The following is a 144,179-nucleotide window of genomic DNA, read 5'->3' on the forward strand; positions in this document are numbered from 1 at the left end:
AACGAGAAAAGGGCCTAGAGATCCTTCTCTTATTAGAGCAAACAAATATGCAACTGGATCAGTAAGTAGGGTAGAGATTGGCAATATGCTTGATGAGTTCAAAACTGATATTCTAGGGAGCCTTAGTGAACAACTAGACACCCTTAAAATACAAAACAAGCAGAAAGCAAAAGCTGAAGCCTTGGCCATCTTTTGTCCAAAATGTAGGAAGAAACTTGCTCCAAGGGAATGCCCCTTGGATGCAAAAGTTGTAGAAACATGTATGATTTGCTCGGAAAGCCATGATACCAAGGATTGTCCTTCAATTCCTGGGCTCAAAGCTGTCTTTCGAGAAGATCCAAATTCAGTAGAGTCTCTCTGTTTTGTTTCAAGGAGACCTTTGCAGGGACAACAAAATCAAGGGTTTAACAACCCTTTGAACTTTCAACCCCCGCCAAATTGGAATTCTTGGCAACAACCTTGGTCCCAACCTAAAAATCCATATCAATCATGGGCACAAGGTATGCAAAATCCTTATGGGAGATTTGCTCAATTTTATCAATATCCTCCATCTTTTCAAAATCAACAAGCTCCACAACTTCCAAATCAAAACCCACAACTTTCATTACCATTTCCACAACAACAACAAATTCCTCAACAAAATTCCCAACTCTTGCTTCCATTCTAACAAAAGACAAATCAACTACCAGCCCAGCCATTGCCAAATCCTAATAACAAAAATCCTCAGAATGCTTACATGGTAGAAGGACAACAATTTCCTACCTATATGATTGTTCCTCTTAATGATGTACAACTCAGGTCTGGTAGAGTTTTAGAAAAACCTTCTATAGATGCTCAAAAGCAAAGTACTTCTGAGGAAGATTCTCTTAAAGTCAATAAAGGTTCTGAAGCATCTCTTCAAAACCCAAACACTCAAAAAGAAAAAGAAAAAGAGTCAACCCCCACAACTCCTATAGTTGAGCAACCTGCATCTTCATCCACACCTCCTTTCCCTGAAAGATTACAAATTGACAAAGGGGTGGAAAAACAAATCTTGTTGCCTGACTATGATTTCCTAGATGAATTAAAGAATTTCTGTATCAAGATTCCCTTGCTACAAGCCATTAGAGAGATTCCTATTCTAGCAAAAACAATAAAGGAGTTGAGTCTCAAAAGACCAGGAAGGAAACCAAGAGATACAAGAAGAATCCACCTGGTAGGAAAAATTGCAGATATCATGATGGGAAAAATTACCATGCAGAAGTATGTAGATCCTGGTAGTCCAATTGTCAAGACACATATAAATGGGATAGAAATTCCAAACACTTTGATTGACTTAGGGGCTGCTATCAACATTATGAGTAGACAGACTATGGAACAGCTTAAACTTCCTAATCTTGTTTTTACACCTACCTTACTGCAGCTTGCAGATCGATTAATAATCAAACCAAATGGTGTATTAGAAGATATTTCAATCTCCTTAGATTCTTGGGAATATCCAGTAGATTTCATGATTTCGACTCCCAAGAGTAATTTAGGAGGGCACCCACTCATCTTAGGAAGACCTTGGCTAGCCACAACTGATGCTTTCATTAGTTGTAGATCTGGAGCTACGTACATTTCTGATGGTAATTCGACAAAGAAGTTCAATTTGTATCCTCCAACAAAAGCAATTATAGGAGTAGGAGATAATGAATGGGTCGATGATGAGGACACTATACAACCTGTCTTTACCATTTCTGAAATCAGTGAAGATAGTCAAATTCTGAACACATTAGAAAACTTTGAAACATCTTCAGAATATGACCACACACAATTTCAGTTAGATTCTGACATTGAGTATTTATCATCAAGACAAATGTCTCTTTACTCTATGGAAGAGTTCGGTAGTTCCACCATTGAGATTTTTCCAGGTAAAACATTGAATATCAATAAAAATTTGGAAAAGTCACAACAGGAAGAGCTAACCAAAATCTTGCAAAAACATTCTACTACATTTGCATGGGAGTATACTGATATGAAAGGTATTGACCCTAATACTTGCATTCATCACATCTACATCGAGGAAAACAGTAGACCAATCAGACAACCTCAGAGAAGGATGAATCCAAACCTTAGGGAGATAGTGAAAGAAGAGCTCCAAAAATTACTCAATGTAAACTTCATTTATCCAATTTCAGATAGCCGATGGGTTTCTCCTTTGGTTATAGTACCTAAAAAGAATGGTAAATGGAGGGTATGCATTGATTACAGAGAATTGAATAAAGCAACTTTGAAGGATCACTTTCCTTTGCCCTTTATCGATCAAGTATTAGATACATTAGCAGGCAAAAAGTACTTTTCATTTCTAGATGGTTTTAGTGGCTATAATCAAATTCAGGTAGCACCTGAAGATCAAGATAAGACCACATTTACCTGTCCATAGGGAACTTTTGCTTATCGATTGCTTCCTTTTGGATTATGTAATGCACCCACAACATTCCAAAGAGCAGTACTAGGAATTTTTTCTGATCTAATACATGATTGTGTAGAGGTTTATATGGATGATTTTACAGTTTATGGTAATTCGTTTGAAGAGGCATTAGAGAATTTGGAAAAAGTCCTTATAAGATGTAAAGAAACAAACCTTTCATTAAGTCATGAAAGGTTCTTTATGATGTTTACTGAAGGTATTGTTTTGGGACATCACATTTCAGGGGATGGGATTAAAGTTCATAGATCAAAAGTTGAAGTCATCTCCAAGTTGCCTATTCCAAATTGTCAAAAAGATGTTAGAAGTTTTCTGGGATTTACTAGGTACTATAGAATATTTATAGAGAACTTCACTAAAATATCATCTCCACTCTTCAAATTGCTTACAAAAGACTGTGAATTCAAATGGGATCTTTGTTGGGCAATTTATTGGGCTTAAATTGCTGCATTAAATATCGACCAGGGAAACTCGTAAGCTTTTGATGATGCCAGCACTATATGTGCAGGAGTAGGCAACTAATTCTATGTCTAGTGCAATTATTTAAGATTCAATACAATATGCAAGGGAAGAGGCTCCTAACTAAGGAGATCCTGGTTGTCCTTCCCTACAGTATCATAGAGAAATCATAAAACTAGAAACTTAAAATGCAAACAAGAGGATGAACTTTAATTGTTGTTTAGATTCAAAGAGAGAAAGACTAACTTAGTCTCTTGATTGTCCTCTCTTGTACTAATCCAGACTAAACTAAAATTCATCCATAAGTGTAAACTAAATGAAATAACTTTGAAACATAAAAGCAAAAAGATGAATTCCAATTGTCATACAAATCAAATAGAGAGAAAGCCTAACTTAGACTCTTGGTTGTCCTCTCATATGTTGATAAGACTCTAATTGAAAACTCATTCATCAATCAAATCTTCAAACATCAAACATCTAAGCAATTAAATAAAATAAGATCTAATATGAAACAACAAGTTCCTCTGCTCCTTCTAGAGTGAGCTCAATTCTCCTAAGAACAAAGTGACAAGCCATTCCATATACTACATTAAGATAACTTATATTTAAAACTACATAATGGAAAACTATTTCTAAAACTACATAATGAAAATATATGTCACATGAAGCTTTATTCTATTCCATCATCAATTGGATACAATGCTCTAAGAGTCCTCCCCTTTGGAATGGAGGAGGTGCTCCTATTTATACAAAAACTAAGATAACAACCTCATAAATGTAGACCCACTATTCTCTCCTTTGACCCACATATTTCTCAACCAATGATGACACATAACCCTATCCTCCATGATCTCCTCCATGAAGCTTATCTTTTGAAATTCGAATTTGATCCTTCAAGGCCACATAAAGGTGTCTTGGAAGCTTCCTTGGAACCTACACATGTCACCAAAACAACCCACTTTCCATATATAAAGTAAAATATATTATTTTCTAATATTTAATCAAGAATTTCTCTCAAAAATGCTTAAAAATAAACAATATTTGGAAAATATAAATGAGACCCATTAATGGTGAATAGTAGGGAAAATGGAGTGACAAGGTGATGAATAGTGAGCGAAATAATGGAAGCATAGGTGAAAAATGTATGGTAATGAGTGCCATTTTTGGAGCCCAACATACTCCCCAACTGAAGTTCTTGCATGTCCTCATGCAAGCTACTACAATGACTTATTTGATTTGATTCTCTTTACAAGATGTTTGGTTCTTGTGTGACAAACATCTTTCAATCATGGACTTCCTTTTAACTTTGCACATCTTTGGATAACTTTTATTTGTTTGCAAAGCATTGACATATTTTAATGATTGGTTCTTGTGTTACAATCATTATTTACTTTGATCTCTTCTTAATGATTGGTTCTTGTGGTACAATCATTATTTACTTTGATCTCTTTTTAATGATTGGTTCTTGTGTTTACAATCATTATTTACTTTGTTGAGATCTCTTTTTAATGATTGGTTTTTGTGTTTACAATCATTATTTACTTTGTTGAGATCAATCATATGCTCATCATTTTGTAGTAGTTTTTATTGTGGGAAGACTATGTGGGTTAAGATGTAATATGAATGAGGAAAAAGAATGAAGTGTGAAATTCCCCCTCCCCAACTGATGGTTTTTGGCAATTTTAAATGAGAAAGGAAATAGTGAAATAGTGGAATATTTTCCAAATATCATCATTTTAGCATCTAAAAAAGAATTTCAAGATTAAAGGTTAGAAAACATCATACCTTACTTACCTAAGGAAGTGGATGAATCATGCATGTTTAGCTGCCACAATTCTGATCTGAAGCTTCTTCTTCAAGTTGTGGATGAAAGATGGATTTGTATTGTCATATCGGCTGCTGGATCCTCTCTTACTAGATGATGAATCTGAGGAGTCCGTTGAACATGGTTGAAAATTTTATCTGTTGCTGGATGATGAATATGATGAGTCTGATGTATATGGCTGAAAATCTATAAGGCTTGGAAGATATACAAAATATAGAAGTTACATTTTCCTCCCAGCCTTATTTATTGACTTGTCCTCAAGTGAAATACAATGTATACAATGAATGGAAATACGATGAATGGAAATTGGCTTCATCTGCTACAATATATGGGTCTTCAAGTCTTCAACGCTCGATGGCACAAATCTTGCTATGTGATTAAATGTGTCGATGTCGAACATAGCAAGAAGTTGTTGACTTAGTGGCCGTTTAATGAATGCCCCTAGCCAACACAAGAGCTCCCACCATTGATTCCAATGGGAGTCAGGATGCCTAACACATCTTGGTAGGTACGAATAAATTTGTCGTGGTCGAGTCACCTACAAGATCCAACGAACAAGGGATATTAATGTACTCCCATTGTTCATTGGCAAGAGTACTTGCCATTAAGGCATGCAAGTCTCTAGGTGTTTTTTCAATGATACATAGACTCTAGGACTTTGACTCAAGCAGGGTTTTATTGGCGGAAATGGAGGGGAATGATAATGACAATGAAAATGGATGATGTAAGGAAATGCATGATGTATGAATAATAACTCTTGCTGTGAAAAATGGATATGGAAGTGTCACGCCTTATGGATGTACGATTGGTGGAATTCAAAATCGTTTTCAGAAAGGGAGGTGGAAAGTAGTGGTTGTGGAGATGGATTTGTCTTCAGAATTTTTCATGAATTTAGTCGTTGGAAGACTAATTGTCGTCACAATGAAGTCTCCTTAATGATCACTTTGTCATCCTGTAACCTGTAAAAAAACTTGGCAGAAAGACAACATAAGTTTGTTCAAGAAGAATTGCGCATTTCCTTCATGATTCTTACGCAAAAATTTCTAACCAAATAAAACAGATTTAAGAAAAATCAAAGCGTTGAAAGTAACTCAATTCATGATATCAATTTCAATCCATTCTTAAAAACAACCATGTGAAATAATACTCCCTCTTGGTGTTAGATAACTCATGTGCTTGGCAATTTTGTCCTGCATATTAGTGCGTCATAAAGCATAGAACAAAAAGATGTGATGCCAACTAAAAGCTGTCAGAAATAATTATCGTCTTGAGAATCCTCCAATCGATTTTCGAAATGTGTTTCCAAGTATCCTTTTTTTTTTTTATTTGCAAAGCTGTGTGAATTTTGTGAATTTTTTTTTATTTTATCTCTTTTTTTATGAAAACATAATTTTTTTTTTTTTGTATATTGATTTTATTTATTATTTTTTTTTAGATTTTTGTTTAAACAATAAATTAAAAACATAAATGTTTTAATTTATTATTTAAGTTGAAATATTTAAAAATCAACACAATTTTATTTATCAAATCCTAATAAAGAAAATTTCTAAAAGAAGTTAGTTTGTTTTTTTTTTTTTTTTTTAACAAAAAAAACTATTTTGTGTTGTTTTGATTTTTTTTTTTTTTTTTTTAAACACAAATTAAAAAAACATAAAATGTTTTTTTAATTTAAGTTGAAATGTTTTTTTTCTATCAACAAAAATTTATAAAACCTAATAATGAAAAAAAACTATCACTAAAAAGTTATTTTTATTTTTATTTTTATTTTTAGTTAAAAATAAAAATAAAGAAAACTTTTTTTTTTTTTTTAAATTATTTTGTTGTTTTGATTTTTTTTATTATACAAAATATTAAATAAATAAAAAGGAAATGTTTATTTATTTATTTTTTAATTCTAATCCACACACAAATTATTTTTTATTTTTATTTAAATAACAAAAAAAACAACACACAAAATATTTTTTATTTTTATAACAAATTAAAAACAATGGTTTTTAATTTATTATGTATTTTGATTTTTTATTCGTTTTAGTTGTAAATAAAAATGAAAACTGATTAAAAACAAACCGTGGGCAATTCAAACCTGAAATAGACTGATGAAGGAGAGGCAAGGGTAGCAACTGGTATCCCATGAACATCATATGGTCGACGAACACGGGCGGAAAGGGGCTAACAGCGATGAGACTGTTCGGTGGCGGTGTGCTCCAAATTGTCGGCGAGGAAAACACGACTGTCTGGCAAAGCAGCGATTATCCCATCAATTCCTCCGCGTACACGAATTGCTCGTTAGCCGATCGTCCGCTCATAATCTGTCATCGGGAAACTATAGACTGCCAGTGAACCCCGGGAGTATAGGACTCTATGTTGGCGGATCTGATCCTGCGTCCTCCGAGCTTTACTGGATGTGGAATATCTGCAATAAGAGAGCCCTCACTCTGAACCCAAACTGCACTCTGTTGTTTCCATCGTGGTATGCGGATCGTCTTTGCAGCAAACTGATGAGGTTGTGTGGACTGCAATAGAGAACTCTCCCTCAAAAATCAGTATCTTCAATCTGCATTTCTGTTCACCTTCATCTCTAGAAGCCTCTCTACTGGTTGACGACAAATAGGGCATCGCTTTGTTTGGAACCGGAGAACTTTTGTACATCCACTGCAAAGACACATATGCCTGCAAGGCAATATCATTGTATCCCTTGGTTCGGACATGCAAATAACACATTCCTTCCCAGGAGCATTGTCATCAAAATCAGTCCCTACAGAATTTTTAATCCCGTATATTTGTTGTAACTCATATCGTACACCATTAACCCATAGGATTTGCCTCACAACTTTGACATTATACTCTCCATTATCCTTCTTTCCAATGACAGCTTATGTGATCTGACAATTGACAGCTTTAGGCAAGGGGCTACCAATTTGCTCACTAGTTGTATCTGGGAGATCTATTGAATTACTTGTTGAACTCGCATCTGCCCTGACAGCAATTGGAAACTCATCATCAGGTCCTTCCTTCGATAGATCCTTATCAGCAAATACAGAGAGATCAATGCCTGTTCCTGTGGGTTGTCGAAAATTTTGTCCCAACCCTTTCTCAAAAGGCACCCTCACTGGCTTAATTATGTCTTCTTTTAAAGATGTCAAGGCACAATTTGGACCCTCCTTAGCAAAGAAGAAAATACTGATGCTCCCTGGAACAGTAGCATCAAATGTAAAAGCCACCAGAAGCCGACCGGGATTCTCCTCGTCGCGCTCCGGCCTCAAGGTTTCCTTCTTCAAATTGGTATCATTTCTTATGGTGACAACCTTCTGGGGCTCCACAGAAGTAAGCAAGGGCGGCGGTCCCGTACCACCATGGGCGCCCTGGGAGATGTGAGCTTGGGGATCAAAGGAGGTCGGATTGAGACGGGAGGTATGGTGATAGGTCTGAGGCTGAAGTGGGTATGCAAGAACATATCCCCCATACCCTACCAGCTGTGCAGCAGGCGGTGGAAACAACAAACTCGTTCTCCCTGGTTTCCACGAAACTCAAGAAAGACCACGATGTGATTACGGAAGAGAGATTCTGATGAAGAATATGCGTGATCAGAATTGCATTGGCGTTGTCTTCGTTTTCGAGAATCAAGGAAGCTACCGTCGTGCCGACGTCGGAAATAGACCAACTTGTGTGATTGCTGGGGAATCCATCAAACTCCTGGGCATTTACAGAGCAGTGGACCAGCAAAAGCGTGAACGAGACAGTACCGAGCAAGCTGCGATAGAACCTAAGGGATCCCTCCATCATCTTCATCTTCTTCGACGCCAGTGAAACATTCAAACACAGTGCTAATGCCAACAAAACAACCAAACAAATCCTTCCCATTGCCATGACAGGCGAGATCTCCGCCAGATCTAGGAAGATTTTGAATCTTAATGGCAATATTTGCTGTTGCAGATCCGCCATTGGAGATCTGCGGATTATTTCATCAACAAAAGCTGGTGCATAATCGTTTATGAAATCGTCGAAGGGGATCGAAATGTCGTCCTGGAATGCCGCCGACCATTGTTGTTCTTCCAGAAACTCTTCCAGATCGACCGATTCTTGCTGCGATTACAACTAGACTTGTAGGCAAAATGTTTCACAACCGTAACCGCCGGCAGGAATGATGTAGATATATTCCTTGTCAACCCAGATATGGAGGGCAATCTCCCACCGCTCGCGATCTCCAGGATAATCATCAATCGCCTCCTACTAGGATAATCATCAAGGTGCATGGGCAGCTGCATTGCCTCCACGTCTTGGAATACAACAGATTCAATCTTGGAATAATTGAACAACACACAGATCCGAAGGAAGATCCGAGACTCAAACTCTTCGTAGTGGAAACCCTCAATGATTATTTTCTTATAGTTACACCCTGTGCAAATCTGTGAGAAGATGAGTTTTTGTATATGGAAAGTGGCCAAGGGCTTCAAGGGGTGAACGATGGAATCAAATCCAACAGTGCAATATTAGGTCGAATGCCTTCGCGACTGGATTCGTTAGAGGCATTACCCACCAACAAAGTAGATCTCAACTTTGATGTCTAGACGACTCGAATGCGTGACCTATCTCGAGATGGCCAAACAATAGCTAGATCAGTGAGGAGCAAACAATTCGATCCAGCTATATATCCTTGCAACATTATGCTTCTATCTACCCCTCTCACCTCTTTTATAGACAGGTTTGATTCTCTTGCAGATCGACTGTTTTTTTGTCAAAGCTAGGGTCGTAGTAGCAAAGGTTCACATTCACGCATTGATAAAAAAAAAAAAATTTAGGGTCATAGTTTCGATACAGCTGGCAGCTCTCCACAACGAGTCATTTAGACTAAAAAACAAAGCAGTATGCTACGTGTAAAATCACCCTGAGGAGAATAAGGGCATGGAAAATCATTTGCTTATCTTTGGCGGTGAGTCGGTTGTTTCTTCCTTCCTGATCTGCAACTTCAAGCACTCAAAATTTGGATCTGCACACCATGATCTGTGATCTTCTAGTTCATAAGCTACATATGGGCTCAGTCCTCAGTCTCATGTGCTTGACCGTTACCATCAGCGCTCAAGCTCTGATCAAACCCATATAGATGAATTATTGTTTGGCCATAGCCGGTTGAATTTTTTTTTTTTATTTTGTTGTTTTTTTTTTTAATAATAATAATATATATATATATATATATATTACATGAATTTTTTTTTATTTTTGAAATGTTGTTTAATATTTTGCAAAAGAAAATAAATTTTAAGGCTCTACAAAAAAAATGGTTAGTGTTTTTTTTTTTAAAGTATCTAGAAAATATAAACAAAATAAAAATGGTTAGTTTTTTTTTTTTTTTTAAATAATAATATGTGTATATAAGATACATATATTATTATTATTTTTATATATATATTTTTTTTAATTTTTAAATCTAAAATCAAAAACTAAAATTTTTATTTTTTAAATCTAAAATAAAAAAACAAAATTTCATCTAAAAATTTAAAAATGTTTGTTTTTTTTCATTCACAAAATTCGTTATTTAATTCTCCAGCAAGAGTGTTTTTTTATTTGAACAAAATCAATAGACTTTCTGATCTTCCTGATCGCACGAAGCGCAGGAAGAGAGCATACTTATCGATTGATTTGTGTTTATTTATGCAGGGGGGGTGTTTTTGAAAAGACGACATTTAAAACTAGCTAAACTCTAAACCATAAAAAAAAACTTAAACTTAAACTTCTTTGTGAAGATCCTGCTGTCACCAGGTCTCACAAGTTATTTTGTCTAAAGAAAAATAAATACTGAATTAAATTCTAATGCCTACTCCCTTAGCACCATTCCCCGGCAACGGCGCCAAAATGTTGGGCAATTTATTGGGCTTAAATTGCTGCATTAAATATCGACCAGGGAAACTCGTAAGCTTTTGATGATGCCAGCACTATATGTGCAGGAGTAGGCAACTAATTCTATGTCTAGTGCAATTATTTAAGATTCAATACAATATGCAAGGGAAGAGGCTCCTAACTAAGGAGATCCTGGTTGTCCTTCCCTACAGTATCATAGAGAAATCATAAAACTAGAAACTTAAAATGCAAACAAGAGGATGAACTTTAATTGTTGTTTAGATTCAAAGAGAGAAAGACTAACTTAGTCTCTTGATTGTCCTCTCTTGTACTAATCCAGACTAAACTAAAATTCATCCATAAGCGTAAACTAAATGAAATAACTTTGAAACATAAAAGCAAAAAGATGAATTCCAATTGTCATACAAATCAAATAGAGAGAAAGCCTAACTTAGACTCTTGGTTGTCCTCTCATATGTTGATAAGACTCTAATTGAAAACTCATTCATCAATCAAATCTTCAAACATCAAACATCTAAGCAATTAAATAAAATAAGATCTAATATGAAACAACAAGTTCCTCTGCTCCTTCTAGAGTGAGCTCAATTCTCCTAAGAACAAAGTGACAAGCCATTCCATATACTACATTAAGATAACTTATATTTAAAACTACATAATGGAAAACTATTTCTAAAACTACATAATGAAAATATATGTCACATGAAGCTTTATTCTATTCCATCATCAATTGGATACAATGCTCTAAGAGTCCTCCCCTTTGGAATGGAGGAGGTGCTCTTATTTATACAAAAACTAAGATAACAACCTCATAAATGTAGACCCACTATTCTCTCCTTTGACCCACATATTTCTCAACCAATGATGACACATAAACCTATCCTCCATGATCTCCTCCATGAAGCTTATCTTTTGAAATTCGAATTTGATCCTTCAATGCCACATAAAGGTGTCTTGGAAGCTTCCTTGGAACCTACACATGTCACCAAAACAACCCACTTTCCATATATAAAGTAAAATATATTATTTTCTAATATTTAATCAAGAATTTCTCTCAAAAATGCTTAAAAATAAACAATATATGGAAAATATAAATGAGACCCATTAATGGTGAATAGTAGGGAAAATGGAGTGACAAGGTGATGAATAGTGAGCGAAATAATGGAAGCATAGGTGAAAAATGTATGGTAATGAGTGCCATTTTTGGAGCCCAACAATCTTGATTTTCAATCAGCATTTGAAACTTTGAAAACAAGAATATCTGAAGCACCCATCTTGAGAGGACCAAATTGGAAACTTCCTTTCCATATTTCTACAGATGCTTCAGATACAGCTCTAGGGGCTATGTTGGGTCAAAAGGATTTAGTTCCTTATGCCATTTACTATACCAGTAAAAATTTGACTCCCACTGAGTTGAACTATATTGTAACTGAAAAAGAGTTCTTAGCTGTTGTTCATGCAATCAATAAGTTTAGACATTATATAACAGGCTATGAAACTTTTATTCATACTGATCATTCTGCGATTAGATATCTAATGAACAAACTTGTTACTAATGGCAGAGTTACAAGGTGGCTCTTACTTTTACAAGAATTCAATATTACTGTGTTGGATAGACCAGGGAAACAAAATACAGTAGTTGATTTCTTGTCTAGGATTCAGAATACTAAAGAAGATTCTCCTGTAGAGGACAAGTTTCCTGATGAATATTTATTTGCAGTAACTACTAAGACTCCTTGGTATGCAGATATAGCTAACTATTTGGTTACAAGGAAACTGCCTCCACATTTATTTCCTGGTGAAAGAAGAAAGATTATTCAGGAGAGTTCAAAATATTCATGGATTTCTAACGAATTGTTTAAAACAGGGCCAGATCTTGTGATCAGAAGATGTGTTAGGGAAGATGAAATGCCTGATATCCTCAAAGCATGTCATGATGAACCATGCGGCGGACACTTTGCTGACAAAAGGACAGCCTATAAAATCCTCTCTTTGGGATATTATTGGCCATCCCTTTTCAAAGATGCAAAATAGTATGTCAAAAGGTGTGACAGCTACCAAAGAGTAGGGAAACCTACCCTTTCAAATGAAATGCCATTACAGCCACAGGTACTCATCGAACCCTTTGAAAAATGGGCTTTAGATTTCATTGGACCTATTAACCCACCATCTAAACAAAAAAAGTATATATTGGTATGTACTGATTATGTCACTAAATGGGTAGAAGCCAAAGCATTATTTTCTGCTACTGAAAATTCAGTTGTTAATTTTCTTTATGAGGATATTTTTACTCGCTTTGGTGTTCCAAGAGAAATTGTGACAGATCAGGGAAGTTAATTCACATCCAACCTGGTGGAGAAGCTGATAGAAGAATACAAAATCAAGCACATAAAATCTACTCCTTACCATCCGCAAGCAAATGGCCAAGTGGAGTCTACAAACTAAGTTATTGAAGGCATCATCACCAAAACTGTTCATTTACACAGAAGAGATTGGGCAGAAAGGCTTCTTGAAGCCTTGTGGGCCTACAGAACTACATGGAGAAATACAACAGGACATTCTCCCTATGAACTTGTTTATGGGAAAGAAGTCCTGCTACCCATTGAGTTCCAAGTCAAAATTTTCAAGATGGCAGTTCAGTTGGGGATGGATTTATCAGAAGCCCAAAAGCACAAAATGGCGCAGTTGAGTGAGCTAGATGAGATCAGACAAGAGGCAATTCTAAGAACTGATCTAGTTCAATATCAAAGAGCTAAGTGGCATGACAAATACATCAAAGAGAAAAAGTTTCAAGAAGGAGATTGGGCATTGCTATTTGATTCCAAGTTTAAAGATTTTAAAGGAAAATTTCAGACTCATTGGCTTGGGCCATATGAGATTGACAAAATCTTTAGCAATGGAGTGGTAAGAATCAAAACCATTGATGAACATCAAACTCCTCTTATTGTGAATGGCCACAGATTAAAGATCTATCATAAGCCACTCTCAAAAGAGGAATTTGTCAAAATATTTCAAGATAGTTCTGCAATAAGGCTGGTGAAGAAGAATCCTTCTTCTCCACCAGCCTAGCCTTTGTTCCTTTCTATTTCTACAAATATATATATATATATATATATATATATATATATATATGTATGTATGTATAAGCCTGAAAACCAATCACTGATTGGCAGTCTTATACAGAAAATACAGGGCGAAAATCAGGAACTCCTGACGCCCTATATTTTCCAAAAAAAAATTCTCTCTCTCATTTCACAGTTTTGTGACACTCCACTTCATTTCATTCCACTCCATTTCATCCATTTCATTTCATTCCGCCAATAAAAGTTTTTTTCATGACCATTTTCATTCAGTCAGTTATCATCTATCCATCTCCATTCAGTCATATGATTGTTGTGCCAGTTTCCGCAGCTGAACCCAGTTTCCGCAGCCAGAAGCAGTTTCCGTAGCCATCACTCTGTTTTTCAAAAACTGACAGTCAGATGTTAGTTACATAATCATGAAATCAAATGCAGGTATGACCGAGGACATATTATGAAGACATGAGGCACTTAAAAGCATCAACAAGGAGTAGCTGATCAAAGATTAATGGACAAAAAGTGGCAAGAATTCCAAGGTATGAGTAGAAGTTTATTTCAAATAGCATTCAAAGCACATTTTTACATAGTTATAAAACCATAGCTCCATTATATGCAATGATTGGCGTTGATAGCTCCATAACCGTTCCACGACTTCTATATGATTCCTCCACAAGCCTTGCATTTATTTTCAAACGGCCCCATGATCAAGCCTCCGGTTTTAACTCGTGTTCGGTTGTACTTTGATACTCCACCTGTAATTATGGGACGTGGTTGATTTGATCACGGCTTTTCTCCGCCGCACAAATTCCGCAGCCATTTCTTAAACGTGTTTACGTCTACTTCGCAGCCATTCAGTTTAAAATTCTGCCGGGTTCACTTTACTTCCCTACTATTTTATTGAAGCCACAGTTGCATTTCCACCTTGTTCATATAAGTCTCCGCTCCATTCCGTGAATTCACTCCCGCTACCTGTTCTTTGTTTTCCATTTACAGTCACTGTTTTCTTCTCCATAAACCCTGTTCACCACCGTAACCTAGCCGTCTTACCTCCGCTAAAACTCTTACTCACGCAGATGAATTTTAAGACAGAAGGAAGGATGTGTATGTGATAAGCCCTGATGATGGATCCCAATTGGGATTTGAAACGTTGGCATAAAAATGTTCATACTGTGGATTCTCCGGTAACTGAGTCAAAAGATGTGTATGTTGTTGAGGGTAGAAACGAAAGGGCCCAAGTTTATGGAAGGGTACCCGCAAGTGAAAAACATACTGAAGAAGGCAAGGTGGCTACGGTTTATTCAAAAATTCAAGGGCTACAACAAGGAGATTACAAAAACTTTTGCGAGGTCTTTTAACGGCCTGGAAGTGGAAGTTGGAGACCTCAAGTTTACAGTCACCGAGGCATCCATAGCAGCCGCTACAGAACTTCCGCAGGAGGGTGAACGCTGGTTCAAGAACAAGAGCTTTGACGAGAAGGCTTGGAGGGTTATCCTACGAAATCCAGGTATGGATGTAACTATTTTTAAATGAGGAATCCCTGTCCATGCTTTAGAAGAGAAGTGGGCCAATCTATTGTTGATTATTCAAAAGTTCATTACCTGTGAGGGACGTTTTGGATCAATGTATATGTATCACACCCGGCTGTTGATGAATTTCTTAGAAAACCAAACCCTCAATCTACCTTACTTTTTACTGAACAGTTTGAAAAAAATGTCTGTAACCATCCAAAAGAATCTGGGGGACATAGAACCACACTTGTATCACCATGGCCTTGTGAAAATCTTGATAGAAAAACAATTGAAAGAAAAGAAGGACACATGGGAGCAGTTTCTGATCAGAAATTTCTTTCAAGATCCACAAGAAACCCCTGAAAGCAGCACATCAAGAAGAAGCAGAAGAAAGAGAACAAGTGATAAAATTCAAAGTACTCCTACTAACATAGTTGAAGAAACTAGTAGAGAAGAAAGACTATCTAAAAGAAGGAAGGAAAAGACTGAGGGTAAGAAGCCAACAAAATCAAAAAGGAAAAGAAGCATTGAGGTTGTGCATCAAACCCCAGAACCTTCCTCAGAAGAAGACCATCAAGTATTGTCTGAAAGACTAGTTCACCTTCAGGAACAGTCAGCTGCAGCCAAGAAGAAAGGAAAAGAAAAATAGAGTAGGGAGGAAAAAGACACTAGTCCACAGCATGTAAGGAGAAGCTCTAGGCTTAAAGGGAAATTAAGGACAGTGCAAACCAAAGGACCCCACTTTATTGACTTGGGAGGGGAAACACCGGAGTAGCCTCCAGCAACCTCTCCTGACCGTAGCCCACACCATACTTCCATTTCACAACCAAATTTTGACATGAGTCCTTCTCAGCCAGATTTGGAAATCAGTCCTTCTCAACAGGATTTAGGGGTCATCCCAAGGAAAACTACACCCAAGATAGACCCGAATCAGTAAGAGATGTATTATTATATAGAATCCTTGGAAAATACAGCCACAGGTCCAAGCACTTCATCCACTCAGCCTCACACAACACAAGAAGCTCTAGTCCAATCATTGAAACAAGAAGTTTTTGAATTGGAGGTCTTAAATAGACACATTAAAAATGAAAATGAAACATTAAGGGAACAAAGCAGATTGGACAAGATCATTCATGACAACACTATGTTACATCTGGGGCTGTGGCAGAAAAAGAACAGGAAATTGAAGAAGAAGTGCAAGAGGTTGAGTAAAGCACTTATCAACCTCAAATTCAGATGCTTGATGAGGAAGCCTAGAATTTTAGCAGTACCAAGGAAGAGGAGAAGAGGGCCAGATGTGCTGGTGGAGGTGTTAGAGCATATGGATTGAAGAGAGGATGGTCAAAATTTTGGTTGCATGGGGACATGCAACACCTTCACAGTGGAGGTATGTTGAGCCCTGAACTTGCATCTTTCCTATACACTTTCCTAGACTCTTTCCATTCACCTAGACCTCCTAATCTATCAACATCATTGCATATTAATCATAAAAGAGCATTTAAAGTGGTTTTTAACTATGTTTTGTGTCTGCTGTTTGAACTAGATTTTTTCTCATTGAGCTGCAGAATCCTGTCACTTTCCGTAGCTGCTTCAACTTTCCATGGCTGCTTTTTGTTAAAGTCTACATTGCAGGGGTCATCAGGCAAAGCGAGCCACATAGGCAAGTTGGAAATGACTTGGACATGGACCAAGACCTATTAGCTCAGTCGGATTCATCAAAGGAGGCCGTGGTCAACGGTGGTCAAGCGGTGGTCAAACAAAAGAGTCCTACGGAAACAAGACTCCGTTTCCAAGCACGTGAAAGATTTTCGTGGCCGTTTCTAGATTTCTGGAAGCACGCTGACACCTGTAGGATGCCCACGATGTAAATCCAACAAGCCGTTTTCAATAGATTGCATCATCTTGGCAGCCATGATGCTAGATCCATGGACGTTGTCGTTTACATGTCCTCTGTCAGCGTAGTTTATAGGAAAACAGTTATGTAATCTTTTGTTATAAATAATGCGTTTCTATACGCATAGTAGTTAGTCTTTTGAATATAATTTTGCTGTTAAAAAGCCCACTGTGCCGTGACACTAGTTTCATTGTTGTGACTGCGTTCTGAAATATATGAGAAGACTCTGTTTCTGAGCGTAATTCTTGATTGATAGTTGTTGCCCGAGGTTGTGCAGAGGGCCCCTGCACACGCCGAGGTTTTGTTTCTTATTGTTGTACAGTTTCATGTTGTGTTTCTTTATGTTTATTATGCCATAGTTATTCACTTATGTATATTTCATTTACTATGGTACTAACATTTCATTCTTGTTCATAATTTTACATGCTTTACATTGCTGTTAACGTTGATCAGTGTGTATGTTCCAGATTACAGTAGGCAACCTGGGCATTTGCATATAATTTTCACAATGACTAATGACATGGAATCAGTCTTTCTGCTGACTTAATTTTCTTAGCTTTTAATTCCAGTTCTGTTTTGTTTATTTCAGTCTTGTTCATTGGCTTTATTAGTTAGTTTAGAAATCAACTTTCTCATAACATTGTTAGTTACCTCCAAAAGCCATAGCTGGACTAACTGGCGAGGGGTCAGAATATGAATTGATGTGATTTGATTTTAAGTTTTACTTTTCTGCAATTAGATATCAGATTGCTCAAGTTGTTGATGATTACCTCCGAAAGCCATAGTTGGACTAACTGGCGAGGGGTCAGAATATGAACTGATGTGATTTGATCTTAAGTTTTACTTTCCTGCAATTAGATATCAGATTTCTCAAGTTGTTGATGATTACCTCCGAAAGCCATAGGGGGACTAACTAGCGAGGGGTCAGAATATGAATTGATGTAATAATAGAGTTTAGGCTTCTGTGATCCATATCAAGTTAGAGAAAGATTTCGGCGAAAATCACATGGAATCTCATTTGTCGACGCGTTTCGAACCAACCAGTGTGGTTCATCGTCAGGACAAGTTGAAGAAACAGATCCAGCTTAGCATGTTAAGTAGACCGAGCAGAGCCTCCAACGGCTATTTTGACCAACTGTTAATATTGACTAATGGACCAGGATCAAAACATTTTTAATAATAAGTTATATAGGAGACCAATAAATAATTTAAATTAGTGATAATAGTTTATTAATAAATAGTTAAAAATTATAGGTTAATTATTTTTAAAAGGAAATTAGTTGCAAAGGACCGCTTCTATGAATAAATTAAATGCGAATACGAGAAACAAAAGATCGTGTTCCTGGTGTCCATCTTCCTTATGTTCAAGGGACCACTGATAGAATTGGTAGGATTCTCAAGAGACATAGTATCCCTGTGTCCTACATGCCCCTGAACACCATTCGTTCGTCCCTTAGATCAGTGAAGGATCCCATCGACCCTAAAGATATGAAGGGTGTTTATATGATCCCTTGTTCCTGTGGGACCCCCTATATTGGGGAGACTGGTCGTTCCATTAATCAGAGGATTAGCGAGCATGCAGCGGATCTGAAGCATAGGAGATCTAAGTCTTCCGCTTTGGCTGAACATGCTGAGAAAACCAATCATCATGTTTGTATTGAAGAAGCCAGTGTTATTGCTAAGGTTTCGCATTTCCATCATCGAAAATTCAGGGAAGCGCTTGAGATCGAAAAGAGACCAAGCAATCTCAATAGAGAGGATGGTTGGAAAGTCAGTAGGTGTTGGGTCCCAGTCCTCTCTTCCTAGTCGTTTTTTCGTCCTCTTTGGTTTTTGGTGTCTTTTATCTTTATTTTTACTTATTTATTTTATTATTATTATTATTATTTATTTATTTATTTTATTATTATTATTATTTATTTATTTATTTTTTTCGTGTATATAGCAACCTATTTCTCCTTATGCCTTTTTTTTCCATTTTAATTCCTATTATTTTTATTGAATATTTTATTTAAGGGCCTCCGTATAACTAATTTCCTTTCTAATTCTTTACTGCTTATATTTTTAACTAATTTCCAATCTATCATATCATCCTTTGATTTTCTTTATTACCTTTATTATTTAACACAATTTTTATAATATTTTTAATTACTATTTTTATTTTATATTTTTTTATTTGTGTTTTTATTTATTTATTTTATTATTATTTTTATTATTATTTATTTATTTATTATTTTATTTATTTATTTATTATTATTTTTATTTTATTTTTATTTATTTATTTATTTTTATTTATTTTATTTTTATTTATTTATTTATTTTATTTTTATTTATTTATTATTTTTATTTTATATTTTTATTTGTATTTATTTTACTCATTTATTTATTTATTTATTTTATTGTTATTTAGTTTGTTATTATTTTTATTATTATTTATTTATTTATTATTTTATTTATTTATTTATTTATTTATTATTATTTTTATTTTATTTTATTCATTTAGTTATTTTTATTCACATTTAATTTATTCATAGAAGCGGTCCTTTGCAACTAATTTCCTTTTAAAAATAATTAACCTATAATTTTTAACTATTTATTAATAAACTATTATCACTAATTTAAATTATTTATTGGTCTCCTATATAACTTATTATTAAAAATGTTTTGATCCTGGTCCATTAGTCAATATTAACAGTTGGTCAAACTAGCCGCTGGAGGCTCTGCTCGGTCTATTTAACATGCTAAGCTGGATCTGTTTCTTCAACTTGTCCTGACGATGAACCACACTGGTTGGTTCGAAACGTGTCGACAAATGAGATTCCATGAATTGAGGTAATTTGATTTTAGCTTTACTTTACTTGCAATTTTTGGATTTCTTTGAGTGCAGTAGCTTAATTCATTTCTTTTGTATTTAGACAGCAGCAGGGATAATGGTTTCATGATCAATAGTTCACTGTTTGTTTGATTAGAATAGTGGCACATTTTCATTTTCTTTTAAGAATTAATTTCATCATTAGTATATTCTAAGACCCTCTGAAGTTTGAAGTTTTGGAAATCATTATAAAGGACATAATTGCCTTGAAAATTTATATCCATACTTGTCTTTTAGAGTAATCTTAAAACTTAGGGATAGAATTTCCATTTCACATTAGGAGATAAATGAAGATAAAAACCCCCAAAACAAAATAAAAAAAATCAAAAACGACAAAAAGTAAGAAATAGGTTATCTTGCACATATAGTGTGCCACACTTCAACAGTTTACGACTCCCGGATTGACAATTAGTATAAGCAATTTAGGACACTCTAAATTGACCAAACACCAAGTGCACATATGCATAGTTTGCGTCACACACATACAACCACACCTGAAACAGAACACCATGCAATACATGCACCTACACCTGATGTACAATGCATACACCTACAACCAGTGTACAACACAGTGCATCTATCTATACCCGATGTGAAATACCCCTAATACATGTACCTACACAAAGTACAACACAACGAGTACACACACTACAGTGCCATGACTACATGATGCACATACATAATATCGAATGCCCATAAGACAGCATGGATGACATGCACACAATGCCATACGTACACCAGTACCATATGTACAACATGTACACAGTACCACTGGTACACCGCACCACCTACACAATGTGTGCACAACATCACATGTACATTGTACCACCTGCACAATATGTACACAATGCAACATGTACACTACACCACTATACAATGTGTACATAATCCCATATGTACACAGTACCACATGCATGACATGTACGTGACACCACATGTACATAGTGCCAGATGTGTACCTAGCACCACATGCACACAGTGCCACTTGTACAATATGTACACAACACCACACGCACATGACACCACTTGTACAATCATGCACAACACACCATATATACATAGTACCAATGTACCACAGGCATACAACACATACATATCATCATCTGTACACAGCACTACATATCCAACATGCACATAACACCATATGCACACAACACCGCATATCCATCATGCACACAATACAATATGTACACAATACCACATATCCAACATGTACATAGCACCATTTATACCTAGTATTGAATATGTAACATTAATACAACACCATATGTACCATATTGTACATAACATTGCATAAACAACATGTACACACACTATATATACAAAACACTGCATGTGCACATATCATATATGAAACATGTACAACATATACAGTATATGCACAATAGTAGTAACACACATCCAAAACCATATTGTCCTTACCAAGAAACCTTTCTTCCCATGTCTTATCCATGCTTACCCTAGCATGTCGCAAACCACACTACTTTCACTTTGTTGATGTATCCTTCAACATTACCTATCATAACATAAACATAGGCATAATACAAGTGTACAGTACCAAATCATATCTGCATGATACTAACCTCGTATATTTGTCATGACTACTCTTCCCAATTGATTTCTCATGAACCAAGAATCTCTTCATGCCATTCACTTGCATAAGAAATCATTCCGCCATAAGAATGATCTTAACAACCTTGTCAAACAGTGACATAGATACATACATACATACATATATAATCATTATCTTAAAACAATCATCATCCTATCAAACAACGACACATGTATACATACATACATGTATACATATATAAACATCAACATAATCATGATCATAAAAAAAATTCCAGATAACATAAGGTCTAAGTTAAGAGAAATTCCTTTATTCATGCAACACATGAGCAACATTGAGAACAACAATTCCCAACATAGTCAAGGCATATGAAACCTAAAATCCATTTACTTTACCTTTTTCCCATTACCTTTCTCATGATTATACTGCTACTGTCCATTTACCACAATGGAATGAGCCAGTCCAACCGAAAGTCATAGTCTTACCTTCCACTGTGCTTACTCATGGACAGAGCTTCATCCTAGTCGTGCATCACCTATCGAGTACCACATATGTCTCCTTGAGCTACATTAACTCTCCTCTTTCCCAACCAATTCCCAAGACTCAAAACACAAAAGGAAAGACAAGAAATAAACAAGAAGAAGACCATAAAAACCAATAACAACATGACTCCGCAAACAAAGTGGCATAGCTATGCACCAGACACAATCAAAATTTCAAATCAAGCGCAACAATCAACAAATACCAAAAGCACAAGACTAACAAAAAACACCATGACTCAATCCCCATGGTTCCCAGGCATCCAAGGGAAAGCTCAACCTGAGCCTTCTTCATGATTCATGGCAATCTCTCTTTCCATGTAACTCCCTACATTATACTATCATTAACACATAACTGTCAATGTATAAATAAGCATAAAAATACACCAGTTACCTCATCTTGTTGTGCCAAGAAAGTTGCTTGCAACTGAACACATCCATGCCATCTCTCAAGGGACTCCAATCCTTTAACAGATCCACATGTAGCTAAAGCCTATCTAATATACTTGTCAAGTACATGTTCATGAATATAGCACATATCCACATAATGTCAAACAAAATCAAGTTTAATAAGACGTCCTGTATGCCAAGAACTCATTCATTTGGAATTAGGGTTTCCAAACATAACCAGGGAATTCTTGCCCAATTCCTTTCTTTTACCCTTTTGCCATGTCTCAATTAGGGCTTACTATGTGATGTCACATCACCCAACTTTTAGTTACGTAAACACATCAACTATTACCTTGTCACGCTACTACCAAGCATGTTTCCTACAACTTCTCACACATGTCAACCACATGTTCCAAATATCAAGGAAATCATATCTATCAATTTGAAATCAACATTTAGCAAGACTAATAAACATGTCATAACCCATAGTCAACTCATAGTCATCAGTCATAATACTACAACTATCACCTACTATAATCAAGTACATATCAATTGTCTCAACACATATGTTTTAGTACAGTCATCTTAAAACAATATCATTTGAACACATACTCATATTATGCAATTCCTCAAACATTAAACCAACTTTCAACATACCACGTTAAATAAATCAGCTAGACACCAAACACTCAAACACCAAATAGTTGTCATAATCAAAAAGTCAAGCACCAAGTAGATGACATAAGAAAGCTCATACCTTAATGTACCTTAGGGGAGGCTATCTTTTCTTCACAATCAATCTAGGTTAGCACGATACAACTTCACAACATATCAAATCAAACATAAATCTTGATATCCATAGCAGTAACCAACTAATATGCTCGCATCATAAGCTCATAAGAATTTGTCGTTCATGCATAACAATCACATATGTACGATCAGTCTAGATTAGTACTACACAATATCACAAGTATGTTGACTCATACCTAAATATCACAACCATAACCATCTGCACAGGTCAAACTAAGTTAGCACATTGCATATAACATCAATATATTCAATGCAAGGAACATAACCATCACGCATATGACCAATCCAAATTACAACATCAATATCTCAATGAAGTAACCCTAATCATCAAGTTAATAGTATATAACAAAAATAAGCTATATATCATGCACATCAACAACATATAACCTAATCGTCAAGTTATCTAACATAACACAACAATAACAATGCATACAACCACAAGTTACCATCATTCTTGGCTATTCGACTCATGTGCATATAACTACTAATCAACTATCATCTATCATGTATGTAACCATAACATCAAAAGACATGTACATAAACCTAATGTATATAACCTAGTGCATATAAAAATGCATAATCAACCATACACACATGAAAACTTACTCCACAACCACACCTTCAAGCTTCACATGGCTACATCACTACAACCATGATCAACACCATGCAAGGGAAACAAGGAAATGGAATACATGCATAAAGAACACATATGAAACCCACATGAAAGCATGGCCAACACATAAAACAAGGAGAGTGCAACCATGCTTTGATACCACTTTGTAACACCCTCCTCCCACATCTACCCAAGCAATTGGCTAGCTGGGGTAAACATGCAACAAGAGGCCACTATGATAAGATTCAACCTCCTTGGTGACTTTAAGGAAATGGAATCGATGGAACATCACATACAGCCATCCAACATCATCCCAATAACCTTCAAGAGACAAGTCAGCCACTCAGATTGCCTATCCCTGGGTCCTACTGCTATTTGAGAGACTTAGGGCAGGGTAACGCTCCCTAAACACTGCCCAGGTGAGTTTGTATCAGGACTAGCACTCCCCAAACACTACCTAGGTGCTTTACAATGTTTCCAAAACACTGCCCAGGCAAGTTAGTATCAGGACTAACGCTCCCCAGACACTAGCTAGGTGCTTTATAACACTTCCCAAACACTACCCAGGCAAGTTAGTCTCAAACTAACGCTCTGTTTTGCTAGCACTCCGGGATTTGAGCTACTTTTTTCAGCCCAAAGCCAGAGACACTCTCGATAATGGAATGATCACTTAGAATTAGTAAGGATGCAAGGAAAAAATGATGCATAAGCAATAAAATGAAAAATATTATAACCGTACCCCTACTAGCCATGACAGGCATTTCATCAAAAATATCATCAACATGTAACCTATAGGTGTAAATTATATAATTAAGTGTAGGGATCTCATACTTACCTGAGAATCGCTATGAACCATTGTTCCCTCATGTCATTTGTTGCATTATCCTCCATTAACTCATAAACAAATTATCCATTCATATATAAGTAAAAATATGCTGAGAGCCATACATAGGGGTTGCCATGAAATGTGCATATAACTAGCATAATAGGAACATAAATACAATAAACATATTAGCCATCAAATCCGTAAATACATCAGTACCTTTAAACATGAAAATCAAGGGAATGGATTTCTTACTAATGAATTAAATGAACCAACTGGAGATGGGACTACCATGTTCCACCAGACCGTAGAATGGCTTAGCCAAATATCTCTTCAGCCATTCACCCCTGTGCCATATTCCAAGAATGAATGTGGGATCTCATAGAACACTTCAATCAAAACTCATCCAAGGCTTCCAAAGGGCACCCACCTTAACCCATCAAACAATGATTCCACCTCACGATCGGACATCACCAAAAACCATCATTAGGTTGGTCTCCATCCAAGCCTTCTAGGGCTTCCAGAGCATTTTGTTGAACCAAGGCTTCCAGAACTAGTAACTCAACCCACAACTTATGCAGGGCTTCCAAAGCATATGTCCAACCAAGGCTTTTAGAACTAGTAACTCAACCCAAAACTTATACAAGGCTTCCAGAGTGTTTGTCCAACTAAGGCTTCCAAGACTAGTAACTCAATCCACTAAGGGCTTCCAGAGCATTTGTCCAACCATGGCTTCCAGGACTAGTAACTCAACCCAAGCTGTTACAAGGCTTCTAGAGCATTTGTTCAGCCAGGGCTTCCAGACTAGTAACTCAACCCAAGCTATTACAGGGCTTCCAGATCATTTCCTCAACCAAGGCTTCCAGGACTAATAACTCAACCCAAGCTAAGGAAACATGAGATCCAACCAAAACAAAGCAATGAAAGTAAACCCACAATCACCACGGCTATCCAAGAAATGGCAAGGCTAGGCAATCCACTATCAATCCTGGTAATCCTCCATGCCAATGATAGATCATAACCAAGAAACCACAGCATGTGCCATCCATGCCAAAACTAGTGAATAAATCATACACGCAACTCGGTACCTGCAAGTAATATGATGTAGCTATTGATGTTGATGCCCTCTTGTGATTTCCTGCTCTTCCTTCGCCTTCTTGCTCCTAGAATCCAAGTATGCCACACCCTCCAAGAGTGCTCCAAGAAAACTCTAAGTATCCAAGAGTATGAGAGAGAGAGAGAGAGAGAGAGAATAATGAGAGAGCTCCAAAACTACACTAATCAAGCCTTCATCACTGATCCTTAGAAGCCTTTTTATTAATTATGCCTCAATTTTCTTCATTTTCCATAATTTTCCTTCAGTTTCCTCCTCACATGCTACCTGTGACCTTTCACCTTCATTTTCTACTAATTTCCATTATTTTCATAACTAAAATGCCAATTAATTCCTTTTCTAAGCCTTAGCCATTGCCTTTGCCGATTTCCTTAGCCATAAACAACCAAATGAACATCCACTAGGATGTTTTCCCCACCATTCAGCTTGGAATACATGTCCCATCATCTGTGGTATTTATATATTTTTACATCGAATTTTCACCAAAGTTGTTACAATAATATTAGTGTAGCCCCCTGTTGTGCTATACAACAACCCCCCCATTTCAATATTTTTCTTAATTTTATTCTTAGATTCTAAATAGGAAATAGGGTCCCTTTAGTTTGTAAAAAGGAATAAAATCTTTACATATAAATCAATTTCTTTGTTTCTCACTTTTTAAATAAAAGTACTTCAAAAAACCCTCTAAAAACAACACACATTGCAAATTGCAATCGCTTAAGGTTAAGGAACATACAATCCATATGATATTGTTGCGATTCAAAAGTCTCAGCCTTGGAGCTTCTTAAGCAAATCATTGACAAACATGCGATGCAATAAAGCAATCGCATATCGCCTATCGCATCGCAGATTCCAAGTGATAGGTTTAACAGGACATTGAAACTTTGTGATGCAATAAGATTCTCTCATCTCGCATATCACCGAAACCAAGAGAAGCCACACCCGAAAACTTGCGATGCAATAAGATTCTCACATTTTTCATATCACAATCCCAACAGAAATAAGTGATAATCACCTCGAGGACGCACAATGCGATGTTTTAATATAATAAAGTGGTTTAATGATAATATGGAGAAAACATGATACGGGTGGTTAAATAAAGATTTTCCCAACTCTATGTGCCAGGTCATCACTAATCGCAATCACAGAAATTAGAAACTCTTAGAACATGGCATTTACACCTCCTGACTTGCAATATGCGATGGCTCTTTAAAAGAATATATATTGAAATCGCTCATCTCAAAGTCGGAAAGTTTACAAACCACATTCTAATTAGGTCTTAACAAAATTGCGATGCAATCTATTTATTGAATATTTAAGTTTCACATCGTTAAATACTGCAAAACATTAAGAACAGTAATGACTTTAGTCCTTCAAGATTTCATCGTTCGTGTTAATATTATTTCATAATACTAAATCTTTCGCACCAAATACTCCTGCCCTGATTTTTGAATGTACTATTATCACCACTATTTGTTCAAGCATTAGCCACTCTAAAAGTTTAAGTTTATCGCTCTTTTCTGTTTCATATAATTACAATTTGAATCTGGAAGTATGTAGCCAACTAAAATGACAAAGAAAGCCCAAAGGACAAAAGCTTCCCCTGCAGTAGCCGAAGGAATAGAAAAAGTTGTGTTGATCTCAGATACGACATGCCAAGACTGTGGGAAAATTTCATGGGAAGGCATATATGATATGATGGAAAAGGAAAATCCTAAGGTAACTGAAGGATAGGCAACAATGGATGGACTTGCAGAATCTGAGAATACACTGGGTGATTTAGCCAACTCTTTTCTTCATAGAATAGTGGCCCAACCAAAGATTTTTCCATACAATGACATGGTAAAATGGGTAGTTGAGGGCATCATTATAACAGACAGGACGTTATTCACAACTGATGGAAGAATGTTTGGATCCTTCAAGCCTAGGGACTTGAATAAAATGTATCACTTGCCAGATCTTTAGAAGTGCTATAACAAATCATTCCTTGAAGCTTTCACGAAGGAAAACGAAATAGAGTTGGGTCCTATCAAACAATGGAGGCACTTCCCTAACAAACACAACCACGAGTCATTCGGTATGTATTATGTGGACTCTTTAGCATCTCTATATTGTTATGCTGCCACAATGATGTGTAGGCTATTTGGAAGCCCCAATTCTGCTAAGTTTTCCATTGAAATGTGTTATAGACATTTTTGTGCCTCACGACATGGAGCATGAAATGTCAATAATCACAGGGATCCTCAGTCCCTAAACATGTTGTTCTTACCCCTAAAAGAACAAGGTCATCAAACAACAGCACTTCCAATCAGTTCTCCACCTGAAAACACTTCAAAACAGGCTAATTTTGGATCATGTCAGCTGCTCCACTGAGCATCTACGCTGGAATGCAACTGCTCCTCCTTGTACCTGCGCTGGAAGTCAAATCTAATGAAGGCTACCTGCGCTGGGCGAGATTGGCCAAGTGGCACAGTCATTCTGCAAGGTGTCAACTGCCCAGGAAGCTTCCAAACTGACACTTGGTTCATGAGATTCGCCCTGTGATGAGTAAGAGGTATTTGATCACCATGTGTAAGCAAGGATCTCCAAGTGGACTCAAGAACTGAAGATTAACTGAAGAGGGAGAGGACACTAGTCAGCTCTATGCCAGCCTCAAGCTGACTCATCCTCTCTTCTTCTCTCCTATATATAGAGCTCTTCTATGAGGTCTAAGGAGGCTGGAATTTTGTGTAAAGCAAGGAGGTGCTGTTGGATTACAGTTAGAGCTATTGGGTGATTGTTTTACTAGAGGTGAAGAGGAGAGTTCTTGCTGCTGGGGAGGTGCTGCTGGATTGGAGCCATCATTGGTTGTAACCTTCTCAGAACCCTGTTACTTCTATCAATAAAGTTTTGCATGTTCTCATATATACTTGTATTGCATTGATGTATTGTATTTACATGTATATTTGATTCACTCTAATCCATGCATCAGTTATGAGTACTTGTATCTTGTAGTTTCCTCTCTCGTTTTGTGCAAGGCTTGTGTGTAGCTGGACCGGCAAAGAGAGCAAGGAGCTGGGAACAAGAGACAAAGAGAGAGGATCAAGATCGACTAAGCGAAGGATACCAGGTTGGTTGATCATTTCTTCCCCATCTCTGTACTTTCATAAAGGAAAACATCAAAGCTTTACTTTCAGTTGTTGCTAAAGACTGTCACCTTTAGAGTAGGGATAGGGTCATCCGCATCGGATACTTTTCCCCACAACAAACTGGCGACTCCGCTGGGGACCCTAGTATCTTGTTGGTGTTTGTAGTATTTTGCTATTCATTTCTTGAAGAAAAGAGTACCAAATCGAAAAGCTTTTGACTATATCAAAAGCGAAGTAGAGGGACTGTTACTCTTGCTCCTTTGCTGAGCAAATTCAAGATTTAAAGAGCTAATCTACAAAAGACTCTTTACTCTTTGTGATAGATCTTCATCCTCTTGATCATCCCTTAGCCTGTACTTGACCTATAGCTTTTTATTTCAGCAAAAACAGTGCATTTTTGAGCTTTTTATGACCCGGAAAACTTTGTAGACGTAACTCTCGTGTCCCAGAGCAGGCTGTCCATAGGCAGTCTGCATTACAGCGCAGGTACTCCCTTCGGGAACTACGCTGAGAGTCAAACTGACAGACCAGAGCCTGCGCTGGTCCAGTTAGCCTTTGTCTTGCTCAGTTTTTCCCATTGTGTCTTGGCCCTGTTTTCACTGATTTTTTGCTGATTGCTTGCTGGTCATTGTATTTGCTGTAAACCATTCTCCTTGACATTATTCCGCCTCAGTTGTGTGATAAAACTGTGAATGTTCTTTCAGTATTTCTTGTTTCAGTTACAGTTTCCCATTGTGAAAAGCGAACCAGTATAGTTGTGACCTCTTAGATCCTGAACTGTAAAAGTGTCTTTGTGATCTTAAGAGCTAGTTTTATTACTGTTCATGGCTGTTTGAGTTTGTTTGTTTTTCATCTTATGGTTTGAATTTGTATATTTTTAGTGTTAAAACAAGTACCTGTAAGGTGTCTTTTCATTTTAGACGAAACTTGTTTGTTTACACTTCAAATTGAATTCGAAAATTATACAACAATTTCCTTTTGTCTACATCAACATTAAGGGAAAAGAAAAGAAATACATGCATCTTGCATTTGCATTTTTGATAAGTTTGTGTGTCTGATCTAGGAGAAAGTGCATTAGTTTGTGCTTTATGCTCTGTGTGGAAAGATATTGTTTTTCTCTCCCCTCAGTAGCTAGGATTTTCAAAGCTAAAAAGATTGTAAAGCTTGCTTATCATTTTAGCTGCATTTAGGAATTTGTACCAATACATCTCGTGGTGATCCTGAAAGACAAACTTTTAAGCAAGATCAACATTAAAATAAACTCAATTTACATAACAACGCTTTGTAACATAACGCAAACATCTAGAGGTCTAGGTAGAGACGTGTTCCGGCGTCATTAAACGTAGTGACTGTCGATCTCTACGAAGGTGGGTGATTCCTCCTGAGAGTCGGTGGCACTAATACGGACTTGTGCTCCCACGTACCGTCGCGTATATATTGGGAGACCCCTATAGGCATTTATCCTTTATCCTTAGGAAACTGTGTCGGTCGCCCTACTGATCGCGATGCAGTGAACACAGCATTCACGAAGATCGACCACCCGTACCGTAAAACGTATTCTGTGGTTTCGCGAAAGGTTTGGCACACCCTCTGCCTAGATCTCCAGAGCAGTTTCTTTTGGTCTTTTTCAAACTCTATAACTGAAAAAGTCCAACCGAGCATTTGTCACTTCGGGCTCGTTAATACATCGAAGGCGACTAGAGTCATCTTTAGCTTTTTCTCGACTCTTAAAACATGAAAAAGAAAGTTTGTGTCTAAAAGCGTCGTTAATAAAATTTATTTTAAGCGGAATAATCATCACCCTTCCCGCGTTGATCTTCGAAGTTAGTCCACCACGAGTGGAAGTTCCTGTAGAATCTCTAAGAAATCTTTTGGATAGACTAGATATGTCTGAACAACCGTCGACATCTAGGATTGTGTCGTCCGATACAGCAGCAGCAGAGGCTTCTACTGCTACTCCAACGATGTTCGCTGGTATACCATCTGTCCCGGCAAGTTGTCAACAACAAGCCGGAGTCCCATCAGGGATGATGACATGGTTAGTTCCTATTTCTTCGTCCGGATTATCATCTGGTATTTCTTATGTTGAAACTCGCCAAATTGACCCATTTGGAGGTCAACCTGGGCAATCGATCCCCTTGAGTTCCGGATTGATACCATATGGGGGGCAGCATGCCTTTTCATTACCTCCTCCGGGAGGATGCCCATCCGTGAGTTCACAACAAAATTCAGGTCAAACTGGAATTACATCCAACAGTTGGGTACCAATACTGCCTCAACAACCAGGAGTTGTATATTCTATGCAACCAGTCCACCCTGTGTCGAATATTACCACCACACCTGCTATGGCGAATGTGTCGCAAGTACAAGTGTTACCTGTTGTAACACAACAACCTCTTGGCTCAGCGACTCAATCACAATCTCAGGGTAGTGCCTCCTTATCTGGAGCGACTCAGGCCCAAACAAGTACTGTGACTCCTCATCCTGGTCAATCATCCGGTATTGGTCAACAGCAAATGGTCCAACGACCAGAGCTGCTTCAATCTCAACAACCGCCTTTCCAGCAATCATATCAAGGACCTGGGCAACAAGTCTTTGTAAGTAATGGGCAACCATACTATAATGGTTACACCCATCAACCTTGTCAAAGTTGTCAGCATAATGCTGGTCTGCAAAGACCCATTGCTCAGGCGATACCATCTTATCCTGGATATGCTTTGCCTAACCTGAACCAACAGTTGCCCTTTGTAGCAACTCTAGAATTACCAGATCTAAACCGGCTGACGAATGATCCAATTGCTTATGCCCCTTGGTGGCCAGCGATTCCACACAAACTTCCATCAGACATTCCTAAATTTAATGGAAATCCTGGTGAAGATCCATCGAATCATGTGATGACATTCCATCTATGGTGTTCATCAAACACCCTGAATGATGATTCGATAAGACTTCGCCTCTTCCAGAGGACATTGACAGGTCCAGCGGCTAAATGGTACATTGAATTGCCAAGAGCCTCTTTCGACAATTTCAGCTCCTTAGCCACGACTTTCTTAACCCATTTTCAATTACCGATAAGGTATGAAACAGGAACAGAACTCCTTACCAACTTCAAACAGACAACAGCCACTCACATATCTGATCATATACATGAGTGGCGTCGTCGTCGCAGAATGGTGAAAACTTATGTTCCAGATCAGCTATTAGCTGAGTGGTTTATAAAGTCGCTACTTCCTGCTATAACGGAAGATGTGGCCAAAGGGGGAGTCGTAACAGAGGAGCAGGGCATTGCTCATGCTCAATATTTAGACTTAGTATATACTCAGTCGGGCACGCTCTACGACAAAATACCTGACGCCCCTAGACCTGAATTTTCAATTCCTCCCCCTCCTGGATCGAATACTAACTCTCACACCAGTAATGGCGTGACTGGCAAACGCAAAATTTCTAGTCAAAATGCAAATGAGCGACTTCTTACCTCAGAAGTAAATGCCATGTCGACCGACAAGGGCAAACAACTGAAACAACCAGGGGGCAAGAAGATAAAGAAAAGGAAAGGGAGACCCCCGACAGGGTGTCATATATGCGATGAGGATCATTGGACGAAAGATTGTCCACATATAGCTGAAGTTAAGAAACTCTTCAAGAGTTCAAAAACCCCAGCAGTACTGACTGATCCGTTTCCTAATCCAAGTCAAAATCTGGTTGCTAATCAAAATGCTTCCGGATCCCAAGTGCTTATGTTGTCTACCTCGAAGCAACAGAATAATGCTTTGACAAGGAGTAAAGATTACGAGAATCCAAAGCTGTCGAACAACAAGGTTAATGAATGACCTAGTAGTTCAACAACAACTTTGACCGAAGTTGTGCCACCCATCGTTCCTGAGCCAATAATAAAGTCGCCAAAGGGAGCAGTACACAAATCGACATTTAATCCTCGTGCCAAAGGAGCACAGAATTATAATATAGTAAAGGACCTGGCCCAATCGCCGTCCACTATGTCGACACTTGAGGAACCACAAAATTACCCCTCCCAAGAGCAAGCTTTATTACCAGCAATAGGTGGGATTGGCCCAATGGATTCCAATCTTGTGGCCTTTGATCATAAAGGATATGACCCTCAGTTACCAGCTCAACTAGCTTTCCTTATTCAAGTGAAAGCCCTCAACAAAACTGTTCATCGAACAATTATTGATGAGGGGGCATCTACATGTCTTATGTCGATGAGTTGCTGGAAAGAATTAGGATCACCACCCTTGTCGAAATCGTCAACGACGTTAAAAGCATTTGATGGACGATCATACACTCCATACGGGATTTTAAGTAACTTGCAAGTTGAACTGGGGGCAAAACAGTAGGAATTGATGTTGAAGTAATTGATGGAAACCTCGATTACAACATCCTATTAGGAAGGCCCTGGATCTATGCCATGGCCGCGGTTGTGTCGACCTATTTCAGGAGGATTGCATTTCCCTCCCAAGAAGGAATTACAATCGTCGACCAACAAACTTTTCTCCCCAACAGTTCACAAGTTACAGGAAGCATTCCAATGATCCATGCAAGGAATCATTTTTTCCAAAATATCGGAGTAGGTTTCCTAAAAGACCCTGCCTTAATGGGTACTTTCGCCCTACCGCCTCCAAGTAATCTGGCGGAAGTGGCCACAGTGGAAACCTACAAAATGAAATCTAATCCAATCTTCTGGTTGGATTCGGAAGATTCCTAGATATTTTGTCGGCGCCGAGGACGGTTCTTATCTCGTGTCAACCTCGTTAAAAAATGAAACAAGGAGTCATGAGGATAGTTCTTTTATTATGTCAACCTCATTAAAAAATGAAACAAATCCCCTTTTTCAAAATTCAAAGGTAAACCTTCATTCCAATCACCGAGTTGATTGCAATGAAGCTTGGGGGGCACCCATGCGTCATTATGATGCTGGGGGCATGCAAAAGGTCCGAGCAGTTTTAGCATCATAGTTCATGCTCGTTAAAAAATAAACATAAGCTTTTGAGCAGTGTTTTGGCGCATTCAAGCTCTTTAAAAAATGAACCCAGTACCGGTAAATAACCTTTTGAGATCGTAAATTCATCAGCCATAAAAGCCTTGGTCGTGTTCTTGCAGTCTCACCTCCATCCGTTCATTTGGCCAATCGTTCATCTCCATATGTTTGTTTACCCATTTTGAGGAACAGCTGCGAAGAGTGATGCCACTAAGCCATCCTTGTGACACTGCCGTGATTGGAATATTCCAACCTGTACCTGGAATCTGCTGCTGCCCTGTTAATCACTCGTTCCTCGAAAGACAAGTCGTCTTTAAGCTCTTTTCACTGACTCGTAAAATATGAAAAGATTGCCGAGTTTTGGCCTTCCAGCTCGTTAAAGCGACCGGAAAGCTATCCCTCCTCTAGATTTTAATCTTTTTGGACTTGAGGGATTATTGCACAAAAAGATCGAGCGCTTGTCTTGTTCGGCTCGTTAAAAGTACTGAACACTCATCCCTTCTGTATTGTTTTATACTTTTTCGGACTTAAGGGATTAGATGACGAAAAAGGAATTTTGGAGTTAACTTTCTGTACCTTTTCAGACTCTCTAAAAATGAAAAGGACCGAGTTTTCCTTGTCGTTAGACTCGTTAAAATGATTAAATAGCGACAAACTTGTCTTTAGACGAGAATGATTTTCCCTATCGCTAAGCTCGTTAAATCATAGCGATGGGCTTGCCCGAAGGGCAGGTTATAGAACAAGCATATGTTATCCTCCTCAAGCTTGACAAAAATAAAGAGGTACTGGTCAGAAATGACTGGGGAAAAATTGGGAGAACATCAAAGTTTAATGGTAGCAAGTCACTCTTGAACATGACACTTTTCCTCCGTACCACATCGGGTTGGGTTGTTTCATTCACCGGTCTCATCACCATGGTCCTCGCCAAACCATCCACATTTGGGGTAATGCTACCGATCCATCGCATCAGTGTCGTTATATGTTCAAGAGGGGTCATTCTGAAAGTGTCAACCGTGTCCCATCCACTGCCATACATTATCCTTCATCCATTCATGATCGCCACCCTGAATCATATGTCACAGTTTGTTTTCACCTCCACTAAAATCATTAGCTCCGTTCCGTGTCATTGATGTGGGATTCATTAAGGCCCTCCTTTGACGGATCGCTTCTTGTCGACTTCAGCTCATTATCCAAGAAGTTGATCTAGGAACAACCCCCATCAGTACTTTGAAGCTTGCATGCCTCAATGGCAAGTTTCTCACTTCCGGTGATAGGTATACATCAATGACCTTCGACCAGAAGATTTTGCGTGGCGTTCGACGCCAAGTCCTTTATTCACGCCACGTGAATTGTACTGCAGTACCTTGAGGGTCATCGTCATTATTGGTGATTCCTCTCGCGCTTGTTAACGGTTTTCATTATTGACCGGTAATCAAGCGATGTCTTTCCATGTTCGACTTCAGCAAAATTCTCACATGGATCGACTTGTACTTAGAGTGAAGATCGAACGAGTTTGAAGACCCCGGATCTAGTTCCATCCATCCGGGCTGCGATATGTATTCAGGAAATATAAAAGCATTTGCCATGTACATCATTGCAGCAGATGATCATCCTATTCAAAGGATGATAATTTCAGCAGAAAATTATCAGTCTACCTTCAGACGATCGTCTGTCATATGTACCAAAATGTATTTATAAAAGCTGAGCATGGGAATGCCCGCCTCAGCTAGATCATGAAAATAGAATGAAAAATAATGTATTGTATTGTATTGTATTACAGGGCACCTCCTCAGCACTGGAATGAACTTCGGACCCTCTAGATAAAGCATTTCACCCGATAAACGGCCTCATACTTTAGGGGGCAACTGTTATAGACATTTTTGTGCCTCGCAACATGGAGCATGAAATGTCAATAATCACAGGGATCCTCAGTCCCTAAACATGTTGTTCTTACCCCTAAAAGAACAAGGTCATCAAACAACAGCACTTCCAATCAGTTCTCCACCTGAAAACACTTCAAAACAGGCTAATTTTGGATCATGTCAGCTGCTCCACTGAGCATCTACGCTGGAATGCAACTGCTCCTCCTTGTACCTGCACTGGAAGTCAAATCTAATGAAGGCTACCTGCGCTGGGCGAGATTGGCCAAGTGGCACAGTCATTCTGCAAGGTGTCAACTGCCCAGGAAGCTTCCAAACTGACACTTGGTTCATGAGATTCGCCCTGTGATGAGTAAGAGGTATTTGATCACCATGTGTAAGCAAGGATCTCCAAGTGGACTCAAGAACTGAAGATTAACTGAAGAGGGAGAGCACACTAGTCAGCTCTATGCCAGCCTCAAGCTGACTCATCCTCTCTTCTTCTCTCCTATATATAGAGCTCTTCTATGAGGTCTAAGGAGGCTGGAATTTTGTGTAAAGCAAGGAGGTGCTGTTGGATTACAGTTAGAGCTATTGGGTGATTGTTTTACTAGAGGTGAAGAGGAGAGTTCTTGCTGCTGGGGAGGTTCTGCTGGATTGGAGCCATCATTGGTTGTAACCTTCTCAGAACCCTGTTACTTCTATCAATAAAGTTTTGCATGTTCTCCTATATACTTGTATTGCATTGATGTATTGTATTTACATGTATATTTGATTCACTCTAATCCATGCATCAATTATGAGTACTTGTATCTTGTAGTTTCCTCTCTCATTTTGTGCAGGGCTTGTGTGTAGCTGGACCGGCAAAGAGAGCAAGGAGCTAGGAACAAGAGACAAAGAGAGAGGATCAAGATCGACTAAGCGAAGGATACCAGGTTGGTTGATCATTTCTTCCCCCTCTCTGTACTTTCATAAAGGAAAACATCAAAGCTTTACTTTCAGTTGTTGCTAAAGACTGTCACCTTTAGAGTAGGGATAGGGTCATCCGCATCGGATACTTTTCCCCACAACAAAATGGTCTCGTTAATAGAAGCAGAATTGAATTCTTTTGTGATGGATTGGGCTACTATCCTCTCAGATAAAATGGAAGTCCAAATACTTGACTATAGGAAAAATAGGTTTGTGACCACTCGATTTGTTCCCCCATTCTATATGAGTGCCTACATAGTTGATACCATTTGTTTCAATTCTGATTTTCCCATCATGGGATGGAAATGGACTGTTTAGGACCCAACCCCTATCCATATTTACCATAAAGACCTGTGGCAGAAACAATAAGAAGCATTTTTACAAGATTTTCCATGGCTTCATCCTACCCATTCATCAGGCCATATTTAATAGACTAGCCCCTTGGCTGTCCAAGGAAGCTAGCATCGATCTAACTTCAATTGGCAGTTGGTTTAGGGAAGAGTTGTTTACATACATTAGGGTTTTCGGCAGCATTACCAACCTGCATGTCCTTCCCTTATATGTCCCAGATAAATTATTGGCTAGGGAAATAGCCTGTCAAACGGTTGAAAAAGGGCTTACAAAAAATCTCAAAGATGCCAAGAAATAGTTATGGCCAGCATTTCCAGTTCACTGCAGTATTTATTCATTACATGATTATAAGCACGCCCAAATTGAAGCCAAGAAAATACAGGATTTGAACCTAGCGATTATTCCCAAAAGGCAGTATGACCCGAATAATGTTGCCTTTAATTTCACTACTCAAGTAAAATTTAAACAATTCATCCATGAGAAATATGAATTCGATGACTTCTTCAAATCAGCCGAGTCATTCTCACAAGTACACCACTAGCAAAGATTAAGCTGGGACCAGGGAAAATGGAGCAATTCATCCAATACAAGATGCAAAGGCTTCAGACCGTGTCACTGTACTTGTTGAGTATTGCACTAGTCATCCAGCAAACAACGCAAAGCACAGAGCAGGAGAAAAATTTCGAGGCAGTCGAGACAAGCGATAAGGAAATGGAACAGTTGGACACAGATGTTCACATTGATCTGATATTGATCAAAGAATGGGAACAGTTTGATCAACAGATTAAAGGTCAAAGTAATACCCAAACTGTTATCGCACCAAAATCTCCCTTAAAACAACAACCCCTGATTCATGAGCCTGTGATTGATAGACCATCTGGCATGGACTCACCCCTAAAGTAAATCAAGGTAATCCCTGAGTATCCTTCATCAGAGATTACACTTGGGATAGAAGAAACTCCACCGTTGGATGTGTTCTATAGCCCTAAACACAGAACTGTAGTCAAAAGGCAGCAAAAAAAGAGAAAGATAGATCAAGTATCAGTGACAGTTTCTCAAAGTGAATCCATGAATATCATTTGGAGAGATTCAGAAGTTAATCCCTCTGAGGACTTGACCCAATTATCTCAGTTTGCAAGGGCATATACAATGGCCATGATTGATAAAGCAACCGAAGTTAATCAATTGCTCAAAGAAAAGGATCAGAGTATTAAACAACTGGAAGAATAGTTAAGGGAGGAAAAACATAGGATTGATCAGCAAGCTATTCAAAGACAACATCACCTATCTCAAGAATTTGAACAGCTGAAACTGGCACATCATGAAGAGATCAAGTCTAAGGATGAGCAAATAAATCAGCTGCAACTCTCAATAGATCAGTTTAAAGACAATCCCAAAATTGTCGAGTTTAAAAAGGAAGCCTTAGAAGTAAATACATTCTTGTCTCAACAGCTAACGCAACTCTGCCAAAAGATAGCTCTTATTCATCTGCTATGTATCAAAACCAGCACGCTGATAGATCAAGCAGTCAATTCTAGATTGGAATTCGAAGATGAAAATGACAAGATTACAGATTACATCTCTTGGCAGAACACAAGAAAGGGAGGGCTACTAAATCACCAATAATTGAAGAATCTCACAAAGAGATATTATTTTTAGAATGGGAGATATAGCTGATCAAGGCAGAAAGAGCAACTTCTAGGGCGAGGGCAGTGAGGAATAATATCATTGAATTGATTAATGATAACTTACACAGTGCCAATTTAATTTTTGAATGTTACCCATAAAACCTTCCAAAAGCAAAGGTGTTGGAAAAACAATGGAAGCAAGATTTGAATACCAGGGAGGAGCAAATCAAAAAAATAAAAAGACTCAATTGGGATGCACATTGGTTCTACTTGGTCAAACCGCATAGTCAACAAATGACAATCAAATGTCTCGTTGATGCAGCCGATCGCATGATGCTAGAACTCTCAGATGTAGTGTACACAGGTTAGCTGCATGCTAGGATGAGTCATCCACTAGAAGTCCAAACTATGCTTGAGATTTGTCAATTAAAGCCGCAGGAGGAATGATAGATACGATGCATCTTTTTAGATTTATTGCAATTCTATTTTTATCACCAAATCCCATATTTTGAGAGAGGTTGTTCCAACCACTTCAAGCACTTTTTACGAACAATTTGTTTTATTATTACTATAAAGACCCTTTCATGTCATTTTAGAAAGGGTCCTGAAATTGTATTAAATTAGATTTAAGAAGATAGCACTTCTGCACTTCTAGATTTATTTTTTTAGAAGATAAGGATCAAGGTTCAAACTTGCTATAAAGGAGAATTCAAGAGGACTTGCATTCTGTATCTTTCTTGGAGTTTTCGGAAATAATAAGAATGAACCAGACTGTTGTTCTCATAGCAGGATTCAAATACGTATGGTACTTTTATCAAATGTCTCTTTGTTACATGTTATGCAAATAAACAGCATTTTTGATTCGATATTGTTATTATATGTGAATGTTTATACAGTTTTGCTTTACATCACTTTTCAATAAGTTCGAATTGGTATTTTGTAAGCACATATGCTGACAATTGATGTTATTATGAAATGCAATATGTTTTATATCACTTTGTGATCATCATTCATGCTTAACTTTCTGTAGTCAAGTCACTGATCTTTATTAGCATTTGATTACTTGGAATTATTATAAATCGCATTGATATTGTATTACCCAGGATATTTATATATAAATTTACTTGTATATTTTTGTAAATTTGCAACTCAAACCATCTATCACTTCATTATATACTCAATACACTCATTCATCAAAACACATTTGATTAGGAAACTAGTCCCATATTATCTAGTCGGAGCCACCATCCCAAACAAAAAAGGAACTGTATTAAGGGCCGGACCAGGTGGTTATCCCCAATTTTGGTGCAACCATTTTAGAGGCATTAACACCCCCTTATTTTTATTTTTATTATTATGCCCATGTATCCCTCATATTGTTATTGTTGTACCCTTACGTTATTGTTGTTATGTATGCTCTTATTATAATGTAACCCCTTATACTCCTATATATACAAAGGAGGTCTTATCATTTTTATCATCCAAGAGTTGTTCTTTGATGTGATGTAAAGGAGGTTTCCCCCTCAAAGAGGTTATTTCTCAAGTTGTTTATCTATCTATTCTTTTATTTTGTGAGCTGGTTGCATAACACTCTCTCCCCCCTCCACTCTTAATGTACCTCCCTCTTTCCTTCTCTCTCATTCTTTGTCTCCACCTTTGTCTCTCTTCTTCACTCTCTTCTTTGACTCTCTCCATTTCCCTTTCTCTCTCCTCTCTTGATCTCCCTCATCTCCCTCTCTCTCTCTCTCTTTCTCACCCCCCCCAAACTCTCCATCTATCTATTTCCATTTAAATATTTGTATGTGTCTCTCTAGTTCTATCTCCATACCTCTCTCCTTCTTACTCTCTCTATTATTCCCTCAATATCCTTGTACCTCCATCCCCTATCACTCTCTCTTTGTCTCTCAATCTCTCTTTTTTCTCTCATATTCCCTTTCTCTCTACCCTCCATCCTTGTCTTTATCTTCCTCCTTCTCTCTCCCTCTTGCTCACTCCCTCACTATTTGTATCCTTCTCTCCCCCATCACACACACTCTCTCTCTATCTCTCTCCTCCTCTCTCTATCTCCCCCTTCCAACTTGTTGAAGGCTCGAAAAATTGGGTCTCCAACAAGGGGGATAACCACCCGGTCCGAACCTTAATGCAGCTCCTTTTCCGTTTGGAATAGTGGCTCCGACTAGGGATGATGGGACCAGTTTCCCAATCTATTTATGATTTGTGTGCTAGTGGGATGATGTTTTTCTTTTTGGGGTTTTATGGGGTGAATGCTTGTTCTAAATCTAATCTATCTTCTAGCTATTATATGCAATCTATTATAATCAAAGAAAACATCTAACTTTAAACTATCCCAGGAGTAATGTTTACTTATGCGATCTAAAATAATTTCTAAAAGCAATTGATAATGAAGATCATTCAATCACCATGAGAAAAGAATCCATTTAAAAATGATTGTTTTGTATAAAAAGTTAGCCGAAACAATTATGAGAAATATATCGCATAAGAGTCATTCACATATTCAGCATAAAGAGTAAGTTATCACCATACAGAAGTGCAATAATGACAACTAAACATTCAAACTTTCATATATAAATAACTGAAAATGATTTATTGCTTAACACATAAGTAAAAAGTATTAGGAGATAAAAATACCATTTGTAATAAGTTCTACTCATGAGCTGCAGCAATATAGATCTATCTTCAAATCACTTAACATCCACTAAGAGTACAAAAGTGCATTTCAGTAGCAGATATTAAACTCATATAGAAAATAAATCTCGTTCCATTCATTTTATCAAAACCTCCTCAGTGGGGGGCAAAATGCACATTCTGAAGAATTGTTTTTGATAAAACTCTGGACCCCTCTCTAAATGCATGAGAGGGGTTTAAATACTACTCTATGAAATCTAAAAATAAATATTACAAAAATAGATGAGGAGGTTTAAATGACCTACCTCATTTTAAGCAAAAATAAACTAAAACTAAACTAAATTATATCTATGATAAATCCTGCATCTGATCCTTTAGATCGCAAATATCTAGCATCGGTTGGCCGACTTTAGCTTTTAACTGTCCTGCAAATACGGCGTTGGCAAGAGCTGGCACTATCTTCTCAGCAGAAGTCATGAGACACTTCAAAGTCATCCATTGGCTATGTGGTTTTACCAGAGACTGCTAGTATGTTTCCTAGTTTAACTTGTTTACCTATTTAATCCCCTCCACCCTTTCCTCTATTGTTTGTTTCCACACTGTTTGAAGTTGTTGTGCCTTTGGAAGGAAGCCCGGAGTGGTCTCTGCTACCAAATTGGCCTTGTGCAGATTTTCATTTATGCATTCAATGACACTGTTCGCTACTGCCACTGCGTCTTCCATTGCCTATTCTACTTCCTTTAGCCGAGAATCCCATTTCATGAATAAAATCTCTTTGTGCGATTCGTCAATTCTGGGCATGTTTGCTCTTTTCCCTTCTTCGGATCTCTATCAGTTCAAGAAGTCTGATACCTTCTTAAAAATTGAATCATATTCAAGTCATAATTCTAAGACTTGATTTGTAATATTTTCACTCATTTCGCAATGGGAATTCCATTGCGAGATCTTCTGGTATACTAGTTCTTTCTGTTACAGGAGCTAGGAATTGAGAGCAAGTGCTTCTGTGATAAACTCCCCAATTTTGGGATCGTCTTTATGTAGTTCTATCATACCTTGTATTTGTTCTTCTTTATTAGCTGAACTGCTTTGATGTGCCAATTGCGTTTGTTGGAAGTCTTGCTAGATTTTTGCCAACTGTGTTTCTGCTTCTTGATTGACGCTGACTTGTTGTAACTGCTGCTCCAAAAACAAAATACTATCCTCTTTTTCTTTAAGTAGCAATTGAACCTCTATTTCCTTATCAATAGTTGCCGAAGCATACGCACCTGCGATCTGTGAGAGCCTAGTTAGATTTTCTGATGGGTCTATAGTGGCATCTTTCCAAAGAACATCCAGAGGTTCATCCTCGGGAGTGAGCACAACATCCAGCTTCCTTTTCTTTCTTTTCCTTCTAATGATAGCCTTATGTTGAGGGCTATAAAATACATCTAGAGGAGGAATTTCCTCTATCCTTAGTATAATTTCAGATGAGGGAGCAACAGGAATGTGCTCCGTTTCTTGAGTATTGAAAGCCCTTTCTGTTACCATTTCTGTGGTTGTCTCTTTTGGATTTGTTAGTGGCTCTATGCTTTGTTCTTCTATGTTAATTAACTTATTAAAATTTTCCCATTCCCCTTCTAGATCAATTACAAGTGGCTTTGTTGTCTCTGTAAGAGGAGTGGAAGCTTCAACTTGTTTTAGGGACAAAGCCTACTGATCAGGCTTTTATGTAGATTGAGCTATGTATTTTATTGACTCCGTGCTTCTGCTATGTTCACTCTTGGATTGATCACCAAAATTTTCAGTTGATTCTTTTTCAGAACTTGTTTTGGACTTCTCTTTTGAACCTTCACTTATGCTAACACTAGGAGTAGGCTCCCTTATTGGTTCGATGAGCAATTGGTCCAATGGGACCTTTGATAACCTCTGCTTTCTGTAATTGTCAAACTTTTGGAGATTTTCTTGGTCAAAAACAATTCGTGCTGTATGCTGAACCTCTCTGAAGGTGTTTTTCTACAGAAAAACATCATCAAAGGGATCTTCTTCATGGGAAAATACTTTTATTTTAACCATTGTAGTAAAATTACTTACAACACCAAAGGGATCATATTGCCTCCCCGGGAACTTTGGTAGTTGTAAACATAATACATTATCAACTTCTTTGAAAGCATGACCTAAGTCATGCAATGAAAATGCTCTGCATATTATAGGAAATTGGGGCCAAATGGCCTTCTTGGAATCTTTCAGTACCTTTCTCATTCCCCCCACGCCGCAGGTCTGATAGGCTATCTCCCTAGCCATCAGTTTGTTGGGGATGTAAAAAGGTAGCACATGGGGTGAAGCAATGCTACCAAACACTCTGATATACGTGAACAATTCTTCCCCAAACCACCTTGCCACAGAGAGAATATCCACTTCAGCTTCTGGGGAAAACCTTGGGGCATCTTGGTTGTAGAGAATTTTATAAATCAGGAGGATAACTCCATGAAAAATTTTGAAGAAATGTGGGATGAAATTGGATTCCCACAATACTTTGTGATAAACTTGAATGGGAAGTGGATTTTGTACTGTCCACCACCATCCCATAATAGGAAATTCAGAAACAAAACAAATAGCATCCATAACATAGGTGCTCAAAAAGAATGGAGGGTAAACCCTCGAAACAAAGCTTCTTTTACTTCTGTATCCTAAAATTGCAGTGGCTAAATTGTCTGAAAAGATTTGAGCCCAATCCATTATTGCGGCATTGGTAGCCGCATCCAATAGAGGTAACCAATCTAATGAAAACTTGTAGACGTTTGGTTTCCCAAACAGTCTACATAACATTGCAACGGAAAAATAGTAAGGAGAACAGAGAGATCCAATGGCGTACATACCTTTTTTATCCTTCTTCAATCTTTCCTCATTGTTTGACCAGTGCTTTGTGCATTCCGCCAAGTCTTCATTCTCCTTGGCAAACTTTTCTACAAATTGCTTGTTGTAGCTGGCCTTGGGTTCTGGTAAGTGGTACATACACCTCAAATTGTTTGGAGTAAATGACCCCATGACCTCCTAGCTTTTCGTTTTGAACTCTCTGTCAGATATGTCTGCGTGATCTATAATCCATTTCACCATATCAGTGTAGGGAAGTATCTTTGGCCTCACCACAATGTGGTGTAGAAACAAGCATGCAAGTTCAGTTAGGGATGCTTCAAAAGAGCCACGTCCATCCAGTGTAACTATAACTTCCATAATTCTCGGGTGTTCATCCTCTAACAACTGATACATAGCTTCCCAGGTAGATATCCCTGTGTCCCTACTACAGGTAGTGTCTATGAATAATGGGGTCATTTCTATCTTCTCAGACGCAGAAGCCTTGCCTTTCTTTCCCATTTCTTCGTGTGTTACGCTCTACGTGTTCTTCCTGAAAGTTGCAAGCAGAGAGCAAAAATATGATAAAAATGATATTGAATGCAGGAATAATCAATAGAAAGATGAAAATAAGGTGACAGGAGGTCTTTAATTCTGAATCACATCAAAAGATATCAACTTGCATCAAATGGTCCTTTACACTGATCCTAATTGTTTTTAATAAATGACCACTAATGGACCGTTATGCTAAACTTTAATGTTCATAACTTTGCATCGAACATCAGAAAGTACTCTCCTAGAACCCTGAGCCCTTCAAATTGCGATAAAAGCGATTTTGTGATTTGCTTCGCAATATCACATATCGCTATATCGCAAAACCCATTCTCGTTAAGAACCATCGTTACATGAGCTGCTGCGATATGCGATTTGTGAGATGTTATCACATTTCGCAATATTTACTTTCGTTTCATAAAGTAGCGCTGCAGTATTGGAATTTGTGATGCGATGAGGTTATAAGCTTCATGATCTCGCATTCTCGCGGATTGCATTTTCAAGAGGTAACTTTTATAAGGGATGTCTGCTATAACCTTTTGTGATGTGAGAATAACCTTTTTTAAAGCGAGACAATCTTCTTCAAATTATATCTGAATTCTGAACCCCCCCCCCCCCCCTTCAGGTGTAGGAGAGTTTCACTGTTGTACTCCCTCGTTCAACGGCATGAGAGTACCATCATCGTTTCATTGTTGGCTGCACTATGTGTGATTATAGTCAGTTGTAGAACTGAGACAATCTTTTGACTGTGGATGACCATTCCTAAGGATCGATCCATTCATAATGTATCTTCAATCTGGCTGATTTTTGTTGGTTGCGGCATTTTTCTGAGGAATGATTCTGCTTGCCACAATGGGGACAAAAATGGATATCAAAACACTGATCTTCCATATGACCGGTTCTTTGACAATGAGAACATTTCAATTGGACTTCAATGTCAGGGTGCGTGCAATTCTGTTTGTCTGCAACTTTCTCTGAACCTGCTGAGGTGAGTTGTGCAATAAATCCTGCACTGACGAACTTAATTGGCTTGGAATAATCTAGGATATGTAAGTTGGTGTCATCAGTGACATATCCTAAGATTCTTGTTATTTTGAATCTCTTCCCAGGGCTTGATGATGGGTTTGGAAGAAATTTGAACTGGAACAACTTCGACACTTGAAGTTGTTGGGATAAATGACTTATCACCTGGATGGTTCAAAGACTTGAAAGTATCACTCTTTTCTTGCAATTCCTTCCTTTGAAGTTGCGACTCGAGTTGAAGAAACTCAATGGTTTCATGTGTTTGTCGTAGATGTCATGAAAGATCAGCAAGAGTTTCTTTGCTGATGTGCACCATGTCTTCATCACTGGAGATGATCAAACTGTGAAGAATGTTTAACAACTGAATATGTTGCGCCATCTGAACTTGCTCACTTGAAATCAGGCTCTCTTGTCGTAGATGTCGTGCTTTGAACTATTTCCCTTGATTTTGTTACTTGCATGACAGGCTCGCTTGCTATGGGACTTGAATGGCACACTCGCTTAATTTTTTGCTTATTGCACTTACTGGGAACACTTGCTAGAGTTGTAGAACTTTCTTGCTTAAACTCTAGAATTCACTCTCGCTTGATGACGTTCGTGTTTGCGTGAATGCTCACTTGCCTTACTTGATGACTTCACGCTCACTTGAAGGAATAGCCACGCTCGCTTGATATCGATCGCAACTTGCTTGATTGGTGTTAGAGTTGAACTTGTTTGTTTGCTTTGATGGTTGTTGCAATGAACTTCACTCTAGTTCACTTAAAGGTTTGAACTTTGTACTGTTTTGACGCAAATTTCTTGAATGCATACTGACGCTCGCTTGCAGGAGATGTGAACTTGTTGCTTGTTTTCTTTAGAGTTAAAATTCGTGCATTCACTTTATTCTACTTAAGGGAAGGGTGTCGAACACTGTTGAAAATGCACCCAAAAAAAATGCTTAATGATTTAATGACTCACTACCATGAATTCAATTTGACTCAATTCAAGACTTGGGTGTTGGTTTCAACCGAGAATGCACCCTTACAATTCAATGCAATTGGAATTTGATTTCCAAGTTCTTAAATTTGTTTGCAAGAATGTTGATGTAGACTTTTCTTTGAAATGCTTTAACTTGATTAAGTCAATTTGCTTGTTGATGTAGAATGTTGATGTTGACAATCTATGATTATGAGTTGTAGTTGCATAGATGCAAGTGTTGAGTTTAATTATCCTTCCTTGACGCTATTCTATTACAAGTTGTTAAGTTATGGTATGTTCTATGCTTATAACAATTTACTTCTTTTTCTTATTATATTCCACCGATTAGCAATCACATGTACATAAAGTAAAGTGCAGATAGAACATTAAACGATCGACAGAAAACAAGCCAAGACAAGAGACACAAGATGTGGCGGCTAGCCAGGGACAAACCCCACAATGTGTGGGGAAACCCTTTGATCAAATCTTCTTTTATCTTCAATAATTCAGCAGAGAGAAATAGTACAATAAATCTGATTCATATCAGCAGTAGCAAACCCTAGATCAGTAGCATCAGCATTAGCGGCTTCATTATCAAACTAGGGCAGACCATATCTCACAAACCGACAGTCGGATTGACTTCATTCCACCAGCAAAAGTTTCGGCTTCTAGAGGAGGTTCAGATGAACCTACAGCGCAGTTTATATGAGGAGATCTTCTAGGACACGCAAGTCAATCTTTACTTCTGCAGTTGCAGCTTCAGTTTCAGCAGTTTCTGGCTTCAAACTAGGGCAGTCGATATCTTGCAAACCGTTCGTCGGATTGAATTCATTCCACCACCAAAAGTTGCAGCTTTCAAAGGAGGTTCAGATGAACCTACAACAAAATTCCAAATAGGAGATCTTCTAGGCCACGCAAGTCAATCTTTACTTCTGCAGTTGCAGCTTCAGTTTCAGCAGTTTCCGGCTTCAAACTAGGGCAGTCGATATCTTGCAAACCGTTCGTCGAATTGACTTCATTCCACCACAAAAAGTTGCGGCTTTCAAAGGAGGTTCAGATGAACCTACAGAGTAGTTCCAAAGAGGAGATCTTCTAGGCCACGCAAGTCAATCTTTACTTCTGCAGTTGCAGCTTCAAATTCAACAGCTTCTGGCTTCACATGTGTGAGAGAGAGAGACCCATTTCAGCGCAGTAGAGAAGAGACTCATATCTGCGCAGTAGAGAGAGAGAGATGTGATGAGATGAGTGAGTCCAAATGAGGAAAAGTCCTCTTATATTTATACACAACATTGGTGGGTGAATAGATGCGACTGTTGGCCTTCTGAGCCTACATGAGTTGTAGGTCGGCTTGATAATAATTCCATAATCAAAATAAATTCATATCTCCATGAATACTTATCGGAATTGGATGATCTTTATATCAATCCTACACCTCTCGACGAGAGGAATCTAATAAAAATATTATTAGCCATGAATAAGATGACCCACATGAAGTTTTTCCCTGGTTGCCAATTTTAACACTCCCTCTCAACCATGGAGAACTTCATCTGCAATCTGTCTATCGGTCGTTACTATTCATCCATCAAATGCACTGCCCTGTACAGCCTGACCCTTGCCCTGCTCTGCTCTATTCTGCCTGTTCTACTTTTTCTTGTTCTGCCTGCACTGATCTGTACTGTTTTTCTCTGTTCTGCTCTGCTCTTGCATTGTTCTGTTCTGCTCTGCTTTTGTCTGAATTATGAAGAAGAAGAAATGATCGAGGATGTATCATACTGACTCAAAGTCAGTCTCAGAGTATGTACCACTGGTCCCAGACCAGTCTCAACCAACCCAAAGTCAGCGTCATAGTGATTACAACTCCAATGGTCCCAGACCAATATCATCCTCCACTGACTCAAAGTCAGTCTCAGAGTATGTACCACTGATCCCAGACCAGTCTCAACCGACCCGAAGTCAGCGTCATAGTATAGTACAACTCCTACCACTGGTCCCAGACCAGTATCATTGATCCCAGATCAATGGAGGTCATCCTAGCATAGGGAGTACGGTAGATACAACGATGCGTCCATCGGTACTACTATGGTCCCTAACTTCATTTCCTTGCTCATTGATCAGATGAGAGGTACTTCCCATGAGTCCCAGACTGCATGGGTAGGATTCCTCGATAGGAGAACTAATCAATCCTGTCCTCACAGGAGAACACATCAATCCTACTACAATTGCCATGGAGAACACATCAATCCAGGCCTCACAGGAGAACACATCAATCTTGCTACAATTGCCATGGAGAACACATCAATCCAGGCCTCATAGGAGAACACATCAATCCTGCTACAATCGCCGTGGAGAACACATCAATCCAGGCTGCCATGGAGAACACATCAATCCAGGCCTCACAGGAGAACTAATCATCCTGCTACACAGGAGAGCGAATCATCCTGTTCCACAAGAGAGCGAATCATCTTGTCCCATAAGAGAGCGAATCATCTTATTCCAGTGTGCACCACCAGGGGAGGGTGAGTCACCCTTGTTATAGCTCCAAATCTCACTCTTATGGTTTGTGATGCTACACTTATGGCCTAGGGCAACCCCTCCTTCCAGACCTGGTCCAAAAATTTAAAAAACAGTGTTTTATACCCTATACGCGACTTTGCCCTGTGTTAAACGCGTGTACACGCGGGTCTGTCATACCCAACCCGCGTGTATCTATTAAAACACTTTAAAAAATAATAAATTCCTCTTTTTCGGGCGGTGATCGCGGGTTTACCTGCTGGATCACCTGTTAGTGCCCGTGGCCCAACTGTTCCCAACCAACTCCTAACTAAAAAACTACTTTGGAGAGGGTATAAAAAGACATCAAAGGGAAGGCCAAGGGGAGAGAGAGAGAAAGGAGAACAAGATTATTATGCTGAGATTTTTCCCCTTTGACCAGGTCTGAAGTCCTTGGTGCTTTCTGCACTTCCCCCATCTTGCATAGGAAACCCTTGTTTCCATGTGTATTGGTGATCATTCATCCTTGATATCATCATTGAGTAAGACTTGGAAGGAGCTCTTGTTGAAGGCTTGAGGCTGGAACGAATCCGGGAGGAAGCTTGCTTGGAGCCTGCTGAAGGTGTTCAGGTGATATCTTTCCGATATATGTACTTTATTTGCTTTTATATATAAAGAAACACGTCTTTGTTCCCGAATAATCTTTCTTTATGCTTATGAGTTTCTTGTGTTGAATTTTTATGAAAGTGGTTACTTAAAGATTTTTTATAACTAACTTTATAGCATAAAGATGATTTATATATAAGTTTCTGTACATGTACTGTTGTGTTCTTTGATTTGTTTGTCTTGCAGGTCAAAGAAAGAAGAAGGGAACTCCAAGAAGGGTTTGCACCCTAACGGTCTTCTCGAACGTAGGACCTTAGGTATGTACCCTAAACATTAGAATTTGCTTAAAAGTAAAAATGATGGCTGTGTGTGTGTTTCTTTGAATAAACAATTTTCAGTCTGGTAGAGTCTTAGCCCAAAGGACCCTAGGGGTACTTTCCCTTCAACCAACCCTGTGGTCATATGTTGCTCCAATAGGAACCGCAAGCCCTTAGAGCTCCCAGAGCTCAATGTATGCAACATGCAGGACCCTTGTACAAAGGTTTCTTGCCGAATCCAAGTCGTTTTGGAAAATCACAGATTAGATCTTTCCTCGGGGCTTTGACAAGGTGTATCAACCTGTACATCATCTTAATGTGATGGAGCTTCCTTGCTCATCAACTTACCATATCCCAGATGATGTCTATCTGCTAGAGCAATTGACGAATACAGGATTCCTCAATAATCGAATCCCACCTCTAGTTGTTACAGAGAATCACAGTGGTATCCAATGTAAATCCAAACAGCTCACTAAAGAGCTTTTGCAACCAGACTGCCTCACACGAGGTTATGCTAGCAACAATATATCCTGCTTCGGCGGTGCTCAAAACTACCGACTTCTGTTTCCTGCTCATCTAGGATATCGAAGCAGATCCCGGAGAAACAACACCCGAAAGTGCTCTTACAGTCTTCCACATTGCCTGCCCAGTCAGCATTTGAGTATCCAAATAGTCTCACATCTCTGGCAATGTATCTTAACCCATAAGTGATAGTGCCACGAAGATATCTCAGCAGATTCTTGGCACCAATCCAGTGTATGTGGTGGGGTTCAACCATATGTTGGCTCAACGTGTTGACTGCAAAGCATATATCTGGACGGGAGTTCACTAAGAACATTAATGCTCCGACGAGTTGCCGATACTCGATAGCATTTCGTAAAACAGGTCCAGCAGCACTACCGCTTAACTTCTTGAAGTCAAGCTCCATCAAAGTAGTTACAGGCTTGCAGTCCACCATTCCGAATCTTTCCAATATCTTCACCACATATTTTCCTTGAGATAGGAAAATTTCTCCTGGATTTTGCCACACTTCAAGTCCTAGGAAGTAGTGCATCAGTCCTAGGTCTTTCATTTCAAATTCAGAGGCCAGCTCCCTCTTACATTTGTGAATGAGAGGGTCTGCACCTGTTAGAAAGAGGTCATCCACATACAACACCAGTATGAGAAGCTTGTCATCTTCAACCTTAAAGTAAAGGTTAGGATCGGCTTCACTCCTAGTGAATCCCAGCTTCATCAAGTAGCTATCGATCCTCTCATACCATGCTCGGGATGCTTGCTTCAGCCCATAGAGAGCTTTCTTCAACCTGCATACATGAGATTTTCGATCATAAATCTCAAATCCTTCGGGTTGCTCCACGTAGACCTCTTCTTTGATCGAGCCATGCAAGAACGCAGTCTTGACATCCATCTGATGTAGGTTCCATCCTTATGAAGTGGCAAGGGCTATGATCGAGCGGATGGTCATATATCTGGAAACAGGTGCAAATATCTCATCATAGTCTATACCTTCCTTTTGGGAGAAACCTCGAGCAACAAAACGAGCCTTATACTTTTCCGTGCTCCCATACGTCGCATGCTTTATCTTGTAAAGCCATTTGGAAGTAACAACAGTCTTGTCCTGGGGTCTGGGAACTACTTCCCAAACATCATTCTTTATGATAGACTCATATTCTTAGGCCATAGCATCCTTCCATACTTGATGCTTGACGGCATCTGAGAATGACGAAGGCTCATTTTGTATGATCGTGCTCATGATGGTCAGGTATCCTTGATACCTATTAGGTTTCTTACTTTCACGAAAGGTTCCTCGGGGTGCAGCATGTCCTTCAGCATCATCAAGTAACCCCTTAAGCCATGAAGGCCTCTTCCTAGAAGAGGAAGGCTCATATGGAGGAGGATCAGCCGGATCCATGGGTTCTTCTACATCAGGCATTGATTCATCATCCTTTTCTTTCGGTTCCCTGGTGTCGGCTTCTTGAGAGCTCCTCAAAGTCGGAAGATTAATCACCTTGTTGAGAGCCATATCTTCGTCAAAGGTGACATCATGACTAATTGTGACTTCCCTTTGACCGGCTACATAGATTCTATAGCCTTTAGTATTTTCACCATAGCCCACGAAAATTCCCTTCTTTCCAGATGCTCCCAATTTATTTCTTTTCTCTTTCGGCACATGAAAGTATACAGGGCTTCCAAAAATTTTAAAATGAGAAACATCAGGTTTCTTACCGGTGAATTTTTCTTCAGGAGTCTTGGAACCCAATGCTTGATGAGGGCATCGATTTTGTACATATACGGCAGTGTTTGCAGCTTCAGCCCATAGAAACTTCAGAAGTCTTTGATCATGTAGCATGGCCCGGACAGCTTCCATCATTGTGTGGTTCTTCCTTCCCACCACACCATTCTGCTCAGGAGTATGTGGTGTAGAAGTCTCCCTCTTAATGCCAACCTCAGGTATGCCTGAGTAAACCAATTGTAATATATCGGAGGTCTTGCTTTGGCTTGAGGGGAATGGTCCCCTTTTGAGCTTTCCTTCGGCACATCCCGGACATACACCTTCTTTCTCTACTTGGAATTCAGGCATCCCTGTTACCATCTGTCTTACATCGGGTAGAGCTTTGTAATGAAGGTGGGCAAACCTCCGATGCCAAAGTTTGGACTGAAGAGATGTGTCATCAGATATGACACCTAGCGGACTTCCATCGACCTGATATAATGAATCAACATGAAACCCAAGAGTAAAGGCATCTTTAACATTATTTTTCCATATACATACCTTGCCATTGCTGAAGGCTACCTTGTAGCCTTTGTCTTCCATTGCCGAGATGGATGCTAGGTTCTTTTTGAGATCAGGTGCATTTAATACATCCTGGACTTTCTAGCCTTCTTGAATGGTTGTCCTCTTCCTCGATCCCCAGCTCTCTTCTTACCTTTGCTATTGAATTTGTCATTCCTTTGATTTGCCATCAGAGGGATTTTGATCATCATCCCGATGTGAGTCCTTTCTATCAAGGCACTCCCTAGCATAGTGACTTGCTTTATCGCAAATGTAACATCATCCTTTTCTTCCACCCTTAGGTCCGGCCTTTCCTTTTGATTTAGTCCCGGAATTATTTCTTTTCTTAGCATGAGAAGAAAAAGCAGCAGGAGGACCTTTAGGCAAGGTCATTTCTTGCTCTTCTACCCTTGTTTGTTCTTGAATGCATCTAGCCATTAATTCCTCGAAACTAGGAATTACATTATTGTTCAGAAGAGTAGTCCTGAACATATACCATTCAGATGGTAATCCTCCGAGAGTTGTGAGTACCATTTCTCTGTCAGTAATGGTTTCCCCAATAGATAGGAGATCGTTCTTGATCTCGGTGATTCTTAAGAAGTATGCTTGCATACTTTCATCTTTACCCTTCTTGATTTCCCTCAACTTATTTCTAAGAAACAAAACTTGATTTGCATCATTAACTTTAAATAAAATCACCAATCTGTCGTAGATTTCCTTGGAGGTGTCTAGATCAGAGATGTAGGCCACCAAGCGCTTATCGATAGAGTCCCGGATGATCTCCTTTGTTTTGACTTCTCCATTTTTCCATTTGTTCCAGGCAGCAGCAGATGCATTTGATGAAGACTCAACAATATTGCCTCTTACATGGTCCAGCACTCCTTGATCTTCAAGGGTTAGATCGATAGACATCTTCCATCCATGGTAGTCAGCTTTCTCACGGAGCTTGTCTTCAGCAGGAAAGAGTGTTGAGGACCCCATAGTTCTTTTGGGATAGCCTTGCCAATCTTCTCTTCAATGATTGCTCTTGCTCTTGCTCGAGCTTTGTCTTCACCTCAGCTCTGATACCATGTTAAGTTATGGTATGTTTTATTCTTATAACATTTTACTTCTTTTTCTTATTATATTCCACCGATTAGCAATCACATGTACATAAATTAAAGTGCAGATAGAACATTAAACGATCGACGGAAAACAAGCCAAGACAAGAGACACAAGATGTGGCAGCTAGCCAGGGACAAACCCCACAATGTGTGGGGAAACCCTTTGATCAAATATTCTTTTATCTTCAATAATTCAGCAGAGAGAAATAGTACAATAAATCTGATTCATATCAACAGTAGCAAACCCTAGATCAGTAGCATAAGCATTAGCGGCTTCATTATCAAACTAGGGCAGACCATATCTCACAAACCGACAGTCGGATTGACTTCATTCCTCCACCAAAAGTTTCGGCTTCCAGAGGAGCTTCAGATGAACCTACAGTGCAGTTCAGATGAGGAGATCTTCTAGGCCACGCAAGTCAATCTTTACTTCTGCAGTTGCAGCTTCAGTTTCAGCAGTTTCCAGCTTCAAACTAGGGCAGTCGATATCTTGCAAACCGTTCGTCGAATTGACTTCATTCCACCACCAAAAGTTGTGGCTTTCAAAGGAGGTTTAGATGAACCTACAGCGCAGTTCCAAAGAGGAGATATTCTATGCCACGCAAGTCAATCTTTACTTCTGCAGTTGCAGCTTCAGTTTCAGCAGTTTTCGGCTTCAAACTAGGGCAGTCGATATCTTGCAAACCGTTCGTCGGATTGACTTCATTCCACCACCAAAAGTTGCGGCTTTCAAAGGAGGTTCAGATGAACCTACAGCGTAGTTCCAAAGAGGAGATATTCTAGGCCACGCAAGTCAATCTTTACTTCTGCAGTTGCAGCTTCAAATTCAACAGCTTCCGGCTTCACATGTGAGAGAGAGAGAGACCCATTTCAGCGCAGTAGAGAAGAGACTCATATCTGCGCAGTAGAGAGAGAGAGAGATGTGATGAGATGAGTGAGTCCAAATGAGGAAAAGTCCTCTTATATTTATACACAACGTTGGTGGGTGAATAGATGCGACTATTGGGCTTCTGAGCCTACATGAGTTGTAGGTCGACTTGATAATAATTCCATAATCAAAATAAATTCATATCTCCATGAATACTTATCGAAATTGGATGATCTTTATATCAATCCTACACCTCTCGACGAGAGGAATCTAATAAAAATATTGTTAGCCATGAATAAGATGACCCACATGAAGTTTTGCCCTGGTTGCCAATTTTAACACAAGTGTTGTGCTTGCTTGCATTGAACTGTATGTGTGTTAAATGAGATCATTTATGTGTCAAAACTAGACACAAATCAAAAAGCAATAACATGAAGCATGCACCATCATCAACACACTCTTCGTGTACCTAAGATCCCCTTATTCAATTTTGGGCGGATCTAGGACACAATCACCACAAATGATATGTCTTTATTGAGTATTGAGATCATCAACCTTTCATATTTTACAACATTGCCACTGAAGCTTTCTCAAACAATGAGAATCTAACGCTCGCAAATTTTGGAAGCAAATGCGTTCAAAGAAATGCCTGCACTAATTCAATCTCTCTCAAAGTAAAAGATTACTTTGAATTACAATAATGATTTTCACTCAAACAAATAGTCCTTATCTCTCCAAAATGTAGAAAGTTACTTCTTACTTCTCATTCCAAAAACTAACTTATCTCTCCAAAATATTACAAAATATACTCCTTTTTAAAATTCCATAAAACACTTTAATAATTTTAATCCCCCTTTTTTCTAAGTTCCATTAAAAAACAATTTAATGAATTTTATGGTCACTTTATCAAAAGTGAATTACGGTTGTATTCGTTTAAACTTTACATTTATCCATGTAATTCCAAGCTTCACACATACCTTTTCTCATTTGCTTCAAAATGTGTTTAGTCCTCATGCCAAACACCACTATCCTCAAGCTATGTACTTTCCGTAGCATTTTTCGATCAAGTTTAGTAAGTTTGAAGAATACCAAGTTCTAGTATCTGTTGGCCATTGTAGACCTTCCAACCATAGTAAGAATAGGATTTCAAAGAAACCAGAAGCGATGGGGCGAGGGAAAATCCAGATAAAGAAAATTGAGAAAACTACAATCCGGCAGGTTACATTCTGTAAGCGAAAGAATGGGTTGCTCCTTTGTTCAGATCTTTGTCACTGGATCTTCAATGTGTCGGGCGCATTCACTAAGTTTCCCATGCTCTCATTACCAAAACGTCGCCTGATAACACTGTGAATGGCACTCACTGTATTCTTTTTTTTTATCATTTAAATATATTTGATAACCTCTCGATCAAGCTGAAGTCTGGAACAGAAGACATGCAGCCAAGAATAGTGCCGAGCACATTAAAATAGTAGAGACAAGCATTTATAAAAATATCAGAGACATCCAAAAAAAACAGAGACTTAACAAATTCTGTCAATTCAACATCTCTCAATTTTGGAGGCTCAACACTGGAGAGCAGGGCTTGATGGATTCTTCGACGCAACTAGTTCCATGCTGTCAGTTTTCTCTCACACTTGCACAGTTATGGGTTTTGAAGCATCACAAAAAGTATAACATCGTATCGTTGGATTTTTTCTATCGCATGCATATGGAGGCACTGCTGCTATCGCTCCAAAGGCGATCACTTTTATGATGTAGTGTACAATCACATCACCACGGATTCGTCAGAAGCTTCTCACAGATTCTTCCACGCAAGTTGCTTCAACTTGTTCGTCATAGTTCCACGCTGCAATAACATTACTTCTGCTGGGCGCATTTTATCTACTGAAGGTCTCGCTCCACGCAAAATAAATTTTGCAGATAAACAATCAGAATTAATTCTCCTTCGCACCCACGAGCCAATTCTCAGATGCAAGCAATGGCTTTCTCTTGGCCTCAACAGACTTCTTTCCCGAAGTGACAACGCTCCTTCTATGCACAATAATTTCTATTGAATTATGTGCCTCCCCACACAATTCCCATGGCACGGGATCACCGACGGGTTCAATACAACCTCACACAATGCTGAATACGAATGCGGTAGCATGAAGCCTAAACCAGGCTCTGATACCACATATTGAAAAAGAAATTAACTCAGACAAATATATAAAGCACACATAAAAATCAGACACAAAATATTGGCAGAAAAGGCTTCAACCTCATGGCTACCTCAAGTATTCTCTCTCTTTTTCATTAAAATAATTGAATATAGTGTTACAAATAAATAGATGAGAGAGAGTGTTCTCAAGATAGTGCGTGCTATCTTAGACACCTTTGGTTGAGATAATTTCTCACCAGACACACACCAATATAGGAGTTACCTAAGCTAACTCCTATCTTAGAGGAACAACCCAAGAGTTAGGCACAAATTCATAACTTGGAATATTTAATTTATTTATTTATTTTTGGATTTATTATTGTTTTGTGAGAGAGGCTAACAGTTTTTCTTAGGCCTTATGTTCATGTAGTGCTTTTTATAAGAAACTCGTAGTTTGTGAAGTTTTATGCACTTGGAATATGAAAAGGTAAATTTCCATGTTTTAGCAAGTTCCACTTTGATATCTTGTTTTATTCTAAAAACAAAAAGGAAACAATAAATGTTAAGATTTGATTTTTTAGAAGAGTCCCCATTTATTAACGTTATTACTAACACTAATAAAAAGGGGGGTTGTTGATAGGCACAACAATTGGCAATTCACTTGGAAGAACCAGTTATCTCTGATGATTTTTTTGAATTTTCTAAAACTTCCAAAATAGAAATGGTTTTGAAAATGAAACTTCATTGTATGAAATATAAGGTAAATAGTGCCACTTATCAAATAACAACATCTTGTTCTAACTATCTTTATTCTGATTATCCTCTTCCTAGAGTTAGTCATTTTACTCACATCAATCATTACTTGGTTGTAAAGATAAAAACAAAAACATCTCTTTAGATCAGTTTTGGTGTACTCATTTGTCGGCAATAGAGCCTTTGCTGCTAGCAAGCGTTCATAGCCTCAACAGGGTTACCTGTTACCCAACAATGATCCCATGTCCTACTTGAGAAGCATGCAATTTTCAAAGATAAACCCTCATATACACTTATTTCTTTTTCTTTTCTTATTTCTCTTTTAATTCTTAAAGAACAATGTCTTGGTTTGGTGGCCAAAATTGATAGTGCCATTCACTTGATTTATAACTTAACTGAACAAGCTGGCTCGTGATGAGACCCCTTGTCTTTTGATTGAAACAATCTCAAGCCATTACCCTGTTTTGATATGCAGTATGGCAATGTCAATTAGTTATAATCTTTATGATCATGATAAGCTGGCTCTTGATGAGACCTCTTATTCTTTAAGTTTTAAAGTGTATAATTGAATTACTCCTTGAATCTTGCAAATTCCTTGAGTGGGGGGGAAGTCATTGGTTCCTTAAGAATTCTCCTGGACGACAATTGTAGAGTTTAAAAATAGCTTTTCTGCAGAGAATCTTTGTTTTGTTATTGATACCTTTTGTGACTGATGTAAGGAAAACTTCTTCCTAAGGTTGATTCTAACCAAAACTTTTGGATAATTGAAACAAAAGAACAAGCAAAATTTTCAGAATAATAGCACTTGACCCTATGTTTCGAAAATGGAGATTAATTTTCATAACCATTCCCACTTATAAAAGCGAAAAACAAAATTGACATGAGACACTATTCCTCTTGTAGAAACCAAAAGTGAACATTCTCAACATGATTTATTATCAAAAGAAAACTTAACTAAAAACTATAATCTACAGAAAATAGAAGAGATCATCTTCTATGGGAAATATTTCTTAAGGATCTGTCCATTAATAGGTAAAGACTCTCTTTTCCCTGCTAAATCTTGTAACATGAAAGTTGATGGACCGATGAGTTCGACAATCTGGAATGATCCAAGCCACATCTGTTTGAAATTTAGTATGCTTGCCTTTCTCTTCATGGGCTTTATCCCATTTTAATACCAAGTCTCCAAGTTGAAAATCTTTTCTAGACACCGAGTTTGAATCAAAAGAAGCTTTTACTAATTGTTGATGATGCGTGTGGGTAATTCTAGCCTTTTCTCGTTCCTCTTCAAGCTTAAGGATTTGCAATTGTCTTAATTGCAAGGATGAGGAAGGGGTTTATTCAATGAATTGAACTAAGGATAAAGAAGGAATAGCTAGATTCGTTGGTAGGACCACTTCTTTCGCATAAACTAAATTAAAAGGAGAAGTGCCAACCCATTCCCTTACAGATAATAATTAGCAGAATATTTGAGCTTAAAACCTCTTTTGAGAGTAAAATTTGTCACAACATTATCTGAGAAATATGATGCATTATCAAAAATTAAAGTAGAGGGTAAGCCAAACCTGGTGATTATGAATTGATATATAAATTCAATGATACTTTCAGAGTTGGCTGTCTTGAGTGGAACTGCTTCTACCCATTTGGTAAAGTAGTCAATAGTTGTAAGGATGTACTTATGTTGTTTAGATGAACGAGGAACGATCTCACCTATTATATCCAATCCCCATTGTTTAAATGGTTGATCGATGTTGACCAGTTGTAATGGAAACGATGGTTTCCTCTGTCTTCCAGCAGCAGTCTGGAAAATCTGACATCTCCTTACATAGCTATGTGCATCTTTAAATAAAGTTGGCCAGTAGTAACCAGCGCGCAAGATTTTATGTGTTGTTACATCCCCTACATAGTGTCTGCCTGCTGGCCCGTCATGAAGTTCTTGCAATACTCTTTCTGCTTCAGATTTCTCAAGGCATCTAAGGAGAACTGAATCATAATTTATTCTAAAGAGTATATCATTAACAATTTGATATTGTTTAGCTTTTAACCTCAGGGCTCTTTTCTTTGTGTAATTCAAATGTGGAGGGGCATAACCATTTTTTAAATAGAACATGATATCAGCATACCTTGATTCAGTGTCATTTAGGCTTACCTCATACACTTGAACTTCACTATCTGGAGACTGTGTTTCTGATATGTGCGATGCTCCTACCAACATCCTGCAAAAAACTTGACCTTTTACAATATTTGCTGGTTTAATTTCAGTGTCATATTCTTGCAAGGCTATGACCCAATTTGCCCTCTTTTCGCCCACATCCTTTTGTACCAAAAGATTTCTTACAGCTAGAAATGGCACTATTATTTTGGTGTGAGCTTTGAGAAGGAAAGGTTTGAAATGTTTGATTGCTTTGAAAACAGCGTAGGCCTGTTTCTCAACATCAGAGTAATTTAATTCAACTCCTTGCAAGTTTGAACTGAAGAAGGAAATTCAGGCTTCGGATTTATCTTGATTCGCTTATGTGAGTATGGCAGCATACGATTTCTCAGAGGCGAATGTGTATAGAGGGAACAGCTCAGAAAATTTTGGAGTCACTAGAGATGGGGCATTTATAATTGCTTGTTTTATCAAGCCAAATGCTTCATGTTCTGCATGACCCCATTTGAAGAAAGATTTTTTCTTTATCATGGCTTCGAGAGGTGATACGATTCTCAAGAAGTCAGGGACAAATCTCTTAACAAAATTGATATGACCAAGGAAAGAATGTATTGCTTTTTTGTTATGGGGTAAAGATATCTCAGAAATTTCCTTAATCCTATCTGGTTCAATATGGATTCTAGATTTTCACACTGTGAATCCAAGAAGTTTCCCTTCACTTAACGCAAAAAAAGATTTTTTGGGATTAAGCGAGATTCCATATTTCTGACAACGTTGAAAGATCTGTTTTAAGTCTCTGAGATGATTACTGCATTTTTTAGAATACACTGTTATGTCGTCTAGGTAAATCACCACTGACTTGTTTACTAATCCTTTAAACGCAATGTCCATGGCCCTTTGAAACGTGGCACCGTTATTGATCAGCCCAAGTGGCATCTTTTGATACGCGTAAGTGCCCCATTTCGTTCTAAATGTAGTTTTCAATTGATCATCAGGGTGGACCAAGATTTGATTATACCCTGAAAAGCCATCTAAAAAGGACATTAATTCAGACCCTGCGACTAATTGTAATATCTGTTCCATAGGGGGCAGTGGAAAATTATCCTTTTGGCAAGCTTTATTGAGGTTTCGAAAGTCAATACAAATCCGAATATCACCATTTTTCTTTCTGACTGGGACCAGATTGGAAACCCACCTAGAATGCCTAACGGGAAAAATAATCTTGGCTTTTAATAATTTGTTCAATTCAGATTTAATCTGGCTTTCCAGATTAGGATGTATTTTCCTCAATTTCTGCTGAACAGGCTTTTCATCCGAGATCATCGGAATTGTATGTTGTATAATCGAAGTGTCATAGGTTTTGAGATCATCATAATTCTAGGCAAAGACACTCTTGTATTGTTTCAATAATCGAATGAAAGCTGATTTTTCTTCGGATGTTAGGCCAAGACCTAGGTTGATGTTCTGCAGTTTTATGTCTGTCCCCAAATTTACCAATTCATATCTCAGAGTTGAACTCTGAAGTTTTGAATTGGTGGACCGTTTAAATCTGTCCTTTAAGTCATATAGGTCCTCTAACTTGACTACGGATTTTGGTATAGCGTTATTGTTGTTTTCTTGTTCCAGTTGTTTGTCATGTTGGTCTTCATCAATTATTTGATTATTGTAAGAGCCTTCTAAAGTCAAAAAACTCACAATATCTGGGTCATTGTTGAAAACTCTCCAGTTGGTAATGTTATCAGGAATAGAGGGTCTAAAGATTAATTCAATTGAGAATCTGTCTGGGCTATAGTCCTCTGATGGAACAAGCTTGGAAGCTACATTAGCAAGGAGATCAGCACTCGCATTTTGGAGTCTGGGAATGGATGAAATATTAAATGCTATAAAGTGTGAAGTCAGGTCTTGTACTAAAGATTGATAGTGTTTCAAGTGTCTTGACAGACAATGTATAGTATTTCTTACCTGTTTAATAACAATCTCAGAATCTCCAAATACTTGCAAATATTTGATATTGAGCCCGATTGCTTTGTATAACCCTTGAACTAATGCTTCATATTCAGTGGTATTGTTTGTGCAATCAAATTCAAGCCTACATGCTAACATGGTTTTCTCTCCTTGTGGACTAACTAATATACAACCTGCTCCTGCTCCATCATTGGATTTAGAACCATCAAAAAATAATTTCCAAAACAATGTTTTATTTACAGGTTTATCTATAAAATTGATGCATCTAGAAGTGTCAGTTTGAGAGAAATTTTCTATCTGAGATAAAACGGAATTTTCCAAGAAAGGTGAAGTATGAGCCTTGAAATTCCCTAAGAATGAATCAATAGAATAGTTTCCAATAATGTTGTTGCTATATGCTACCAGCTCGTTTTCTCCTTCTAACTCTATTACTATATACTTTTGATGTCTTTCTCGTTCAACCTTGATCTGATTAGGTTTGCCGTTGTAGGGGAGCCACATATGAGACCAGTCAGTTGCGAAGTAACCGTGAAGCTTTTCTGACCAATCCCTGCTAAGGATTAGTCCATAAAATTCAGGGATATCTGCGACAAGTATATCAATAACTTGACATACCTTTGGGTTTGATGAGAGCCTTATGGTCACTTGATTAAGTTCATCGATGACTTCTACTTGAGACCGATCTAACTGTACTATTTGCACTGCAAATTTATGAGGTTGGACATTTAATTTTGCACAAACTGTTTTAGGTAGAATGTTAGATGATGCACTGGAATCCACCAAACATTTATGCAGATTTTTGTTGAAAAATTCAAAAGTAAGGAGAAATGGTGAGGTATGGGATTTGGATCTTCCTCCAATTAGAGTAATATTAATCGGATCGACTTTATTAGAAATGCCAGTCGGAGGCTTTCCCATTTCATGGGTAGCTTGTGATATTACAGTAGCAGGGAGAGGCGTAGTAGGTACTGCCTTCAACTCTTTCAAGAGTAATTTCTATTGATGTTTTAACTTACTGATCTCGTGAAGAGTAATGTTTGCTTTGGTTCTCTTCATATCTTCAACAATATTGTATTCCATTTCATTTGCTACAATTAGCGTTTTGGAGGAAGAGGTCAAATCAGATTGAATTGGGTTTGTCTGAGTAGACTTTGGTGAGGACTTTTTACCTACTATTTTATCCTTGGGAGGTGGAATTGGGCTTTTCTATTTAGCACTAGATTGTGGAGGATCAAGGAAAATTTTAAGAACCCCCCCTAAATTTATAAATATAATAAATGGGCGAATCTCCATGGTATATAGGAAAAAAGGAAGGCGATTTTATCAATAATATAATATGTATATATAATTTTTTGGCGAATCTCTCACCAGGCATGGCGAATATTTTACTCAATTATAAAATCTTGTAAGATCTTGGCAAGTCTTTCACTAAATAATAAAACTTTGTAAAGTCCTAGTGAATCTTAGCATAGGCTACATGCTGGTTTAATTCCCCCATTAAATAGGCTACATTCCAGGTGAATACCATGGGTCAATACCATGTGCCATTTTTTTGAATACCATGGGTCAATACCATGTGCCATTTTTATTTTTATTAATTCTAATATTAGGGTTAATAATGGTTTTTTGCATGGTATTAATAACAATCTAGTCCATGGTATTTGTCCCATAGTATTTTGGCCATAGGTTTCACCTAAATATAACCCATTTTTTGAGTGTTCTTAACTATAAGGTGACTTATGGAGTAAATATAAAAAAATGTTTTACTTTTTTACCATACCTCTCGTTTATTTATATTTTTATTAATTTACCATACCTCTTTTACAAATATGGTATTTGGCCCATAGGATTCACTTAAATAAAACCTCTTTCTTGAGCCTTCATAAATAGAACGAGGGTTATGAACTAAATATAAAAAGAGGTTTTATTTATTTACGATACGTCTAGTTTATTTATATTTTTATTTATTTACCATACCTTTTGAGTAAGTATAGAAAGACGTTTTATTTATTTACCATACCTCCACTTTACTTATATTTTTATTTGTTTACACCCTTACATGTATATAAGGTGACTTATGGAGTAAATATAAAAAATGTTTTATTTATTTACCATACCTCTCATTTATTTATATTTTTATTAATTTACCATACCTCTTTTATAAATATGGTATTTGGCCCATAGGATTCACTTAAATAAAACCTATTCTTGAAAATGGGCGAATGGAAGGTTGTAAGTCCTAATTTCAAGGGCTAAATTTACCTTTTTTACCCTCTCCCTTAAAATAAGGTGGGCTATTTGAGGTGATTTGTAAAAATGTACTATGATACAAAATATTCGCCCACTAAAAATTTAAAACCCCTTAATTTCCCCAAAGGGCGAACATTCGCCCCTAAAATTATCCTTGTGGAGGATCAAGTTGATTTCTACTTCTAGTAGCAATAAGTAATACCTTTTGATCTTCCTCATCTGGAAGAATGAAATCCCACATTCCTTGTAGTTCTATGACTTCATCATCATCAGTTTGCTCCTCATTTGAAACTTCTTCCTCTTCTCCTTCTGATTCTGCGTTTGTTATAGTGTTTGGAGGTTTTGGATCAGTTGAAGGATTTCTTTTAAAGGGTCTATAAGGTTTCTTGGAAGAGGTTTCTGCTACTTGTTTCTTTATATCTACCATTTCATTAGACATGGTCTTCAAAACTTTTTGCAACCCTTCCAGGTCGAATGGGTCCTTCACTTGTTTCTTCTTAGAATCATCTCTAAAAGACACTTTTTTAGACTTCCTTTCTTCTACAACGTTTTTCTTTTCTACAGCTAGGATACGTTTCTCTACAGCAATTGCCTCTTTCATGTTTTCTGCTAATATTGGCTTGGCAGCTCTATCTACAAAGATAGCTGAATTTGAAGGTAAAGCAGAAATATACCATTCATTTTGGACCTCATTGCTAGGCTTAGATGCTACTGGTATTTTGTTCAATAACTTATTAAAGCGAGAATTGAAGTCCTTGATTGGCTCTTTTGGTTCAGCTTTCAAATTGGAGAGGTCATTTATTAAGGTTTCCGTAGACCTATCATCCCCAAATTTCGTCAAAAATTGATCCTGAAACGTATCCCAATTATTTATGGAGCCAGATGGTAATGAAAAATACCATGATCCTGCTGCTCCTTGCAAAGTATAAGGGAATAATATTACAACTACGTCCTCTTCTGTTACTCCATTCAAATTGATAGATAGCATGAAATTATTTATGTGCTCCTCAGCTAATTGGCCATTGTCTGGATTGAATTTGGGCAACCATTTCTCAAGATGAGCTGGTAATTGAGATAAAGGTGTAGGAATTCTTATAGCTCCTGGATTGGCCCATGGCCTTGGTGGTGGATTTCCTGCCATCATCGAGGTATGAGTAGGAGGAGGTGTGGCAGTGGATGGAGGTGGTTGGGTAGAGGAGGATGTTACTCTTGTACCTGTGTGAACCACGACCTGGAGTTGGGGGATGGATGAGTGTTCTTGTGATGAAATGGATGGGATGGTAGATGAAAATGATGATAGAACCTCACTCTGAGATTATGTTGGTGTTTTCCTAGCTTTCTTACGACTTGGTAAAGGAAACTCAACTGGTGGGATTCCTAACTTTTCACTTTGTGCTCTAGTCAGTCATTGAGATGGGGTCAGATGAGAAGTGACACTACCTTGGGATAACTCAGATTCTTCTTGAGATATAGAAATTCCCTGTAACTTATGAATTAAAGTTTGTAACTCAGGGGGATCTGAAGAAGAATGATCTGGCTTGTTTGGGATTTCAGTAATGTGCTCTGTATTTTTCTTTTCAACTTTTGGTTCAGAGATGGAAGATTTAGAATGCGAATGAGAAGTTGAGGGTGATGGTGAGGGAGTTTTACTCTTAGAATGGTGTGAAGATGTAGATTTACTTGCCATTCACAGTCAGGCCCTCCTTCTAGCACCAAATATGTTGAAGGCTTGAAAATTTGGATCTCCAACAAGGGGGATAACCACCCAGTCCGAACCTTAATGCAGCTCCTTTTCTGTTTGGAATACTGGCTCCGACTAGGGATGATGGGACCAGTTTCCCAATCTATTTATGATTTGTGTGCTAGTGGGATGATGTTTTTCTTTTTGGGGTTTTATGGGGTGAATGCTTGTTCTAAATCTAATCTATCTTCTAGCTATTATATGCAATCTATTATAATCAAAGAAAACATCTAGCTTTAAACTATCCCAGGAGTAATGTTTACTTATGCGATCTAAAATAATTTCTAAAAGAAATTGATAATGAAGATCATTCAATCACCATGAGAAAAGAATCCATTTAAAAAAGATTGTTTGGTATAAAAAGTTAGCCAAAACAATTATGAGAAATATATTGCACAAGATTCATTCACATATTCAGCATAAAGAGTAAGTTATCACCATATAGAAGTGCAATAATGACAACTAAACATTCAAACTTTCATATATAAATAATTGAAAATGATTTATTGCTTAACACATAAGTAAAAAGTATTAGGAGATAAAAATACCATTTGTAATAAGTTCTACTCATGAGCTACAGCAATATAGATCTATCTTCAAATCACTTAACATCCACTAAGAGTACAAAAGTGCATTTCAGTAGCAGATATTAAACTCATATAGAAAATAAATCTCGTTCCATTCATTTTATCAAAACCTCCTCAGTGGGGGCAAAATGCACGTTCTGAAGAATTTTTTTTGATAAAACTCTGGACCCCTCTCTAAATGCATGAGAGGGATTTAAATACTACTCTATGAAATCTAAAAATAAATATTACGAAAATAGATGAGGAGGCTTAAACGACCTACCTCATTTTAAGCAAAATTAAACTAAACTAAAACAAAACTATATCTATGATAAATCTTGCATTTGATTCTTTTGATTGCAAATATCCAACATTGGTTTCAAGAGCGTCGGTTGGCCAACTTCAACTTTTAACTGTCCTGCAAATACGGCATTGGGAAGAGCTGGCACTATCTTCTCGGCAGAAGTTATGAGGCACTTCAGAGTAATCCATTGGCTATGTGGTTTTACCAGGTATTGTCAGTATGTTTCCCAGTTTAACTTGTTTACCTGTTTAATCCCCTCTGCCCTTTCCTCTATTGTTTGTTTCCACATTGTTTGAAGCTATTGTGCCTTTGGAAGGAAGCCTAGAGTGGTCTCTGCTACCAAATTGGCCTTGTGCAGATTTTCATTTATGCATTCAATGACATTGTTCGCTACTGCCACTGCGTCTTCCATTGCCTATTCTACTTCCTTTAGCCAAGAATCCCATTTCGCGAATAAAATCTCTTTGTGTGATTCGTCAATTTTGGGCATGTCTGCTCTTTTCCCTTCTTCGGATCTCTACCAGTTCAAGAAGTCTGAGACCTTCTTAAAAATTGAATCATATTCAAGTCGTAATTCTACGACTTGATTTGTAATATTATCGCTCATTTCGAAATGGGAATTCCATTGCGAGATCTTCTGGCATAGTAGTTCTTTCTGTTGTAGGAGCTGGGAATTGAGAGCAAGTGCTTCTGTGATAAACTCCCCAATTTTGGGATCGTCTTTATGCAGTTCTATCATACCTTGTATTTGTTCTTCTTTATTAGCCAAACTGCTTTGATGTGCCAATTGCATTTGCTGGAAGTCTTGCTGGAGTTTTGCCAACTGTGTTTCTGCTTCTTGATTGATGCTGACTTGCTGTAACTGCTGTTCCAAAAAAAAAATCCTATCCTCTTTTTCTTTAAGTAGCAATTGAACCTCTGTTGCCTTATCAATAGTTGCCGAAGTGTATGCACCTGTGATCTGTGAGAGCCTAGTTAGATTTTTCGATGGGTCTGTAGTGGGGTCTTTCCAAAGAACATCCAGAGGTTCATCCTCGGGAGCAAGCACAGCATCCAGCTTCCTTTTCTTTCTTTGCCTTCTGATGACAACCTTATGTTGAGGGCTATAAAATACATCTAGAGGAGGAATTTCCTCTATCCTTAGTATAATTTCAGACGAGGGAGCAACAGGAATGTGCTCTATTTCCTGAGTATTGACAGCCCTTTCTATTACCATTTCTGTGGTTGTCTCTTTTGGATTTGTCAGTGGCTCTATGCTCTGTTCTTCTGTGTTAATTAACTTATTAAAATTTTCCCATTCCCCTTCTAGATCAATTACAAGTGGCTTTGTTGGCTTTGTAAGAGGAGTGGGAGCTTCAGCTTGTTTTGGGGACAAAGCCTGCTGATCAGGCTTTTTTGTAGATTGAGTTGTGTCTTTTATTGACTCCTCGCTTCTGCTGTGTTCACTCTTGGATTGATCACTAGACTTTTCAGCTGATTCTTTTTCAGAACTTGTTTTGGACTTCTCTTTTGAACCTTCACTTATGCTAACACTGGGAGTAGGCTCCCTTATTGGTTCAATGAGCAATTGGTCCAATGGGACCTTTGATAACTGCTACTCTCTGTAATTGTCAAACTTTTGGAGATTTTCCTGGTCAAAAACAATCCGTGCAGTATGTTGAACCTCTCTCAAGGTTTTTTTCTGCAAAAAAACATCGTCAAAGGGATCTTCTTCATGGGAAAATACTTTTATTTTAATCATTGTAGTAAAATTACTTACAACACCAAAGGGATCATATTGTCTCCCCAGGAACTTTGGTAGTTGTAAACATAATACATTATCAACTTCTTTGAAAGCATGACCTAAGTCATGCAATGCAAATGCTCCACATATTACAGGAAATTGGGGCCAAATGGCCTTCTTGGAATCTTTCAGTACCTTGCTCATTCCCCCACGCCGCAAGTCTAATAGGCTATCTCCCTAGCCATCAGTTTGTCGGGGACGTAAAAAGGTAGCACATGGGGTGAAGTAATGTTGTCAAACACTCTGACATATGTGAACAATTCTTCCCCAAACCACCTTGCCATAGAGAGAATATCCACTTCATCTTCGGGGAAAACCTTGGGGCATCTTGGTTGTAGAGCATTTTATAAATCGGGAGCATAACTCCATGACAAATTTTGAAGAAATGTGGGATGAAATTGGATTCCCACAATACTTTGTGATAAACCTGAATGGGAAGTGGATTTTGTACCGTCCACCTCCATCCCATAATAGGAAATTTGGAAACAAAACAAATAGCATCCATAACATAGGCACTCAAAAATAATGGAGGGTAAACCCTCAAAGCAAAGCTTCTTTTAGTTTTGTATCCTAAAATTGTAGTGGCTAAATTGTCCGACAGGATTTGAGCCCAATCCATTATTGTGGCATTGGTAGCTGCATCCACTAGAGGTAACCATTCTAATGAAAACTTGTTGATGTCTGGTTTCCCAAATAGTCTACATAACATTGCAACGAAAAAATAGTAAGGAGAACAGAGAGAGCCAATGGTGTACATACCTTTTTTATCCTTCTTCAATCTTTCCTCATTGTTTGACCAGTGCTTTGTGCATTCCGCCAAGTCTTCATTCTCCTTGGAAAACTTTTCTACAAATTGCTTGTTGTATCGAGCTTGGGGTTTTGGTAAGTGGTACATACGCCTCAAATTATTTTGAGTAAATGACCCCATGACCTCTTGGATTTCATTTTGAACTCTCTATCAGATATGTCTGCGTGATCTATAATCCATTTCACCATATCGGTGTAGGGGAGTATCTTTGGCCTCGCCACAATGCGGTGTAGAAACGAGCATGCAAGTTTAGTTAGGGATGCTTCAGAAGAGCCATGTCCATCCGCTGTAACTGTAACTTCCATAATTCTCGGGTGTTCGTCCTCTAACAACTGATACATAGCTTCCTAGGTAGATATCCCTACATCCCTACTACAAGTAGTGTCTGTGAATAATGGGGTCATTTCTGTCTTCTCAGATGTGGGAGCCTTGCCTTTCTTTCCCATTTCTTCGTGTGTTACGCTCTATGTGTTCTTCCTGAAAGTTGCAAGCAGAGAGAAAAAATATGATAAAAATGATATTAAATGCAGGAATAATCAATAGAAAGATGAAAATAAGGTGATAAGAGGTCTTTAATTTTGAATCACATCAAAAGATATCAACTTGCATCAAATGGTCCTTTACAGTTATCCTAATCATTTTTAATAAATGACCACTAATGGACCGTTATGCTAAACTTTAATGTTCATAACTTTGCATCAAACATCGGAAAGTACTCTCCTAGAACCCTGAGCCCTTCAAATTGCAATAAAAGCGATTTTGTGATTTGCTTCGCAATATCGCAGATCACTATATCGCAAAACTCATTTTTGTTAAGAACCATCGTTACATGAGCTGCTGTGATATGCAATTTGCGAGATGTTATCACATTTCACAATATTTACTTTCGTTTCATAAAGTAGCACCGCGGTATTGGAATTTGCGATGCGATGAGGTTATAAGCTTCATGATCTCGCATTCTCATGGATCGCATTTTCAAGAGGTAACTTTTATAAGGGATGTCCGTTATAACCTTTTGCGATGCGAGAATAACCTTTTTTAAAGCGAGTTTTTCAAGGTTTTCCTTAATGTTCGTGACTTTTCCATTTATAAATTTTTTCTTAGGCCTTATGGTCATGTAGCACTTTTTATAAGAAACTCGTAGTTTGTGAAGTTTTATGCACTTGGAATATGAAGAGGTAAATTTCCATGTTTTAGCAAGTTCCACTTTGACATCTTGTTTTATTTTAAAAACAAAAAGGCAACAATAAATGTTAAGATTTGATTTTTTAGAAAGGTCCCCATTTATTAACGTTATTAATAACACTAATAAAAAGGGGGTTGTTGATAGGCACAACACAACTCTATGTTTGTCCCTCCCTATGTTCTTATTTTTCTCTTTCTCTCACCACCCCTCTCTCTCTTTCTACATATTTACCTATCTCTCTCTCTCCGTATCTACCTATCTTTCTTGTTGGGTAATTTAATTGTACTTTAAATTAATTTACATTAAATTATCAATCCAAGTAGGTAAACTTGCGAAGTACATGACACAATATGTACTAGGAGTTTATATTCAACCTTTGTCCTAGAAGAAAGAATTATACCCTATGAATAATAAGAAATCAGAACTTAATTTATTAAATTAGGAAAAAATTATTTTATGGAAGTATGAAATATTAAACTAACGGAAGGTATGATTTAGGAAAGCAAGAGATTTTAATTCTAAGAAAACATTTGAAATTTATACTGAGGAAAGCACACAAACATTTGATCTATGAAAGTGAGAAATTCTAATCTCTAGGAAAAGATGTAAATCTAGGCTAGGAAAGTAGGAGATTTTTCTATAATAGCACTTGATTTTTAATCCAACGTAGCATTGAAAGTATACGCTAACAAATCAAGAAAGTTTATACTATGAAATAAAATAGACTTATGCTATGAAAGAAAAAATATTTACATTATAAATGTAATAAGTTTGATCTAAATAACATGCTTAATTTCATGAAAGCAAAGATAATTATTCTAGGAAAATAGACAGACTTTAATCTATGAAGGAAAACTCTTAATCTAAAGCAAACTTTGTAATATTATACCATGAAACTTGACTAGAAAGTTTGGCTTGAAAAATATTTATATGAATCATGTTGGCACATATGGTGCAAATTATATGTTGCACTATTATACAAATGACTACAGAACGAAACGATTGGCTACAAATCTTTGTAAGTGCATGAATATCATATATATATATATATATATATATATATATATGATTGGAGAACGAAACGATTGGCTACAAATCTTTGTAAGGGCATATGCATATATATATATATATATATATATATATATATATATATATATATATATATATATATATATATATATATATATATATATCTCAAAAGCTTGATTTAACCATATAAGAGAAGAAAGACAATGAGTAAAAACTTGTTAGACTAGCTGTAAAAAAACAATTTCTAACTATGAAAGGGCATAGTAAAATATAGATGAAATAAAAAAAGGTAAAATGAGTTATAATATAGGTCTCACATGCCGCATGGGCACCCTCCAAGTGATTCACGAGATTAGAAACACATGGAAAATTTTACTAGCGTTATTGCAATATAGTCATTAATACTCAATGGTAGCAAAAGGTGATGACTGATATTAACTTGGAAGTTATGCACACATAATCATTAAAAATTGCATAATATCTCTATATCTATGTCACTTGTGCTTGAGTCTATTTATAATTTTTTTACAACAACTAACTCAGAATGATATTATTGTAAATCAATGAAGATAAAGTATGATTTAATGTCTGATTACAATTTGAAATTGAATGCTAATAAATTCATGATGTCTTTTGAAATCTAATGTTGATAATTTGTTGATGACTTAGCATATCATATGAAGATAAATATAGATGCATTAGCAGTTATTATTTATATTCCTTACTTCCTAAGGATGATTGTGCTTATTGGAAGTCGTTCAACTCCTAGGTAACAATTCTAGTGTGGTATGTCTTTGATTTTCACACAACATGATGATTGACTGTAGGTTTAACCCAGCCATTGTGATCATATTATGACCCATTTCTTGTACTAAATAGGTGGAATACCATGTCAAAACTATTTGACACCTTTTCATATGTTTGAGTTGGTATTGTTTCTTTAGGAACAAGTGGAACCTTAAACTTAGCTACAAATTGTTACAAGGGCAGCAAAAATTGTCAATTTCTATGATTCTTATATATTGTATCAATTTAATAATGAAAAACATATATAACTGTATCAATATTGTATTGATTACCTTTTTATCCTTTTGTAGCTTAGTTTACTTTGTTTATGCAAATTATGACAAAAAATTGTAAAGATAGGTTGGTCCTTAAGGTTTCTATGAGATATAATGGATAAAACTAGAGTAGAAGATTGTTAAAGAGGTGTTAATTCTTAGGCTCAACATTCCAACATGTTTACGATGTTGCATGTCCTTATGCATGTTAGAAAAATTACAAAATTTTGGCAACTTATTGATTAAAATGATGGTTTCAGATTCTTGGATTATGATATCCAAGTCGCATCTAGTGCTTTTCTTCTTCATTGTAACATACCACAAGAACATCCTCACTAAAATTTTTCCTTTAAAACTTATTATTTTCTATTGGAGTGCTTTGTTGGAGCTTTTGAGCCTAAAATTCTTGTGATCCTAATGATACATTCTTCTGAGGATTTTATGGTTTTGTTCCTTGAGAATCTCATTTTCTCTTTTCACATGATTCTCTAGGACTTCCAATTTAGTTATTTCTTGTTTTAATGCTCTAATAATATCTTGTTAGAAAAAAAAGGGAAAAGCATCATCATGTACAAGACTGTGGATGGTAGGTGATGGAATGTCACTATTGAAAGCATATTCAAGAGTAGGAGAGGGTTCCTTTACCTTATCAATATGTACTTCTTTCTCCAATGTTTAAAAAAAATCATAAACATGTTGTTTTATTTCATCAACCTCTAGACTCCTTTCAGGAACTATTGGTGATGACTTTTATTATTTCATCTGTACAATTTACAAATTCTCAGGTGAAACAGAGTTGTGTACATTTTTCATGCTCCTTATAATCCTTTTGTATTTATTTGTATCCTCTAAATTATCTATTTCCTTTGAATTCTTTCTTTGAGTGCTTTTGTTTTTAGGTACAAGTATAACAACATCATTTTTATTTGCTCATGTTGGCTTTCTTATTGGTTTTAAACTATATTCCTTTGATTTTCCTTTTTTTGGTTTGACTTTTTACTGTGATTCCATTTATGCTTTGTCTTTAATGAATTCTCCTTATCAACAATTTCAGAAATTTGGGTTTTGTCAGAGTCAAAAACGTCTTCGACTTCCAACATTGTTGGATCCTTGAGCTCTTCAATGTTATTTTATGTCTCTATGGGTATAATCTCCTCTATAACTTGTGTTTGCATTTCCTTGGTATTTTCATTGAGAGTGCTAGGTTTTGAAGTTAAAAATCTACCTCTTCTTATTTCCCTATTTGGACTAGTACTCTCTTCTTCTTCTTCTTCTTATACTTCTATGAAATGATTTCTTACCAAGAAACTTTCCCAATTCTCATTATGAAGTTTTAGCTCTGCTTCAACAAGAATATTGACTAACACAAAGTGGTATAGATCTTTGTATATGTTCCTAGAATTCCTTTGGATATTGAATTCCATCTTTCTAAGACTATCGATCAAATAGCAAGACAAATTTGTTTCCTTTCCCTTCAATAAATGCATAAAAAGTATAATATGGCAGAAAAGAATGGTTCCATACTTGCCTTCAGAAGTAATGAATTTACGGAGGATGAAGAGTAGATTCCTCCAATTCCTCTTGAACATTGATACCGGTATACCCTTTTTTGAAATTGTGATTTTCATGCTAGGGTTTTTACGTAATGTTCTCCATGGATCATCTCTAAGATGTTGGAATTTAAACTAGTTTTCCCCTATCTTTTGTAGTCTTGTGCCTTCTACTAAGAATGATAATATCACCATTAGTATAATATAACCTATATTTGCTTCAACACCATCAAATGATCTTGTAAATCTCACCACTTCTATATCATAGCCTTGAAACTCATCAAAGAAGCTCAACCATCCAACCCTTTTTAATTGTTTCTTCCAACTTGGATAAGCCTTGAGAAATTTTTCACCTTTAGGTTCCAAAAGAATGACAACACCCATTTCCAGTGCTAGGAATTTCAACTTCTGAATACACATTTTGTAAACTGCTATAGGATATTTGGTTCTTATATGGTCAAGGAAATGAAAATATTTCTTCAGGAGTGATGGAATGAAATGAAAAGGGTGATAATTATGATATGTATAGGTGGTGATGGGTAAATATAGGACTATTCAATCATACCATGATTACATAATCTCTTAATAATATTTTTTTTATTATATAACTAATTTGATGATTTTTCAGTATTATGTTTTTAAATGGGATTGGGATTATTACGATTGAAGGGATAGGAAGTATTATTAGGATTTACATGATAGGAAGCATGAAAGAAATTTTCCATCATTAACTGATATGAGGTTATTTATAATATGTCGTTTTTATTGAGCTATAATTAAAAACAATAGGTAAGTCCAAACATTCTAGGCCTATAGTTTGAATTTAATAAAATAAACATATATTTTGTTTGTTACTTTGCAGGATGTCCAAGTAATACTAACTTTTGGGATTACTTATTGATTTAGAAATAGATCCATGACTGGTGCTTAGATTAAATTAGCTAGCTACTGAATTTTTCACTGGCTATGAAATTTTATCAGGGTCAAAACATTAAGAAATATCATTCTTCAAAATAGGATAATGATGTTGAGGTAAATGATTCTAATATTTATTTAAAAGTGAAAAAAAGTATTCAACTATGAATCTAACATTTTCAATTCCTGAAAGGAAAAGTGGGGAAATCTTGGCTACCAAAAACTTGGTTTTCAACCAAGATTTTTGTATATTTATGCTAGCATGCTAGTTTTCTTAACTATAAAGCTTTATATATATTTATTTTATATTATTTTATTAAATGTAAAATAGATTAAATGAAATTTTGTGGAGGAGGACAAGCTCTTTTTTCCACCAGCTTCAACTCGATACTATGCTACAAATTTTGAATGAACTCTTCTCTTGTAAAGGGATTATGATAAAGTTTTATTTTATTCCCATTAACACTAAAAATGATTCCCTCCTTATTAATATTCTTGATTCTTACTACTGAGAAGGGCGTAATCAATGTATTTGGATTTCCCTTGAAAATATTTAATTTTTGAATCAATCAAATGGGCTCAACCACCTGGTTTGAACTTCTTTATTTTGATAAATTCATCATGCCATCTCTTCCTTTGTTGTTGAATGATATTTTTCATTTGAATGGCATCTTATGTGATTTCATATAACTCATTGAGTTGCTTCAATATTTGTTTTTGGGATTCAAAGAGATTTGTACCCAATTTTGTTGTTCTTCTCTATGATTCTACTTGGAACTCAATAGGCTGTAAAACTTCCTTTCCATAAACAAGCTCATAAGGAGTGTGTCCAATAACTTTTTTCCATGTGGTTTAGTATGCATGGAGTGCTTCTAGAAGTATTTCTTCCCAATCCTTCAAATTTAGAAGCATGGTATTGATTAGTATGGCTTCAAGAAATTTGTTTGTTTTTCTACTTATCCAGTGTCTTCTGGATGATATGTAATGGATTTGAGATGCCTAATTTTGTAGTGCTCCATGATTTCCTTAAAAAGTTTGGATGTGGATTGTGCACCTTTATCTTTTAAAATTTCTCTTGAGACACCAAAATGAGTGAAAATATATTCAGAAAGAAATGCAACAATAGCACTTTCAAGAGAAAAATTTAATGGCTTAGCCTTTACCCATTTAGTGTCATAATCAGTGCAAACAAGATTGTATCTTTTCTTCTTGGAAGTTGGTATAATTGGACGAACAAATTCTAGAGAAAAAATTTTAAATAGCTCTATCGGTATTTTTGGTTATAGAGTAATTTCATATTATTAAGTTTCTCCATTATTTGACAATTGTCACATCTCTTGACATATTCCTTGGCATCCTTAAAAAGAGAATGTCAATAATCTCCTGAGAGAGTGACTTTGTATGTAGTTCTCCTATTGGAAAAATTTCCTCCACAAGGTTCATCATGACATGATTTGAGTATCTCAGGCACTTTATCTTCTCGTACACATATTCTAATGATTAGATACGCTCCTATTTGGTACAGTTCTTGTTTCATCCAAGGGTAAGGCACACTGGATCTGATAACATTTTGTCTTTATTTGGTTGATAATTGAGGAGGAAACTTTCCCGCTACTGAATAATTATCAATATATGCAAACTAATGAGATTTAGTAGATATTGCAAAAAGATGTTCATTAGGAAAACTATCCTCTACACGAACTCTTGCATTAATATTTTGTATCCTAGAAAGAAAGTCAACACTTGTATTTTGCTTTCCAGCTTTGTCCAATATAGTAATGTTGAATTCCTGTAAGAGTACACAAATGTAGCCAACATCACATTGTGACATACATAGCCTCAATGAGACAATTAATCTAATAATAATTGCCACAGTGTTACATTACATTTAAATTTATTCAATATTGCATTGCAACATTATAAAATTGGGGTTCAATATTAAGGTTTATAACATTAAGCTTATGATTTATAATATTAATGTTAGGGTTTGATATTAATCATATGGTTTATATTCCTAGGGTTTAATATATTAAAATTAGAGTTCAATATATTAATATGAGGATTTATAATATTAATGCTAAGGTTTAATATTAATCTTAGGGTTTATAATCCTAGGGTTTAATATATTAAACTTATGGTTTAATATATTAATCTTAGGATATATAATATTGATAATAGGGTTTACAATATTGAGTTTTGATAATGTTAGGGTTTATAATATTTTGTTAAATACTATGGTTTAATAATTTGACGTTGCAATCATACAAAAATCTATCTAGCATCACATTGTGACAATGATTGTCTCAATGCGATAATCAATCTAACGATCATTGTCACAATGTTACATTACATTACAATTTATTCAACATTGCATTGTAACATTACAAAATTGGGGTTTAATACTAGGGTTTAATATTTAGTTTATAAAAGTAGGATTTAATATTATGGTTTATAATAATGATTTTAATATTATGGTTTACTATTGGATTTACTATTATGGTTTTTTATATGAAATTTCATATTGGGTTTATAATAATAATCCAAGGGTTTATAATATTGATCTTAGGGTTTATGATATTCATATTAAGTTTTATAATCCTAGGATTTAATATATTAAGCATAATGTTTAATATATTAATCTTACAATTTACAATATTAATCTTAGAGTTTATAACATTTGGTTTAATATTGTGACATTGGAAAGGTACATAAAGCTATCCAATGTTGCATTATGACAAACATTGTCTCAATGCAACAATCAATCTCAAAATCGTTGTTGTAATGTTACATTACATTTCAATTTATTCAACATCAAATTCTAACATTACAAGATCGGGTTTAGTACTAGGGTTTATAATACTAGGGTTTAATATTAGGGCTTTTAATATTAGGATTAATATTAGGGTTTAATATTTGGTTCAATATTATGGTTTTTAATATTTGGTTTAGCAATAGGATTTCATATTGGGTTTATAATATTGGATTTAATGTTAGGGTTTTTAATATTGAATTTATATTATTGGATTTAATATTATGATTTAATATTAAGTTTATAATATTGATTTAATATAGTGATGTTAATTTAAAATTACTCACATCATCGAATATTTAACTTATACTTACCTATATTAAAACCCTAATATTTATACCCAATGTTAAAACCTTATACTAAAACCCAATAAAAAACTCAATATTAAAACCTCAAAATAATACGAAATATCATACTTATATTATAATTATATATTAAATAAGATAAATGTTATAATATTAATATTATAATTATGATATAATAATATTAATTAGTATAGTTATTATTATAATTATAATATAACAATACTAAATCCTAAGGGTTTATATTAAGATTATAAACATTTATATTCATGAGTTTATAGTATTAATTCAAAGATTTGATATATTAAATCATAGATTAATATTTTTATAATAATAGTAATAATAATAATAATAATAATTATTATTATTATTATTATTATTATTATGAATATTTACATTAAATCTCTACTATATACATTTTAATTATCAATTTGGTTGATGTAGGGCTATCTACGTATATCAACCACCTTTAATAATGTGGTTGTCATGTGATTGATATAGTCTTATCCACATATATCAACTATATGTAGTTGTGCTAGTTGTAATTATTCTCCACCAAGACACAATGGTGTTATTAATATCAACCATATAAAAATCAAACTATATATTTTTTAATCATTAACTGGACAAAGTATCAAATTTACATTCTAGAAATCATATATTGACCAACCGTTTTTCCAATCTCGATAACATACTAAACAATGGAAAGTAGCATCATACACTAGAGTCATGTGAGCATTGTTAGATTTAAATTTTAACATACATGAATAAGTTACAATGGCTCATTGATTGGTATTTGAAGGGTAATAATGAGATCAGTTACCCCTAAGTGCAAAGTGTCGTGAATCACTAAACAAACTGGACCTTATTCTTCATTACTTGAAAAATCTTTAAAAAAATTGGGATACATAGTATATTTTTTAGTGAGCTACCTCATAAACTATGTCATTATGGACTTGTTCTTATATAAAACATAAAACATACAAAACCAATACCACGGGAGAATATATCATCACGAGAATTAAAATTAACCACGGATTCTCAAGGAACTCGATCACAATCCTTTGGGAAGGTTTTGCACATCACTAAGATTGTTGTATACAAAATTGATGTTGTTGCATTTTCCCTTGACACCATATATCGTTGCCTATTCTTGGACTGGAACATATACCATATTTCTCTAATAGTACCTCTAAAGGATGATTTCCTCGTATTAAACCTAGGACTCGTTGCAAACAATGTCAAACGACGTCTGGTATAATCCTCATTTGTGCTATGAAAACTTTAAAGTGGTTTTGCCTATTCAAGTAAATCAATGTATTTCCTTTTAGTTAATTACTAAAGAAAGAAATTTTAGACTAGATGTAACTAAATCTCATTGAAAGTATAGTAAAATCCTTTGAGGCATGACTGGAGGAACTAGAGGACAAATCGTTGGAGGTAAGCTTTGGACAAAGAGTAAACGTTAGTTGTAATGACAAATGAGAAGAGGAAATGTACAAAATAGATCTCGAATTAATGAATATGCAGTACCACAAATTGGAGAGATTGTTTTGTAATGCTAGCATCAATGTTAACCAATAGTGTTGAACCTACCCTGGAAACCTTAGGCAAGATAATGTCACTTCAACTTAGAATTGAGCCTAAATGCATCACCTAGTAGTTAGGTTAATATGCTACTATGGTCTTAACGCTTCAACATTAGTCTGAATTTTCATCTAAGTTAGAGAATTTTGTAGCCATTGTACTGGATCCTAAGATCCAAGGTGGTTGTTGGGGCTTTTAATTTCTCAAAATAAACAATTAATTATCTAAATATTGATTTATCAACCAAGGAAACATCCTTTTATTTCAAGGAAATCAACAAAATCTTTGCAAGGAACTACAAGAGACTAACATTGGTTCTATATGAGATCTCCTATGATCCTTTAATCATATACTTGTGGAAAACATATCTACATATGCAAACTCTTAAAGCATTTTAGATCTAGCAAAACCTAATGAACAAGAAAGGTAAAAATCAAAAAGTAAATATTGAGGCCAAGAGTAAATTATGTCTCTATTTTAATCAAAACCACACATATATAAATGAGATTCTAATGAACAATTGAAATTAAAGATTAAAAAATAGTACTGACCTAGATGAAAACTCAACCTATGAGTTAAATCAAGGAACAACACATAAAATCACCAATTCTATGTTGATAATCCAATAATCATTCATCTATTTAATCATTGTAGGAATAAATAAAAAACCATTATTAAGTAATATCAAATCCTATTTCAAGGAACAATAATAAGAAATCAAAGAAATAGTAGGTATGTATATAAGGAACAATACACGCATGAAATATGCAATAACTATATTGTTATCATAAATACAAGTTACAATCAAACTTGAAATTGTTGAAAATAGCAACAAGAATGCTAAAAATAGAAATGCTATAAATAGCATTGCTATAAATAACATCTTAGGTACCAATGTCGGAAATAGCAACAAAGAATGATAAAATAGAATTGCTATAAATAGCATTTCGGGATACATTCCAATTTTAGTTAGTCCCTGAACTAAAATTGAAAATTAAAATTCGAATTTGATCTTAGCAGCTGTTTGAAAAATAATTAATTAATTCATCTTGAGTTAATTAGTTCTAGGAAATCAAACATGAAGTCTATGTGAAGACATGCAACAGTTTCTTCATTAATTGAGGAAGTTATCCCTTGATTAAGGAGATTAGGATGAGTTGTACTTTGAGTTGTAATTAGTTAGCTCAGTTATCTAAGTTAAGTCCAATTAGATTAGTTCCAACAGTTTGTGGAACTGATTGTGAGTTCAGTTAGTTAATGCATGCATGCATGTAACTATTGTACTTCAGATAACTAAATATTATCTCATAAATAACTCATGCATGTCAGTTCAGTCAGAGACCCAGTTGAGATCAGAGGAAGGGACAGTGTACTATCAGTTGGAGGATTTTTCCTATATAGGAAACTCATCCATGCAAAAGGAATTATCTCCTTCAAGATTGCGCAGTTATTTCTGAGTTTGGTGAGTTGTGTGAGAGGTGAATTCACACAGGTGGCAGCATTGGACCCCAGGAGAAACTACGCAAGGAAATAGGAGGCTTGGAGGGTTGAGGGAAGGCATATGTTGTGTCTATTCAGTCTATGAGCAACATTGTAGGATTATACTGAGAGCTGGATAGCTTGTGAGCTAAAACCTTGTGTAATCCAGACATATTTCCACTTGTACGATATTACAGAGATTGGGGTTTTTAGCTGAGGCTTTCCCCAGAGTATTCTTCTATGTTCATGTGTGATTGCTTTCTCATTCTCAGTTATATGTTTTCTATTTGATCTTGCTCAAAATCAATTAATCTTCTACAAGTTTGTTGTAGAAGTAGATCTAGTATTTTGCTTTAGTATATTGCATAATTTGTTGATCTATAGTGAGAAATTCTACATGGTATTAGAGCCAAGTATATCAGAGCAAAGGTGATCAAAGGAGAGAATAGTATACAAAGAAGGGAGAAGTTCGGAGTTTGAAGTTCCTGATTATAGAATTCAAATTCTTATCACATCTCAATTTCACCAATGGCGTTCAACAATTTAAGACTCGAGTATGCCCTTGGTGGCAGCTCAAATTATATAGCCTCGAAGGATTGCATGGAAGCAGTATTAGAGGACAACGGTTTGAAGGACTTCATTGATCAAGAAGTCCCCAAGCCAACAACAACTAATGCTACAGAATTGGTGGAATGGAAGAAATGTGTGGCTAGAGCAAGGAGAATCATTCTGGAGGGAGTTCGAGACCACATAGTCTCGAGTCTCCATGGGAAGGAGACACTATTTTCAATGTGAAAAACATTGAAAGCTCTATATCAGAACAACAATGATCAGAGGAAGCTAGCGCTAAAAGGCAAGCTTTAGAAAATCAAGTGTAAAAAGGGCGACACGATCTCGACATAACTGAACAAGCTCACCACCTGCAGGGATGAGCTTGGAAGTGTATGGATCATGACAGCCAATGATGACATGGTGAGTCTTGCTCTCCTCGGTCTTCCTAAGAGCTAGCATAGCTACCAAGACTCAGTAAATGGAAGAGAGAAACTGCCAGATTGGGAATGACTTTGGTCAGATCTGATGCAGGAGGAGATAAGAAAGCACCAGAGATGGTTCTTCATCCAAGGAGGATGAAGAAAATTGTGCCTTAGCGAGTAAGGCAAAGAAAGGGAAGGAGAAGGGCTCTCATCCCAAATCGAGTTCTTCCCATGGTGGGAAGAAGTTTGAAATATAGAAAGTGCGATGCTTTCACTGTCATGAGGTGGGCCATTATGTAACAAATTGTCCACAGAAGAAATCCAAGAAGGGATCCTTGGAAGGATCAGAAGGTGAGGCACTCGCCTCATAGTTCGAATTAGATTTCACCCTCATCGCATGCATGGTTTCATCGATGATGGGTTGCGGTTGGTTTCTTGACAGTGGAGCTTCATTCCACATGACCGACGATAAGAGTTTGTTCAGTACCTTGGAGGAGAAAGACCTCCAATACTCGTAGAGATGGGTAATGAGGAAAAGTATAGTGTCTCAGGTGTAGGCATGGTTGCCTTTCAAAGGGAGCATGGAGCTCGCATTACCTTGACAGATGTGAAATATGTCCCAGGACTAAAGAAAAACTTGGTATCGATCGCGATGCTGGAAGACAAAGGCTATGATGTAGTCTTCAGTACGGGAAAGGTTTTCCTTAGACACATCACCACGAGATAGATGAAGCAGATCGGTTCACGAATCAAGAACCTGTATGCTCTTGAGGTTCAAGATGCATGCAAAGCCTTGAGGAGAAAGGAAACTGATGGAGACTTGGTGGTTGAGAGGGAGAGTACATTACCTCTCAACATGCAGCGGCAGAAGAAGTCTCAATCAATTATGGAGGAGCCATAATTAATGAAGCAACTTCAGGAGGTTATGGAGCAGCCACAACTAGAGAAGCCGAGAGGAGACTGAGTGGAGGCATCCACTCATGTAGAGAGCTCCCGTAGGGGGGAATTTCGAGCCAAGTGGACAGAGGGATCACATGCATCCATACCTCCAGGTAGGAGGGGGCGATGTGGAGTGACAATCCCAAGAAGGCTGAAATAGGGGCAGGATCATTGAGGTACCCAACCTCTTTGATTAGACCTTGCTACGGGAGCCCGGACGAGGAGTAGCAGGACCGGCTGAGTGGGTAGAGATAGATGTGGATGGAGTGGAAGAGGAAGCTTTAGCATTAGAGGATGTTTCTAGCCCAATAGGGAGGTCAGTTGGGAGATCAGTTACTTACTTCTCAGTAACTGAGTTGCAGCACAGCAGTGGGTAGCACGTTGCAACATGATGAGAGGAGGTGCAGTGCTAGGATATAGGACCAACAACAACACAGATGCAGCAGTAGGAATCAGTGTGATTGATGCAGTCAGAGATCAAAGTGACAGAGGCTAGAGCAGTCAGATACTGAAGAGCACAGAGGTGCAGAGTTTTCAGTCGATAGAGGCAATAGCAGTCAGAGACTTTGATGACAGAGGCATCATTCTGATTCAGGTTGGATATTTTTTTTGTCTCTAGAGTTGCTGGAGCATCAACACCAGGGAGAAGTGTTGCATGCAAAACATTCCAAAGGTTTAGGATCGGTTTCGAGTTGAATGCCTTTCTTGTTGAGAGGGAGTGTTGAAAATAGCAAAAAGAAATTCTATAAATAGCATTGTTATAAATAGAATCTTAGGTACCAGTGTTGGAAATAGCAACAAGGAATGATAAAATAGAAATGCTAAAAATAGCATTGCTATAAATAGAATTTCGGGATACATTCCAATTTTAGTTAGTCCCTGAACTAAAATTGAGAATTAAAATTCGAATTTATCTTAGTAGTTGTTTGAAAAATAATTAATTAATTCATCTTGAGTTAATTAGTTGTAGGAAATCAAACATGAAGTCTATGTGAAGACATGCAACAATTTCTCCATTGATTGAGGAAGTTATCCCTTGATTAAGGAGATCAGGATGAGTTGTACTTTGAGTTGTAATTAGTTAGCTCAATTATCTAAGCTAAGTCCAGTTAGATTAGTTCCAACAGTTTGTGGAACTGATTGTGAGTTCAGTTAGTTAATGCATCCTCCAACTAATGGTACACTGTCCCTTCCTCTAATCCCAACTTGGTCTCTGATTGAACTGACATGCATGAGTTATTTATGAGAGAATATTCAGTTATCTGAAGTTCAGTTAGTTAATGCATGCATGCATGTAACTACTGCACTTCAGATAACTGAATATTCTCTCATAAATAACTCATGCATGTCAGTTCAATCAGAGACCAAGTTGGGATTAGAGGAAGGGACAGTGTACCATTAGTTGGAGGATTTTTCCTATATAGGAAACTCATCCATGCAGAAGGAATTATCTCCTTTAGGACTGCGTAGATATTTCTTTGTTTGGTGAGTTGGATGAGAGGTAAATTCACATAGGTGGCAGCATTGGACCCCAGGAGAAACTGTGCAAGGAAATAGGAGGCTTGAAGGGCTGAGGGAAGGCATATGTTATGTCTATTCAGTCTAGGAGCAGCATTGTAGGATTGTACTGAGAGTTGGATAGCTTGTGAGCTAAAGCTTTATGTAATCCGTACATATTTCCAATTGTATGATATTACAAATATCAAGGTTTTTAGCTGAGGCTTTCCCCAGAGTATTCTTCTGTGTTCATGTGTGATTGATTTCTCATTCTTAGTTATATGTGTTCTATTTGATCTTGCTCAAAATCGATTAAGCTTCCAAAAGTTTGTTGTAGAAGTAGATCTATTTTGCTTTAGTATATTGCATAATATGTTAATCTACAGTGAGAAATTCTATAGAAATAACTATTAACCATTGAAATGAAAAAAGAGAAGATAGTTAGAAACTAACAACACACAATCAAACTAATATATTTTAAATATTCAAGACAACACCTCTTCGAAGGAAGCAGGCCCAACTACCCAAGAGTTTTCCTGTCTTAAAGAGGACTGAGATCAAATTGTATATAAAGGAGATTGAATTTAACTAGTAACTCCTTTCATTAAAAGATTTTAGAAAAACAGTACAATCATAATACAATTCTTGTCTCTGTCTTAAGTTCAACAATTGTCCATCCTTGATTCAAAGGTAGGTTCCTATATTTATATTACAACAAAGAATTATAGTAAAGTGTTACAAGATAAGGAATGTGTTGATTCTAGAAAGATCCTCTATCTTTGATGGAGAAGCCAAAAATTTGGTCACTGCAACTAACACCTTATTTTAAGAACAACTTGCACTTGGATATTGTCGTTTAGCTAAAAACCATTCTAGATGAAACTACTCTATGTCAGTCTTCAAAATCCATGTTTATCTAAAAGTCTTGCTCCATGAATTGTTAGCTTAATTATGGAGAATATGACCTTGTTTTCTTCATTATAACATTATTTCATATATAAATAAATTTCACCAAAATTTGAGTTATGAAAAGTGAAAAAATATAAATGTCGTCCAAAATGGATAACAAAATGATATACAAGATAAGGGATTAAATAAGATAAATAAGACAAGTATATGACCAAACATCACCCCCAACTGAGATGATTGCATTTCCTCATGCAACTATTTTCTATTGAACAAAAAATAATTGACATGCAGAGCAGTCAAAGAATAGGTTGCATAGGTTTCTTCTCCTCATAACTCGATTCTAGCTCTAGCTTTGATATCTCTGAATGTTGGATTTTCACCTTATGCAAAAATATCGCTATCAGACTAATAATATGATAGTGGACACCATATCATAGGATAGTGGTATTTTCAACCCATCCAGTAGACACCTAATTTTGTTACTATAGTAGTATAAGAATTGATCTTGGAAAGGGCTTGTTGAAAATTATAAATGTTGAAATGCTCCATGTACTTGATTTCTCATGCAGACCTTGTCAATATAAAATTTTCTCGTCTCATTGTGTCTTCTGAGATATATTTTAGGTATTCAATTCTTGAAATGACTACTCTCATGTGAATAGATTTAGATGTAGAACAAACATTTGATTGTCTACAAAATCTGTTGTGTGTGGGGAATTTACAAAATGCATTTTTGGGTTCCCCCTTGACCCATAATTCGCAATTATTCTCATTTTTCTCAAAAGTAGTGCAATCCTTTTTCTATTTGATTTGATTATGTGCAAAGGATATAAGATATTGGAGTTGAACATCTCCAATGAAGGGAACAATTTTCTCATATCTTTTATCTTCCAACAAGAAATTATGCACGTACAACTCACACAAAAGGTATTGTGTAGTTTAATTTTACTTATGAAAAATTGATTTAAAATCTAGGACATATGAAAATTAATGAGAAAGACCCTATTGTATAGCTTGAACCTTGAGCATCAAGTATTTTTCCACATAGAAAGTATAGTTACAATATGGAGCTCTACAAGCCATAACAACTTGAATCATAGAACAAATTTCATTCTTCTCCTGGACCAACTTTCGAGCTTACCCTTGCAAATTCCCAATTTTTTCTTGGGAAAATTTTAATTCTCTAGATGTTTCTAACTCTACATATGTTAATTCATGAAATTTCTTGATCAATTTATAATGTTGACTTTGAGGTATTTTCTCCTTTTGATGTTCAGCCATAATTCTCCTTAACTTTTGTACTTCAACTTCCAGAATTAATGGTGAATATGACGGTGCATATTGTATTTCTACCCCAATCTCTTTCAATATTACCTCTCAAGTCTATGTTTCTATAGTCTGGCATTGAGTTATCATGCACTTTTTAAAACCTCTATTTTGTCTCACAATTTTCCTCTTTTGATTGCTTCGATGTTGTTTCCCAATTGCCAATTGTAACTCCAATTCTTGTATCTTATTATTCAACATGTAATTGTATTTCTTCAACATTACAACTATTTTAACCAAAAGTACATTCTTCTTCACATCCCTTATGATTACTGGATTTTTGGGTTTTTATTTACAGTCCCTAGAAGGTGTTGCTGGAGGGACAACAGAAGGGATTTGAGCTTCAACTGCTGAAGAATCTACAGGAAGAACTTCAGTTATAGTAGTTGAAGAATCGACAAGAGGGACTTGAGTTATAGTGGTTGTTCCGTCTTTAATATACATAGATTGTAATAAAACTTCCATATTTTATAGTGACTAAATACCTTCAGTGTTCTATACTTCTTAGTTGAAGCCCATTTCCATTGACCTTTGAACTTCTTCAGGGTTTTGTTTTTCTTGGTCTAAGTCCATCTCCTATGATTTTTGAATGCCTTCAATGGTTTTTATTTCGAAATTTATCTCTTATCCCTTAAATCGCAGCCCTATCTTTATTTATTCGTTTTCCAAATCACCTAGATCCATTATTATTTCTATTTTCTCAAGGGTGTCTTGATCCAAACACATTTCCTCCTTCTCACCGCAAGCTTCTCTAGTCTGGTCTATTTCACCCACAAAGATGGTTGGTCTTCTTGGAGGTACAATAGGAGAAAAATTGTATTCTGCTGATAATTTAGTTATTCAGGCATACTTCTTCCTTCCCTTGGGTAATGTGTCTAGAAAAGATGTTATCTGCTTTTCTACTCTATTAGGTTTGTTAGTGACAGGGGTTCTAATTTGAGGATCTCAGTTTGTAAGGATTCTAGTTGAGGAAATTTATATGTTAAGCATTGTGATTGAGGAATTTCCAAGCGGAGGGTTTCTGAATAAGGGGTTTCAAAATGAATGGTCTTGGAATGGAGAGTTTTAAATCAATTTTTTCAAAATTAAAGGTTTAAGGTCAAAGAGTTTCTAGCTAGAAGGTTTCAGTTTGAATGGCCTCTGGTACATACACAATTTGTTCTTCTTGCCCAACAACATTTTCACTTTCAATTTCTTTCTCTTTTAGGGAAACATTTGGTTGCTCATGTGGCACCTAATTAGCTAAATTCTCCCTTTCTTCCCCTTCAGTATTAGTATCATTTTTTCTCTTTCAATTGAAATCTTAGGGTTTTGATTTTTAACTGTAATCTCGAGGTTTGTTGAAAATCCAATAGGAAAATCTTGATTTAATTTTCCCTTGAATTAAATTAGGAGAAAAATTGTAATTCCAAACCCAAAGACAAATTGTATGAGTTAACTAAGTTAATTTGACTTATTTGGCTCAGTTAATTCAACTTTGGGGTCTAACTTGAGTCATGTAGAGTGTCTCCTACTTTATAGGATCCCTCGTGGAGTTTATTTTGAGTTGTAATTAATTAATTCAGTGTAAATGAGTTAAAGTCAGTTAAACTAGTTCCAATTGATGTAGGAACTAGTAGTAGTTCTAACAGTGGGGTGTTTCTTCATGTGTTCAAGAAGTTAACTGATAATTTAGCCATAAATAAGTCATGAATTTCATATTTGAGTGTTACACAGTTAATATTGGAGTTTAAGGGCAAGGTAATATCAGTTGTATAATCATCCAAATTGTGCAGGTGGTTTATGCAGTCAGGGGAAGGCCTATGATGGATTGCGCAATTATAATTAAGGAATTTCCCTAATTAATAGGGTTCAATTCCCAAGGAAATAGTTCAAATAAATAGGCACTTTCTCAAGCATAAAATTTGTTAAGTATTGGCCAAGGCTTGTCTAGAAAGTTGTGAGACAGACAAAGTGTAACACCCTCCTCCCACATCTACCCAAGTAACTAACCAAATAGAGGTAACATGCGAAGAGAGGCTACTATGGTTGGATTCAACCTCCTATGTGACCTTAAGGAAATGGAATCAACATAAACAAAACACATAGACCTTCTACATCGGCTATAGGACCCTTAAGCACCATGCCAACACTTCAGGAAGCTTACCCCTAGGTCCCTTTGATCACTTTCCCTCTAGACATTGTTACAGGTTTTCCTGCCAGCATCTAGGGACTAATTTGTCCAGCTTTGTGCTACCGTCTACGGACTAATTTGTCCAGTTTTTTTCTACCGTCCAGGGACTAATTTGTCCAATTCTGTGCCAGTGTCCCAGGGATTTCAGCCACCTTTTCATGCCCAAATCCTAGGCCACTACCCAAAATGGAATGACTTCTTCAGATCAGTAAAATAACATGGAAACAATGATGCAAAATCAATCATTTAAACAAGCCAAAAACCATCCCCCTACTAGCCATGGCAGGCATTTCGTCAAACATATCACCAACATGTAATCTACAAGTGTAAGCAACATAATTAAGCATATGGATCTCATACTTATATGAGAATCACTAAGAACCATTGTTCCCTCATGTCATTTGTTGCATTATCATCTATTATGCCATAGATATGTTGTCCATTCAATTACAAATAAAAACATGATGGGAGCCATACATAGTTGTTTTCATAAATCATATACATAAATGACATAGTAATAATAGAAATACCATAAATACATCAACCATAGAATCCACATATAAAGCAATAGATTTACGCATGAAAACCAAGGGAACGAATTTCTCATTAATGAATATAGAAACCAACTGGGGATGGGACTAGCATGTTCCACCTGACCATAGATTGTCTTAGCCAAATCTCTCTTCATCCAATCACCCCCATGCCATATTCCAATCATGAATGTGGGACTCATAACCAACTGAAAAGAACCAAACAAGCATGGATTCTACCCAATATTTCCACCTACACCATGAGGAATTTGAATGCCTCCTAGTCTCTTGAGGTTTACCGTAATCCACAGTCGATCGACGGATCACTAGGCCCTACACCGAGATCCACTCTCGTGGTTTTACTGTACATCCCATCTTGGTACTACTAGGCCCAAAGGAGAGCATTCGACCTCTTGGATTTACTATATATCTCGCCATCCACCGACAAGGATTCTTAGGCCCACCAAGGCACACAATCTTGTCTTTACCGCAACCCATAGGGAAGCTCAGGGGTTACTAGGCTAGTGGATTTACCTTGATCCAAAGTCCGATTCAGGGACCACTAAGACATGTGTTTTTCATTTTGGAGATCCACCACACTCAACTTTAAATCCATCCAGCAATCCAGCTCAACCGAAGTATGATAACCCATCTCATCAAGGCTATCAGGAAATGGAAAGGCTAGGCTGAAAACACTATTACATATGAAAAAACCCATGCCATAACAACAAAATAACCAGATGCAATACCATGCATGCGAAATATAGCAAGGAAATCACACATGCAAATCAATACCTGGAAAGAATCATGTTGTAGTTGAGTGATCATGCTCTTCCTTTCTTTATATTTCCCTCATCTTGCCTTCTTTGCATTTTTTGGTCCAATGAAAAAGTGATCCAAGAGAACGTTGTGTCCAAGAGTGAGAGAGAGATAGAATCATGAGAGAGCTCCAAAATTGAACTAACCATGCTTACACTGACCAAGTCTACCCACTGATCCTCAGAAGCCCTTTTATTAATGAGGCCTCTATTTTCTTCATTTTCCATTATTTTCCTTCATTTTCTTCCTCACATGCAACCTGTGACGTTTCACCTTACCTTTCTCCTAATTTCCATTATTTTTATAAATAAAATGCCAATTAATGCATCTTGACTTTCCAAATCCTTTTCCATTGCCTTTGCCAATTTCCTCTAGCCATAATAAGCTGAATGAACACCCACTATGAAGTTTTTCCTACAATTCAACTTGGAATACATGTCCCATCAACCGTGGTCTTATATATTTTTACATGAATTTTTAACTAAGGTTGTTACAGAACCCTCCCCCTTAGGGGAACATCATCCTAGGTGTTCAATGACACCTATAACCAACAAGACTATTGAAGACAAAGCATACTTCCCATGTAGCTTTATAACAAAGCTCATTGTAGTATTTAAAATGGCCATCTGCTAAAACATGACAAACATACCGTTTACTGGAACTTTATAACACAACTCATTACGGTATTTACAATAACAACCACATATACACACATACATATTTTATCAACCAGCAAATAAAAGGATACGATGCCTACATCTACAACAAGGGAATCCAAAGGTTCACACCTCCACCCTCAAAGTAATACCAGGATTCACTTCCTTCCCAAGAAGTCCAGAATCCATTGTCAAAGTCAAAATGTATCCAATGTCCAGTGCTACAATCATGCGCCACTTGTCCTCTCAGTGAACAGTTATTAGCTCATTGTTCTAAGGAACACTCCCAATGTGCATCTGATTCCATCTAGAAATGCTAATGACCAAAACAAATCCATCCCCGACCTTCCCTTCTCTGCTACACAGTCCCTCAGGAAATCTGGTCACCTTTCAAGTTCCCTAGCATCCCCTATCCTGGGTGATCCATCCCTTGGAAAGGCTTCCTCGCATCAGATGGCCAACAACCAACGCATATACCTACCTCAAAAACCATCATATCGATCATAGGATGCTCATGGAAATCAATGGACAATATTGGGTACTAGTGTCCCACAATGACCCTAGTCCTAAAGTACTTTACCATCACATTGTTGCATGTTCCAATTCCTTTCACTGACACTACTAATTCTTTTGGTCAGTTTCAACCACCCAACTGGGCATTTTCGTGCTTCTTGTACCAAGCACATAAATTCCATTAGATTTAAAATAAATTGAAATAAATTCACATCATGCCTCATTGGTAGCTCATCAATAAGGTACACTTGCAATCATGCTTGCTTCCTATCACAACAATTCAAACTAACATCTTTGACCAAATCATCATCTATAAAAATATCACATCAAGTTAGCTTGAAACACAACCACCATTGATGAAAATCAGAACTCACATGTAACCATCATAAACCAGAATCATAGATCACATGTAATCATCATAGACCATAATCATAAATAACATGCATAATTAAACTAAAATAAAATATCGATACTTATCCTTTAGTCGATCCTTAGCTTCTACCTTTGTCCTTATTCTGTATGCACACTGGATTGGCTGCCACACCCTACAAACACCTAGTGCCTTCTCCTCAACGATGCGCACATACACATAGTGCACATCAAACACATGCAACCACACACGAGATACAACATCATGCAATACATGCATCTACACCTAACACACAACACATACACCTACACCTAATGTACAACACAACACAATACATGCACCTACACCTGGGGTACAACACAACGCATATGTACGCCTACACTCGATGTAAAAAAAATGCATACATGTATACCCAGTGTACCACGCCACACAATAAATGTACCTACACTTGACATACAATACATACACAATACATGTACCTACACATGATGTACAACACAACACAATACATGTACTACACGAAGTACAACACAACACGTACACATGTCATGATACCACAACTACATAATGCATGTACATAGTACTACATGCCCACAACATAGCATGTAATACATGCACATAATACCACATATACACCAGTGCCATATGTACAACATGTAGTCAATACCATTTTTACAAAGTAGCACTTGCACAACGTGTGCACAACATCACATGTACATGAAACCACATGCACAATGTGTACACAACGCCACATGTACATCATACCACCTATACAACGTGTACACAATACCACATGCATGACATGTACAAGACACCACATTTACACAGCATCACATGCACGACATGTACACAACACCACATGCACACAACACCACGTGTAAAACATGTACACGACACCACATGCTCACAACATCACTTGTAAATTAATTCACACAACACCATATGTACATAGTACCATATATATAACATGCACACGAGACCATATGTACATAGCACCATCTATACCCATCACTGCATATGAAATATTCACACAACACTATATGTACCACCTTGTACATAACATTGCATAAAAAATATGTACACACACTATATATACACAATGCCGCATGCGCAAAACATCACATATGCAACACATAAAATATGCACAGAATATGCACAACAATAGTACCACACTGCCTCTACCAAGCAACTTTGCTTCCAGTGTCTTATCCATACTTTTCCTAGCATGTTGCATACCACACTGCTTTCATTTCGCTGAGGTATCCCTCGTTGTAGCCTACCCATAACATAGACATAATATAATCACATAATATCAACTCATAACCACATGATACTGACCTCATATATATGTCAGGGCTACTCCTTCCAATTGGTTCCTCATAAAACCAGGAGCTCCTTCATGCCATTCACCTGCATAGGAAATCATTCCTCCACAAGAATGACTCCTAATGACCCTGTCAGACAACAATATACATACATACACATATATACATATCATTAAACAATCTGTTAAACAACAACGTACATACATACATATATATACATGCAAATATTAGCATTAATAATCATGATCCATGATGACCCTATCAGACATGACATGCATACATACATAAATTTATACACATATAGGCATCAACATAATCATGATCACAACATAATTACTAGATATCATAATATCAAGGTTAAGATAATTCCCTTTATGTGTGTAACACATGCGCAACATTGAGAAAAACATTTCCCAACATAGCCAAGGCATATGATGGCTTAAATCCATTCACCTTACCTTTCTTTATTACCTTTCCCATGACTCTCCCAGCATCATCTATTTACACCAATGGACACAACTAGTCCAATTGGATGTCATACTCTTACCTTCAACTTCCTTTATACATGCACTGACTTCATTTGAGTCTTACATTGCCTACTAGATTTCATTCAGCTCTCTCCAAGCTCCACTAACTTTCCTATTTCCCATCCCATTCCCAAAACTCAAAACTTAAAAGGCAAGCACAAGAAACAAATAAGAAGAAGACCATCAAAATCAATAACAATATGACACCACAAACAAAGTGGCAAGACCTTGCACCAGACATAAACAAAACTATAAATCAAGCTCAACAAATTGCAAAATACCAAAAGCACAACACTGACAACAAACACCATGACTCCATACCCATGGTTCCTAAGGAAATATTATCCTGAGCCTTCTTCAAGATTTCATGGCAAAACTCTATCGCCATGCAACTCCCTGCGTCACATTGCAATGAACATATAATTGTCAGTTCATAAATAAACATAAAAACATACTAGCTACCTTACCCTGTTATGCCAAGCATGTTGCCTTGTAACTGAAGACGTCCATGTCATCTCTCAAGAGACTCCAATTCCCTTGACAAGTCCACCTGTAACTAGAGAATAGCTAATATACTTGTCAAATACATGTCCATGAATATAGCACATACCCACATAGTGTCAGATGAAATCAAGGTTAAGAAGACTTCCTATATGCAAAGCACTCATTTGTTTGGAATTAGGGTTTCTGAATATAGCCAAAACAATCCTTGTCAGATTCCTTTCTTTTACCTTTTTAACCTTGTTTCAATCGAGGTTTACTATGTACTGTCACATCACCCAACTGTTAAATATATAACCACATCAGTTATTATCTTGTCATGCTAATACGAAGCATGTTACCATACAACTTCTCACACATGTCAACCACATGTTCCAAACATCAAGACAATCATATATACCAATTTTAAATCAACCTTTAGCAAGACTAATAATCATGTCCTAATCCATAGTCAACTCATAGTCGTTAGACATAATGCTACAATTGTTACCTACTACACTCAAGTACATATCAATATGTCTCAACACATATGTATTAACACAACCATATTAAAACAAGATCATTTGAACACACTTATATTATGAAATTCAGCAAACATTCAACCAAATTGCAAACATACCATGTTAAATTAATCAACTAGACGAAATAATCAAACATTCAAGAACAAAGTAGACGACATAAGAAATATCATACCTTGATGTATCTCAGGGGAGGCTATCTTATCTGTACAATCAATATAGTTAGCATGATATAACTTCACAACACATCAGCTCAAACATAAATGAGAGCATGTTATCCATAATACTCACTAACTAACATGTTCACATCATAAACTTATAAACAATTATCATTCATACATAATAATCACATTTGGACGGACAGTATAGATTATTACAACACAATATCACAAATAAGTCGACTCATACATGAATGTCATAACTCTAACCATTCACATAGAGCAATCCAACTTAGTATGATACATAATAAGATCAAGATGTTAATGTAATAACCCTAATCATCAAGTTACTAGCATATAATAACAACAAGTTATACATCATGCTCATAAAAAACATATGACCTAATCGTCAAGGTAACTATCATATAACAACAACAAGTTAACCTATAATATCTTCATCAACAACATATAACATATAAAATAATCATAACAAGTTAACCTATCACATACTCATCAACAACATATAATATAATCATCAAGTTATCTAACATAAAACAACAATAGCAATGCACACAACTGCATGTTACTATTATTCATGACTATCCAACACATGTGCATATGACTACACTAATTAACTAGAATCTATCATGTATGTAATCATAATCATCAATATAATGAAAGTAATAGACATAACCATAATGCATATAACAATCCTTAACCTACATAACCGAATTGCCAACATACAAACATGTATGGCGACATGCTCTTGTCTCAAGGTCCAATATTGCAACTTCACTTTAATGATCTACATCTCGTGCTCTATATAAGCCAACACATTAGCATCACAACATACTAATATCCTCATGATGACCTTATTGCATACAATGACATCACAATGCATGTCCGACCTGCCATACATGCATAACCATAACCATGACAATGCATGCATAATAACATGTAGACACCAACATGCATAACAAATACATATACAACCATACACTCATGATGACACATCCGACAACAACACCATCAACTTTCACATGGTGACATCTCTACAACCATAATCAACACCATGAAAATACAACAATCACATGGACTACAAGTGCTCCGCTCTCCAAATGTGAATCACAGCAACCTCTTTCAGAAAAACAATAGATAGATGCAAAGATCAGTGATGGAAAACCTTAACTAATAAAACTAAAAATTATTTCTAGTGGTTATCATGGAATAACACGCTTTTTAGCTCGTTTGGCTCTTTGTTTAGTTTCATGTATAATGTAATTCAAAAAGAAAGGAAGAGACAACTTTTCTTTTAAGTGTGCCATCTATTTTAGGTGGTGAGCTTGAACTACATAAAATCTCCCATCACATGTTATGTATTTAAAGATGATCTTTGTCACCTCTTTCCATGGATTTTGAAGTGAATTGAGGTTGTCACCTTTCCCTTTTTTCACCAATTCTTCACCTTCTAGGAACAACTGAGTTGCATATTGTAGCAAGGTATGTAGTTCATACATTTTTTCTCCTTGTGTTGCTAATATTGTGACTTCAACTATGACTTCCTATGTTACTTCGACTTGTAAATTTTTCACCAGTGTCATTATGTCATTTAGATTTTGCATGAAATCCATATACTTATCAAATCCTTGTATCATTTTAAAGTACCACACACGCCGGGCACACTGTAAAATTCCACGTGATTCCTCTATAACCCACAGCTGGCTTGGCTCATATCAAATTCATTGCCCCCCCACCTTATGACTATATCTAACTCTGTCGCTCGAAGGTGACTAACAAACTCTGCAAAATGCCAAAGTTTATATGGTTATTTTCTCGACTCTTCATAACATGGTTGAGGTGACATTGGTTGAATGATGGCGGAGCATGTGAATTGGTACAACAATGTGACAAAGGGAAATATGACATCACACCCCCTTGGCCCCCAACTAGTCTAATGGAAATCCTTGGTCATTGATTAAATTGGATGTTTCTCAGAGAAATGGGTCCACTTCATTATTCAATTTGAATCATAATTCAGAGATCGAAATTGTACCTCTGTATAGGTTTACCACACAAGACAGTGATGTGGTCACCGCCAAAAGATCATCATTATTATAATAAGACTAAAGTGATAATCACACATTCCATTTTATATATTTGAGACTTGTATTAACAATTGATCAATTTAATAACCTATTGATAATTATATTCACATTATGATGATTAAAAAGATAGGGATTATGGTGTGAATGGAAGAAAAAGGAAAGTATATGAAATGATCTAATCGAGGGTAAGAAAAACATTACTAGTTTAAAAAAAAAAAAATCCCTTTGTCATAGAAAAATTGTGATAGAACTTCCTTATATATAAAAGGAGAAATAACTTCTAAAGGTACCACTTCCTATCGTATACATATATTTGAAATAAAATAAGTGTTAAAGTATAACATTTATAGGAAACTTTGAGCCATTCTCCAAAAGCCAAAGTATGAAATTTATTTTCCTTACCTTTGATTATGGGGCCAAATGTGGTCGAATGTGAGTAGGGCCCTTCCCAAGTTGATTAATATTATGATATTATATATTTTATATCTCCCTTTCACCTAGCATATCCCCACTACTAGTATTCCTGTTTAGTACCCCGGTGGGTTTTCCTTACTACCATACAAACATGGCCCCCTATCAACAGGCTTGTTTAGTACCCGACAAGTTTGCTTGTACTCCCAACTTTTTGTTAAATAATTTTTATAAATTTGTATTTGAGATATGTGGAAGATAGTGGTATGAGATTTTATTTATTAAACATGTTTCCTCACTTCTTAAGTTGGGTTCCTAAAAAATTCTTCCACATGGTCCTCTTCTCATAGCTACTTTAATGCATAATAGAATGGAGCAATTTAGAGAATAACAAGAAGGTCATATATAGTCATAAATGAAAATGTTAGTATTAAATTCTTTGGAAATACTCATAGGCATGGTCCACCATAGAAAGTTATACTGCTAGTGTTACTGTTAGAAGTATTTGCACAAATTCATTGAAAAAGGTAGTAAAATAAGATAATTGATACTCAAAGAATTCACCCCATCAAAATGAAAATTCAAGGTTTATCCAAAATTCCCTCCCCCCAGCTAGTTTCAAATATAGTGACATATGTGGTGAGAGGAAAAGGTAGGATTTTCAATCAATCATAATCATTTGAAAGTAATGGGAGATCATGAGATCATTATCCTTGACAAGTCATGGTTGATGAATATATGAAGGCATCAAGTATTCTCATATTTGAGTGAATAAATAACAACCATAATGTAGAGTTGTAGCAGTTGTGTTTTGAGGTTACATCAACAGTGAATTGAGGTTACATCAACCGTAACTTGATGTTGTAGCAGCTATGACTTTAGGTTGCAGCAAGTATGATGTAAAACAGAACTATATATATATATATATATATATATAGAGAGAGAGAGAGAGAGAGAGAGAGATAATGAAAACAACAATAAAAACAAAAGTTAAAAATACTATTTTTTTATTGGTAAAAAATAGAGAATTTTACCCAGTGGCAAGTGCGAGGGCATCACATTGGCCATCTATGATTTCTAGATTTGTGTCATCCGTAATTTTTATAATAAAAGACTCATTCACAATTGGTTGATTATATAAGTGAAAGCAATGAAAAATTACAAGGAAAGAGATGATAGACTCATCTATAGTAACAACACATGCTATTCCATTATCATATACTTCATTGACCTCATAAGGGCCTAATCATCTAGTCGGAAGTTTATCCGGGAAGTCTTGGAGTCTAGAATCATACGGTAATTCCTAGTCACCTTTTTGGAAGGTCTTCTCTCTGATGAAATGGTCATGCCATTTGACCCTTTACTGATGACTATTGATGTTTGTTGAAGGGAAGCTAAGTGCATTTAATCCAATTCATTAAGTTGCTTCAAGCGTTGTTTATGTGCCTCTGAGAGATCTAGTTTGATTTCTAATGAAGTCTTAGGAGTCTTAGTCTCAAACTCATTCTGAAAAATGGGATTTTTACCATACATAAGTTGGTATGGTGAAAATCTTGTGGTATTGCACCAAGTAGTGTGATAAGCCCATAGGAATTTAGAAATCTTGCAAGCCCAATCTTGCTGACTAGTAGCCACTTTTTTTATTAAAATGTTTTCCAACACTTTGTTTCTTCTTTCAACCGAGTCATTTTCTTGTGGATCATATGATGAAGTAATTGTGTGCTTAAAGCCATATTTCTACAATGTTACTGAAATTTTATGAGTGGTGAATGGTCGTCCTCCATTAGTGACGATTTCTTGAGGTAAGTCATATTGGACAAAAAGTTTGAACAAGAATTCTAACAGTACCTCCTATGTAGCAAAGAGCTTTTGCCTCCAACCACCTTTTAACGTAGTTGGTATAGACAAAAATGTAAATTTTTTTATAGGAGGGATGATTGATAGGGCTTACAAAATCCATATTCCATGATTCAAATGGTTTCAATACTAGTTTAATTTGAAAAGGAATTTCACCATATTAAATTAGATGCCCCATTCTTTGGCATCCATCAAATCCCTAAATATATTTCTTGGTGTCTTTAAATATTGTTGGCCAGAAGTAACCCATATGTAATACTTTATGCCTTGTTATTCTATCTATAAAATGACCTCAATAGGTTTCGTCATGAAAGGCCTTAAGAATATCATAGACTTCATCCTCCCTTATGCATTTACAAATCTGAAGATATACTCATGTAGAAAAAAGGTACCCATTTATCCAGGAAAAATGAGAACTATGTTGAATGATTTTCCTTTTCTCTCGAGATAAATGCGATGGTAATTTCCCTACTAAAGGATAGTTGGAAACATCAACATACCATGGAATTCTAGTGGATACCACAAATAAATACTCATCTACAAATTCATCTTCTATAGGATATGAATCATTCTCAAGAGAAAATCTATATAGGAAGTCTGCAATGAGGTTCTCCTTCCCTGGCCTATCCTTGATGGTGATGTTTAACTCCTAAAACAAAAGAAACCACTGGGTTACTCTACCATTAATAATTAGTTTATTTGTTAAATTTTTGATAGAAAAACGATCCATATATAAGAAAACAAGATAGCCAATGATATAATGGAAAAAATTGTTAGTAGCATATACAACAGTCTAAAACTTATTTTCCGTCATTATATAATTTAATTCTATTGGCATCATATTTTTTCTAATGTAGTAGATGTAACAAGGTTTTTTTTTCTTCTTCCTACCCAAGTAATGCTCCTATGGATGTTTCTAATGCATTAGAGGATATATGAGATGGAAGTTTCTAAGTTATACCTCTTAATACTGGTGTTGTTGAAACTAATTTCTTTAATTCTACAAAAGCATCATCATATTTTTCACTGCAACAAACTCCACAATTCTTGTTAATTCATATAGAGGTGTTGCAATTTTTGAAAAATGTATTATAAACCTTCAGTAGTAACCAGCATAGACAAGAAACTAGGTACCTCTTTTTGTGTCTTCGAAGAACAAATTCTGAGAATCAACACAATTTTCACGGGGTCCACCTAAACATCTATAGCAAAAATGAAATGTCCCAAAACCTCACCCTCTGTCATTAGCATATGGAAATTTGAATTGCGAATAAATAGCTTAGACAATATGCATTTGATGAGGAATTTATCGAGATTGTTCAAGGATTCTTCAAATTCATCATTGTATTGTGTGAAATCGTCCATATAAATTTCAATTCCATCATTAACTAAACAAGAGAATATACTTATGCTTGCTCACTAAAAATTTCTAGGTGCATTACAAATACCAAATGGGAGAACTTGATATGAAAACATTCCCAATGGACATGTGAATGTATTTTCATCTTGGTGTTTTGGAGAAATTTGGATTTGATAATATCCACTGAATCTGTCTAGAAAAGAAAAGTATTTCTTTTCAGACAAAGTTTCAAGGACTTATTTGATAAATGGAAGGGGGAAGTGGTCCTTTTTAATGACTTTATTCAATTCTTTGTAATCTACACAAATGTACCACTTCCCATTCTTCTTAGGGATGACAACAAGCTGCGAAACCCATTGGATATATGATATAGGATATATGAAATTAACATCAAGTAATTTATGGAGTTCGTGCTTAACTATATCTTTAAAATGTGGATTTTATCTTCTACGAGGTTGGTGAATAGGACAAGCACATTTCTCTATATAGATATGGTGTGTACATAACTCGATATTGATTCCATTAATATATGTGTAGGCTTAAGCAAAGGCTTGTTTTGGTTTTTGGAAGATTTGTATTAGTTATTCCCGCTGAGAACTAGTGGTATTGGAATTAATATTCAACATTTTTCCTGGTTCTATTTCAATTGGAACACTGTTATGGACAAGTGTTGTAGGGATATGACCACCAGTCAACTCTTCTATAGGGTTACCTTGATCCTCATTATTTGTCACGTCTTCAAGTAGTTGGAAAAATTGTTGTTATACTTAAGAGGGTTAACTGATGAAACTGTTAATGGTGTCATCCTCAATTTCTTATTTCAAGGTAAGATTTTTTTTAATATTAAGGATTGGATGCAAATTTTCTTCTTCATGTTCAAGAAAGAATCCTATTGTACTACTAAACTCTATATTGAGTTTAGCAAGGGGTAAATAGTAAGGATTTTGATGTATTTTCCTCATGCAATCGTCATATTCCCAGTCTAAAATCTAATATAGGCATCGATGGTAGTGAGCCACGATCTTCCTAATATGAGGGGATGTCCTTCCATCTTTTCTTTAAGATTAAGAATTAGAAAATTGGTGGGGTACTCTGAGCAGTCCACTAAAATTATTATCTCTTCAAGAATTTCTTCTGGTTTAATTACAGACCTATCAACGAATTCCAACATAGTGGGAGTAGGTCTTAACTTATGTAATCCCAAAAGAGAATAGATCTTCAAGGTTATAATATTAATATTAAATCTCATATCTACCAAAATATTGGGAAAAATTGATGCCCTGCACTTGTACATTGACTGTAGGATTCCCAGGGTCATCATACTTCAAAGGAATTTGTTTCCCCAAGATTAAATCAGATAGTGTAAAAACTATATGGATAATGGGAGGGTCTTCAAGTTTCCTTCTAGGCTTCTTAACACACAATTATTTAATATTTTTTTCATAAATGGTTACATCTTTAATAGTGTGCAAAAAAGGAATTTGAACACAAAAAATTCACAGTTCCTCGACTAGGTCAACTTCTTCGTATACTAGTTGTCTTATTAAAGCTAATATTTTTTGGAATGGCAGAGCAATGAATGCACCTTTAGATAATTTATGGTGACTATTAGATTCAATAGGTGGACCTGATATTGGTGGAAATGATTATTCTGATCCAATGTAGGTTGCAGCCGATGAAACAATTTCAGGCTGGGTTTGAGTCTACTCTTTATTTTCATTTTTTGTTTTCTCATAAATTATTGGAAATATTTCTACAGAAGTTTTCTACCCTGGTCTTTCTTGTATTTAATCACATTCAAATGAGAGAAGACAATAATCAGGGGTGTCTAATATTCCAATGAGTTGAACGGGTTTGTTATTTGAGTAGGGATTAGGTTGTACGGGTAATGAGGGCATAACGAAGGTGGAGCATTCAGAGGTAATTGAAGTTGTTGTAATCATTGTGGTTATTGTGATTGGGATAGTGGTCCTGTAGATTCATTAGTTGGACCAAGAGGGTGTTGCCAATTTTAAGGCCAAAGTGGCCCTTAAGTGGTCTGATTTTCCCATTGGAAGGATATGTGTATATTGCGGATTTTACAAGGTCATCCAAGATATTGTTGTTTTGCTAAGGGGGTCGAAAATATTGTTGATTATTTCAGGATCGGAGTTCGTAACTCGTTCGGGTTAGGATTTAGCAACTGCCTGCCCAGTGCACCAGTGCATAAAGAGGTGTCTCACTCGACAAGAAGAAGGAATAAGGAGAAGAATGTTCAAGATAGAATGAGAGAAGGGGCTAGGGTATTGTTAATTCTTCCATGAGGGTTCATATTATTATTAATTCTTCAAAGAAGGTCCAAGATATTGTTGTCAATTATATTGATTAGTAAAAAGTGTATAAGGGTCATGAATCATAGCTAGAGAATGACATTTATGTTGTCATCGTTGAGCTACGAAGTATGCTAGTTCAACTTCCTCCCCAATCTCTTTGTAGACATATTTTAATGCTATCAAATATGGGCATTAATGAGTTGTATGGTATTTTGCACATATCGCACATATTCCAATTCCATATAATGGGCATTCTTTATGACCATGTTTACGAGGACAATGAGGACAAAAGATTGCTAGTGCTTGTTCAATGTCTACCTATTTTTATTTTACCTGCAATACATCCAACTATCTAGTTAGGGTACTGAAAATATCAAATTTAACATCTTCTAATAAATTACCAATTTATGCTCAAGTGACTACCCTGCGAGTAGTTCTTCCCAACGAATCTTGTATCCCATGCTTTCTCCTTGTGCTCATCAAGAACACCTGATACACAGCCTAATAATGTCATCATATTCTTCCTTTGATATATATCCCTATCCCATCAGGATAAGTATTTCCAACCATTCATCTTTCATACCTCTAACAAGGGCAGTTTTCAACACCTCTTTATAAAGGGTTGTATATGGTCATATGTGCATGTTTTATTGCAACCTTTCTATGTATTGTTCCAAGATATCATCCTCTTTGTAAGTCATCTCAATTATTTATTCTCTAAAATCATTAGACCTATAGTAGTCATAATAGTTTTTGAGAAATCATTTTTTCATTTACTCCCAAGAATTAATATTACCTCCACCTAATCCCATAAACCATCATAATGTTTCTCCCTTCAAAGTAGATGGGAGCAACTTCAATTTTTGTGGATCAGTGGTATAACCATACCCTATACATAAGACATCGAATTTAAACAAGAATGCATTTCGATCTTCTAAGGATAATCCATGAAAAATTGGAAGGTCCTACAATGGGATGAATTTTATAGGTGCATTGGCTTATGGATTGACAATAGGAAATTTATTGTTGAGGTTGTTGTGGATGATGGGTTTACATGTCCTTCCACTTGGTCATATATTTGTCAATACCCTTCAAGGATCCCAAAGTTCGGAGGAACTAGTTAATAGGGACCAACACGATGATGCTCGAGAACCGGGCCACTTTCTGGTTCGGGAGTAGTATGAGTATGTTCAGGTCTCATAATGATAACTAAATCATGAACCACAATTCCTTCTCTTGATATTGGTGTTGTGGGAGGATCTTGTTTAGACATTTTGAAATTTGGAGTATTTGTTTCACCTCCTTCTCTCAAGTTATAAGATTGTCCCTCACTTATGTTACAAATGTCAGGATTTCCTATTCATGAGGATCGAAAGCTTTCCTCTTCTTTTGTTGTTGATCCTGTGATTCTATTATGAATCTCACTTTCTACCGCAACAAAGGATTTTTCCATAAGAGTAATGACAAATTAGATCCTTTTACAGATACTGGTCGGGGTCTTAAAGCTTCATATTCTACTCTTTGTATGATTTCATCTATAAAGGTCTGTCTTCCAAGGCTTACATCGCCATGGGATTTGTCACCCACACGGGTGGTTTTTTTTTTGTTTTTTTATTTTAACTTATATTTCCTCTTCTAGTCATGCGTACTATATGTCTGGAAACTTCCTACTAAGGGAAGACTCCACCACAGGTTATCCAGGGTGCATGCATAGGTTCTTACCTTTTGTCTTTAATATCCAACCCTCTCGAAGTGAGGTATGCATCTACAAGAAGATATGAGTGTGGTAGTTCTCTTTTGACAACATCCCCTATAACAACTCCAAAATATTGGGGATTTTAATTACTCAAAATAAACAACCAATTACCCAAACATTAATTTATCAACTCAAGAAATGTTTTTTTTTTTCAATGCAATCAACAAAATCTGTGCAGGGAACTATGAGAGACTAACATTGTTTCTATATGATATCTCCTATCATCCTTTGATCGTCTACTTGAAGAAAATAAATCTACCTATGCACACTTTTAAAGAAATTTAAATCTGGGAAAACCTAATGAACAAGGAAGGTAACACTCATAAGTTAAATGTTAAGCCCAAGAGTAAATTGTGTCTATGGTTTAATCAAAATAACACATGAATAGCTGAAATTAACTACTAAACAATAGTACTACCCTAGATGAAAAATAAACATATGAGCTAAATCAAGGAACAACACATGAAATCTTCAATTCTATCGTCATAATCTAATGCTCGTTCATCTATTTAATCATTTCAAGAATAAATAAAAAACCATTATTAAGGAACAACAAATCATATCTCAATAAACATCAATAATAAATTAAAATAACAACATTTATATGTCTAAGGAACAACAAACAAAAAAAGATGCAATAACTATATCGTTATTAGAATTATATGCTATAATCAAACTCAAAATAACTATTAACCATTCAAATGAAGAAACAACAACTAGTTTTGAATCTAACATCCCAAAATCAAACTAATCTATTTTACATATAGATACAACACCTCATCTAAGGGAATGAACCCAACCGCTCATAAAGAAACTTGTTTTAAAGAGAACTTAGATCAAATAGATCAGATTGCAAATAAAGGAGATTGAATTTACCTAGTAACTCTTTTCATTAAAATATTTCAAAAAGATAGTACAAGCAGAGTATCGTTCTTAGCTCTATCTTAAGTTCAACCATTGGCCATCCTTGAGTTAAAGGAATTTTCCTCTATTTATATTACCACGAAGTAAAGTGTTACATGAAAAGGAGTGTCTTGAGAATCAAGGATTCTGAGGACCTTCTTTCCATACAAGCATTATCCTCTATCTTTCACAGAGAAACCAAAAATCTTGCCACACCTTATTGTGGTAACAACTCGTGCTTAAAGATCGTCTATCTTTGACGAAGAAACCAAAAATCTTGTCACACCTTATTGTAGTAACAACTCATGCTTAGATCTTGTCCTTTAGCCAAAAATTATTCTAGATACAACTACTCCGCGCCAGTCTTCAAAATTACTGTGTATCACAAAGTCTTGCTCCACGAATTCTTAGGCTAATTATAGGTAAGATGAGCTTGATTTATTCATTATAACATAATTTATAGAGAAATAAATAAATAAAAATATAAATGTGAATAAAAAAATAACAAAATGAGATACAAGATACAGAATTAAATAGGAAAAATAAGAAAATTATATCGGCAAAGAATTATTAATAGAAATGTATATAACAAGGACTACAGAGTAGATCTAACGATTTTCGGAAATGGCGAACCCTAGCTCCGCAGTCTCATTGCCCTCGGCCGCCGTCGGCTCCTGGATCGCTCTGAGCGTGAATAAGTTCGAAGGATCGGGGCAAAGACCAAAGGGCTGTCTCTTAGCAGCAGATCCGCATCATGATCTTACCGTGATCACTGGCTCGAACCCCAGCACTGTTATCTCCAGGCCCCATGGCGCAGCTGGGTCACGGATTGTTCAGGCAGCGAAAGGTTTGGAGCGACATGGGCAAAGATCTAAGGTTTATCATGTAGAGGCAGGCACACATGATACCCTCGCCATGATTACTGGGGACGCAGATCAAAAAAGGCCTGCAAACCTCTTTGCAGAGATCTCAAGAAAAGCCTGGACCCGTCCCTCTGCATCCACGGCATGCATTTTCCGCCCCCTTCTGATTGAGGGAGCAACGGATAAGAAAGATCTTGTAGATCCCTCAGCTTTTCCTCTGACCACGGCCTCCAGAAAGGAAGGGACGACACCAAATAGAAGCACGCCGCCCCTGCTCCTAAGACAAATACAGGATTCGAAAACATATCAGGACATCGGCCCACCCTCTCCACAGATCAGATGGGGAAAAAGGCATACAGAATCTTCCCCATCATTCCAGATTCAAATCAGACTCCTTAGCGGCAAAACCACGCTACAATGGGTAAGAGCGACGGATCTAGTGCTAGACCTCAAGCAGGCTCTGGAGATCAAGTTGGGGACTCCCTCTGCAGCATATCGACTTCTCCACGCAGGTAAACAGCTTGAGGATCTCAACCCCCTGTCGTTTTACAGCATCCAGAGAAATTCCTCCATAGAACTCTTCCTGCGTTTAAGAGGAGGCGCTGCAGGACAGTCATCCTCAGCTAAGGCTTTTTCTTACAAGGATGCTGTCCATGCTAAGATTCCAAAGAAAACAGATCCACCTGCTCAAGCTCCTAAGCCTTTCCTGGTGGACAAACTGGAGGAAACCCCCTCCATAGAAATAAAGCATCCATCGCTGGATGAGCAAACCCAACATTTTGCGGATCATGGCCTTATATGCAGGTTTAATGGGCTATGGCCCCGCATAGCAGACCTCTACCAATGGATCCACTCTAACTGGACCAATAACTGCAAGGTTATGCTATGCTCAAAAGGATTTTTTATCGTAGTGTTTGCCTTTGAGACGGATTATCAAAAAGCCTTAACTGGTGGCCCATGGTTTTGGGGTACTGCTGGCTTATTCCTCACTCCTTGGTTCCAAGAGTTCGATCCATCCACAGCAGTCATCACCAAACTTCCCATCTGGGTCAGACTTCCAAACCTCCCAGCAAATCTTTGGCATTTTGCGGTACTTCAAGGCATCGGCAACACTCTAGGCAACCTTTTAGACACAGACGTCTATAGAGGGGAAAAGGGCTTATACACTTATGCCAGGATATGTGTAGAAATAGACATCAGCAAAGGTCTCCCGGACCAGATCAATCTCAAAATAGGAGATTTCCACTGGACTCAGACTTTGGACTACGAGAACACAGCCTTCCGATGCCGCAACTGCCATCTTACAGGCCACCTTCAGAGTTCTTGTCCCACGATGCCAGCCCAAAAGAAGAAAGCCAACACTAAGCAGAAATCCAAAAGCTGGAAGCCTCATGATCCTCCTCCCATGGATGATTTTGATTTCAGCTCAGATGAAGAGGAAGAGAACAAGGAAGGTGAGGCAGCAGCGCCGGAACCGGATCCGTCCTTGGCAGATCCAACAGTTGCGTCCGTCACACCAGCCTCTCAGAAAAGGAACCATGAAACCTCATCCTCGGACTCGGACAAGGAAACATCTCCGTCGGCGCATCTCAGCTTGCAAATCACGCCAGCTCAGCAAAACCCCCCTGAGTGGGTCAAAGTTGGCAAAAAGAAAGGGAAAAAATGCAGAATAGTGGATTCCGCACATGATGGGTAGATTCCTCTGCTCTGTTCCTGCTCCTCTGTTCCTTCTGTTTCTTCTTGTTCAGCATTGTTCTCTACTCTTTCTCTCTTAGGAGCCGAGGTGGACAACCAATCCTTTCCGGCTGCCTTTGTTCTTGTTTCTCCTGGTTGTAATCCCGCATTGTACCATACATTTTCTTAATAGAATTAGTTTTTTACCGAGAAAAAAAAACAAGGACTACAGAGTAGCTAATCCCTGTCGCTTAGTTTAAATATAGCTAAATTAAAGCAGAAAAAAAAAAAAAAAAAAAAAAAAAAAAAAAAAATTAAAAAATTAAAATGTTATAATTAGATTAATTTTAAATTGTAATTAAATACATTATTAAATTTTGTAAATTAACATTATTTGTATTGCAACATAGAAATATTTATTAATAGTTTACATTTGGCTTTTTATCGTTTGTGGATATGGTCTTATGAAAATCGTATTATTAGACTTGGGTATAGAGGTCCTATCATAAATTTCTATTATATCTTTGTTTGTGAATATGAGAAATTTTATATTTATTCGTATTACAGACATTTTATTATTTTGAATATCATTCATTCATTAATAGTGTAAAATATATCATATGTGGTTAAGTTTGCACAAAAACCTGAGTGACCTCTACCCTTTAAAAATATATAGTGAAAATATAAATATATCTCTCACATACAATGAGTAAAAAAAAATTAATTACATATGTGATTTCAAATAATCATTTTAAATTACATATGTAATTTTAAGTAATATATTTTTTATTAGATTATATTAATGATAAGCCATTTTTATAAATAGGAATATAAAATGATTATACTCATTAGCAATAATTTTATCACTTTCCCAAAACAAATTGTATCATAAATGTCCATTCTACAGCTTGATGTGATCTATATACTTATGGTTAATTAATAGAGTAATGGGCACATTAATAAAGCCAAAGGGCAATAACATGTTCAATTTGATAGCCAATCAAATTAAACATAAATAAACTAAATTATTTTTTTAAAATCATATATTTCAATGTGTAATGAATTTTTTGCAATTTTTTTTTGTCAAACCCAAACTAATCTAGGTTTGACCAAAACCCATTGCACTATCCACTTGCACAGGGATAATAGATAATAAATAATAAATAACTTATAGTTAAGAGTTGTAAGGTTTTTTTCTCTATTCAAGTTTCTGTGATCGACATTGAATTAAACAAAATCTTTCAGTAAAAATCACATGAGAGAATTTTTTGATCAATATGCTTCGAACCAACAAGTATGAAAATCAACATAAAAATCAAGATTATTCTAATATGAACTACCAACAAAGGGAATGAACGAAGTTCAGGCGCAATGTACCCACTGTTGTATTAACTAAAGTATGACATTTATAAGTATTATATCACATTGAATTTTGTTTGGGTTTTCAGCTACAATCAATTTTTAGTTTATTTTGAATTGTTGCAGTACACGTGGATGATGTTCTTCATAATGCGAGTGATGTTGTCGAAGACCATTTGAGCCTGATAATGATATGTTTGAAACTTTTAAGAATTAAAATGGATCTTGTAACTTTTAATTTGTAAGTATAATTCGATTTGATTATGGTCAAAATGTTGGAATATATGGAAAAAAAAAAGGGCCTCAAAACCATATCATATTCGATGACAATTTAGAATTGCGTTAAAATATATCAATGTAGGTATGTGTATGGTCTACGCATAAGGAGGACATTGTGACGAGCGTTCATGGATCATGTTAAGCCTGGGTAAAGGAGCCATTCCACTATTTCTATAAATGCGCTTATTTCGTCTTATGGAAATTAGAGATAGTTTTTTATGATCATATCTTTCTATATTTGATATATTATATCTATTTATGCACTCAAAATATAACTATTAGAGATCAAAGACCATCAAAAAGAAGTATGTGTAGTTATTCATGAGAAAATTGATCTCAAGTGTTGAAGAATGCACTCAGTTATGAGTGACTAGGTTTAGTTGGAGGTTCGTTAATTCAATCAAAATGCCCTGAATTATTGACTATGTGAAGGGGTGTATAGCCTTAAAAGGAATACACGTAATAGCAATAGGATCCCTAGAGTAGATAAGAGCTTGGGAGAAAAAAATTCAAGTCAAGGTTGACTAAAGTCGGAGAGTTAGACACGAGACATGGTTAGCCTAGGTAGCGGTACATTGGGACAAGAAGCCCGACCTCCGATTCCGAGTCAACATCGTTGGCCATTGGTAAAGTCAAGTGCGTGGAGATATCAAGGCGACAGAGAAGGTAGGTCTGACCACCAAATTCATAGTCAAGGCCGACCTTTAACTTGTTTTGGCATGCCCATGAAGATTTTTATGTATAATTCCAAGTGGTCTTGTAAAGGGTTTAGGGTGGCTAACAAAAAGAAGAGATTTGGGGTTAATCAGAAATCAAAGTAAAAGGGAGGATTTGATGTTTAGAGAAGAAAATGTGTTCCGCCGACTAGATGTTGAGAAGAAATAGATATAGATGCATGGAACATGGTTGTAGAAGAAGCTAAAACAAAAATTGGAATTGTGAATTAAGGGAAGATAGTGAAAAAGAGAGAGGCTTTAGAGTTTAACTCATTTAAAACAACATTAGTATATTCCTACAAATAAAAAATGCGTCATTATCTTTTCATTATAATTTTTTAATTATTAAATACAATATAAAATAACAGAATTGACAAGATTGTGGCATGTTCCCTATTAATGGAAATATGGTTCAAACCACAACAACCGATAATCACCCCTGATTATTTATTTTACAAGAATCATGCTAGGCTTATAAGCAAACGAGATACACCCATTTACATTTTTGAATTTTTAATCACCCCTGATTATTTATTTTACAAGAATCATGCTAGGCTTATAAGCAAACGAGATACACCCATTTACATTTTTGAATTTTTAATCACCCCTGATTATTTATTTTACAAGAATCATGCTAGGCTTATAAGCAAACGAGATACACCCATTTACATTTTTGAATTTTTTCAAATTAATTGTGTTATATAAATGGATGGAAAAACCAATTTCTGACTTCTATTTTGATATTTTTTTTTAAACTTTATTGACTTTAATTTATACCATATAATATATTGATGCGAAATCTACTTTCCCAAACTATTTAATTATAATAAAGTAGATATTAATTATAATAGAATAACTAAAATGTTAACATACGCATTTTGCATTCATTATATAGGAAGTTAAAAAGGAAAATAAAAAAGCCCTTTTGGTTTACATCGTTTATCTCTGAAATAAAAAATTGAGTAAACACGTAAAAACTCAAAGACCTTTGAATGAACCTTATTATTATTAATTTGAACTTTTCTAAAAACATATAAAATATTGTCACAGTTTTGCACACAATATCTCACTAATAAAATAATAATATTATCTCCTGCATATTTCTCAGGCCATCCTCCAGCAAATTTAATTTCTGACTCACAACAAATACTTTGGCATTATTTAGTGATTCAAGTATATTATTTTAATGCTTTAAAATATGTTAATTATTTTTTGATAAGTATATTATTTTTAGAATAAAAAAAATATTAATATATCTTATTTGTAAATTAAGATATTGTAAATAATGATTATTATTTATTAAAATTAATTTCAGTTTATAATATAAAATTTTATTATTAATTAATTTTAATATATTATTGGTATAATAACAAAAAAATATGAAAATATGATTTGGAAAATAATTTTTTTTAATTATAGATATCATATTTTTAATTATAAATATTCTATTTTTAATTTTAAATATAACATTATATTTGTGAATTTGGAATACCTAATTTTATAATAAAAGATATTAAATTATATATTCAACTGAATTTTGTTTAGATCAAAACTCTAATTATATAATCATTGGAAATGAGGCATGGGAGATGCAACTCTATTGTTTAGTTAGAATAATGTTGGTAATGGTTGAAAATAAAGTTGATAATTTAAATGGAGATGCAACTAGCTGTAAAGGGAAAAGATTATGAAAATATTTATATAAAATATAAATGATTTATTAAAAATAATATAAATGATTTAAAATGATTTTTAAATGCCTATAGTTCACAGAGCTATGAGATCCTCTGACATATAAAGAAAAACAAACAAACAAACAAACAAACCTAAAAATAAATATACAAAAAGTAGTGATGTCTGTGTCGATGCCATTGATATTATGTACATATATTCAAAAAACGATTGTGCATATGATGCATATTAGAAACCAGTGGTGTCCAAAAATAATAGTGTTGATGTATCTGGTGGCCGCAACTGCCAATATCTGTCATATGGTCTAGATTTTTTATAAAAGGGCGATGGTAACACTGAAAGTTATATGTGCCATTAAGCTCATTGATTATCCATGTGCCTGGATCTTGCTCCGCATTTGCTTTGGAAAGTTGATCGACACTGATGTTCCTCTCCCTATAAATGTGGCAACATGTAATATGTTCAAAATGTGATTTGATCATAAGTGTCTCTTCAAGCAGATTTTTTAGAGTTTGTGTGACATAGAGTTGTTCGTATGAGATTTTTTTTTTTGAATAACTTAAATTTAAAGTTATTTTAGAAATAAGGAAGTGTGAAGATAAGAAAATATCATAATTACATATTTATGTGGTATTTTGAAATTTTGAGTTGTAAATTTATGTATTAAGGTGACACAATACACTTGCCAAATAAAATAATTAGTAAATTTAATAGAATATCTAAGGATACAAGAGAGAACAACTTATTAAAGTCTAAAATTTCAAAGTCAAGAGTACATTTATATCATCCCTTGCTATGTTCATCTTCTTTTATTTTAATGGAGTAACTTAAGTTAAAGAGTTGGTAGAAGTTAATACTTCTCTTTCATAATATGTTAATTACAATATAATTTTATAAAAGAAAAAACATGTTAATCATAAATAATTTATTTAAAAAATGTATTTAAAATATTTACGCAATTTATTATCTAAATATAGTATAAAAAGATAAATATAAAAAATCAAATTAACTCTTTTTATAAACATGTGTATATGGTTGACTAATGTTAACATGGTCAACTATAGTCAACATGGGCATCATAATCAACAATATTCAACACGATTACCATGATGAATTGTACTTACCAAAGACATCATCTTCTATTTGTAAGTGACTTATTGTGAACCATAGTGAATTATATTGAACCATAATGGATGACCATGGTTGACCATGGAGGCCTATAGTGCATGGTCAAGGTTAACCATAGTGAAACCATGGTTAGCCATCAACAACCACCATTGCAATGGTAACCATGGTCAATTCATGGTCAACTATAGACAAATCATAGTCAAATCATTGTCAACTATAAACAAACCATAGTCAAAATATGACCAACCATAGTCAAGTTGTATTCAAACCACGACCAATCATTTTCAACTATGGTTGGACATAGGCAAACCATGGTCAGGTGATGATCAATCATTGTCAAACCATATTCAACCATAGTTAATCATGATCAACCATAGTCATAGTCAATCATGATCAATCAAAGTCAAACCATAGTCAACCATAGTCATGCAATTGTTAACCATATTCAAAACATAGTTAGTGATTTTTAAACATAGTGAATTTGGACAGCCACATATGTTAATTTAACAATGCGCAGCAAGGAAAAACAATAACTAAGCAAATAAACCATACATAGAATACACAGCAGTTTAACGTGATTCACCCAACCAATCTGGGCTACGTCCACCAAACATAGGCATCGGCAATCTTTATTAATCAAACAGGAGATTACATAATTAATCAAATCCTCACAAACTCTCACACCACACCATCCGTATGGATACCTATTTTATAGCAAGGAGAATCTAACTGCCTCTCACATCAAATTTAGGATGCATTAACTCTCTCCCAACAACCTGGAGCTAATCTAGCAACAAATTTCTATTGTTGTCACACGCTGGGATTTTTGCCTATTTTATTTAAAACAGAAAATCTCAACAATCTCCACCTTGACAACAATTAGCCTAATGCCCTGTTTGTTTATTATTTTATCTTTTCTACAAGCCAAGAGAAGCCAAACACCAACGTAGCTTCTCTAACAAAACTAGTTTCATGAACATGTCTGCACAGTTTTCCTTTGTATGCACCTTTTCAAGAGAGACTCCCCTTTCAGTGATAACCTGTCTTACAAAATGGTACTTAATTGGAATATGCTTTGATTTACTATGATAGGCCGGATTCTTAGCCAAATGTATTGCACTTTGACTATCACAAAGTAACCTGATGTTATCCTGTAACCTACCAAACTCACCAAGCAAACCTTTCAACCAAACCGCCTCTTTGCAAGCATGTGAAGCAGCAATGTATTCTGCTTCAGTAGTGGATAAAGCAACAATGTTTTGTAGCTTTGACATCCAGCTAATAGCTCCACCTGCAAGAGTAAAGACATACCCTGAAGTTGACCTTCTCTTATCCAAATCACTTGCAAAATCAGAATCAACATATCCGCAAACAGATTCACTACTCTTATTGTAAGTAATACAATAACTACTTGTGCCTCTCAAATACCGAAGCACCCATTTCACTGCTGACCAGTGTTCTTTACCCGGATTTGCCATATACCTGCTGACAACCCCAACTGCATGTGAAATATATGGTTGCGTACACATCATCGCATACATCAAACATCCTACTACATTGGCATATGGAATTCGAGACATATAATCCTTTTCTTCATCTGTATTAGGACATAAACTGGAAGAAAGCTTGAAATGGGAAGCTAAAGGGACTGACACGGGCTTCACATTATTCATACCAAACCTCAAAAGTATTTTCTCAACATACTTCTGTTGTGATAGCCACAGCTTACCGTTACTCCTGTCTCTGAAAATCTCCATGCCCAAAATCTGTCTTGCTGCTCCTAGATCTTTCATATCAAACGTCCTTGCCATCTGAGTCTTCAACCTGTTGATTTCTTCAATGCTTTTCCTTGCTAAAAGAATATCGTCAACATACAACACTAAGATAATGAACATGCCATTACTTAACTGCTTAAAGTAAACACAATGATCATATTCACTTCTTACATATTTCTGACTCAACATGAAAGAATCAAACTTCTTATACCACTGCCGAGGCGACTGCTTCAGGCCATATAATGACTTCTTGAGCCTGCAGACAAATTTCTTATTGCGATGCTGAACAAACCCTTCCGGTTGTTCCATATAAATTTCCTCATCTAAATCACCATGTAAAAACGCAGTCTTAACATCTAGTTGTTGTAATTCTAAATCAAGCAAAGCAACTAACGCTAACACAATTCTAATTGAAACAATTTTAACAACTGGTGAAAATATCTCATGAAAGTCTATGCCAGCTTTCTGAGAAAATCCTTTTGCAACCAGCCTTGCTTTGTATCTGTCCTCTAAATCATTCACACCCCGTTTCACCTTGAACACCCACTTACATCCCATAGTTTTCCGGCCTTTGGGAAGTTCAACCAGATCCCATGTGCCATTCTTACCTAAGGCCATCATTTCTTCCTTCATGGCTGCTTTCCATTTGTCACTTTTTGAACCTTCTACAGCTTCTTGATAACACAAAGGTTCATCATCGTTAGCGGTCAAAGCAACTGAAGTAACATAATCATCATACCTTCTCGGAGGACGTTTGATCCTTGTAGACCTCCTTAAGGATGTTTATGGTGCTTCCACAATTGGCTTTCTATCATCTGTAGGAACTTCTTCATGATCGCCATCTGAGACCTGTTCATGACCTCCATCTGAACCCTGTTCATAATCTGATTCTGAAACCTGTTCATGACTAGAATCTGAACTATGGTCATCATGACTATCATTAGAAGTACTGTCAAACTGAATGTGCTGGAAATCGGATACATCATCCTGTTTCAATTTATTATCTACATCTAACTGTACAAGAGAGGATTCATCAAACTTTACATCTCTGTTGATGATGATTTTGCGGGTAGTAGGATCCCACAATCTAAATCCCTTTGTTCCATCACCATACCCAACAAAGACATACCTTTTCGATTTCGGATCTAATTTAGTTCGCTGATGTTTAGGCACTAGAGCATATGCATCACAACCAAACACTCTGAGTTTAGAATAGTCACAAGGGTGTCCTTTCCATACCTCTTGAAGAATCTTGCAGCCTATCGCCGTTGATGGAGATCGGTTTATCACATAACAAGTTGTTGCCACTGCTTCCGTCCACAACTCCTTTTGCAACCTGGCGTTACTCAGCGTACTCCTTGCTCTCTCTGGAAGAGTCCTGTTCATGCGTTCAGCAACTCCATTCTGCTAAGGAGTATAAACCGTGGTCTTATGTCTCTAGACCCCTGCATCCTTGCAATAGCTGTCAAACTCCTTGGAAGTAAACTCACCACCATTGTCAGTTCTTAAACATTTTATTGTTCTACCAGTGTTGTTTTCTACCAATGCTCTAAACTGCTTGAAAACTGAAAACACATCAGACTTCCTTTTCAACATGTAGACCCATACTTTCCTAGAAAAGTCATCAATAAACGACACAAAATATGACGAGCCACCATACGAGGTTGTAGGTGTTGGACCCCAAACATCTGAATGGATATAATCAAGTATTCCTTTACTAGTATGTTTGCCTGTTTTAAACTTTTGTTTACTTTGTTTGCCAAACAGACAATGTTTACATAAATCTAACTTTCCAGATCTTAGATTAGGAAGTAACTTGCGATCAGCCAAAATCTTTAACCCTCTTTCACTCATATGGCCCAACCTCTGATGCCATAGGCGAATGGAACTACTGTCCTATTCAGACACCGTAGACACATGAACTGACCCTGTTCTTCCTTCTAACTGAAATAGATTTCCTACTTTCTTAGCTTTCATTACTAGTAAAATACCTTTGTAAATTTTCATTACTCCACCTTGAATGACAGTTTTATATCCATTTGTATCAAGTGCCCCCAGTGAAATTAGATTTTTTCTTAAATCTAGTACATGTCTTACATCAGTTAACATTTTGGTTGTCCCATCAAACATTTGCAGCTGTATACTCCCTATTCCCACAATATTAGATGTGACATCATTACCCATGTACACGACTCCATCATTCACTGATCTATATGTCTTAAACCAGACTCTATGAATACACATGTGGTTTGATGCACCGGAATCTAGCAACCAATGTTGATCATGATTTGACAAATTAACTGATAAGACTTCGTCGCTCATACCTGAACCAGACGCTGAACCTGTATCAGTCGCGTTCGCTTCCTTCTTTTCTGTCGATGAAGCTTCTTTAGAAGTTTGTTGTCGCTTCCAGCAATCCTTCTTCAAATGCCCTGATTTGTCGCAGAACCAGCACTTTACTTTACTCTTCTTCCCCTTGGACTTTGAACGTGAATCGCTGCGCTTACCAGAGCGTCTTTCTCTAGAACGACCTCTAGCCATCATTGTCTCTGATGCAGTTTAACGTGGTTCACCCAACCAATCTGGGCTACATCCACCAAACATAGGCATCGACAATATTTATTAATCAAACAAGAGATTACATAATTAATCAAATCCTCACAAACTCTCACACCACACCATCCGTATGGATACCTATTTTATAGCAAGGAGAATCTAACTACCTCTCACATCAAATTTAGAATGCATTAACTCTCTCCCAACAACCTGGAGCTAATCTAGCAACAAATTTCTATTGTTGTCACACACTGGGATTTTTGCCTATTTTATTTAAAACAGAAAATCTCAACATATAATTCCTTGGGTTTATTAATCTAAGGGTTTATATTCCTAGGGTATAATATTATACATAACGTTGATAAAATTAATCCTAGGGTTTAATATAAATCCTTTGGAATTGTAATCACGACAACCATGGTCTAGCATCGCATTGTGAGAAAGATTGTCTCAATATGAAAATCAACGATGGTAAACCATGTTTATTTTATGGTTTTTAATATTTATCTTAGGGTTTATATACCTTGGGTTTATAATATGATTCCCTTGGGTTTAATATTATTCCCCCAAATTTATAATGCTCTGAGTTTTTAGTATTAACCTTTTAGATTTATAATATCAATCACTTGAATTTATTAATTTATGGATGGAATAATATTCTCTTATAATTATTGGTTACTTATTTTACATGAATCATATGCAAACAGATTGCAACTATTTATATTTTCGAATTTGTTAAATCTAATTATGAAAATTATATAAATTAATAAAAACCAACCTGTATTTTGATATCATTTTTTAAACGTTATTTACTTCAATTTACACCATATAATAGATTGATATAGAATCTATATAAACTATTTAATCATAATAAAATAGATATTAATTGTAATAGAATAACTAAGATATCAACGGACACATGTTGCATTCATTATATATCAAGCAGTTGGAAAAAAAAAAACATTTTTTTTACATCGTTTATTTATAAAATAAAAAATTCAGTAAACACATAAACACTCAAAGACCTTTGAGTGAACCTTATTATTACTAATTTGAATTTTTCAAAAAGATTTTGTCACAATTTTGCACACAATATCTCACTAATAAAATAATAATATTTAGTCTACATATGTCCCCCGCCATCCTTGAGCAAATATTGGAATTTCTTTTGAACAAAGTATAGAACGTGGCATGTTTGCATGACAACAATTGGAAAAACGTTTACGCTTTTGATTTAATGATAAACGCCTTGGGATGAAGACCCGTGGAGCATCCTCGAGAAGATCCTGCCACTGAATTTTCAGTCAGCGTATGGACCAAACCAACCTTGCGTGTAGCCGTGTTACCTGGAGCTTGATTCAAGTGATTTGAGATAGCAGCCAGTGCATTGTGGATCAACTAGAGCTCGGTGAAGACTATTGTTATTTAGATATTACAAATTACAGCAGATTAACGAAATTATTTATGGAGGTCAAAGTAGATTGAACTTTTAAAAAGTGTTGAGAAATGACAAGGGCGACATTAATGAGGCTTTATAGTTTATGCCATGGCGATCATCTCAAGCTCATTAAGGGGCTGATCAGGATAATTTCAAGATCATTATGAGTGAAAGGATCTATTTTGTTGAAGTCAAGTGGAAGTGTGAGTCATAAGAGAGAGTTTTAGTGGAGTCATGAGAAAGAATAGGTGGAGATTTAAAAAAAATGGATTTAAGATTTCCTCATTATTATTTAATAATCTATAAAAGTGGCATCATATAATATTAGATTAGCTTGAATAATGAGATTTTGAGGTTAATTAAGTGAGTTTAGAGAAAGCTTTTGTTTGTAAATGGGTAGAAAGTTATGTGAGGGTTGAGATCTCATGAATGAAATAGTTTCTCAATGTAGAGATCACGTTCATTAATGTTAAATTACAAGTCTCGAGTTAAAGATCTATAAGTCAAATCATTGAATGTAATGGGCGCATGATTGGTAGAGCTCGACACCCAAAATTCTAGTCAATGTATTGTAAAGAAAAGGAATATTGCAGTTTTTTGCAGCAAAGAAAGCAGAGTACAGAGGAGCTTATGCAAGGGAAGAAAGAGATGAAGATGATTGTGGATAGTCATTTGGAAAATTCATAGAAAGTCACATCGATGCCATAGCAGTTGGCATACATGATGAAGAGTCCGAGAAATATATCGTTGATTTGAAGGCATGGCTTGACGTGTTAATGGAGCTGCTACAGAGTTAGAAACATGGATGGATAATGAAGAAGACAGTTAGATGGCCAATCAAGTAGTTGTTTGCAAGAAGACAGAAGCACAAGTTGAAAGTTTTGTTAAAGGAAGTAGAAAACCTCGAGATAACTAAGATGAATGTATGCATTTATGAACTAGAATAAGGACCAGTGCTTGGTGAGAACGATGATGATGTTGAAATGATATCTAATTATATGAATGTGGATTTGATTCCCACAGATGGCGCCACAAACTGTTTTAAGAAGATCTACATATGATGATTGAATCGTCGATGCAAGATAACAATTATGTTGGTTTTAAATATGACAATTCGTGTGTGGATGCAGGATGCGTTGTGGATGATAAACAATACACTAATTTTGTTTCATACAAGGATGAATACAAGTCCCTTGAAATGATTTTTGAAAGTGACTATAAAATGTTTATGAAATGTGAAGAAGAATTACAATTGCTAGGAAATATGCTAATGGAACTTGAATCCAATCAAGTTGCAGATAGATAAGAGAAATGTTCAAGTAGCAAAAATGTGGAACCAAAGATGAAATGTAGTAAAAAAATTAATGTTGAGAATGCAAGTATAGAAAATGATGATGAATATGAATTAATGTTCTGAAATAATAACAGTAAATTTTTAGTTGGAAACTAAATTGGATAATGAGATTGAAGAATTATGGAAACTGGTGGAAAAAGCACATAAACAAAGATATTGCAAGAAGATACGAAAACACAAGAGCATGATACATTTGAATGCACAATTATACATCAGCAAACAAGGAGGAGAATTGCAGCATACAATTTGGAAACTCGACTAATTAAAAATCATGACCTTTGAAGCAGAACAACAAAGAATGGTTGATTAGTGAAAGACTAAATTTTGGGATCCAGGAGGAAATTTATCAACTTATAAAGACATATGGTCGGAGACCATGATTTTCTTTTACCAGGGAAGTCTGATGTAAGATAATCTAACCTAGGGTTACATGTTTACCAAGGGTGTTAGTTTCATAAGTTAGGATTTAATTATTTTTTGTATTTTCCTATAGTTTTAGGAGAGAATGAGAATTATAGTAAATAGGAGAAAGTTCGAGAGTATTTTGGACGAGTTGATATATTTGAGGGTTAGTTATATGTTAGCTAGAGATAAGGGATTAAGTGAGAGATTTTATGGATTATGAGAGATATTTTGAGAGTTACTTTAGGATCTAGAACCTAATTTGGGTTCAAATCCACTTGTATAAATCTAGGTGAGTCCATGAGGCATGTAAGTGTAGAAGCAAGAGTGAGAAATGAGAGACCAATAATAAGAAAATAGTTCTATTCTCAATATTTTATTAATAAATTATTCTAATATTTTATGTGCATATATATTGTCTGCTTTTCAATTATATGTGTGTGTTAATTTTTAATTTATAGCCCCCTATACTCTGTTGCATCAAAAACTTTAAGTTTGTTGACTGCATGTTCGGCCAAAAAACTATCTACTTTAACTATTCAACATTCGTTCACATTTGAATTCATTCGAACTACTATCCATTCTTTCGAGCAAAATTATCTCACGCCTAAATCCCAATACTAGTTGTGATTTTATTTTTTTTCACTTCAGAAAATCAATTAATATTTTTGTATCGAATTATTTTTCTCTCTTTTCATTTGAATGTTTTTTTCCTTTTACTGTGACAAATTAGCATGCGTTTACCAGTAATTCACAATCTTTTGTGGGAAAAATTCAATGGATGGAGACAAAAATTACCGAAGTTTCATCATCGCCATTAATTTAATTAAAAATCTATTGAAGTAAACACATCACGTATCAGTTATCTTTTGAACATCGTTCCCACATACAATACCATAATCCATAATCCGTTTTGGACAATGTGCTTTCGTTTGGAAAAAAATAAAATGAAAACCCATGCTCGTAAAATATAATTTTGTTGGAAGTAATGCTTCCACGTGTCAGTGTGAGTATTTAGGTGTTAATCTAAAAATATTTGCTTTTCGTATGTGTGAGTTGTAATAGTTATCTAGATTTATTGTAGTCAGTGATCTATGTAGTATAATATGTAACCATTGAGATCAATAAAATATACAGTGTGTGATTTATATTGATTAAAATCTTACTCTTTGTTCATCTCTCAATTTTGTATCATGGTTTGAGAAAAGGTTTAACCCTGACTCTCTCAAGAGAAAGGTTGTGATCATGGAATTTTTTTTTAGCAATACTGATCTTCTGTGCATAGATTAATTTAATAAATTTAATAGAGTGTTTCATCTATTGTTTGTATGAGTCAATTTTTTTGTTCTTGTGTGTAGATCTAATTTATGTATGTATATCAAGAATAAACAACCTTGGGTAGTGTCCTCTGATAAGGCAAATGATTTGGTAGGCGAGCGTTGGAATGAGCAGCCATCGCTAGCGAATCGAAGAAAAAGGCATCCAAGGGAAAACATTCTTCACGTGGATCAGAGTATGTCATTGTGATTTCTAGTAGGATTGGATTGAGTGGGGAAAGAATTATTATCTATGTTTCTAGTAAACGAACTCCGAACAGCGGAGAGAATGAATGAATATGCTATTTTTTCTCTTGTGTGGCTTGTTCGCTAGTCATAATGCTTCGCTAGCCAATTCCAATGTAAATGAGGAATCTCGGAGGCGTCGGCACTTTATTTATGGTGTGGAAGTGTATTTTGTGGTATCTCCATGTATATACATATCAAGTAGAATCTGGTTTGAGCAAGGATTTGAGTTATAGGGGAGAAATGTTTAATAAAGTTCATGTGGAAATAAATATGAAATCATGTGTTTGTTCATATTTTTTGGTCTCTTCTTTATGAATAATGAAAAATGCTACATGCCACAAGAGTGTTGGTCTGCAGTGTCTGGTTTGTGAAAGATCTATAGAGCGGTGGCAACGAGCTTGGATCTCGGACTTGGCAGAGAAGAGATCCTTCGTTTTCCAATCTTACGTAGCAGGTTTCATGATCGCTTTTTTATAATTACAAGGGCTTGGAGAAACTTGTAAATGTTGACAAATATAAAGCCATTTAATATATATATATATATGGCTTGTGGAGAGATTTGGGTATTAGTATATTGATGAAGTGTTGATAGAAGAAAAGTCAAAGTGGGTGAATTTCAACTATCACATTAAAATCAAGTCATTGTCAGCTAAAGAAAGCATCCAATGCCATAGAGGTTTCATCGATCAGGTCTATATTCAACCTAGTTAGTGGGAAGTTTTGCTTTGAAGATGGTGGCATTTTTATATTATTTATTAAAACAAAAGATTTGATTTGTAAAGTTATCGTGATTTTATTGTAATTATGTGAAATACCAGTTAATGAATATAAAAACATCCTTCAATTTAATGGTTCTTGGCGTTCTTCGATGCCAAGAGAACACATCATTGACTTGTTTATGTGACTTTGTATATGATGATGGGTCTTGTTTTCCTTTGAGCTTCAAGAGAATCAATTACAGGATATTTTTGTGAGTATATAAGTTTGTATGTAAAAAAGCTCAGTTGTATGATGGACTGTTGGATAATCTCAGTACCTAGACAACTTAACTATATAACTAGAAGTATGTATTTCAATGCATACTACTATAATGGAAGCATGTTTATAGATATATTTAGTATCTAGGCTATTATTCGGGGTAGTCAATAAGCGTCAATTGTACAAAGTTCGTCAATAATGGTCATAGGTAGTTATGTTTTAAATGGAGGTCAAGTGATAGCTCGAAGAAGTGGTGGTGACGAAAGAGTGGTGTTTGCGAGATTCCAGAGTGGATGTGATTGTTGATGAAGGCCAGTCAGGCAGAGATTATATTTTTATCGTAATGTGTGTTTTCTATATTTGTTACATGAAACATTAAGGGAGAGTATTGGAAGTAATGCTTCCATGTGTCATTGTGAGTCCTTGGGTGTCAATCTAGAAGTATTTTTTTTCCTATGTGCAAGTTGTATTAGCTATATATATTTGTTGTATTCAGTGATCTATATACTATAAATATGTGATAATTGATATCAATAAAATATATAGTGTGCGATTTGTATGTTCAAATTCTTGCCCTTTGCTCATCTCTCAATTTTCTGTCAAATTTAACCTTTAAATGGACGAGGAATTGAAAGATTGATAAATGGATTCATGATGTGTAATACACTTATATAACTGTCCAGTCATTCAACATAACAACATAAAGATGGCTATCACATATTTAAATTCAATTTTCAGCAATAGTCATAGGTCTTGTTTGCAATTTCATAAGAATCCAAAACTGAAAAAGACAAAAAAATATACAATAACAAGTAAGCTGAAAAAAAAAGCCTTATTTCCTGAAGTTCTAAACAAAGAGTAAGGAATCATCCGAACACAAAATACCTACCACTCATCTAGGAGAAACGACCTCCACAAAAATCATACCCAGAATGGCACACATATAAAGAAGATGGTAGGTCACAATACATTTAAGCATAAAATAGTAATTGCATCTATAGGAGATCATTAAAGATTAAACAAAGGACTGACCACACTAAATCTCAGAAAAATCAAGAGGCCAAGAATGGAATGAAAGACGAAAAAAGGGAATTGAGGCAGCCCCTTCATCCATTGTTGGACTGGGAGATGGTGTCGTCATCTTTGTTGCTTACACTCCCATCATTATCATCAGAGTGATCAAGAGAGCTATAAATGTGTATTTAACTGCCATTGCCATTATTGTTCAAACTCACAACATGGATATTGAAATGATCAAACCTGTTTACAAACAAATGTGAACCTCACACAAAACAACTGAAACTCTAAGCAGCAATCTTTATTTTTTGTTATGATTTAAATAGCAGTCTTGACTTGAAAAGCCCAAGCGATAACATTTATGATTGATTGGTGCCTCCCACTATAACTGTAACTAGCTATATCTGCTACCTCCTTTATATCAAGGAAGGGTGGTTGGCTCACCTCAAGCCCTTGAGTCAATTCTTGGATTTGTTTCCATTTGCGTAGATGTTGGAAAACCATAGAGGCACTCGATGATAAAGCTTCCAAACACAATTGTTTCAATAAGTAACCAAAATTTCTGTTGCATGGAACCATTTTTCTTACTTTTATAGAGCTTGGTGGTAGTTCCTCCATCCCACATATCATTTATTTTCTTTTCAAAATGTTCCAGTGGGACATCATATCGTTTCATTTCAAAATTTTACAAAGCAAGAACCCTGAATACAAGTTTTTGTTTAAGAAAACCAATCAAATTAATAATTCAGAACAATAGGTTAATTACACCATAAAAAAAGAATAGTTTATTGACGTTTAATGGAAGAATATATGTCCCTAATCAACAAGTTGTTAGAATGTTCATTTTAGATGAGTTTCACAAAATACCTTATGTTGCCCACCATGGATATCAAAAGTTGTTCTCTGCTATTAAGAAGAATGATTTTTGGCACGAAATGAGAAGGGATATCAAGGAATATTTGGCCAAATGTTTGGAGTGCCAACAAGTCAAAGTTGAACACAGACATCCAGTTGGGTTGCTTCACCCGCTACCCATTCCAAAATGGAAATGGCAAGTAGTTACTTTGGATTTCATAATGAGATTTCCTAAAACCAGAAGAAAGAATGATTCAATTATGGTAGTGGTGGATAAATTAAGTAAGGTAGCCGATTTCATTCATGCCCAATTGACATATAAAACTGGACAAATCACAGATATATTTATGCGAGAAATATTTGGGCTACATGGGATGCCTAAGGTCATGATTTCGAATAGAGATGTAAAATTTACATTTTAATTTTGGAAAACTCTCTTTATAGGTTTGGGTACTCAAATTCATCCTAGCACTACCTATCACCCACAAACTGACCGACAAACAGAGTGAGCGAATCGAGTGTTGGAGGATATGTTATGAATGTATGTGATGCAACAACGCAATAAATGGGAAGAGTACCTCCACTTGGTGGAATTTTTATATAATAACAGTTATCACAAATCATTAAAACTAAGTCCCTTCGAGGTTCTCTATTGGAGGAGATGAAAAAACCCATCAATTAGAGTATCCCAGAGGAGAGACTAATGTTGGGCCTGATATGTTGGCAGAAATGGAAACCACTATGAAGTAAATCCGACAGAATCTGAAAGCCTCTCAGGACAAGAAGAAGGTGTATGCAGATAGGAAAATAATTTATACATAATTTCAGTTAGGGGATCATGTGTATGTTTGAGTAAGACCCCAAAAAAGTACCCTACAATGGAAAGGATCTATGAAATTATCTCCTAGATATTGTGGACCCTTCCAAGTATTGGAGAGAATTGGACCTGTTTCCTACCAACTAGCACTGCCCAGCTACATATGAGTCCATAATGTGTTCCACGTATCCTTTTTTAAAAATTATGTATATGATTCTAGACATATCATTAAATTGCAAGAAGTACATGTAAGAGTTTAGTTTATTAATTGTTTACAAGACTTAATATGATTCTTAAATATTAGTCAATAATGACATTGTATATTGTGAAATAGGTGGAACTAGATGGATAATTTCTGGGAGAACCCTTGTGTATCCTCGATCGGAGAGAAACCATGTTACAAAAGCAAGCCATCACCCAGGTTAAAGTGCAGTGGAAGCACTTCAGCCTAAAAGAGGCTACTTGTGAAGACGAAAGCTGGATGAGGGAATCCTATCCTCACATGTTCGAAGGACATGATTAAACATCGGTGACGATGTTTCACTAAAGTGGGGAGAGATGTAACACCCCTGAGAATATGAACAATTGAGAATTACTTTTACTTTTACTGTTTCATGTAAAACTCGGTAACTTAATTTGGCATAGATTCATAAAGGAATGTAGGAATGTATTCTCTTATTATTAATTATTGCCTAAATAATGTTTATTTAAATAGATAATGTGAATGACTTGATAAAGAATATCTTAAGCTCTAGGTGGTTAGACAGTTACTTCCTCCCTGGAGGGATTAAGGAGAAATCCCTCAATTGGGAAACACACGAGTGTGATGATAGGAAGTAAGGTGTAAGAAAGAAGAAGTCTCTATCAAGACATTGTTAATAGTTGCGGGTATTTAAAGCTGGTGGAAACCAACAGAACTCTGAATGAACATTTTGGACTGGACCAAGGCCTTGAGGTCTAGAATGGTTACTATTTGCAATCACTATGGAAGCTAGGAGGCTTGAGGGGAGACCTGGGCATTATTTCCAGTCTCACAGGTTGGGTGGTTAATATTCTATTTCCCAGAAAACATCTCTAGCAAGACTAAGTGACACAGATAAGTATATATTGTTGAATCATACTAGTTACAAAAATGTTTTTAGACATTGTTTGTTTGACAATCGAAAAATGAATGATTATTTTAACAAGATCTAGATTTGTTGGGTCAACTAGAGATATATGATTGAACAAATTGAAAGTATTACTTGTTTGTGAATTATTTTCTATCGATATAAATCTATTGATATTATGGAAATAATGATTGAACAAGGCTAAGCCCAGTGTTTACTTTAGATTGAATTATGTCTTGAAATCAATTCAGTAATGAAGTATTATTCCATTACCACATTGGTTTGGACTATAAGAGAAATGAAATAGATTACAGGAATAGCTACAATAGCATGGCATAACACTGAAAATGTGAAAGCACGGTAGACATATTCATATACATAATACTTATGTATCGCAAAACTAGAGATGCCTACCTTTCATAACCAACCCTCAATGAAAATAAACAAGTAAGATAATGTTTATTAGAAAAAGAAGAACTCGAATACATAATAGGGTTATTGTATAAATCCTCAAGACAAGAAACGATTGTAGAATTTCAAGGTAGGTTAGTCCTCCTCCAGGTCAAACGAGAAAGGAAAACAATCATTTTCATCTAACACATGGTTGTACCAGGACAGATTCTAGGATCAAATTTTGTCCTTGTTGGTACCCGTCTAGACATTGAAGAGCAAAGAATAAAATATAATATAACGAAAATAACTAATTTTCTTTACCAAGAATGGAAGAATGCTACATTCATAAATGAAACAACCAGAGTTGAGAACCACAATAAGAGTTTTATCATAAAGAACATTCCAAGCCATGATAAATAACATCTCAGCCATAAGAGTCATAGATTTCTAGTATCAGATGCATGCAACATAATAACAAAACAAGTTGAGACATATCATGAGCAACTCACAGGAAAATTCCATTCTTACTATTTAAACCCTTCAACACAAAAATCGAGCATATACATCAAGGGTATATCACAAATGAGGAACATAGGAGATCACTCTTTCTTAAGTTAACCAAAATCGAATACATAATAGTTGCTTAAATAAGTTTCAGTATTCCTTAAAAGATAGAGGGTGGAAACCCTCAATGTACATATGTTAGAAATATACTATATTACTACACCCTTTAAGATAGATAAGAGACTCCCAACCCTCAAGTAAAACTTTTAAATTGCCACAAGGAAGGGAAGTGACCAAGAATCTGTAACATGTGAAGTTTCCAAATGAGTTAGGAATAACCCATGTGCTGAATTGATGGAGAAAAATGGTGGAAAATGAAATCGAGAAATGTATTTGGTGCACAATGGAATGGTGTGTAAGTAAATGAATAAGGAGAACCAAAGAATTTACAATAGTTCATAATTTCAAACCCTAGGTAAACAAAGACTTACCTTTGAATTTTTTCAGAAGGTACAATGGAAACATGTGTGACATGCCCTGACCATAGAAAACAAAGTAAGCCACCCAGAGCTTCAGCGTGACAAATAAAATAATAGAGAAGATGGAAGAAAACCACACCAAAAGCTACATATGCATAGTATAGCCCTTCTGAGTCTCTTTTCAGTAAGAAAGAGACATATTCTGAAGTGGTTTTCTTCCATATTCTGGAGCAACAAAAAAGAGACATATTATCGTCATGCAGACATGAAAAGTTACAGTAAATGCTTAAAAGAGACTCAAAAGGAGTTTGAGTGAGGACAAGGGATAAAATCAGAGATGATGCCATGGATGGATGTAGAATGGTGAGACCGATAACAAACAAGGGTGGGATGGATTACCTCCAACCATCCCTTGCAATCACTATCGTTCGATGAATACTGGGACACTTGTACGAGAATGATGAAAACATATCTCAAATGAATTGAAACTCGAAAACCCAAATGCAATTCATTTAGAGTTTTGTTAGAATATTTAATTAATTATTTAGAGTCTTAGAGCCTTCTTACAATATTTATTTGTTATAAGAGATATGACATCTAGAAAAGTGTCGTTTCTTAGTAACTAATTTAGGGAAATAGTTAGGAGTCTTATTACAAGTGCATTAAAATGTAAATGGACACTTGTAAATGAAATAAATGATCCTTAAAAAATTAGTTTAGGACACAAGATTATTTAAAGATTTTTTTCTCTCCACCTACAAGATGGTTGAGTGATTGCAGTAAGCTCTTGCAAATTTTATGTAATTGTTTTTTCCTTATTAATAAAATCTGTGTCTAAGGAAATTTCTGCTATTATTGTGGTATCAAAGCTTCAATGATGCAGATGGTGTGAAGAAGGAGATTCCATCTTTACAGGCTTTTGAAAAACTCCATTGAATTGGTTAGTTATTGATTGGTATGCAAATTGTTCAGCATTTATTAAGGAAAATAATTTTTACAACTCTTTTGTTAATTTCAAATTTTTAGATATGGACATTAACTTTTTTATAAAATCTCTATTCTTTTGGAGTTTCTTCCCCTTATTTATTTGGAGCAGAAACCATTATATGCATGATCTTATAGAGCTCAACATTAGACGCAATTTGGACAATATGAGTTTCTGAGGAAGAAGTACTTTCGACTCGGACTGGGCGTCCACGGTGATCAGGCCTTCGCTGCGAGCCTCGGCTCCTCTTGAGACCCGCCCCTGTGGGTTCTAAGCCTGCGATCTCCTTGCTGCTCACCGATCCTGCAATCTGCGGGCCTTCTTGAATTAGATCTGATCGGATCTAAGGCATTCAGTTTTTCTACTGGCTAGGGTGTGGCCCATGCTGCGTTGCCCGTGTGGCGGCCGGCATCAAACCTGATGGAGTCTCAGGGCCAAGATCCACCCTCCAGCCCTGCTGTAGACGCATTTAATCAACTCTTGGCAGGTCTGCCTCCGAAAAAAAGAAACAATGCCTCCAAATTCGTCAAGAAGCTAGATGAAATTCCAGAGATCTCCTTGCCTCCAGAGACTCCCATGCAAGTAGCTTTGTCATTGGCGGATCGGGGTCTTATTGGCCAATTCACGGGACTTTGGCCCTCCCCGAAAACTACAGAGCAATGGGTTAATAGGAACTGGGCGCCTCTGATCAGTCAAAGTGTTACCTCTTATTTTCTAGGAAGAGGGTTTTTTCTTTTTGAATTTACCTCCAGAGAGGACAAAGACCTGATCTTTCGAAATGGACCGTATTTCATGGGTCCTCAGGGTCTCTACCTGAACAAATGGACCCCGGATTTCGATCCAGCGGTAGATGTTCCCAAGGCTGTTCCAGTATGGGTTCGTCTACCAAATCTGTCGGTTCACTGCTGGAACTGGGACTCCTTGAAACACATTGGCAACTCCCTCGGGAAATTCATAGATCGGGCAAGCAACAAGGATCAGTACGATTGTGCCAGGATCTGTGTGGAGGTAGATCTAGAGGAGGGTTTACCAGAAGCAATCAAAATCAGAGTCGGTAGCTGGTCCCATGTGCAGATCTTGGATTATGAACAGCTGCCATTCAAATGCAGGAAATGCCACGTGTATGGGCACTTCGCTAGAAACTGCCCGACTAATCCAGAGCCAGAGAAAGGAAATGAAGAGGGATGGAATCAAGTAAAAAGAGCCAGAGTCAACCACAGGGGACAGAAACAAGGTGGACCATCCGGCAAAGGCAATTTTCAGGTTAATGCCCAGAAGCCTCCTACCAAAAAGGCACAAGAAAACAAATTCGTCCTTTTAAGCCAACCGACAGAAGGCACTCCAGAGGTAGAGATCCAAAAGCCAGAATCCTCAAGGAAAAGCACACCTCCAGCTTCCCCCAAAGAAGTGGAAAATCTCAAAGTCACAGCCCAAGAGGACGAGGAAGAAGCTCCCTCGGCCTCTCTCAAAGGACCAAGCCCAAAAGGCATGTTCATGGAAGAAGAAGAAGAAGAGCAAGAAACGGAAGAATCAGAAGAGGAAGGAGAAATAGGAGAATCCCACACCCCGGTAAGAAGATCAACAAGAGGCCGGAAAACAGATAGGGAAAAAAGGGAACAGGAGACTTACAAAGAAAAACTCCAGGGAAGCCAGCCAACCTTGGAAAAAATGCTAGCTTCAAAGCCAAAGATATTGAAAAACCCGCCCCAAGGCTCCAAGGGAGCTCATCTGAAGCATAAATAATGAAGGTCATCTCCTGGAACTGTAGAGGGATGGGGAGCAAAATGAAAGAAGAAGCCATCAGAAGTCTAATCAGGACAGAAACCCCAGATCTACTTCTCGTCCAGGAGACAAAGCTGGAAGACATAGTCTTCCTCCAAACAAGCAAGAAAGTTTGGAATAAAAGTGAAGCAAGAGCAATCTCCGCCCGGGGCGCCTCAGGAGGAATAGGTACTCTCTGGAACCCCAATAAATTTACAGTTCTATTAGAGGCCAGGAATACCCATTGGTTGATGCTAAAAATGCAGAATCTGGATACTAAGCAAACGTTCTGCCTCTTCAACGTTTACTCTCCAGTCAACGTTGGGGAAAAAAAAGATTGCTGGGACTCTCTAAGACAGCAAGCAGACTTGACAGATTTGGAAAACATAATAATTGCTGGCGATCTCAATCTTACCCTACACCCATCAGAAAAAAGGGGAGGCAGCATAGTTAGAGATCCGGCTAGAGAATGGGTGGAGGACATAGTGCAAGACTGGGATTTGCTGGACATTAAACCCTCTTCAGGTAAGTACTCTTGGTCTAATAAAAGAATGGGCCCTGGCCACATTGCTGCCAGGTTAGATAGGTTTATCATTCAAAGTTCCTTTCTGCTGCTAGGATTAGAGCCTAGAATGCATATTCTTGCCAACAGCATCTCTGATCATAAGCCCATTATGTTAGACTTGTTAGCTCATCATGATCTGGGCCCCATCCCATTTAGGTTCAGCCCTCTTTGGGTAAAGGAGAATGATTTCATGCAAATAGTCAAGGAATGTTGGAATTATCCGGTCAATGGATCGCCATTCTATATTTGGGAGGAAAAACTCAGAAGGATGAAAAGAGTCCTAAAAAGATGGGCCAAAACGCTGCCCAACCCAACCATAACAAGGAAAACCATTAAAGCAGCTCTTACTTCTCACCAAAATGGTATGGAAAACGCAATACTTACAAAGGACTCATTAGAACAAGAAACCCTTCTACAACAACAATACCACAAGGCCTGTTTAGCTGAAGAAGAGTATTGGAGAATGAAATCTCGGAACCTCTGGCTCAAAGCAGGGGATAGGAACACTGCTTATTTCCATAAGCAAGCCCAGGCAAGGAAATGCTTCAATACTATCTCAGAAATTAAAGAGGAGGGAGATATCCATAAGGACTTCGAGCATATAAAGAGAGCTGCGTTTACTCACTTTCAGAATTTATATAGTGAAGACAAGGACCCAAGTCACTCTCCGGAGATATTACATAATATACCCTCTGTAATTTCTCAGCGAATCAATGAATTGTTGGAGACCAAAGTCACAAAAGAGGAGGTGAAAAAGGCGCTCTTCGACATGGATCCGGACAAGGCCCCTGGGCCGGATGGTTTCTCAGCTAGATTCCTCCAAACGTGCTGGCCAATTATTGAAAAAGATCTTCTCAAAATGGTACAAAAATCCCAAAACACTCAGAAAATCGGAGGCAGTACAAATTCTGTGTTTTTAGCACTCATACCCAAAGAAAAAGGGGCCAACAACTTCAACAGATTTCGGCCGATTTCTCTTTGTAATACAGGGTACACGCTGATCACCAAAGTAATTGCAAATAGATTGAAGTTCATCCTCCCCAAAATAATCCCAGAGAACCAAGGAGGCTTCATCCATGGGAGGCAGATTGTGGACAATTTTCTACTGGTCCAGAAAGCAATACACTCGAGCCAACTCCGAAAAGAGCAAGGTATGGTGATCAAACTTGATTTAGCAAATTCTTTTGACCGAGTCAATCATAGTTTCCTCTTGAATGTCATGTGTAAGCTAGGTTTTGGAACAAACTTCATTAATTGGATCCGGGCTTGCATCTCGGAGCCATGGATAGCTCCCCTTGTTAACGGAAGAGCCACTGACTTCTTTAAAGCCTCGAGAGGACTCAGGCAGGGGTGCCCTCTATCCCCCCTGCTCTTTGTCATCCAGGCCTCAGCCCTCAGCTTCCTGCTTGATAAAAAGTTGCAGGATCAAGAGATCAATGGACTGCGCATTGCAAGAGGAACCAAAAATATCAATCATGCTTTATTTGCAGATGACACATTGTTGTTAGGTCCTGCCTCTGTTCCCTCTGCCACAAAGTTTAAAGAGGTGCTGGATGAATTCAGTGAAGCTTCAGGCAGTGTGGTAAACAAAAGCAAATGTCATATTTTCAGTTGGAACACTTCGCCTAGACTGCTATCTGCCTTATCAAGATGCTTGGGTTTCGAAGCTTCCTCCACCTGGTCGACCTTCAAATACCTGGGCCTACCAATATCTCAAAAGAGACCAACCAGCAAAGATTGGCTTCCGCAGTTAGAAAAGTTCAAGGCAAAGATTCAAGCCTGGGGTTACTCCTGGCTGAATGCTGCAGGCAAAACAGTCTTAATCAAATCAGTTCTCAACAGCTTGCCCTTATTCCAATTTGCAGGTCTCCTCGCTCCGGCATCTATATTAAACAAAATGGAGGATTACATAAGGAGATTTTTTTGGAAGGGAGGGAAACAAAATGAAAAAAAGATCCCTCTTGTCAGCTGGGATATCATATCCAAGCCACTGTGGGAAGGTGGCCTAAATTTTAAGAATCTTCGTCAACAAAATGTAGCAATGGCTGCAAAAATAGTGTGGAGGATCATCGCCCCCAATCCTGGCTGGGCTCAAAAGGTGATCTGGAAAAAATATTTCAGAGGACCAAGACTAAGATGCTTAAAAAATGTGATTCGCCTGACTAATTCGACATTCCTCAAAATTTATGACAGAGCCGCATCTCTAATCATCGATCACTCCTACTGGATACCAGGCAACGGTAAAAAAATCAATATCTGGTCGGACAGAATCATGAACAAAGAGCCAATTGAAGCCAGAGCCTCCATTAATTCGTTGCGCTGTTGGATGGACAGAGAAGGAATGAAATCTCTGTGGGATATTTCATGCTGGAACAATCTGATTTGGGCAGGCTGGAAGCGATTAAATGTGTCGGACAATCTGAAAGCTGAGTGGAGCACGTTGTTAGACGCCCTCCAAGGATTGGCTCCCACGCAATTGAAGAAGAGAGACGAGATGGGTTGGGGATCAAAAATCAAAGGTTATGCAGTCGCACAGGGGTACGCCAAATTGAATGAGAAACCTCACGTCCCTCAGAATCCAGCTCCGTGGCAAGGCGTTTGGCATCAGCCCTCATGGCCCAAGGTCGATTTCTTCGCCTGGGTCTTCTGTCACGGGAAAATATTAACGTATGATAATCTGCAGAAAAAAGGCTTTCACGGCCCTTCCATGTGCCCTCTGTGTAATGAAAGCGTTGAGACAGCAAACCATCTAATGCTAGAATGTAATTTCTCCAGGCAGATTTGGTCCCATTTTACTCACGACTTGGATCCAAATTTCGCTGTCCCTTGCTCCTCTTATGATCTTTTCGCTGAATGGTCAAACAGATTCCCAGGTCCTCCCTCCAAAAATCTGATTATCAAGGCAACATGGGCTGTCCTCCCAAAAATCATCTGTTGGCAGCTATGGATAGAGCGTAACAAAAGAATCTTTAGAGACACAAAGCAGAATCACAAAGTCCTGGAAGCCAAGATAAAAAGCCATATAAAGGAATGCCTAATGGATATAAAAGATGACAATAACCTTAGACAGCAGGACATAGCATGGGGATCAACGCTAGAACTCCAATTTCAGCCAGCAGTCAAAAAAGCCCTCATCTTCAAAGAATGGCAAATAAGAAAACCTGAGAATGACTTTCAAGAGTGGCTAAAATCGCAAGCAAGGCACTTCCTTTTCTTTGATGGAGCAGCTAAGGGAAATCTGGGCAAAGCAGGTGCAGGAGGTGTTGTCCTAAATCAATCCGGGGAAAAAATTCACTCCTACGCCTGGGGACTAGATTACACTACCAGCATCCAAGCTGAAGCCTTGGCCCTCTTCCAAGGTCTCAAGACCCTCAAAGAACTGGACATAAATGAAGTAATCGTCATAGGTGACTCTCAAGTCATTATAAATGCAATGATTACCAACACCCCAGTACAGGACCTCAATCTTGCAAGGCTGATTATCAGGATCAAAGATATGGAAAAAAGCTTCCAGGATTTGAAATACTATCACGTGTTAAGAATCCATAATAAAAAGGCGGACATCGAAGCCAATAAAGTTGTCCTTCTTTCTGTTGGGACCAAAAAGAAAGAGGATGAAGAATCATGGGAGCCCATTCCGTAAATAATCTGCTGTCATGTTCTACTGTCTGCTCCTAAATCAATTTGTTTGTATCTACAAGTGGGGAAAATTTCTGAAATCAACTCAGTGGGGGTCTACCTTAGGAAGAAAATCGTAAGCTTCAGCTACATCCTTAGCAAAGAAATGCAGCAAGACAAAGAAGCTCAAAATGTAATCAGAATTTGGCATTCTGCCTAAGATTAATATAAAGCATCATAACCGTTCCTGTAAAAAAAAAAAAAAAAACATTTGACGCAATTTGGATCTATGCTAATTTCTTCTACTTGACACTCGACTCTCAACAACAAACAATCATGTTACAAAATAATATTTCCGCTCCGTAGAAAATCAATCGAGGTTTAGTTGATTACTACAAAGTTTTTTCCCACTAACATAGAATATTCAAAATAGTTCATTCGTAACCCTAGATACTTGGTTCATTTCGGTGAACGAATCTTTTAGATAGCAACTTGGTTTAAGTCAAGAAGCCACTTCTCCGATGGTAATTTTTCCTTGAGTTGCGTATAAACACAAGGGACCTATATACTTTCTTGTGTCATTGAAAAAAGGAAAATCTTCACCCTCTCTAGATGCCTACAAATATGGATTTGTTAAGAAGTCTCTAACCTCGGAAACTAGTGAAAGAGCTCTCGGACGTGTGAAGGAATTCTGCACATGAAGACCTTGGAATAATCAACTCAAAAGTGCATAAAATCTCCAAATCCGCCCTCTCCAAATCCGCTTGTCACGTTTTGTTGCAACGTGGACAATTTCTCATTGTTTGAAGACCAATGTGTGATTTGCGGGGAACAATGGATCAATCTTTTTCAATTCGATGCCAAATTCAAGGATTAATCTCTCAAAAGTGAATGGTGTGTATTTTTCTTTTTACATGCACAAATTTTTAATGTGTGAAAGGGAAACATTCGATTGACTTATGGAAGCATGTAAAAGAAACTAAGAAAACGTGATTAAAAGTATTCAAAATAATTTACTAAGGTATAAGGTGTGTTCCAATATTAGTTTTTTAAAGATTTGTAATAGTAGTAATAAGTGCTAACTTTTTGGAGTAATAAGGTGGATTATAAAAAGAATTAAAAAGTAAAGTTAATGGAGAGATAAGTTCTCATTTTTTAATCCGTAATAGAGGAGTAAATTTTTTGGAGGGATAAGGTGTGGAGTAATAAGGTGTAATTTTCTTTTGTAAATTTTGGAGCGATAAGGTGTAATTTATTTTTTGTAAATTTGGAATGATAAGGTGTGACTTTTGTAAATTTGGAGAGATAAGATGTAATTTTGTAATTTTTAATTTTGGAGCAATAAGGTGTAGTCTTTTATTTATTTATTTATTTGAGGGAAACAAATTGTAACTCAAAGTAACTTTTACTTTGAGGGGGGCTACAGTCAAAGAAGTCAAATTGCAAGAGCATTGTAAAAGTCAAATTTTGAAAGTTTCATTGTAAAATTTCAGAGAAGTTGACTAGAGCCAAGTGCAAAGCTCAGTCACTTTTCTCCTCAAACGACTATACGAGGGTCAAGGCCAAGCCCTGATAGATCATTTTTTTGTTGTGGTGTTATGTGTGGTTTATTGTCCATCTTATTTTTGTGATTCATGATCCATCTTGGTGCATACATTTACTTTTACAATGTCCAAGCCAGTAAATTTATTTTCTGAGTTTGACAAACTTGAAGGCTCAAAGAATTACAAGACATGGAAAAGGAACATAGAAATCACTTTAATTTACAATGAACTTTGGAAAAATGTATGTGATGGTGATTTTTGAACCAAACTAACCTACGGATGCAGACTCACTAGCTAAATGGGAGATAAAAAATGCCACAACATTAGCATTAATAAAATCTTCAATTAATGATGAAATGTATGTTCACATTGAAAATACTTCTGACGCATGGTTTGCCTGACAAACATTTAAAGATTTATTTGATACACAACTAGAATCTAAGAGATTTTGTCTTCAATTGAATTTGCTTCAATGAAAATTGACAAAAGGGGGATATGTACTTGAATACATTTCTAGACTTAAGAACATTAAGCAGGAAATAGTAAAGGTTGGAATTCAAGTAGTGGATGATAGCTTCATGACTAATATTTTGATTGTTGGTTTCCCTTCTTCATGTACACATTTCTTGGAAACATTACAAGTAACTGGAAAGCTAGAGAAGTTAAAATTTGATGAATTAAGTGAAATTCTAGCTCAACATGACAAAACATTTGGAAAGAAGAAACAGGTTGGAGAAGATGTCTTCTTTACAAAAGCTAGCACTAGTAAATCTTCAAATGAAATTTTTGGAGGTAGAGGAAGAGGGCACAACAATCAAAATCAAGGAGCATATAAAGGACACAATCATGGTATAATTCAAGGCAGAGGCAACAGTTCTAGAAGAGGCAACGGTAAAGGTAGAGGAAACAAATTAGGAAGACTCGGACAAAGTTAAGGCAGAGGAAAAAATCAAGGTAGAGGAAGAGGACAAAGTCAAGTTAGAGGAAAATATTTCAATAAAGTTGTTTGTAAAAGATGCAACATAGTTGGTCATTTTGCTAAAGATTGTCGGACTTCTATTGAAAAAAATTCCAAAGTTTCAATGACATTTGGCACAGTTTGCTAATTATAAAGAAGAAGATGGCTCAAAATATGTTTTTACTACATTTCAAAGTTTGGAATCAACAACATTACATGTCTCCACATATCTTAAAAGTGATTATCAATATTCTTGGATCTTATATACAAGGGTAACACAATATATGACTTTTCCACGTGACTTCTTTTGGACTTTTCAATAGTGCCAACTCAATTCAATATTTCTTGCAGATGATACAAGACACAGTCCTTATGGAAAAGTTGTGGTAAAAGTTTCTCTTCCTAGATGTTATACTTGATGAAACATAAAGAAAAAGTGTCACAAAGATAGAAAGTCTTCTACAAAAATTAGAAACTAAGGGAGAAAAAAAGAAAAGCAAAATGAAAAATCAACTAAGTACACAACAGTGGTATGAGATTGAATTTCCTTCATCAAAAAATGGTTCATCCAGCTCACCTACTTCATCTGTACCATTTGGATATTCTGGAAGATCACATGAATCTTCTAGCAGCAGTTCATCTGACAATGACTCTCCACACCCAGAACCTTCAGATGATTGAAGAATAATTGTTTATATCAATATAATTTATAAGGATGGTGATTATTCTGATCCACAAACAAGTAAACATCAACTTCCTAAATGGGGTATTCAACTTTTGAAAAATGTCAAGCAATATTATCAAAACAAAATAGGAACAAGAAGTTCACAGAGAAATGAAGAATTTTTTTCCTTAATAACAAATGGTTTTACTAAGCCCTCCACATACAAAGAGGCAGTAAAACATGTAGAATAGAAAAAGGCAATGGTTGAAGAAACAAGGCTTTGATGGAAAAAAAACACTTGGAAACTTGTTGATTGTCCTAAAAATGTGAAACCCATCGGATGCAAATGGGTTTACAGAATTAAGTATAAGCCAGATGGAGAGACTGACAAGTTCAAAACAAGCCTTGTTGTTAAGGTTTTTCACAGCATGAAGGAATCGACTATGAGGAAACATTTGCAGTTTAAAAAGGATGGAAAGTACATCATGTGGATGTTAAAAGTGCCTTCCTTAAGGGGGACTTGCAGGAGGAAGTATATATGACTCAACCTCTAAGTTTTGAGATTGAAGGGCAGGAACACAAAGTATGCAAATTAATCAAGGCTTTATATAGATTGAAACAAGCTTCATGAGCTTGGTATGCGAAAATGGACGAGTACTTTCACAAGGTTGGCTTTAAGCGAAGTGGATCTAATGATACTTTATATGTGCGCTAACATGGTAAAAATATGGTGATTCTGATTATGTATGTGGATGACTTCATCATTATTGGGAACAATAATGAACATATTATGCAGGTAAAGAAGGAGTTGCAGGATGGGTTTAAGATGACTAATTTGGGATTACTTCACTACTATCTTGGAGTTGAAGTATTCCAACATCCAAAAAATATTTTCAATCATCAAAAAAGTATGCATTTGAACTACTTAAAATATTTGGAATGCAATATTGCAAGCCAACTCTCACCCCAATGGAACAGAACATTAAACTTTAAAAATTTAAGGGGGGATTGGTAAGTTGTACTACTTATAGACAGTTGATTGGAAACTTGATCTATCTGTGAACCTTGCATATGGAGAAATAATGTAAAAATTATTCAGAAGACCGTATAAGCAGTAGCCTCGGTTACTTTGAAAAAGAATAGTTATTTTGCTAGATGCCTTATATATATATATCTATATATATATATATACGCACACCATTTGCATAATAAGATTTGCCACATTGTTTCCTTGGAAAATGAATGCATGGTATAAGGTGAGTAATTGTGAAATCTTTTGGAAACTTGGGAAACAAACGAATTCCAGTGCATGAAATTATAAGAATCAAGATTATTTTCTTGAAGTTTGTGTACGAATATTGTGCATTAAATGATAAGAAACAATATTATTTTCTTGGAAACTTGCTCATGAAACATGTACATAATGAAAGGAACCCATGTTTTCAAAAAAGATTCTGTATTTGTATGCGTAGAAGGAATGACGATTGTGTTAAAAGAACACATGTTTCATGCACAACTGGATTTAAGAAGTCATGTGAACTTTCCTTGAAAAAAGATAAAGAAAATTTTCTTGATGAGAAAAGTGCACAAAAATAAAGCTATTACATTTGATATTTCTTGAAAATAAATATGTTATTTTCTTGCACGAAAAATAGAAATATTTTGTTTGATTTCTTGAAACGAAATATGATCTTTACATACATGAAAAGTGAAACTGTGACGTTGGATGCTTTGAAAGGAAATATGCAAGGAAAAAAATTTATGTTTTCTTTTGAAAAAAAGTATGTATTTATTTACATGAAAATAATAACTAATGATGGTAGAGTTATCATAGAAGAGAATATGTGTTGCATATACTAAATAAGTGTTATTGTGATAATTGTTATTGTGATAAGCTCTTGCATACACAAAGAATAGTCATGGTGTTATAGAGATATGTTCTTTGCGTGGATAGAAGAACTATTGAGCTATATTTCATTATAAAAATTATATGTGATTAATTTTAAGCCATCATAACTATTATCTTAGTTTTTTTTGGAATAATATGTATATGCATGCAATATTTATGTTAGCGTTCGTTTGGAAATAATATACATTTGCATGTAGGAAAAGACAACATGTTGTGTTAATCCGACATTTGAAAATATCCTTTTTGAAGTATATGCATTGTTTATAATGAATGAATGCATGACTGTAAACGATGGGGTATTTTGTCGAAGAGGACGATGATAAAATGTTTTAAAAGGGCATTTAAATAACCCATTTAGATGTTAAAGTTATATGAACCCCTTTTGAACAATAAGCCAAGTGGTAAGACTTGACTGAAAGGCTAATTGTTGATTGAGTACTATCATGGTTAAGTATTAGATGGTTGGTAGAATTGATTAGTTAATGTTGCATGACTAATATTAAAACTTATATGCATGAATTGGTTTTGATTAAAGCTTATTGAAGGTTGCAAACAAGTGATTATGGTAGTTACTACATGTGTTGGTCTATTGGTAGCAGTACGCTGCGGGAAATTGGAAATATTTGGATCGATACCCTAACTATTATAGACATTTACACAATAATGAATATTTGCATATACTTTTATGCATGATAGTGTTTTAGGCATGGAACTAAAATTATTGTGAAATTCAATACTTTTTTAAACAACGCATATTTATGACTAATGTTGTTGATGGGATTAAGCAGGGGTAGCTTAATCGCAACACAAGAACCTTGTTGGCATTATGATTCAAGTGTTGTCCTTGATGGCAACTCACTCAGAGGTTGGTACAGGTGATGGCAACTTAATCAGAGGACAGATCTTAGTACAGCATGCTAAGAAAGTTCATACACGCAGGTTCGTTAAGCCCAAGTCGCGTGTACACGCAGGTTGGCTTCAGTAAAAGAGCGTGTATGTGAAAAAGTACCTTTGGTCCGTGGCGGTTAGTCCTTGGAAGTTGTGCCTATGGTTTCGGACCATGGTGTCTCGACGGGCGTGTCGATCCCTAGTTTTGAGGTTGATGGTATTGTGTTACTATGGTTTTGGACCGTGGTATTGTGAAGTACCTAAGGCTATATAAGGAGAAGATCATTAGGCAAAGTAAGGCAAGCAAGGTGTGTCTGACGAAGTGAGAAGATCTAGTATTGCGAGTTATCTGTTCGGGACGCTTGGCAAGGGTCGGATCTGACAGCGAAGGCATAAGTAATTATTTCTAGATCTGCACGCGGGTTGCCTTTGGAGAAAGCGCGTATACACGCAGTTTTGATACAGTGAAGTAGCGTATGCATAATAAGATTTGATATTTCAGGTTGCTGTTGATTCTGGTGGTTGTTGCAGAGTTCTGGGCTCTGGTTTGGGTTTTGTGTTCTTGATGACAGGGTTTCAGTGATTCAGTATTGGGTTGTTTAATGAATTATGATGCAAGTATAAGTTGATGATTGTATTGCGGTAATGTTTGTTTTGTAGTCTTGGATCCAGTCTAAAAATTGATGAAACGTGGTCCCTGAAGGAAACCAGGTTGTAGGGTCAGCACCTACGTACTAGTAAATGGATCGGCTAGTACAAGAGCTGAGGGGGTTGTAGCTCCCTTCCAAAAGTAGTTGGAAAACGAGAGAGGGTTGTAGCCCTCTGCAGGTTGTAGCCTGCGTACTGGTAAAGGACTGCACCAGTACATTGTAAAAGAAGTTCTTATTAAAGAAGAAAGAGACGAATTGCAGCAGGTGGTTTTCACCCACATTGGGTTTCCACCTTATATCATGGTGTTCATGTGTGTGGCTCTTGTGTGATGTTCTGTTCTGTTATTCTGCACCTGTTTACTGTTAATATGCTTAATAATGTTCTGATGCATTTACTGAAGATTAAGCTAACTGAATTATAAGATCTCTGGATATACGCGAGTTTCATTAGACACAGTAGCGTGTACACGCGGGTTCACTTAATTGAAGTAGCGTATATGTTTCTGAGTATGAAATTGGAAAGTTTTTACTGATCTGATAATACTGATTCACCCCCCCCCCCCCCTCTCATTATTATTTCCAACAATTGGTATCAGAGCAGGTCCTTCAGAGGAAGCTTGATCGCTTGAAGGAAAAGATCCATCAGAATGGCTAATCCAGAAAGAGAGGCACACATCAGGCCACCAGTCTTTGACGGGAACAATTTTACTCACTGGAAGATAAGAACCACTGCATATCTACAATCACTTGGAGCAGAAGTTTGGGGAATCGTAGAAGGAGGATACAAATTCCCATCAGCAACTCCTACAGATCCAGCAGAGAAAAAGCAATATGAGCTCAATGCCAAAGTTGTTACTGTCCTATTGAGTAGTTTGACTCAATCAGAATTTATGAAGATCATGCATTTCAAATCAGCTAAGGAAATATGGGACAAAATCGTTACAAGCTACGAAGGAGATGATCAGGTAAAAAGAGCAAAGCTTCAAACTCTCAAAATCCGGTATGAAACCCTTAAGATGCGTAGTAATGAAAGCATAGCTAATTATTTCCTGAGTATGGATGAGATTGTGAATTGTATGAGGGATCTGGGTGAAGAATTTGAGGAAGTTGTCTTAGTTGAAAAGGTTTTGAGATATCTGTCTACTAAATTTGATTCTAAAGTATCTTCCATAGAAGAAAAGGAGAATGTGCAGAAAATCACCATGTCACAGCTTCACGGGATCTTAACTGCTTTTGAAATGCGACAAGAGGTACCACCAGAGGCCGCGTTCGAAGTGTCAGAGGAAGAAGATGAGGTAAATTTTGTCAAGAATCTTGAACGGGGAACTGGACGGTTCAAAGGTAAGCTACCTTTCAAATGTTTTCTATGTGGTAGGGTTGGTCACTATGCTGCTAGATGTCCTCATAACAAAGGAAAGATATCTGAAGAAGATGGTAGAAGCTATTATACCCATATTAAAAGTTCATTCAATTATAGTGAAGATATTAGAAGTCTCATGGCACATAAGAAGAAGAATGCTTCATCCAATAATAGCGAAGATATTAAAAGTCTCATGGCACATGAAGAGAAGAATGCAGAAACTGAAGAAGTTGCCAAATTAAAAGAACAATTGGAGACAGAAATCAGGGTAAGGGAGCAATTGCAGGATATAGTAAAGGATCAGAGTACAACTATTCAGAGACTTGAATCAAAGATCCTCTCTCTAAAAGAAGATCTTAAAAAATCAAGAGAACAGAACAGAGAAGATCTTGAAGATCAAGAACATGAAAAGACCAAACTAAAGCAACAAGTGGAAGAAGGAAGAAAAGTTGAAGAAGACCTAAGGAACCAATATCTGAAAAAGGAAGAACAACATCAAGTTGAGGTAAATATCTTGAAAGGTAAAATAGAAGAAAAGGATAAGCTTTTACGATTTCAAGATAGTACTAAAGTCTTGGATGATATTCTTAATAGTCAAAGGTCTCCTGCTATCA

At 36.3% G+C, this 144,179-nt stretch overlaps 1 pseudogene; it reads right to left on the minus strand.

Annotated features, from left to right (window-relative positions):
- Positions 1-7,187: 7,187 nt before the first annotated feature.
- LOC149172104 (putative E3 ubiquitin-protein ligase LUL2 pseudogene) lies at positions 7,188-67,978 on the minus strand (annotated as a pseudogene).
- Between the last annotated feature and the right edge of the window lie 76,201 nt (positions 67,979-144,179).

This window comes from Pinus tabuliformis, chromosome 4_2, assembly GCF_031772625.1.
Source record: "Pinus tabuliformis cultivar Carrire ecotype Pingquan chromosome 4_2, CPIR1, whole genome shotgun sequence".
Lineage (NCBI taxonomy): Eukaryota > Viridiplantae > Streptophyta > Pinopsida > Pinales > Pinaceae > Pinus > Pinus tabuliformis.